This window comes from Plasmodium brasilianum, chromosome 1 (assembly GCF_023973825.1).
Source record: "Plasmodium brasilianum strain Bolivian I chromosome 1, whole genome shotgun sequence".
Taxonomy (NCBI): domain Eukaryota; phylum Apicomplexa; class Aconoidasida; order Haemosporida; family Plasmodiidae; genus Plasmodium; species Plasmodium brasilianum.
In genome coordinates, this window is record NC_090114.1 from 990,630 (window position 1) to 1,105,868 (window position 115,239).

At 29.6% G+C, this 115,239-nt stretch overlaps 20 protein-coding genes and 1 pseudogene across 21 annotated transcripts; 6 read left to right on the forward strand and 15 right to left on the reverse strand.

The window, feature by feature from the left end:
- Window positions 1-2,624: 2,624 nt before the first annotated feature.
- MKS88_000532 (methionine aminopeptidase 1c) lies at window positions 2,625-4,790 on the reverse strand (the record flags this gene model as incomplete). Its single annotated transcript, XM_067216439.1, has 1 exon — window positions 2,625-4,790. One exon carries the CDS (start codon window positions 4,788-4,790, stop codon window positions 2,625-2,627), a length of 2,166 nt encoding a protein of 721 aa, XP_067075768.1.
- Window positions 4,791-6,501: 1,711 nt separating this feature from the next.
- Window positions 6,502-9,123, reverse strand: MKS88_000533 (uncharacterized protein; the record flags this gene model as incomplete). Its single annotated transcript, XM_067216450.1, has 1 exon — window positions 6,502-9,123. One exon carries the CDS (start codon window positions 9,121-9,123, stop codon window positions 6,502-6,504), a length of 2,622 nt encoding a protein of 873 aa, XP_067075769.1.
- A 1,820-nt stretch (window positions 9,124-10,943) lies between these two features.
- MKS88_000534 (cactin-like protein) lies at window positions 10,944-14,617 on the reverse strand (the record flags this gene model as incomplete). The annotated part of the gene is made up of 4 exons (XM_067216461.1): window positions 10,944-11,733; window positions 11,874-11,951; window positions 12,397-12,823; window positions 13,345-14,617. The coding sequence occupies 4 exons, from the start codon at window positions 14,615-14,617 to the stop codon at window positions 10,944-10,946; spliced, it is 2,568 nt and encodes an 855-aa protein (XP_067075770.1).
- A 4,591-nt stretch (window positions 14,618-19,208) lies between these two features.
- MKS88_000535 (proteasome subunit beta type-4) lies at window positions 19,209-21,899 on the forward strand (the record flags this gene model as incomplete). Its single annotated transcript, XM_067216471.1, has 5 exons — window positions 19,209-19,293; window positions 19,973-20,647; window positions 20,963-21,036; window positions 21,431-21,484; window positions 21,819-21,899. The coding sequence occupies 5 exons, from the start codon at window positions 19,209-19,211 to the stop codon at window positions 21,897-21,899; spliced, it is 969 nt and encodes a 322-aa protein (XP_067075771.1).
- Window positions 21,900-22,180: 281 nt separating this feature from the next.
- MKS88_000536 (tubulin gamma chain) lies at window positions 22,181-23,539 on the reverse strand (the record flags this gene model as incomplete). Its single annotated transcript, XM_067216482.1, has 1 exon — window positions 22,181-23,539. One exon carries the CDS (start codon window positions 23,537-23,539, stop codon window positions 22,181-22,183), a length of 1,359 nt encoding a protein of 452 aa, XP_067075772.1.
- A 987-nt stretch (window positions 23,540-24,526) lies between these two features.
- Window positions 24,527-25,355, reverse strand: MKS88_000537 (annotated as a pseudogene). Its single transcript has 2 exons — window positions 25,228-25,355; window positions 24,530-24,728 (listed from the first exon to the last, which is right to left on the reverse strand). Coding segments are annotated over exons 1-2 (327 nt in total).
- Window positions 25,356-26,778: 1,423 nt separating this feature from the next.
- On the reverse strand, window positions 26,779-37,447 carry MKS88_000538 (uncharacterized protein; the record flags this gene model as incomplete). The annotated part of the gene is made up of 12 exons (XM_067216504.1): window positions 26,779-29,987; window positions 31,950-32,086; window positions 32,530-32,579; window positions 33,393-33,468; window positions 33,903-34,039; window positions 34,248-34,280; window positions 34,483-34,584; window positions 34,813-34,902; window positions 35,095-35,134; window positions 35,485-36,105; window positions 36,278-36,334; window positions 36,741-37,447. The coding sequence occupies 12 exons, from the start codon at window positions 37,445-37,447 to the stop codon at window positions 26,779-26,781; spliced, it is 5,259 nt and encodes a 1,752-aa protein (XP_067075773.1).
- A 2,106-nt stretch (window positions 37,448-39,553) lies between these two features.
- On the reverse strand, window positions 39,554-43,399 carry MKS88_000539 (AAA family ATPase; the record flags this gene model as incomplete). The annotated part of the gene is made up of 1 exon (XM_067216514.1): window positions 39,554-43,399. One exon carries the CDS (start codon window positions 43,397-43,399, stop codon window positions 39,554-39,556), a length of 3,846 nt encoding a protein of 1,281 aa, XP_067075774.1.
- Window positions 43,400-45,837: 2,438 nt separating this feature from the next.
- On the reverse strand, window positions 45,838-49,122 carry MKS88_000540 (DNA repair and recombination protein RAD54; the record flags this gene model as incomplete). The annotated part of the gene is made up of 1 exon (XM_067216525.1): window positions 45,838-49,122. The coding sequence occupies one exon, from the start codon at window positions 49,120-49,122 to the stop codon at window positions 45,838-45,840; it is 3,285 nt and encodes a 1,094-aa protein (XP_067075775.1).
- A 2,165-nt stretch (window positions 49,123-51,287) lies between these two features.
- Window positions 51,288-53,579, reverse strand: MKS88_000541 (mitogen-activated protein kinase organizer 1; the record flags this gene model as incomplete). Its single annotated transcript, XM_067216536.1, has 7 exons — window positions 51,288-51,730; window positions 51,893-52,086; window positions 52,245-52,398; window positions 52,556-52,624; window positions 52,813-52,878; window positions 53,010-53,126; window positions 53,528-53,579. The coding sequence occupies 7 exons, from the start codon at window positions 53,577-53,579 to the stop codon at window positions 51,288-51,290; spliced, it is 1,095 nt and encodes a 364-aa protein (XP_067075776.1).
- Window positions 53,580-57,900: 4,321 nt separating this feature from the next.
- MKS88_000542 (filament assembling protein) lies at window positions 57,901-60,298 on the forward strand (the record flags this gene model as incomplete). The annotated part of the gene is made up of 2 exons (XM_067216546.1): window positions 57,901-59,427; window positions 60,062-60,298. The coding sequence occupies 2 exons, from the start codon at window positions 57,901-57,903 to the stop codon at window positions 60,296-60,298; spliced, it is 1,764 nt and encodes a 587-aa protein (XP_067075777.1).
- Window positions 60,299-62,577: 2,279 nt separating this feature from the next.
- Window positions 62,578-65,760, forward strand: MKS88_000543 (U3 small nucleolar RNA-associated protein 14; the record flags this gene model as incomplete). The annotated part of the gene is made up of 1 exon (XM_067216557.1): window positions 62,578-65,760. The coding sequence occupies one exon, from the start codon at window positions 62,578-62,580 to the stop codon at window positions 65,758-65,760; it is 3,183 nt and encodes a 1,060-aa protein (XP_067075778.1).
- Window positions 65,761-66,352: 592 nt separating this feature from the next.
- MKS88_000544 (peptidyl-prolyl cis-trans isomerase) lies at window positions 66,353-68,527 on the reverse strand (the record flags this gene model as incomplete). Its single annotated transcript, XM_067216568.1, has 1 exon — window positions 66,353-68,527. The coding sequence occupies one exon, from the start codon at window positions 68,525-68,527 to the stop codon at window positions 66,353-66,355; it is 2,175 nt and encodes a 724-aa protein (XP_067075779.1).
- Window positions 68,528-70,083: 1,556 nt separating this feature from the next.
- On the forward strand, window positions 70,084-70,680 carry MKS88_000545 (uncharacterized protein; the record flags this gene model as incomplete). The annotated part of the gene is made up of 2 exons (XM_067216579.1): window positions 70,084-70,435; window positions 70,595-70,680. 2 exons carry the CDS (start codon window positions 70,084-70,086, stop codon window positions 70,678-70,680), a joined length of 438 nt encoding a protein of 145 aa, XP_067075780.1.
- A 1,443-nt stretch (window positions 70,681-72,123) lies between these two features.
- Window positions 72,124-76,373, reverse strand: MKS88_000546 (serine/threonine protein phosphatase 2B catalytic subunit A; the record flags this gene model as incomplete). Its single annotated transcript, XM_067216590.1, has 3 exons — window positions 72,124-73,710; window positions 75,632-75,727; window positions 76,308-76,373. 3 exons carry the CDS (start codon window positions 76,371-76,373, stop codon window positions 72,124-72,126), a joined length of 1,749 nt encoding a protein of 582 aa, XP_067075781.1.
- A 2,400-nt stretch (window positions 76,374-78,773) lies between these two features.
- Window positions 78,774-80,859, reverse strand: MKS88_000547 (uncharacterized protein; the record flags this gene model as incomplete). The annotated part of the gene is made up of 5 exons (XM_067216601.1): window positions 78,774-78,899; window positions 79,161-79,541; window positions 79,909-80,082; window positions 80,167-80,606; window positions 80,700-80,859. The coding sequence occupies 5 exons, from the start codon at window positions 80,857-80,859 to the stop codon at window positions 78,774-78,776; spliced, it is 1,281 nt and encodes a 426-aa protein (XP_067075782.1).
- Window positions 80,860-81,370: 511 nt separating this feature from the next.
- Window positions 81,371-88,515, reverse strand: MKS88_000548 (adenylyl cyclase beta; the record flags this gene model as incomplete). Its single annotated transcript, XM_067216613.1, has 5 exons — window positions 81,371-81,445; window positions 81,721-82,164; window positions 82,394-87,727; window positions 87,949-88,194; window positions 88,423-88,515. 5 exons carry the CDS (start codon window positions 88,513-88,515, stop codon window positions 81,371-81,373), a joined length of 6,192 nt encoding a protein of 2,063 aa, XP_067075783.1.
- A 2,890-nt stretch (window positions 88,516-91,405) lies between these two features.
- MKS88_000549 (inositol 5-phosphatase) lies at window positions 91,406-95,688 on the forward strand (the record flags this gene model as incomplete). The annotated part of the gene is made up of 3 exons (XM_067216624.1): window positions 91,406-93,360; window positions 93,414-93,810; window positions 94,030-95,688. 3 exons carry the CDS (start codon window positions 91,406-91,408, stop codon window positions 95,686-95,688), a joined length of 4,011 nt encoding a protein of 1,336 aa, XP_067075784.1.
- A 944-nt stretch (window positions 95,689-96,632) lies between these two features.
- MKS88_000550 (cyclin-like protein) lies at window positions 96,633-100,051 on the reverse strand (the record flags this gene model as incomplete). The annotated part of the gene is made up of 3 exons (XM_067216634.1): window positions 96,633-96,684; window positions 96,862-96,919; window positions 97,273-100,051. The coding sequence occupies 3 exons, from the start codon at window positions 100,049-100,051 to the stop codon at window positions 96,633-96,635; spliced, it is 2,889 nt and encodes a 962-aa protein (XP_067075785.1).
- A 2,729-nt stretch (window positions 100,052-102,780) lies between these two features.
- MKS88_000551 (periodic tryptophan protein 2) lies at window positions 102,781-106,224 on the forward strand (the record flags this gene model as incomplete). The annotated part of the gene is made up of 1 exon (XM_067216645.1): window positions 102,781-106,224. One exon carries the CDS (start codon window positions 102,781-102,783, stop codon window positions 106,222-106,224), a length of 3,444 nt encoding a protein of 1,147 aa, XP_067075786.1.
- A 1,865-nt stretch (window positions 106,225-108,089) lies between these two features.
- On the reverse strand, window positions 108,090-108,752 carry MKS88_000552 (1-cys peroxiredoxin; the record flags this gene model as incomplete). Its single annotated transcript, XM_067216656.1, has 1 exon — window positions 108,090-108,752. The coding sequence occupies one exon, from the start codon at window positions 108,750-108,752 to the stop codon at window positions 108,090-108,092; it is 663 nt and encodes a 220-aa protein (XP_067075787.1).
- Between the last annotated feature and the right edge of the window lie 6,487 nt (window positions 108,753-115,239).

A 115,239-nucleotide genomic window follows, 5' to 3' on the forward strand; every position in this document is an offset into this window, starting at 1 on the left:
TTTTATGCAATAAGACCTGAAGTGCTATTATTTTGCGTAGTTACTAACTTGTGCATTTCATTTTGCATTCCCTTTTTTTGCATTCCCTTTTTTTGCATTCCCTTTTTTTGCATTCCCTTTTTTTGCATTCCCTTTTTTTGCTTCCTTTTTTTGCATTCCCTTTTTTTGCTTCCTTTTTTTGCGTTCCTTTTTTTGCTTCCTCTTTTTTGGATTTCTTTTTTTGCTTCCTCTTTTTTGGATTTCTTTTCGAAGTTTAAGTATACTGCTATTACAGGTGAGGGGGGGGGAAAGATGGGGAAAAAAAATATTTTGTTAAAAAATAGTAATGAAGATATTTCCAAAAAAAAAAAAAAAAAAAAAAGAATAGAAGGAAGAAGAGAAAAAAAGGGTGTGCCGTAACTAAAATGTATGTGCCTATGTGTAGATATATTTTTTTTTTTCTTATTTTAATACTTGAATTAATGCGAATACTAAGAAAAGCATTCAGCTGGATATATGCACATACTTTTGTATTACAATGCGCAGTTTCCTTTTATTCAAAAAATTTAAAATATTGCGTAAAAATTAAAAAAATATTATTTTGTTTTCTTAAGTTTCATAATAATCAAGGATCTGCTCCTAGTTTATGCGCATCCACGTGTATAGCGTACCTGGAAGGATGTCCATTCACATACGTAAACGGACATACATGAACGTACATACATGAACGTACATACATAGACATGCATACGCAAACATACATACGCAAACATACATATGTACACATAAGCATGTACGCGTACGCACAGGTCCACTGACACGTCCAAGGTATACGTTTTTATGATTAGCAAAAAAATTAAAAAGGTTCGAAAAATGGACATTCATAAACGGTCATTTGTACGTATGTATGCATATATATATATATGCATGTACATAAATATATATATACTCATTTACTTATATGCGCATGTACTTTTGAATTAAAAAAATTATGAACTTGTTAAGGAAATAAACTCACTTCCGTATTTATGAACAACAATGCGATTAACGAAATGTCTTGAAGTAATTAATATATATAAAAATGCACTAGTGCTATGCATTTCTACCGTTACAAACATAATTATAAACTAACATGAACACTTATAAAAATATATGTACACGTACATATATATGCGTGTCTGCAAATGTATGTGACTTATAAAAGAGTTAATTTCTAAATATAAGTCCTTAAAATAATATGTACATGTGCATAAAAGTATACATATGTATGTATAAATATATAAAAATATATATATATATATATGTACATACGTGTATATATAAGTATATATGTATAAATATATAAATGTATAGTAGTATATATATTTATATATATGTACATACGTATATGTATTAGTACATATTAAATATATACACATAAGTTCTATCTTTGGAAAAGGCTCTTTTTTACCCCCTTTTTTTTTTTTTTTTTTAAATTCAGTTTACAGTTTTAGGTTTCACACCTAAATTAATTTTTAATTATACAGGTTTTAATATTATGTTGATCTCATTATTATATATGTGAATATAATGCGAAAATATTCGTAAGTACATAATAAAAACGCGGAAATATGCTTAAGCATTTATGTATATGCTAATGCGGAAATAATCATATGCATTTATGTACGAACTAACGTGAAATTATTGCTTATGCATTTATGTACATATCAATTTATGTAATGTAAAGAGTCAAAATCTATGGACTTCCACAATTTTTTTTTTTTTTTTTTTTTTTATATTTTTCCCCCTTACTCTTAAAATTTCCTGGCTATATATATAGCTACTGAACGAATTAAGAACAAAAAATTACTTCAAAAAATTATATATACGAAATAAAAGATTAAACGGCTTCAAAAGATTTAACACGTTATAAGTACATGCATAAGCACTGGCATATATATACAAGTATATATATATATATATATATATATATATATTATATACATAAGCACATATGTAATATGACAGGAAAAAGTGAATGAAGAAGGGGAGGAAAAAAAGTGCATATATATAATTTTACGTATGAGAAAACACTTCAATTTAATTATAAATACTTCAAAAAAAGGGAGTTGAATAAAAAAAAAAAAAAAAAAAAAAATTTTAAATGGTTAAAATATTGAAAACGTTGATAGTGCTACAAATGTTCGTACATTTATTCAAAAAAGAACAGTAGTGAAAAGCTTATGACAACTATATGTAAAGAAGAAACATATCGTGTTTGTCGTATGGAATAACAAGTTCACGCGAAACGCACATGTACATATGTATATATATACTTATATATATGTATGCATACATATTTTTTCTTTTCATTTCTTTTGGGCTCCCATATTGAATTGCCTTCAACAATATTTCTATAAATGAGAAAAAAAAGAAAAAGAAAAAATCTCAAACATTTACAACTGACAAATAAAGAGGCTAAAGGAAAAATATATGCCGCTTACTAAAAGAGCCGCGGTTGGGGTAAATGGGTAAAAGGATGTATATATATATATATACACATACGTACTTGTGTACATATACACGTATGCGCGTGTGCATACCATTGTACAGGTGTATTATACACGGTACACGACAATAATTTTTTCCTTTAGATAGTTGCATGCCTAAAGAGTGTTCTTCTCCCAGATGAACTGGGGTGATTTATCATTTTTCTTTGTAAGTATGTCTACTCCATTTTTTTTTATATGAATGGTATGTTCAAACTGTGCAGAAAAATAATATCTTGCGTTTGATATGGTCCAGTTATCTGGCCATGTAATAAAACCACAGGGTCTTTCAGATATAATTGGTTCAATAGTAAAAACTAAGTTTTCACACATTTTCCTATCATCATTATTTAAAGTATGCATAATAAAAGGCTCTTCATGAAAATTCTTTCCTATATTATGACCACATAAATTAGGTACAATAGTATAATGTGTATGCTTTTTTTTATTTACTTTTTGAAGATAGCTATCCATAGCTTCAGCTATAGTTTTAAAAGGTACTCCAGGTTTACATACATTTATTGCTTCCATTGTACATTCATATGCTGTTTTAATTAATTCTATATTTTTTTCATACATGAACTTTTTAAAATCATTTATGCCCAATTTACTTCTATCAAAAAAGGGGAGATGCTTCCTTTCTATCCCTTTGTTGTCTTTGTCCCTTCCTACATTATTATATATATATTTCTGTATGTCATTGTATAGGTGGTTTTTCGGTGGGTTGAATATTACGTGTTGATCGTACTGTTTGTGAAAATTTTCGAGTTCATCATTAACATCATTGTAGTGATCGTACATACTACCAACATTGGAATCAGTGGTACCATAATCATTATTAGTACCATTCCTGAATCTAATAATGCTATCACTGTCACTGTCGTTATCATTATCATCACTTATACCGATAACATTTGTATTATCATCGTAATCCTCGTGATACATACCTTGTTGATCTTTCGAATTTGGAGCGACATATCTTATTTTTCTAACTGAGCAATATTTTCCCTTTTTAACGACTTTATTTTTTATTAAATCGAAATTATATTTTAAAATATATTTTGTATATTTTGTCCTGAACTTGTCATTTAAGTATATAAAATCATAATGCCTTTTTCTTTTTTTTTTTTGGCTTTTCGTAATTTTTTCAACTAAAAAACTTTCACACATATCAGCATGGTAATTATCTTTATACACACTTATATCTACTTTTACTATATCATTTTCAAATAACACATTGTTATCTGGTATCCCATGACATAATATTTCATTTATGGATACACAGCTACTCTTTGGAAAAAGATGATAATTTAATGGAGAGGGGTAAAACCCATTATTAACACACTTGTTTAATATATATATGTCAATATCATTTGTTGTTATTCCTTCACACACAATGTATGAAATATCATCCATTAGTTCTCTTGCAAATTTACAATTTCTAGATATTATTTCAATCCCTTCATCGTCCTTTACATTTTTGTATTCATACTTTTTTGCATTTGTTTCATCTTCAACAGTTTCATTATATGAAGAGGAACAGAATGCTGCTGCTGCTGCTGCTTCTTCTGCTGCTGCATTGTTATTACTACTATTCTCATAGTTTACATAAATTGGCATTCCTGTTTTGTGATAATTTGGTCTCTCAATATATTTTGGCAAATAATACTTGGGAGATTGTATCCCTTTTTTCTGTCTACCTACATAGGAGAAATTTTCAAATATTTCACTGTCTTTTAAGTGTGAATATAATTTGTTATAACTGTCCTTACATTTCATAAATTTTTTATCTAATTCTGATATTCTTATGCTCGGATGGATTATTTTCCTTGTCTTAAAGTTTTCTATATATCTGTGATATGATGGTAATATATCTTCTGAATAATCTTTTGTATTTTTTTTTACATCATGATGACATGTATTTGAAAAGCCTTCACCTGAACTGTTCAGGTATTTTTTTTTTTTTTTTTTTTTTTTTTTATTTTCTTCTTCCTTTTGTTTTGCAATAATAAAGTTACAACAGAGGGATGTATTTCCTTTGGCACTTGCACAACCCTTCCGTTTTATCCTAACATTATGAGAGCTACTACACAAGGTATTATGCACATATTTTTCGCTTCCTTTTCTTTCTCTTCTCGACAAAATATCACCCCTGTTACCACAGCTGCTATATGCGCTATTTACGTTGTTTGCGATACTCCTTTTACATGCACATATGCCCAAAACAATTGACAGCAAAAGAATATGAACGTTCATAATTTTTTTCCCCCCTCCTTTGCTCATTTACGCGTTTGGTCATCTTTTATTCATTCGTTTGTTTATTCATTCGTTTGTTTATTCATTCGTTTGTTCGTTTGCTCGTTTGTTTATTCATTCGTTTGTTCGTTTGTTTATTCATTCGTTTGCTCGTTTGTTTATTCATTCGTTTGCTCGTTTGTTTATTCATTCGTTTGTTCGTTTATTCATTCCTTCTTTTATTCATTTATTTATTTAAATTTTTTTCTCGTTAAATTGGAAAAGATGGGGGAGGGGATGTAACTTTAAAAGTAGTATTAATCATCGTTCAAATACTCATGTATGGGATTCATCAAGAAATGCGGAAGTTAATATTAAAAGAAAAAGCTGTAACACAATTGGATGTGTTACAAAAAGGGAGTGGAGAGCTAATGGTAAAGTGGAAAAAAAAAAAAATAAAGAAAAGAAAAAAAAAAAAGAATGGAACAGGAAAAAATGATATAACTGAACTTTCATATTACACGCTAGAATGGCATACGCATCAAAGGGTACATAATGCGTACAGTTGTGCATAGTCACATGCTTTATATGATTACGTCAATAAACAAACTTCTAGGCAGAAAATTCTTTTTGCGTTCAGCTGCTTAGAAGAATGCATACTACAATTGAGGAGGATGAAAATTACTAGCTTGCTCACCTATTTAGTAAGTTTTTTTTTTTTTTTTTAAATCCACATATGTACACATATGCATATGCCCATATACATATAAATAAATATAAATAATATATATATATATATATATATATATATATAATATATGTATACCGAGTGTACGTTCCTATCGAGCAGCTACATTTTTGCTGCAATTTTATTTTACGAAAAAGGTCAAGTGTAACGTTTAATAGTTGTAGTATGTATATGTGTAACGGGAACGCGTTTAAGAACTTTGGGGCACTCCCATATATACAAAATGTATGCGAGGAATAAATTTTGCAAAAAAAAAAAAAAAAAAAATGTAGTAATGCCATATAGCCAATAAAGCTACCTCTATTTGGCAATAGAATGCTGATATGACAAATTAAGTTTTTGCGCATATTTTGGTTTTACAAAAATTATATTTAATTGAAAACATGGAGCAGCTAAAAGCATACTAGCATGGAATACAATAAAAAAAAAAGGGGGCAAAATAAAGCAAAAGAAATGATATAAGAATATAATAGAATTGAAAATAACACATATTACTATGGAACTATGTTAAACCTAGTTTAACATAACAGAAATATTGCATCAAAACGTCATAACACGTTTAATAATTAAAGTTAAAACTAAACAAAGCAAAAATGGGACAATGAAGAAGAAGAAAAAAAAAAAAGCATTTGCAGACATACCTCTTAAACTTGTGTTTCTTGAACAGTGCATAATATATTCAAAATGGTGCAAATGAAAGTGCTTCTCTTCTCTTTTCTCTTTTCTCTTTTCTCTTTTTTTTTTTTTTCTAGCTAAAACAAAAAAGGGGACCTCACCCATATTTCACGATTAAGAGCTGCTTTTTTTAGCAGTGATTCCTTCGTGCAAACTCTTTAATACACATTTTCATCGGCTTTGCACATAATTTACCATTTGTTTTTATTTCATTTCACCAAATTATTTCTTTGTTTATTACCATGTTTTGTTTTTTCAGTATTTGCGTATAACTTCTCTAGTGAAAACTCTGCTCCTTTGTGTGTACTTTGGAAACACACACGTACGTACGCTGTGCTAATCCGTCCGTCTGATTATTACCTCCTTCTGGGGTATGATATCATAGGAAAGATTTAGAACCGGTACGTTGTCTTCATGAACAACTTCAAAAAGGAAATGTGGGTACTCATAGAAAGACTGACCGAACAAGGCATTGTTGATAGTATGGTGGATTGAAAAGAAGGTGCTTTTTTTTTCATTCTCTCCCTCTTCCTCTCCTCTCTCTTCCATTCCTCCCTCTTCCTCTCCTCTCTCTTCCATTCCTCCCTCTTCCTCTCCTCTCTCTTCCATTCCTCCCTCTTCCTCTCCTCTCTCTTCCATTCCTCCTTCTTCCGCTCTTCCCTCTTGTTTTGCTCCTCCTTTTCCCATCGTACGTACGTTGTTATGCAAAGAAACTCGTATTGCGTCCATATTTTTAATATAAGTAATACCTATCTTAGCTTCTAACGTGTCCATTTTCTTGCATGCCATGTTAAGTACTTGCATAAAAGTAGTATGCTCCGAAATATCATCAAGAAATATAAATACATTTGCATTTATAAAGGTTATTTTGATCATCCAGAATATTTCATTATTCGAAATATAAGTCTTGTTATCTTTGTGTAATTTTGTATATATAGGTGCTTTTAATAAATAAATTTTTTTTTTTTTTAAAATATTTTTTAATTTTTTATAAACAACTAGCCATAATTTGGTCGTTTCATATTCTTTTATTTTAATGAATTTATAATTACCTTCTATAATCCTTTCCACATTTTGTAAGTATAAAAAGTCTCTATGTAACAAGTTCTCATCAAAATTTAATCTTCCAACATTCTTTAATTTAAAATTTTTTTTTAATTTATTTTTGCATTTAAATATACTTTTATGAGTTTTTGAACAAATTAAAGAGCAATACTTTATTTCACAAAAGGGGCATCTATACTTGTACGTTTTTTCTTTACACACATTACAGATGTTTTTACTATAATGACTGTCTTCATTATTAGTAGTTAAATCTTCATCTTTAGTAGTTATGCCTTCATCTTTAGTAGTTATGCCTTCATCTTTAGTAGTTATGCCTTCATCTTTAGTAGTTATGCCTTCATCTTTAGTAGTTATGCCTTCATCTTTAGTAGTTATGCCTTCATCTTTAGTAGTTATGCCTTCATCTTTAGTAGTTATGCCTTCATCTTTAGTAGTTATGCCTTCATCTTTAGTAGTTATGCCTTCATCTTTAGTAGTTATGCCTTCATCTTTAGTAGTTATGCCTTCATCTTTAGTAGTTATGCCTTCATCTTTAGTAGTTATGCCTTCATCTTTAGTAGTTATGTCTTCATCTTTAGTGGTTATGTCTTTATCTTTTGCAACATTGTCTTCTGGTGTTGTATCTTCCTCCTCATCTGAGCTGTTCACTTCCCTCTCATTTTGCACGTTTCGACTTGCAAAGTATTCATACGCTTCTCTTAATATGTTGTACTTTCTCTGAACGTCATTATTACCTTTTTTCTTTTTTCTTTTTTCTGAGGATACATTTACATTATTGTCGTTATTATTATGTGTACTACTCGTATTGTGTGTACTATGCCTATTATTTGTACTACTCGTATTGTGTGTACTATACCTATTATTTGTACTACTCGTATTGTGTGTACTATGCCTATTATGTGTACTACTCGTATTGTGCGTACTATGCGCACTGTATGATGATAAATGCGCGAGTTTCCCTCCTTCACTTTCGCCCTTAGTAATCTCATCTTCTTTTGTAAAACCATTATCAGCTTGTAACTCTGTTGAGTATTCTTTTACCTTGGTATGCATCCGTACCCCCGTGTTGTTACTACTGCGCTTCCATTTTGCATGAATAGAGGCTCCATTACTACATTGGTTGTACTTTTTTTCAGCGTTCGAACTGTATTCATTTACAACTGCAGTATTGTTATTTGTACCATTGGTACAGCACAATTCATTGGGGAATGTGCAAACAACACTGCTTTCATTAATTTTATGATAAACTTGACTTTCGCCTTGTGTTGGCAGTTTCCTCTTCTTTCTGAACGAGGCGTAGGGGTACTGACCGCCCCCCCCACCATTCCGGCTGTAGTTATACGCAACTACGTTCTTACCATACTGTGCCGTACCACCTCTACAATTAGTGCTATTGTTCGTGGTAGCAATTTCCCTTTGGACATTTGCCAGTACTAACGTTTCATTTCTATGCACAGGATATCCACCTAACGATTGACAATTTGAGCGAAAGGGGTCAAGGTAACAGTTTCCTGGTTTTTTCAAATCCTTGAATATGCAGTCCTTTAACTGATAGTTGTCTCTACTATTCCCTATGTTTTGATTATAACATACATTTTGGTAATTACAAAATTTTCTTTTTCTACTATCATTTGTATTGCTATATGAGGGAGTAGTACCTATTGCTGTCAAGCTGTTATTTCTAATATCGTGTTCATTGTTGTAATTTGTAAGGCTATAAAATTGTTTTTGTCCTTTCCCATTATCATTGTATGTATAATAGTTATCTATGTTCGATTTTTCATGATGCGTAATAGGGTAGCTAGGAGAAGGATTACTTCCATCATTGTTTGATTTAGAAAAAGATAAGTTTCTCATCTGTGGGTTATCCACTCGTTCGAGTCGAACCACCATGCTGCGCAAATGTACACGCGTATATATGTATATAAATATGCACCTTTAACTGGAGTTATAATTTAAAAAATTTCATTATATTCGTTAATTTTTTTTTTTTTTTTTTTTTTTTTGCAAAAATATGAACGTAGCTAAATGGGGAATCTTAAACATGTTCATAAAAATGTAAACTTGTTATTCTTCTGGAGTGGTAATTATTATTTTTCCTGTTTTTCTCGTCATCATAGTATGGTGAGGAGAAAGCCCAGTTCAATGAAAAAAAAAAAATAAAAAAAAAAAATGAAATAAAAAAAAAATAAAAAAATAAAATAAAATAAAATAAAACGTACTTTTTGCAAACAAACGTGTACGCATGTACGATATATGTATATATATATATATATATATATATGTATATATATATATAGATTGATATATGCAAATATTTGATATATATAAGTTTATATATATGCGTAAAGAAATGAGGGATATCCATTTCAGTGGGGACAATTTTTATTATCCATTTGAAGTTGGATAGAACAGTACATTTTTTTTTTTTTGCTTCTCTACAATTTTTACGCGATACTGTTGTGCTTTTTAGAATATAATTGCATAATTGATTGAAAAAAAAAATGAAAAAAAAATGAAAAAAAAAGGAGTTCTTATATCCTTAGCTTCAACTATATTTTGTAATTTTTTTTTTTTTTTTTTTACGCTCATAATAAGTGAACTATGCTAATATGATACAGAGAAATGCGGAAAAAAAGAGAAAAAAAAGGAAAATCGAAGAAAATGGAAGAAAATAGAACAAAAGCAATGAAAAAAACAGAAAAATAAAAAGTAAAATAAAAAGTATAAAATGAAAAGAAAAATGAAAAGAAAAATGAAAAGAAAAATGAAAAGAAAAATGAAAAGAAAAAGAACAATAAAAAGAAAGAACTACTTTTTTATATCCCCTTACAATTGAAAAAAAAAAAAAAAATATCAAATAACGAAATAACAACTTAATAACGTAACGATACTACATTTTAATTCTACAGAGGAGAACACATGACGATGGCGCTGTACCTCATGTAGAAAAAGCATACTATTTTGATATCTACACCTTCCATAAAATACGAATACAAATTAACGTAAAATTGGTGGAAAAATAGCTGCTCTCAGTATTTGCAGTTTGGGGGGGGAGGAGGAGGTGATATAGGCTGATCGTAATATTTTTGTTCATATATTTTTTTTTCATTTTGTTTTATTATATATATATTTTTTTTTATTATAACGTGTATATACAGTCTTTAAATTTTGTAAAAGATCAAAGATGTAGAAATGTAAAAAATAAAAACAAAACAAAAGCCCGAAAAAAGGTACTTGTTTGCATAGTACTTGACACGTATGCTCTTTGTGATATGAATAGTATGCCACTTGTTGTGCTTTAGAAAAAGCTTAGTTCAATTCAATTCAATTCAGTTCAATTTTATTTTATTTTATTTTTTTCACTTTACCTTTCCTTACGGGAAAGAAAAGGGAAACATTCAAGTTCACTTAAAAAAAAAAAATTAAAAATTTTCAAAAAATTAAAAATAAACTAAAAAAAAAGGCGGAAGTATAATGAAGAAAAAAAGATGATAAAACATGGCCTGAAGAAGATGAAAAAAAAAAAGGAATTAGGTCGAAGATGCAAAAAAGTGTAATATGCATACTGCGGTACACATATACATAAAAGTAATGGGATCCATAGCACTGTTTAAATTCCTTATTACATGTGTAAAACAAAAAAACAAAAAAAAAAATGAATAAACATAACCAAGCACTTACTGCCATTATCTTCCCTCCACCAATTCGTATCATCGCCTGTACCTTTTTTTCTTAAAATTAAAATAGAGCTGTAAAATACCCTTATCAAAAACGTTCCTAAAACCCCTGTGCTTATCATAGGACCATTCAGCATTTACAATTTTAAAAGCAATGTCTAAGTAGGGTACTCCTGCGTGAAATATTATTAACACTTTGCTTTCATCCTCTGTTGGATGTAATCTCCACGATGGTTTCTCTTTCTTGTTTAACAGATTTGTGTAAAAGATGTTAAACTTATAACCACAAATGTATTTAGGAGGAGTATTTTCATAATCATAATGTGTCTTATTATATTTGTTCCAGTCAAAGGATGTTTTAATTCGATTAAAATAAAGTGGTTTTCTTGTTACTAGTAAAGAACTTCTTAACGTACTTGTTATATCAGCATAATTTGCCATATCCTTCATAATTATTTCGTCTTTTATTCCTTTCTTCTTTTCTCTCTGAACAAAGCTATCATATATTTCTTTGTCTCTTCTAAACATCTTATTTAATTCGTATTCTCGCTTGTCCCTAGATTTGTCTTTCTCTGTTTCATCATAAATTGTTACATTACTACTACTGTTCTCATTATTCAAAACATTTATTTTTTTTAAAATTTTTTCATTAATTTTTTTTCTGTCTTCTAACTCTTCATCCGAGTTAAAAACATGCAATTCGTCATTGCCCAACTGTTCAAGCGATATCAAAGATGGGCTTTTGCACTCATAGCAGATATTCATATTTTCTTTTTCCTCCTCCCGTACAGGGTGATCGGCTTTGTCCATATGTTCCTGCAACCTGAAGGGGTATGATAAGTGCATGAGTATGTGTGGTGAATGGGTACATACCATAAACAAAAATTTGCACAAATATACATACATACATATATATATATGTATGCACATGGGGTGGGCACGTGTATATACACGTTACCATACGACATGCACATGTGCAGACATTTATATCCCTCTCTCTCATTCCTCAATTTGATTTGAACCGTAAAATAGCTGGAAAGCCTGCGGTTAAATCAAAGGAATATCTCTCCCAATACATAACCTTGTAATTATTTTACATATCACTCAAATACGTTATAGTTTAACATAGAAACACAAATATTGTAAAACAGTTACATTACATTAAATTTAATAAATGAATAATTTAAAATTTTATGCAACTGTGTCAACGTTAATATGGCAGTATTTTAGTTTACTACTTGCTTTGTCATGCTAAATAGTAAGTGAATTGACTGCTTCATGAGAAGTTATCATAGAGGGGGGGGGGAGGGAAGGGAGAATGAGTTATAATGCATACATACAAAACACGCACAGGTAACCATGCGCATGTATATATATATATATATATATATATATATATATATGTGCACACCCACATAAAAGCATATCACACAGGGTGCACACAAAATGAAGGGGAATCCTCTTCAACCACACTCGGTGGACGTACCTGTAATGTTCTTCGTCCTGGTTATTCAAGGAGAGCATCAAACTTAATGTTTTGTGAAAATCGTCTAAGATATATTTTGCCTTATAAAAGGGAATTTTCAACAGTACATTATTCCAATAAGTCATATCAAAGTTATCACTATCGTTTGTAATAATTTTTTTTTTTATTTTCTCTTCATATGTGACTAGCTCATCATAATCTTTGTTTTCAAAAAAAACTTGTATTTTTCTATTCGTTTTATCATCATCAATCGTTCTTGTATTACCTGAATCATGTTCATGCGAATTTATTTTTTCTAAATAATGTTCACAAAAAAAAAGAAGTGAAGTCCAATATTTATTATATTTCTCTTCATTAAATAGTTTGTCATGTTGTAGAAATAGTTTTACTTGTTTCGTGCAATTTTGCAGCTCTCTCTTTTTTAAACCTGCAAAAAAAAAAAAAAAAAAAAAAGTTAACGCATTGCAAAATTGGTAACGGGACAGGTATCACATGCTATTAGAAGTATGTTATGTACATGTATATAAACACATATGTATATGGGCATGTATACATTTCGCTTAAAATATGTAGTGATAGCAGACAAGCGCGTGAATAGGATAGTCTCTCTGAGCATAACAAAGTACGAAAAAATGAGCGCATGGTGCTTCTGCATATGCACACATTATTTCGGCTCTAACAAATGATAATTGCTTTTTCTTTTTATTTTGCAGTACCACGAATGGTAGGAAACGTCGGAAAAACGTTATTGTATTACAATACATTCCATTACGTTTCCTTGTTTAATATTATTACAATTTATTACACGCTGTCGCACTTTATTGTACGTTAATTTATTTTGTTTTATATTTTATATTTTATATGTTATATTTTATATTTTATATGTTATATTTTATATTTTATATTTTATATTTTTTGTTTAATTTTTCCTCTTTGTTTCCCTATTACCTTCCAAGATAACATAAAAGGGGGTCCTAAAATGCGGCACGTACACATTCTGAACATCACGTTGGTCAACTATATGAACAGCTTGTCTAAAGATGTCCGAGTGCAGCAGCATGTTATGCGTAATCCTATGCGTGGATGACTGTAGATGTTGATTAATAAAAAAAATTTGCTCCTTCTCTAGATACTCCTTAACATTTATTTGATTTCTTTGCTTTTCTAATTGTAGTTTGTAGTCTTCTAGTAATGCTTTTTCTTTTTCCCTTTCCTCCCTTCTCTTTTTAACCTCCTCAATTTCACTAATTTTAGAGACACAATTTTGTAGTAAGCTATTTGTTGTAATTTTCATTATGTTATCATTTTTTATTTTTTCATATTTATTTTTTAATTTCCATACAAAGGGAGTGGATAAGGAATCATCCCCAAAGGGATTACACTCATCCGTGTAGTTGAAATGTCGTTTCATTAAATTTTCTCTTTCTCTCTTTAGCTCCTTAACAGTCATTGTATCTTTTTCCTTTTCCCTCATTCTTTCCTTCTCTTTTTTTTTTTTTTTTTTTTTTTTTTTTTTTTTTTTTTTTTTTTTCTTTTTTTCTTTACATTTATCTTTTTTATTCCTTCTTTTTTCTTTTCCTCTCTTCACTAACTCGTCTCCTCTCTTTCTATTCCGTGCATGCTTCCTTCGTTTCTCTTTCTCTCTTTCCTGGTCATGTACCTTGTTCTTTCTTTTCCTTTTCTGTCTGTCTTCACTGCTGCTGTCACTGCGCCTGCCACTGGCCTTACCACGAATACTACTACCACTACCACTGGCCTTACCACGAATACTACTATTACTACCACTTACATTACCACGAATACTACTACCACTACCACTACCACTCTCACTACCACTACTACTATCACTGCTGTTACTACTATCACTGCTGTTACTACTATCACTGCTGTTACTACTATCACTGCTGTTACTACTATAACTGCTGTTACTACTATAACTGCTGTTACTACTACAACTGCTACTCTCATATCTGTCATGTGATGACCCTCGACGAACCCTGCTTGTACGTTTATTTGTCTTATTTTCTTCGTCCGAATAGTCACTAGAAGTATAATATTTTCTCCTTCCCTTTTCTCTTACGACTGAAGCAGCGGATTCATCCGAGTACAATGCAGATGAATGACTTATCCCTTCTTCCTCCCTTTCTCTGTTTCTATCTATGCCTCTTTTTTTTCTTTTCCGCTCATAGTTATCATGCCCTCTGTATCTCTTTCCTCTCATGCCTGTCTCACTCGATGATTCGCTTCTCACAATGTTGTACCGATTCCTCTCTTTCGTTATCTGCTTATATATTCGCTTATATATTCGCTTATATATTCGCTTATATATTTGCTTATATATTCGCTTATATATTCGCTTATATATTCGCTTATATATTCGCTTATATATTCGCTTATATATTCGCTTATATATTCGCTTATATATTCGCTTATATATTCGCTTATATATTAATTTTTTTATAATATCATCGGCGTTACTGGGTGCAGGTCCGGCATACTACGTGTACACATGGGCAATACATATGTCTTAAATAAGTACATAAACACACACACATGTAGGTATATATATAGTTGAGCTCTATGTTAAATATATACTCCTTCAACATACATTCAAAATTATATACATCAAGGGGAATGCAATCATATAACAAATTTGCAATAACAAACTTCAGGGATGTGGGGGAAAAACAAAAAACAAAAAAACAAAAAACAAACAAACAAACAAACAAAAAAGGAGAGTCCTTTAAATATTAATTATTTATCCCCTTTAATGTTCCGTTCGTAATGTGCAAAAATGCATCTTCATACGTGAACAAATATTTTAATTTTCTTTTAAACATATTCGTCATGGTTACTTAAATATTGTGCATATATATATATATATAAATATATATATATATATTTTTTTTTTTTTTTTTTTTTCAACAATTCATAACTTCTAAAAATTCGCGGTATATAATTGTACATTTAAAAAATATACTCATTTCGTTAAAAATTTCTATTCTTTTTTTTTTTTTTTCCTGCTTTGGTTCATATTTTATTTAAAAATTTGATTTTTCGTTCCTCTTTACGGCACGACAGTGATGTGGTTAGTCAAAAGGGGCAGAGAACCGAACGCTTCACATGTGTTATATGTAATATATGTTTATATGTATGTATATATATATATATATATATATATATTTCGTGCAACTAACGAAAAAAAATAAACGTAGTGCTTATCATTTATGACATGTTACTAAGAGAAGTTGCAGCACTTGTTAGCTTATATTCAATATAACAAAGGAGCGATTTTTTTTTTTTTTTTTTTTTTTAAATATGCATACCTTTTTTGTAAGCTCTGTTTAAGATAAGCACGTCATTTTATTTCTTAAAAAATGGGTAAAGTGGAGCAGTATATAATGGGTGTTCCTAATGCGTGCATACATGTACCGTATGTATGTATTATGTACCGTATGTATGTATTATGTACCGTATGTATGTATTATGTACCGTATGTATGTATTATGTACCGTATGTATGTATTATGTACCGTATGTATGTATTATGTACCGTATGTATGTATTATGTACCGTATGTATGTATTATGTACCGTATGTATGTATTATGTACATATGCTTATATATTATGTACATATGCTTGTATATTATGTACATATCATATATATTATGTACATATATATATTTGTAGGTTTAAACATACTTTTTTCAACGTTTTTGGCCAATTTTTCGACGCAGCTACGAAATTGTTAAAAGCATTTTTATATCATCACTTTAAACCCTATCCACAAAAAAAAAAAATTTTACCAATTCGTATATGCATATATATATCTATTTACATAACCCTATTGAGATTTTATTACGAGCTATCTTGTCATTTCGGCAAATTTTTACAAATATATGTATATATATATAATTATCTATTTATTCGCACATGCATATATTGCATAAACATGTATAAAAATTTTTTTTTTAGATGTGCACTATGAATCGAAGAAAAATATAACATTTAATTGGCTAACGGGGTGAGCATTTTTTTTTTTTATTCATTTATATTTAATAACATCAATTAAATAATATTATTTTTTTTTTTTTTTTTTTCTTTTTTATTTTTTTTTATTTTATTTTTTTTTTTTTTGTGATCCTTCCATTTTTATGGTTGAACCTCCTATGATGAAAAACAAAAGAAAAACTAAATAAAAAGTTTGTAGAAAACAAAAGGTCAAAATTCTATTTACCTTGTTGTCATTTTGTTGACCCTGAGGAGGCAAATTACAGTATTGCAATATTACAAGAGTAGAGTATATTATAAAATTAAAAGAAAAGAAGAAAGAAAAAAGAAAAAAGAAAAAAGAAGAAAGAAGAAAGAAAAAAGAAGAAAGAAAAAAGAAAAAAGAAAAAAGAAAAAAGAAGAAAGAAGAAAGAAAAAAGAAAAAAGAAGAAAGAAAAAAGAAAAAAGAAGCAAGAAGAAAAAAATAATTTTTCCTTCTCTTCTTATTTTTTTGGGAAAATGAGGGAATATTTTTAGAGCTTAGAAATAAAGGCTAACTCAATAATGTGTATCCTCTTATACGATCATTTCCTGTATATATGTGTATGTTCGTACGTACGTATGTTCCTATTGTTTACGTATATATATATATATATATGCATATTTACTTGAATTGTTTTTTGCGCATTGCAAAGGAAGGATAATTTTTAAAATTATTTTTTATTTTTAAAAGGAAAAAAGTATACGTAAAAAAAAAAAAAAAAAAAAAAAGTTTTATTTTTTTTTTTAGTTGTCAATTTGATACAAAAGAATATGTATGTGCGGGGAAATATGATGTAGAAAAAGAATAAAATAAAGTTAGCATATGAACTAACTTTATTTACGTACAAAGCGATAGATGGATAAGCTGTGCGCGAAATAAATGTAAACATTTATATGTATATTTATATATATATATATATATGTATAAGAATAATATATACATTTATGCACTGTTGCTAAGTAACGAATGCAGAGCGCTTTTTGCCTTATGATTTGGCGTTTCACTTTTTCGTTGACTTATCACGTGAATAGAAGAAAATAAATGTGAAACAGGAGCCGGTTATATACATATATATATATTTATATATTTTTGTACATGTATGTATGTGTAATGTCTGAGTTACGAATTTGCCTATTTTTCATCATCTGCCTAATGGAGAATATACCAATGTAAAAAGGTTGAAAAACGAAAGCAACGAATAATGATGGGTATTATAAATATATATATATATATATATATATTTATATGTGGGTGTATTAGGTATTTATTTGTGGAATGCTTGAACAATTTTCGAACATTTTCTTATTAATTCTCCTCCCACTGTAACATTTTGCACACACAATTATCGAAGGGGGTAAATGTTTTTCAGTACTCCTGATGAATGTATAAGTGAAAGAGCGTAGAGGAGAAGGAATGATAGCACATTAAATCATCGTACTACTATTTTAGCCCTTTTTTCACAATATATATATATATATATATATATATATTAGTCCATTTTTTTTTTTTTTTTTTTAAATAAAAAAGAGAAAAACCCTTCACTATATGTAGCATGTGTATATATATGTATATTTTAAAATATTTTATTTAACGAAGTTTCGTTTTCTTCTTTTTTTTTTTTTTCCTTTTTTCGGTTTTTAACTTTCTTCCCCCAATAATTATTCTCGGCTAAAGAAATATAAAAAATAATTTTAAATATGATCAAAAACATACATGTTAATTATTTGTTTTACATTTAATATAAAAGAATTAAAAGGGTCAAAATAATTAAAATAATTGTACATTCAACACACTATTTAAAGATTGAACATAGCTCGGAATAGTGTTTCTGCGTGCACCTTCATTTAAACGGAATGAAGGTATATTCGTAATATATACGTATACATACCTATTATGTATATATATATATATACACATGCATGTACAAAAATTTCTGTACAACTGCCTACATTTTTTTCTCACCTATTGTGTAGTCACTTCATTTAATATGTTTCACTAAATGTGAGACCTGCACAATGTACATGTACAATGCACTCGAAAATAAGGTATGAAACATACATTAGAGTTTCTGTTAAACTTGTAAAAGCAAGGTATACTTAGCACTTAGCAGTGAAGTATGACTTGCTAACTACGCGTAATTGCAAATTTACGCAGTGGTACTATCGCTTATATTGATATCAACGTGAAGTTCAATTTTATTTTATTTTTTTTTCATATCCAAATGTGAAAAGAGTTACTTGGAAAAAAAAAAAAGAAAAGAAAGTATTCATATATGTATATATATATATATATATATATATACGTACATACATACATATACACATATATGTACATACAAGTACATATATTTACATACACGAATATACCTTGAACCCTAAGGTACTTTTTCAAAATATTCAATAACCGCTCTATAGCGTAGCATACAAAGGTGCAAACCATATAACCTGCTTGAATAACAAAAATTGAGTGTACAATTTTGCGAATTATGAAGTAAAAAATCGAATAAAACTTACGAGAGTGATCGTTAAGCAAAACTGTTTACTGTGATGATGTTCAACATCTCCAACTGAGATAGTAAAAGAACTTTTCATTCAATAAACGAGTGTATGTACCAGCATACTAATAATTTAACGAATACACGAGTGTTTGTACCAGCATACTAATAATTTAACGAATACACGAGTGTTTGTATCAACAAACTAATAATTTAACGAATACACGAGTGTTTGACCTAATAAACGTATCTTATTTATGTAGTGAAAAAATTATTTGAACAAAAATGACGCTAGGGCCAGTAGTGACAGGAACTTCAGTAATAGCTTTGAAGTACAAAAATGGAATAATGATTGCAGCAGATAAGAAAGGTGTGTATATATATATATATATATATACATATATATATATGTATATATACATATATATATATATGTATACGTATATACATATGTATACGTATATACATATGTATACGTATATACATATGTATACGTATATACATATGTATGTGCATATTGTTACTTGTTTACGAGAAGCTCTTATTGTTGATTATAAAATGACGAGAGTTTCATTGTACTTTTTCGTGTGGATGTTTCTTCCATTCATTTAGTTACACAAATGTTTCGTACATCGCTCGAGTGGGCACAAATACATGGGTGTGTAGTGTATATAATGTTATTGTCTGCACGTGCTCTTGGCTTTCCCCAATGGAGTAGCTATTTTGTTTTTTGTTCGTATATTTATTTTATGCTACACAGAGCACGTTGAACTGTGTATATGAAGGACTTTTCACGTTACCATGTAGCAATTTACGTCATTTGATTTTTTTTTTTTATAACTTCTTATATTTTATTTATATTATATTTTATTTATATTATTTTTTATTTATATTATATTTTATTTATATTATTTTTTATTTATATTATTTTTTATTTATATTATATTTTATTTATATTATTTTTTATTTATATTATTTTTTATTTATATTATATTTTATTTATATTATTTTTTTTTTTTCCCCTTCCCCCCGCCTTGTCCGACTTACAGCTAGCTATGGGAGTTACGCAAAATTTCAAAATGTCCAAAGAATATTCAAAATAAACAATAAAACAGTAATGAGTTTTAGCGGCGAGTTAGGAGATGCCCAGTATTTACATGAATTACTTTCACGTGTTAATGTAAACAATGTAACAGAAAAAAAGAGTAAGTATGATGTACATGATACGAAATATTACCATTCATATGTGAGTAGATTGTTTTACAACAGAAAGAATAAAATAGATCCTTTATTTAATACAATAATAATAGCTGGAGTAAATTCACAAGAATATGATGACAATGATAAAAATATATTACTCTTTTCAGATAACATAAAAAAGGAAGAAGCATATAAAGATATTGATAAAAATGATTTGTATATTGGTTTTGTTGATATGCATGGAACGAATTTTGCTGCTGATTATATAACTACAGGATATGCTCGTTACTTTGCTTTAACATTGTTAAGAAATCAGTACAAGGATAATATGACTGAAGATGAAGCTCGAACTTTGATTAATGAGTGCTTAAGGATATTGTATTTTCGTGATACAACGGCTTCTAACAAAATACAGATAGTTAAGGTTACTAGCAAAGGAGTGGAGTATGAACAGCCATATATCCTCGCCTGTGAATTAAACTCGGACAAGTACGTCTACCCCTCCACAATGCTGCCCTCTACAGGTTGCATGTGGTAACGGGGTTTCTTTGAGCCCGTTCGAAGCATTAGTTTGATGCGTATCTGTTCGAAGCGTTAGTTTGATTAGTCTGTTCGAAGTGTTAGTTTGATTCGTCTGTTCGAAGCATTAGTTTGATGCGTATCTGTTCGAAGTGTTAGTTTGATGCGTATCTGTTCGAAGTGTTAGTTTGATGCGCATCTGTTCGAAGTGTTAGTTTGATGCGCATCTGTTCGTAGGTTCAGTTTTTCTATTCAATTTTTTCCATAATTTTTTGCTTCAGTGCTTGGCATTAATTCGAGGCATTAACTTTTAGTTTCAGTTTATAGCGCCATTTTGTTATTACATTTAACTTTATCTTGTAACGACAATTTTTGGAATGAACTTTTAACTGCAGTTAGTGTAGCTTCTCTTTTTTCCAAATTTTTTCCCCATTTTTTCAATATTTTTTCAATATTTTTTCATAATTCTTTCCATTATTTTTACTTAATTTTTTCATATTTTTTCCACATTTATTTATTATTTTTTCTCTATTTTTTCTCCATTTTTTCATATTTTTTCCACATTTATTTATTATTTTTTCTCTATTTTTTCTCCATTTTTTCATATTTTTTCCACATTTATTTATTATTTTTTCTCTATTTTTTCTCCATTTTTTCATATTTTTTCCATATTTATTTATTATTTTTTCTCTATTTTTTCTCCATTTTTTCATATTTTTTCCATATTTATTTATTATTTTTTCTCTATTTTTTCATAATTTTACTCCATCATCTCCCCGTTGTATGAGCATACTACTACTTCTTTTGAATTGCGACAGGAAAAACATGAAAAATTCCAGTCAGTAGAGATAATGAAGTTTAAAAAAAATTAAAAAAAAAAAAAATGTGAGATTGTCTCGTGTTTACGTGTTCTGGGTGTATCATTGAATGTGTAAGCATGTATGTGTGTGGAAAAAAAAAAGGGGGGGGGAAGATAACGCTGTATAAATTTAGGCATGTGTGAAGGTACATATATACACAATACATGTATAATGCCGATGTACCTGTGTAGAGGAAAAGGTGTGGTGCCTACTTGAGAAAGGCTACTGTGCGTAATTTGATTAAAAAGGGAAACATTAAAAAGTTATTTATTAAGAAGTAACAAAAGAGTAGGCACTTACACAATTTTTGTTTCAGCAAAATGGAGTATGCAATGCGCCAAAAATTGGTAGAAATAAAAGTAGTAGCGACTGTAGCAGCATCAACGATAACAAATAGTGGAAATTAAAAAATACCCTATGCTGTGGTATGGCATATATAATTGGCATGTGCCGTGTTGCTCATTTGCACGAGGAAAAAAAGATAGAAAAAAAGATGTAGGCAGGATGCAAACACGAAAACGATCTAGGGATGGCGGTTTGAACACGAATAATCAACCACACTGCGTAATCCTGAGGGCATCAGTATGCAATTACACAGATTAGAAAGTGCATCATACACTTAGATATATTTCCTAATAGAGAAGGGGATAAACAGATCCACTACTCCCACACGCGTACTCATAAGTAGGTGTGATTGAAGTAATCATCTCGTTCAGCACTCTTGTACTCATCAATAAGATTTTGCGTAATTTCTTTGGAGGATTCCATTTCTTCAAAATTTCCTTGCCCATCAGCACTTGAAAACATTGGTTCTTTTTTATAATTTTCTAAAAAGGCTCTTCTTTTAAAAAGTCTATCGAACTGAGTAACACATCGTTCAAATAAAGTTGATATGGATGTGTGGTTAGCCATCATAAGACCACAAACTTTATGTGTTGAAACAACATGAGGTGACTGTTTTGCTAAAGTTACTTGTATAGATGCAGGATTCCATTTAATAAAATTGACTAATTTTCTATCTCGAATTCTTTGTAATCCTTTATGTACTTGTGTTGGATCTGTTTCTCCTCTAATGATATTTAAAATGGAAATATACATACCCCTTCTAACTGGTACAGATACCATAATATTTTTAGTATGTAATAATCTTTTCATAACATCTAATACTGTAGTTTTCTGTACATTAGACACATGTTTTTCAATAGTGATTGGAGTGTAAGACGTTACTAGGAAATGGCATTTCGGATTTATTATTAATGATGATATTAAACTAATCATATCATTGTTCATACTACCTGGGTATCTCAAAGTAGTTGTAGATGCTGACATAACATTAGATATAATAGTATTTGTTTGTTGAAATGTAGGATTATTTAATTTTAATTTATCTACAAAGATTCTATTCAATGAAGTGTTATCAATAACTACTACACTATCTGTACTTAAAATTAATCTTTTTAAAGTTAATATACTATTATATGGTTGAACTACCACATCACTACTCTCATTAGTCAGTAATGGAAAAACAGAAAATGTTTGAATCATCTTTTTTGAATAATTATCATTAAGTAATTCTAATAAATAACTACCCATACCACTACCAGTACCTCCTGCAATTGAATGAGATAAAATAAATCCTTCTAAATTATCACTGTTATCAACTTCTCTATCAATCATATCTATAATTTCTTCTTCTACTTTATGTCCTTGACTATAACCACAACCCCAATTATTCCCAGCACCACCTCCTTCTTTTGATATAAACATATTTTCTGGATTATATAAATTACGGAATTCACTTGTCTGAATGCTATTAATAACACGAGGTTCCAAATCGAATAGTAATGCTCTCGGAATAAAATGTTCATCATCTGCTTGATAAAAAAATATATCTTTTCTATCTTCATTTAAAAAATTATTATTTTTTAAAATTCCTTCCTGGTCAATATTGTGCTCATTACATAGTTGCTTCCAAAACTCGACCCCTATTTGGTTTCCGCACTGACCACACTGTAATGTTATTATTTCCCTTGGCATTTCAGCTATGCTCGGTTAGTGTGGTAGTAGAAGCAGTAGAACAGTATAAGCAGTAGAACAGTATAAGCAGTAGAATAGCATAAGCAGTAGAACAGTATAAGCAGTAGAACAGTATAAGCAGTAGAATAGCATAAGCAGTAGAACAGTATAAGCAGTAGAACAGTATAAGCAGTAGAATAGTATAATCAGTAGAACAGTATAAGCAGTAGAAGCAGCACAGACCGAAGAAACGTGCACACATATATATGTATGTATATATGTATGTATGTATGTTTGAGGTGCAAAAAAGCTAGAAAAGGCCTCCCCTTACGAGTTTTCTGTGATTGATTGTTTTTTGGATATATCCTACGGAGTGTTCAGTGGGTGGTATTGTGAAAGAACATGCAGAACATGTAGTGCTTATGTGTGGGAGTAAATTATTTGTTTGGATACTAATTTAAGTCGTTCTTTAAAATAGTTCATAATTATTGCTTGTTGGCCTCTCTTGTTACAAAAAAAAAAAAAAAAAAAATTAACTACCGGTATACAGAAGGCACATGTGAAGCATAAACGTACACAAGTATATATAGTCCAGCAGCGTAAACACACACGTGCATATACTAGATTAAACATATAAACACACACAACGCGCTTGTGCAAATTTTCCCCTTTCTTGCAGAGAAAATAAATTGATTATTCCCCTCTCCTTTAGGAAATAGTAAGAGAATAAGTTGAACGAAAAAAAAAAAAAAGGTAATTTGCCGCTAATTTTTTTTGCTTCGTATATTTTTGCTCCCCTTCTTCCCTTATTCCTGCTTAATTAATTTCGCAGTTATTGTTAGTAAATTTGCTAATTATTTTGTCGATTAACTTCTTAATTTGTTAACTTCTTAATTTGTTAACTTCTTAATTTGTTAACTTCTTAATTTGTTAACTTCTTAATTTGTTAACTTCTTAATTTGTTAACTTCCTAATTTGCTAACCTCTTTCTCCTTCCCTGTTTTTTAATCAAATGGTATAAATTTTTTGAAGCAGTCCCTTTTCTTTCTTTTCTTTCTTTTCCTTTTTTTCTTTTTTTTCTTTCTTTTCCTTTTTTTCTTTCTTTTCTTTCTTTTCGTTTTTTTCTTTCTTTTCTCTCTTTTCTTTCTTTTCGTTTTTTTCTTTCTTTTCTTTCTTTTCGTTTTTTTTCTTTCTTTCTTTTTTTAAATGTCTAAGTTAAATTCAACAAAATACAGGAATGCTCCAAAAATTTTCCAATTCGTAAAAAATTAGCTGAACGTTAAGGAACATCTTTTTCCCTTTTCCTGAACATATAATATTTTTAAAACAATATAAACTAAAAATTTTTTTTTTTTTTTTTTTTTTTTTTTTTTTTCTTTTCTTTTCCTGATATTATTTTAATGACACAGTGTTCTTCAGTGGTCAAGCTAAAAATATGGGAAACGTGGTTAAATTTGGAAAAATACAGAGAAATGTTCTTAAAAACATAGAACTATAGTTCAATGCAGTTAAGGTGTACACACATGTGAATGTTTGTATTTTGTATATGAACTTTTCGCATACGTATTTGCAAGGGGTAAGATGACTGCATGATGCGATTGTATTCCTATGTATGTTTATTGGTATGCTTATCCGCTCGCTCATCCATTTGCGTATTCGTGTGTACTGCCCTTTTGTTTGCGTTCATATTCGATTTCAAATGCGAATACCACGTATCGCATATATTTACAAATGTATTTTCTCCTTTTCCTTTTTCTGCTTTCTCTAAATTTGTGTTTCTTTCAAGCGAATGCATTCCACTGAGTAAGCAGTAATTTCTTCCCCTTTTGATTACCATCAGTAAAAAGGAGCATGAGGGGTAACACATATAAGATACATACATATGCATATATATATATATATAATACATATATATATATGTGCACATGTATTGTACATGTGTGTAATTATGTACGTACACACACAAATAGCAACAATTAATTGTCCATGTTGTGACTATTTTTTTTTTTTTTTTAAATTAATGAACATGCATAATATTTTTTTATAATCATATTACAAGTCTTATTTATTAATTTTTTTAAAATAATTTATTCTCCCCCTTTCCCCATTTATCAAAGATCAATGCAGTGGTTAAATATGAACAAAAAGACATAGATATATATACGTGGCACATAAAATTACGCATGTACAAATTTTGCCACAGTATTTTTATGTGTTTTTTAAAAAAAAAAAAAGGCGCAAAAAAAAATAAATGAAAAATTTTAATAAGTCGGAAGAAAAGATGACACAGCATAAAGTGAGGCAAATTGAAACGAAATGCGATATAATAAAATAAAAAAAAAAAAAATGCTACTTTTTTATGAACATGCAAGAAAATAATTGTAACCGTAATATGTAAATGAGTAGGGGGGAGGGCAGTATATATCATAATAAAAGTAAAACTAAGAAAAAAAGGAGGATGTAAGAAATGTGTGTGTATTTAACCATTTTTCTACATAAATTTCGCGAAAAAAAACATCATAAAAAGCATAAAACTTAAAAATGTAAAAACAAAAGTTACACTTAAAAAAAAAAAAAGAAAAAAAAGACATGCAGTAAAAGATTGAAGGAACAATAAAAAAGGGTTGACTGCGCGGGGCACAAAAAAATAAAAAAGAGTAGGAATAAGACAAAAAAGAATATAACATAACTGTATTGAACAAATTTGAATGGAATAAATAAACATAGGAGGAATTAAAATGACAACATTGTATAGCTAGCCAAAATAAAAATGAAACCCTATCCGCATACAAATAAGCGCGGGAAGAGCCTTTCTGATGGAATGGGAAAAATACAAATTACTTCCTTACCTTGGTCAGGTAAAAATGGACTCAAAAAAAATAATTACGTCAAAAATATTTTGTCTTCAAATATGAAAATTTACCTGTTCTCACCATTGTGTCAAAAAAGGCGTAAAACAGTACCACAAAAAAAGAAATTACAACTGTGCGGAACACTGCGCGGTGGGGGAAAAAAAAAATTAAATTAAACAAAATTAAACAAAATTAAGCGAAATTAAACAAAATTAAACAAAATTAAACGAAATTAAACAAAATTAAACGAAATTAAACAAAATTAAACGAAATTACGCAAAATTACGCAAAATTACGTAAAATTACGCAGAATTACGCAGAATTACGCAGAATTACGCAGAATTACGCGGAATTACACAAAATTTACGCGAATGAACTGCATTATGCAGACTCGGAAAAAATGCACATTCACCCGTGCGTGGTATTTCTTTTTTTTCTTTTTTTTCTTTTTTTTCCATTACCTATATTATTCGTCAAATTCTGGGGGGAGAAGTCCACATGTTTGTTAAAGTAACTTATCACACTATCCCTTGCAGTGCTACATTTCGAAAATAGAGTACTAACAGTGCTCATCTCATTTATAAAGTCCTTTGGATAGATCGAAATTTCGTCAATTTCGAATCTAGGATTTTCAACCATAGATATGATGTTTTCTTCGTCCCTTATGGGTCTTCTGCTGTCTTCATTTGTCTGCATAGCATTATAACGTTCAGTTTTGTGTACAACGTCATTATCATAATAATAATTATACCCATCCTCCTTTTTATGGATATTACATTTTTTATATCTCTTTTTAATAGCTTCAGTAGTGTATCTCTTTAAGTTTATTAGAGATTTTTCTAACTCTGGCATTGCATTACTTTTTATTTGACCCTTAAAAAAGGTATGTTTAACAAAAGAAATATCATAAAAAAAATCAATATGTGTATTATTATGGTGCTCATTGTTATGCCTAACCTGGTTCCCTTTATCACCTACAACGTTATGCATATGTACAGTAACAACTGTGTGGAAGCATCCAGCAAGTGGAACATTACATAACAGAACTAAAACTTTTTGAATAATTATGTTATTTTCAAAAAAGAAAAAACTTAATTTTTCTTTCACATTCGATCTGGATGGCATTCCAAATACTTTTTTTTTTTTATCATCATCAAATAAAGAAACATTATATAAAAATTCACAAGTGAAAAATTTATTTTGTTCATATATTTTATCTAAATTTCGTAAATTATCATAATTTAAATTTTTTGGATTTTTTTCCAATACGTTTCTAACTAAAGGATTATCATTATCAAATTTAGAAAAAATGTCTAAAAATAATTGCTTAAAATAATATTCATGTATATAAAGACTATCTATATGATTATTACATTGTATATATTTCTTTTCCTTTAAAATATCTTCTTCTTTAGAACTAATTTTCATTGGTAGAGCATTCTTTCTAGATTCTATCTTAACACCCCTATCCAATTTGTCAGTTATTACATTTGTCACATCATCACCTGGTTGTTCATCTGCTTCTTTTAAGTTGCCCCCAAAAATGTAGTTAGTCCTTCGTAGACCTTCCTCTATATTTGGAGTGCCTTCCCTTGCTTTTACGCTTTTTTCCTGTTCATGGTCATGCTTTTCCTCTACTTCTTCCTGTACTTCTTCCTTTATCTCTTCATCATCATCATCAACTAATTCTTCATTGCTATCAATCACTATACCCTTTTTAGGAATTTCACCTACATTATTGTAGTTCCGAATCATATCATTTATCACGTTATAAGCATGGTCTCTATGCACAAATGAAGTGAATAAGAATGATTTATTTTTTGTTACAACTTTAAGAGCATTTGGAATAAAATGAAAAGAAGATATTTTCTCTACTAATTGTATAGCATCGTAATTTATTCTTACTACCGAATTTTTTGAAAAAAAAGCATTAAATAGAGAAATGAAATATACACTATCATGAGTTATACATATCTTTCCTTGAATTAGTATCTTCTTTGATAAGGCACAACTGTATGTACTTATGGAGCTCCTTACTATTGCATCGAAATCTTCTTTTGCAGATAATCGGTACGTAAAACTGTCGTCTGGTATAAGCGGTCCCTCCGCAGAAACTCTACTGGTTTCTTTACTTACTTCCGGAGGTGCTAATGCACCTTCGATTTTATCGTCCAGTATGTCTACCTTATCCGGCTCCTCCTGCTTCTCTGACTTCTCTAACTTCTCCGGTTCCCCCTCTTTTTTAACATAACTGAGTGGATAAATTCTTCCACAACTAAAAAATTTATCTGTTTTTATTGTTGACTGCAATCTCTTTCTTTCTTCATATTTTTTTTTAATTAACATTAGCACATCGTCACTCAGATCCTCTAGCAATAACGCACTATAATCATACGATTCCTTTTGTTCCTGTCGTGCTTTTACCCCTATATCCGTTTGCGCCTCTGTTACTGCCATCTCTTGTGCTTTCGATTCCTCTTGTGATTTCGCTTCTCCCTGTGCTTCTTTCGATTCCTCTTGTACTTCTTTTGCTTCTGCAGTTTCTTTTGCTTTTTCTTGTGCTTCTTTCAGTTCCTCCTGTACTTCCTTCACTTCTTCTTTCTCTTTCACATCTTGTGCATCTTTTACCTCTTCTTGTGCATCTTTTACCTCTTCTTGTGTTTCTTTTACTTCTTGTAATTCTTTAACTTCTTGCTTTTTCATTTCTTGTTCTTTCACTTGTAATTCTTCTACCTCTTCTTGCTCTTTCACTTCTTCTAATTCTTTAACTTCTTGCTTTTTCATTTCTTGTTCTTTCACTTGTAATTCTTCTACCTCTTCTTGCCCTTTCACTTCTTCTAATTCTTCCACCTCTTCTTGCCCTTTCACTTCTTCTAATTCTTCCACCTCTTCTTGCCCTTTCACTTCTTCTAATTCTTCCACCTCTTCTTGCCCTTTCACTTCTTCTAATTCTTCCACCTCTTCTTTCCCTTTCACTTCTTCTAGTTCTTTCACTTCTTGTAATTCTCTTATTTCCTCTTTCTCTTTCATTTGTGCTTCCTTAACCTCCTCCTGTTTATCTGTAGCGTCTTCCTGAGCTTCCATTTCCACTTGTACTTCTAATACCCCATGTGCCTCTTTCACTTCTATATCACCCTCCTCAACTTGTGCATCCAGTTCCACCCCCTGAGCAACACCTTGGACATTTCCTATTATTTTTTCTTTTGTTTTGCATTCATCTTCATCAAATATACAAACGTCTTTATACCTTGCAACTAAATCTTTCCGTATTTTTGAAGAAATTTCTGTTCTAATATTTTCAGTCAGCACCTCCGAGGTCAATCTCGATGGAGGTACATATTCATCAAAATAAATTCCTTGGTTTACATTATTATAACAATTCATGCTATTTAAATTTTCATTCTGAACAGCATTTTTTATTTCATTTAACATATCCTTTTTTTTTTTTCTATTTTTTAAAAGTAAACTTGAACTAGTGTTATTACTATTACTATTCGTATGTACAAAGTCAGCTCCGTTTTCAACAAATCCTTGGCAAATATTTTTCAATTTATTTGTTCCTTTTAAAAAATGAATAATTTTATTCTTCACTATGTTATCTGTAATGATGCATTTTCCTGGCAGAAGGATCGAGGTCGGCGTGTATTGTTAGTATACAGTGCAGCACGTACATATACATGTATACAAATATGCATATATATATATATATATATATAAGGTAAAATATAATTGTAAATATGTATATTTCTACATAAATGTATACTTCTCCATATATGTATATTTCTACATATATGTACACTTCTACATATATGTACACTTCTACATATATGTACAGTTCTACATATATGTATACTTCTACATATAGGTATACTTCTACATATAGGTATACTTCTACATATAGGTATACTTCTACATATAGGTATACTTCTACATATAGGTATACTTCTACATATAGGTATACTTCTACATATAGGTATGCATATGTATGTATATATTTTTACATATATATATGTACATGAATATATTTTTGTACATATTGTATGTATGTTTTATAAAGACTATTTTTTTTTTTTTAAGATCAAAAAGGCAATTTTAACAAATTCTTGCTTATTTAAAAAAAAAAAAAAAAAAAAAAAAAATTTTTTATAAATACATTGTAAGATTTTTTTTTTTTTTTTTTTTTTTTTTTTTTTCTATAATAAATTGTTCAAATTGTGAATTCTGCTATTCTTCATGAATATAATTTATTCAATAATATATTTTTCTTTTGGGAAAATTTTTTATTTTTGAACTATGCATTTTTTATAATTAACGTTTTACATTTAATTATCCCTCTAATTTACAACTAAAGTATATATATAATAATAAATACAATGCAATGATATAAAATTTTTCTACATGATTCTTTTATTTTCTTTTATTTTTTTTTTCTTTTTATGTTCCTTTATAGCCCCCCTATATAGTACCATTTAGTACTATTTATATGCATATGTTAAACTTGCTTCAGGAACATACATACATCATTATGTAATTATATATATATATGTATGTATATATGTATATATTTATCTAAATATTTATAACGGTATATATTTTCGTATATATTTTCAGTGAAATTAAGAAATATATATATATATAAGCACTACTGCATGCGCCTACATTTGTTCCTCTATAAGTCCCTCCCAAGCATTTCTTTTGTACATATATAATATGTATAATGTATACATGTATATTATTTATGTATTTATGGAACCATATGAATAAATATATATATATATATATATATATATATATATAATATAGATATATATGCTTTTTTTTTTCTTTTTTTTTTTAATTAATCCCATGTGATTATATATCCATCATGTATGCAAAAATAGTTCTTTTTTTGTACATCCCAATTTTTTTCCCGACTTGTATTTGTTTTTAATATATATTTATGTACAAACCTACAGTGTTAAGCCGATTTGTGCATGCATTAAAGTTTTTGCCTCACTCTGTTTTCCATTGTGCAAAAATATGTACATACAAATATATATGTTCATAAATACGTATAAATAAAATGTAAATGCACATATAAATGTTACATGTATATATATATATATATATATATATGTGTTATGCATGCCTCATATGATGTTCTCCATTAAATTGCATATGAATGTATACATACAAAAATATTTTACTCAAACAAACATTGTTCATACAATTATTTATTTTAAGTACATATAAGCATGCATACGTAGAAGTTTATATATTATATAATTGCTTCTTTTATATATATATATATATATATATATAGTAGCGAATAGATGACTATGACTTCCCATTAACTGCTATAATTTTTTTTTTTTATAGTTATAGACTTATATTTTGTACGATATATGCATTATGATGATGGAAAAGGGTTTTCATTGTCCCTATATGTACGTATATATATATATATATATATATATATATACGTATGTATGGATATATACGTATGTATGGATATATGTGCACGTATGCATTCATAAACATAGACATGCCGTATATTTTTTATGAATAAACTTTTTTTTTTTTTCTTTATCTTTTCTTACTTCTCAGATGAACAGAAAAAATATTTCCTTTTTCATTCTGTGTAGTGGGGTATCTATATTTTGTAAAAATTTTTGACAATTCTAAAAGTAATTGTCGAATTATGTTGGACTCGTTATATTGCTCTTCAATTAAATCGCTAAAAGGGAAAAGTGGGTTTCCATACATATAAATATTATATGTATATATGTTATATGTATTTATGTTATATGTATATATGTATTTATGTTATATGTATATATGTATTTATGTTATATGTATATATGTTATATGTATATATGTATTTATGTTATATGTATATATGTATTTATGTTATATGTATATATGTTATATGTATATATGTTATATGTATTTATGTTATATGTATATATGTTATATGTATATATGTATATATATATATGTACGTATATATATATACTTTTTTAAAAAGAGAAAAATGGAAGGATATGTATATACTCTTTCTAGCTCCCTTCTTTTCACTCTCCATCTCTTTTTTTTTTTTTATCATTTTTTATTTTTATGCGTCAAACGAAGTTATTGTTGTCTGTTTTCAATTCGAGCTTTATCATTTAAAAGAGTTACTTGAAAAAAAGGTCATATGGAAACAGTAGAATATCTTTCATGTTGAATTGCTGAATTTGCAAAAGGGGGTAGAGAATTGTGGAAAAAGGTGAGCATTAAAAGTGTGTGGTATATACGTATGTGCATACATATATATATATACACACATATATATATATATATATATATATGTATGTATACTTGTACATGTGCAGCGCGCATACCACTGTTTCCCTCTCCCACGCGCTACTTGTCATTATTACCTCTGCTTTTTTAAGTAGTTGGTGTGCACATTTTAAGAATGAATGAGTTTTTATTTTCGTGTGTTCGCTCCATTTGAACAGTGTTATTGCTTGAAAAAAAAAAAAAAAAAAAAAAAAAAAAAAAAGGATATAACATGTTTATTGAGTGCATATTTGTATGATCCAGAAATGATTTCATATATTGGTAGTTCACATATATACACATATACATATATATATTTGAAGTGTATTACTCAGAACACTGTACTTATATATAATTTTCGTCTTTTCATATACGAAATGTTTACCCGTCGTGCTAGTTGCATTTCTGTATATATATATATATATATATATATATATATATATGTAGATTAATATGTGGGAAAAAAAAAAAAAAATAATATATGAGATAAGATGTACCACTTTGACGCGCATATATGTATGTATATGTATTATGCGTGTTTGCGTACGTGCGCATATACCCTTTTAGTGCATTATGAAAACGGAGGTAATGTTTCGTGCATATAACGGATTAACTCAATATAAGGATGTTGTATAGCTTATTTTTTTTCTATTTTTTTTCTGTTTTTTTTCTATTTTTTTTCTATTTTTTTTCTTTTTTTACTTGTTAATTTGTTTTACTTCCATATTATTAAGATGGTCGGTAATACTGACACAGCTATCCTTGTCTAACCCAAGGAAGAGGGACAACTGAGACCTGAAAGGGACAATAAAGGGGGAATTAACGTGGAATAAAAAAAGAGTAAGGAAAGAAAAAAAAGGGAGTAAAGAAAGAAAAAAAAGGGAGTAAAAAAAGAAGAAAATAGGAGTAAAAAAAGAAGAAAATAGGAGTAAAAAGAGAAGAAAATAGGAGTAAAAAAAGAAGAAAATAGGAGTAAAAAGAGAAGAAAATAGGAGTAAAAAAAGAAGAAAATAGGAGTAACAGAAAAAAAAAAAAGAAAAAGAAAGGCATGCTTCACACATATATATATTTACAGGTGTGCGTATTGACACGCGCACGATATTGACGTTGCCGTCTATGGGTATATAAACATAAAGGGTACGGATAAAAAAATAAAATCATGATAACTTATATGTGCGTATTCATTAATTCCAAAATGAACAAGCTATCATAATTTTATGGTGTATTACATGAATGTGGGGAAAAAATTATGTTCACAAAATGTTTTGTTCAAATGTTTAATTTCATATTTGTACTTCCGAATGGTTGTACGCATATTCTTCGTCTGCAAATTGCTTAACATGTATATCTCCATCAAAAGATGTTTCTGCAAAATAAAATAAAAGTAAAATAAAAGTAAAATAAAAGTAAAATAAAAATATAATAAAAATATAATAAAAATAAAATAAATAATTATGATGAACTCTCACTGCAAATGTATACCCATTTTTGAGCATCATTCATCGTTCATCATTAAATATCCATTTACGTTCCATTTAACTGCTAATTTTTTTTTTTTTAAAGCATATTCTAACCTTCCTTTCTTTTTCTCTTGAGAACTGATAATCCTGTAAAAATGGTTTAACAGAAAAGGGAGGGAGGAAGGAACATATAATGTTCATCCAAGTAAAGGCCGCTCTTGATGTGTATTTTGTATGTATACACGTTTGTGCATATGCATGTTGGTATATATGCAAAAATATATACGTAAACATATGCACGTGTGCAGGTATTTATAGTTTCCTTTTGAGCAATTTTTTTAAAACTTACGTAAATAAACGATTTTAAGGACTTGTAAAAGAAGGCATTTAACTTGATGATGCTGTCGTAATAATTAAGCACATGTGTAATAAGGAGCATCGCTTTTTTATCCTTGAAACGGGAAAAAAACAAGCACAAAAAAAAAAAAAAAAAAATATATATATATATATATATATATACGTACATAATGCATACGTACACATCTACATGTGTGCGTGTTTATACATGCACATGTATAGATAAATATGCACACAAGGATAGCAAATGTAGTCACATTAACGTGTGCATAATTTAACAATTCTTATACATTCAGAATTTTGTTCAAATGTTTGCGCATACCTGTTTTACAAAAACACTTTGAAGGGACAAGTAAATAAATTTCTTACTATGCTTGAAACGTCGATCGAGCTCTTTATACAATTTCGCTGTCTGAAAAGGAGTTAACATGATTACACACATGCACATATGTACATATATGTGCATAAGTGTATGCATGATCTTATGCATAAAACTAAATGTAGAGTATATGTCCAAGGATGGGATGCGACGGGAAATGAAAAAAATTATGAACTAAAATGTAGTAGGGTTGTAAAGACGAATTACTCTTTTTTTTTGCCTTACATAAATCATGCAAGCTCTTCTCTTTTCATTTACATTAAATCTGAACAGGAAAAAAAAAGACATTCACGTGTATATGTGTGTGTGTATATGTATATGTATGTGTGTATATGTATGTGTGTATATGTAGGTATATGTATGTGTGTATATGTATGTGTGTATATGTAGGTATATGTATGTGTGTATATGTATGTAGGTATATGTATGTGTGTATATGTATGTAGGTATATGTATATGTATATATATATAAGCATGCTGTAAATGCACTATATGTAAGAAACGCAGCCATATATGCACACGCGCAGGCGATTAAACTTCGGTTAGAACGCACAAAAAAAAAGAAAAATAATAAGACTCGTGCAAATTTCATTTAGAATTATTCAAACAATTTACTTTTTCATGTTCTTCACACTGTTATCTACTGATGATGACTTCCTTTTAACTTCGCTTTTGTGTATTTCGGTAGAGTCCGTCGGTTTATTATATGTATAGATTGCTCTTTTTTTAAAGGTGGTAACCTTCTCTATATTAGGAATCATATATTCATTTTTTCCATTCTTCGCGTTTGCTTTTTCAAAATGATGGGTGTTCTTTTTTCTTTGCGCATCTTCAGCATTCTCATTATTATCATCATTATTATCATCATTATTATCATCATTATTATCATCATTATTATCATCATTATTATCATCATTATTATCATCATTATAATCATCATTATCACCATCATTATCACCATCATTATCAATATATGAAACATCCTTATTACATCGTATTAAGCTGCCCACGCCGCTACTTGATGAACTGTTCCTACTGCCATGCATGCCAGTACTACGAATATGGAAGTAACTATTACTATAACTTACATATCTTCTCCTTTCGTTTTTTTGATGAAACCATACGTTCTCTTCCGTATGATACCTACATGCTTCGTAATTCTTATGAACATAGTTTGCATCACTTGGTATATCCTTCATAGACTGCCAAGTTGAGTTAATGAAACGAGGTGCGGATCTAAGGTAAAGGGCATGGTACAACAGGAGGAAAATTTCACCAAGCCAGTGCATATATGCATATACATCAGCACAGACAGATATACATGAGTACAGAAACATATATATGTACTTGAGTGTGCATTTATATACATGTACCCACTTTCATAATTTTTAGCACGTCTTTTAATTACTTATTCTGGTAAGCAAACAGTGCCCTCAAATTTTTTTTTATATATTTCCTCCTTCTCCTAAACAAGACAAAAGAGAAAAAATGGGATGAGTAAATGGGGTTCATGATGTGTGTGTGTTTGGGGGGGAGTAAGGAAGATCATACACTTTGTAATTTTGTCATTTTTATCATTATATCGCTTTGCCGTTTTTATCGTTATTTCGCTTTTCCGTTTCTATCGTTATTTCGTTTTGCCGTTTCTATCGTTATTTCGTTTTGCCGTTTCTATCGTTATTTCGTTTTGCCGTTTCTATCGTTATTTCGCTTTGCCGTTTCTATCGTTATTTCGCTTTTCCGTTTCTATCGTTATTTCGTTTTGCCGTTTCTATCGTTATTTCGCTGTGCTTTTTTTTTTTTTTTTTTTTTCTTTCGGTGGTATTTGTTTTATCATAAATTTTTCTTTTGCGCGGCCTCGCAACTCATACCTGAAATATGCGGAGGAGAAAACATACTGACTGCACAAGGCAGAACAGATTTCTGTAATTTCGGCATTTATTGCATCATTAACGTGTTTACAAAAATTGTACACATAATTTAGAGCTGCTTCTATTTTTAGGTTGAAAATATATAATAACGTAGTGTATACTTCTCTCACAGGTTTGTATGATTTATATCCTTTATCGTTATTCTGATGGGAAAGATCTGTTCTGTAGATAAGTTTACTAATTTGTATGCTATTAATTTTAATGTATATCTGTCTTAAGTCATATAAGAAATTTTCATATTCTTTATTAACATTTCTCAAAATTTGTTCAATAAATATTTTTTTTAGTTTTACTTTATATCTAATTTCTTTTAGCCTATTCAAGCATTTAGAATAACGTTTTCTCAATTTATTGTATTTTTCTATTCCTTTTATTTGCTTAAGAGCTTCTTTTAGTATTACATGGGTGAACTTAGTTTTGTTTCCTAATATTTCGTCTAAATTAATTATGTTAGATAACCTTTCCTCCTTATTCTTTTTTTCGCTACATATGTTCGTACATGTATATGCTTCTTTACAAACTGTTTTCTCTTTTTCCACATGAATGAGCGTTTTTACAAATTTTGTTAAATTATTTAGTTGGTTAATGTATATATCAATTATAAATATGGAGCTCTTAATGTGGCTGTCCGCACTTACGACTATCATTTTACTCTTGCGTTCTTTCCTTTTTCGCCCTCGTTTTCATAAGCACACGCATATACATGCATGTACATATAAAAGCGTATACATATGTATAAAAATGTATACATACAAATACATACGCACAAATACATACGCACAAATACATACGCACAAATACATACGCACAAATACATACGCACAAATACATACACACAAATACATACACAAAAATACATAAGCACAAATACATACATATGCACAAATACATACATATGCACAAATACATACATATGCACAAATACATACATATGCACAAATACATACATATGCACAAATACATACATATGCACAAATACATACATATGCACAAATACATACATATGCACAAATACATACATATGCACAAATACATACATATATACTTATAAACATGTGCATTTTTTTTTTTTTTTGTATTTCCCCATTCTTTTTCCCCTATGGTGTGAGGTTTATGCCTATTTTTTGTGAAGGTACTAAATGGCGCCCTCTTACTTGTACATCCTTTTTTTTAATTTGGTACTTTATCATTACTATTATTACGGAGAATTTAAGCTATTTACTATGTTATTCGTCATTCATTATTCTTTATTTTGTTCATTGGACTAATACCTCCATGAACTCTTTTTAGTTTGTTTACTCTCATAAATAGAAGTAAATATATACCCACATATGTATGTTTGTATGCACATATGTATATTTGTATGCACATATGTGTGTATTCCTTTTAATGGTGGAACGCTTTTTCTTTCTTCCAACTTTCTTAGGAATACCCATACTATTTGTATATTTTTGTGAGTACTACGTGCATAAACTTTTCATTTAGAAATATTATAAAGAAAAAATAGGCAGATTACTTAAGATAAAAATACAAAAAGGTTAGAACATACGAACATAAATAAGATCTTTTACAGGCTCTTGCATTAGAGAGTTCTCGTTTGAACTATGGTGCACTTGAAAATTAAAATGTAAAAAAAAAAAAAAAAAAAAAAAAGACTAGCAAATGGTGAAATATTAATGCGGGAAGTCATAGTAAAACATAGCAAATCAAGCAAGGTCAAAGCGATGGAAGCAAAACGAAACAAAACTGAAAGGAACAAAAATTCATTTTTCCCGTAAAAATAGAAAAAATAAATTTTTTTTTTTTTTTTTTTTTTTTTTTTTTTTTTTTTCAGTAGAAACATAAAAAAAAAGGGAGTATATAGTAAAGATCATTCATCGAATTAGCAGCGCACATTTCGTTATGTGTAAGTACATGTTGGTGTACGAAATGTAAGCTGAAAATTATGTAATAATGGAATGGAATGGAAGAGGCAACACTGAAAAACTCTGATACAAACGTGTACACATACATATAAGTGTATGCAGCGTACTCGCCTATGTTACAAAAACAAGTGTTGGTTAAAAATGGGTGAGGGGGAGGGACAAGGATGAGGTGAACTTTCCCCCCATGAGAAATGTGTGTTAAATGCAAAAAAAAAAAAAAAAAAAAAAAAATATATGTAATGAAGCAAAACAATAAAAACGATGTAGCAAAATGTAATAAGGACAAAGCATAATACAATAAGGACAAAGCATAATGCAATAAGGACAAAGCATAATGTAATAGTAACAAAGCATAATGCAATAAGGACAAAGCATAATGTAATAGTAACAAAGCATAATGCAATAAGGACAAAGCATAATGCAATAAGGACAAAGCATAATGTAATAGTAACAAAGCATAATGCAATAAGGACAAAGCATAATGCAATAAGGACAAAGCATAATGTAATAGTAACAAAGCATAATGCAATAGTGACAAAGCATAATGCAGTATAATAATAAAGAAAAATTAAAACTTAAAACGAATGAGAGATAACTATACAATAGAAGTGCTAATCTTGAGGAATATGCGCTTGATGTGCTTCTTGAATCCATTCGCACAAAAGACGGACTGGAAAATGGTTCATAGGTAGTTCATAGGTAGTTCATAGGTAGTTCATAGGTAGTTCATAGGTAGTTCATAGGTAGTTCATAGGTAGTTCATAGGTGGTTCATACGTGGTTTATAAGCGGTCAAAACGCACCTTCGGCCGATGCCTAGTTCAGTAGTTCATATTATCTTCTTATAGTTTACATGCAGAGTGGTGAAGAAACACTCAATAGCTTTCCACAAGAGGAAAAGGTGGTAGCTTTTGCTTTGCTTAGAAAATTTTGTATTCCCGAAAAAATTGTTTTGCAATGAACCTATATCTTCGTCGTCTCCTCCAACTCCCCATACTTTTCTTTTCATTTCTTTTAAATCGTAAAAGAACAACAAGTCGTTAAAAGAAATTTTGTTTGTCTTTTTTTTACTAGGTATAGCAGTATTTTCTCCTATTTTTTTTTCCAATTCTTTATTACAGAAATTTATAAATCGATTTAAATATTCTTCAAAATTTATATCTGAAAGCGTACTATTGAGTAATTTGAAATTAATTGATGGAGTCAATTCTTCGTAATCACCTTGGCAAAAAATTTTCTCTGCGTAATTATCGTAAGTAAACTTTTTGTGGAGCACTGACAACAGATTTTCAAATATAATAGTGTTCATGTTATTCTGTAAATAAAAAATATTTTTCGAATAACTACTTTTTAATGGTGTTCCTGTTGTTACATTGCTTTTCATTAAACTACTAACCTTAATGGAGTAAACCAATTGATCTATATCTGCACAATTAAAGAGATAGCTAAGGATTGACAGAGTGAACGTGTCGATGGTGCTACCACCTGAGCGATCGTCTTCTCTACGGCTAAGTGAGCTGAGCAATCTGTTGTACTTGTCTTTCCCCCCAAAGGGAAGGGAACCAAGTGGAAGAGTACTAATTGGAGGAGTACCAAGATATGGTCCAAATTTATCTTCAAATGTATTGTATTCCACTAGATTATCTTTCTTTTGGCGTGAAATTTTTTCCAGATTATTTAAGTGTGTACTTATTTCGCTAGCTAATAGGCCACTATCCATGGGAGCAACACTCATGCATATATTTCCCATCTTACTGTTGTTGCTTCCATCCCAACAAGTGCTGTTTACGTTTACATTAGTATCGGTAGATGCATTAGTAGTAGTTTCATACGTTCGTGTTAAATTACTGTTTTTTCCTGTGGCATATTTCTGTATGTAGAGATCGAATAACCTCCTTCGAGTAAACAAATTGGGAAGTTGAAAGTGGATAATTTTGTCAAATCGTTTTGATCGAATTAAAGCAGAATCTAGGTTTTTGTATCTATTCGTGGCACCAATAAATAAAATAAATTTTTTCCTTTTATATCTCTTTAGGTTAAATATATCTTCAATATCTAATAAACTTAAATTATTGTTCAAGTAATATTGTAATATATCGTATCCATCCTCTTTTTCCTTAAAATCAAGTTCATTTTCGCTATTCGAATCGTCTAAAATTTTATTTTTTAAATGAATTAGTACGTTTCCACTTCTCCTACTTCTTCCACTTCGACCATATATGCTACTACTTTTTCCATATTTAGATGCTACGGGTACTACGGATGCTACCTGCATCTGTTCCCTATTGTATTCATGCAACGCATCAATCTCAACTAGTAGCTGATTTAAAGTTTGTGTGTATTCATGATTTTGATTACTGGAAACATCATTCATACTTCTACTTAGTCCTATACTATCAATTTCGTCTATAAATATAACTACAGATTTTTTATTTTTTTTTGCTTTTTTAAATAAATTTCTAATTTTAGATGCACCATTACCTATATATAACTCTATAAAAGCAGATCCGGATAAGTGAACAAGATCATAGTTTAGTTCCTTTGCTATAATTTTGGCAAGTAAACTTTTTCCAGTACCTGTATCACCAGTAAATAATATAGTGTTACAACTTATTCCGTCATTCTCTTCAAATATTTTTGGATATAATAAAAAGAACAAAACAGCTTTAATATCTTTTTTCGTTTCTTCATTTAATACTATTTCGTTTAATGACTCCATTTGGTTTGTTCTATCAAAAGAGTAACAATCATTATTTATGGGGGACGTACTTTTTTCATATATGTAATAAAAAGTTAGTAGAGAACAACTATACGTTACTATATCAATTATATTTTTCTTAATGATATCGAAAAGGGAGTTCTTCAACACTTTTTCGTCCACTCTCATCTCTACATTTTCGTACAATCGATTTTTAAGAAGGTATTTCATAATATAATCATTGTAGTAAATTGTGTATGTGTTGTTTCCACTGTTAGCAGCAGATGAGGACGAAGTAGAAGCAGATGAAGAAACTGGGGAAATAGTAGACGTAACAGCTGTAGGGGTAGAGGCACTGGCACTCCCCCCTATGGCCAATCTACCATGGTTCAGCATCATCATGCCTGTACTTTTTGGCTGATTCCTATTTAGTAAATAACTACATGTATTATTTGTAGGATTAAATAATATTTCCTTTATATTATTTTTACTTATATTATAAAAAAAATGATTGTAATCTTTATATATTAACTTATCACCACTAATGCTATTTCCCAGAAACATACTTGAAAAATATTTCGATATGTTCATATAATGGTTGTACATGAAGCTTGAAACCCTTTCCCTCATCTTATAATACAAGTATATGCACGAAAGAACGCTAATTGGTATTAACCAATAGGACTTATTATTTTTCAGTTTCTCAAAAATGAATGTAAGGTAATTCTTTTCTAGTGTGTTGCTCTTTTTCTTCTCCCTCTTCACAATCCCCTCTCCGCTCCGCTTGTTAATGGCACTGTTAGCGGAACTACCAGTGGCAGTGTTTTGTTCATCCTTTGCTGTATCTCTCTTTCCATCATTTGTCTGAGATGCTGCTCCATATAAATTGGAACCTAACTTACTACCATTCTGCAGATCGTCATGCGGTTCGTCAAACCCTTTAGACTCTTTTCCTCTGGAGTAGTCATCAGCATTATCTGCGTTATCAACAATTTCAAAATGGACTACATTCGTGTTATCACCTATTTTTTTCTTTGCTTCAGCTATGTCTGCTTTATACTGCTCGAGGGGTATCCTCTCCTCCTTTTTGCAGTCCTTATCATAGTCCTTACTGCAATCCTTATGACCCCCTTTATAACAACCATTACTACCACTGTTATTGTTAGAAGCCTTTCCATTCTTTGAAGTTTCATCTGTACTGTTGCTTCTTGCAATGTACAATATTTCCCCATGGTTCAACTCCATACTGACGTTTTCCTTTAGCAAACTTTTTTTCTTTTGATCTTTAGAAATGATGTAAACTCCATTATTATAGTATGACGACATGTTATTCTTCTGCTTTTGTTGCACATGTTCATGATTTAATTTTTCAAGGATATGATTCTGCTTTTTCTGTAAGATAATTTCATAAAATATTTTTTTTATTGCCAATATAAATACATAACAATATAAATATTCATTTGTTTCAATGTCCAAATAATTTTTTTCATTCTTCATTAGTCTCTTTATGTTCCTATATATTTCTCTTTCTTTTATTGTAAAAATGCTATTCATAATATCTTCATAATATTGCGATTTACTTTTTTCGGCGCTCGAATCATCATCTTTGGTACTACCACCACTGCTGTTGGTAGCGGCACTATTACTTCTACTTCTACTGCTGCTACTATTGCAATTGCTATTGCTATTGTTATTATTACTACTGTTATTGTTCCTACTAATATTACTTCCACTCATTTTATTGCTATTGTTACTACTGCTACTGATTTGGTTAGTGCTACTCCCCCCCCCTCTTGCCATACTATTTTCCTTCCTCACTAATTCTAGCTTCGAATAGTTTGTTTTTCCCCACACTTTCTTTTCATTATTTTCAGTATCACTTAACACATAAGAGTTTTTGTAAATATTACTCAGGTTAATCAGGTAGTCGCTCATCGCTTGCTCGACGTTCGTCCTTTTGTCATTTCTGGTCTTCATTTTATTTTAACACAAAGGCGGTAACACTGCAAAGGGCACATACATGCACAAATATATACATGCGCAAATATATACATGCGCAAATATATACATGCGCAAATATATACATGCGCAAATATATACATGCGCAAATATATACATGCGCAAATATATACGTGCACAAATATATACGCGCACAAATATATATATGGACTTATACAAATATATATATGGACTTATACAAATATATATATGGACTTATACAAATATACATATGCGTTTGTGTGTAAGCTTATGCATATGGGGGTGAGTACACATATATTTATATACACATACATGTACACGTAAGTATGTAAATATATGCGTCCGGGAAGTTCCACTTGCTCTCTTTTTTCTTTCTACTTGAGCATAGATGAGGTGTGGGAGTGCAGTGCCCTTACTTTGTACATCTATCTACTCTGATGTAAGTTACTATACATAGGGGTAGGGTTCACAAATAAAAAAAATGTAGGAGCACTGTATACTTAACACAAATTTTTACAAATTTGCCCTTCCTGAGATGTAATATTTAGATATATAAATATATCGAAGTAACACACACACACAAAAAAAAAAAAAAAAAAAAAAAAAAAAAATTAAAATATTGTACAGTACTATTAAATAATGAAAGAGTGAAGTACAAAATGAAAAATGAAAAACAAAGCATAAAGCATAAAATATAAAGCATAAAATATAAAGCATAAAATATAAAGCATAAAATATAAAGCATAAAATATAAAGTACAAAACATAAAGAACAAAACGCAAAAAGTAAAACACAATAACCAAAAATTTTAAAATAAAAAGCAAAAATATAGAAGTGGTAGAGTAAAAGCGTAACAGCGTACCAAGGCAAAAATAAAACTAAAAATAATAAAAGCTCAATGAAATAACAAAAGAAGGAATTAAGAATTAGGAATTAATTTGTCGTTTTGCTACTCCTTCAATTTGCGATGTTTTTTGCACCACTTTTTTTTTATTTTATGCTTATACTACTCCTATTTTACGCCTATATTATGCCTATTTTACTCCTATTTTACGCCTATATTATGCCTATTTTACTCCTATTTTACGCCTATATTATGCCTATTTTACTCCTATTTTACGCCTATTTTAAGCCAATTTTACGATTATTTTACGCCTATTTACGCCTATTTTACGCCTATTTTACGCCTATTTTACGCCTATTTTACGCCTATTTTACGCCTATTTTACGCCTATTTTAAGCCTATTTTAAGCCTATTTTACGCCTATATTTTATGCCTATTTAATTGATGTTTTATTCATAATTTATTCTTTTTTTTTTTCATTTTGTTTTTATTTCTTTTCCCAAGTTTTTACATTTTGTCATGGAAAGAAATTACAATCATATAATTTTTTTTTTTTTTTTTTTTTTTTAAAACAAGAAAAATACAAAAGTTGTTACGGTTTGCAATTATTAAAAAAAAAAAAAAAAAATATATATACATATAAAAATATAACTGTACATATATATATACACCTATGTTGTGAAAAAATTAACAAAAGGTTGTACATTTTCGTAAAATGAAGAAAAAAAAAAAAAAAAATTAAGCAAACAATTTTTGAGAAGTATAGTGTATAATATGGTAACTGTAAAAGAAACAACAACAACAACAAAAAAAAAAAAAAAAAAAGGGGGGGATTAAAATAAAATATTTGTTTGCAACTACAGCTGGTAGGGTTGTACTTCTCCCGCAACTTGTGTGTTGTATTTACGTACATGTAAGTCACGGGTATATGTACTTACACACATATATATATATAGAAATATATATGTACATGTGGTGTTCTTTGCCCAAGTATTTTTTCCTTAATAGCTACACAACACACACAGAGCCGCTGATTACGCCCATTTTATTTTATTTAATTTAATTTTTTTTTTTTTTTTTTTTTTTTATACTCCTCTATAATGACTAGTTACATAGTTATAGTTAAATCCGATGATACATTTTTTCAAACAATTTGATTTGAAAATTTGATTAATTCTCGTTTAACGTTTCGCGTAGTACTCCGCCTACCTACTTCTTTACTACTTCTGCAGTTCTCGTACTTTTTTTTTTTCTTTTTTTTTCCCAATAAATTTGCGGATTCAGTTCGTTTCAAAAAAGTTCTATTTCATTTTGGATGTTTCACGTTTTATGAACAAACCAGATGCGCCGTTTTATCATTTTTCCGTTTTATCATTTTCCCGTTTTATCATTTTTCCGCTTCTCCCACATTATGTTATATGTATTATATAGCCCTTTACACGCCACTTGTAACATCCTTTTATTGTTCATATGTGGAAAATTTTGGGGACGTTGATCTTTTTTTTTTTTTTTTTTTTTTTTTTTTCCATCTTTCGACTTTTCCATTTACCGACTCTATTCACCGCTTACATTGTACCATCTCCACATGAGCTCATATAAAGTATGAACTATCCGTGCTTACATTCTCGACGGAAGCATCTGCGTCATCGGATATGGATGGGATAACTTTTGAATCTTCGTCTTGTGATAGCAATTCGACTAAATTTCTGTGGCTCATGTTTCTGGTTACTCTCATGCTAACTTCATCGTTTGTGTTTATATTTTCATCGCTCTTGGACCTGATCTTACTCGTTTTGCCCTCCTTCCCCCGGTCCCTATGTTTGTTTCCTTTTTTTTCCCCCTTCTTGTCATTGCTGCTCCCATCGCTGTCCTCTTCACTCTCTTTACCACTATCCTGGATACTATCCTCACCACTGCACTCCCTGCTTCTCTTGCCATTTTTCCCTTCCTTTTTTTTGTTAAGTTGTTCTTTTTTCTTTTCCTTTTGATACTCCACTATTTCGAGGAGCTTGTGTGCATATTCCTTTCCGCTTGTTTTTCTTCTCGCACTCGGACCGTCATCATCATCGTCCTCCTCCTCATCATCCTCCTCCTCATCATCCTCCTCCTCCTCTTCGTCATCGTTCTCATCTTCTTCAACATTTTCGTCTTCCTCTTCCTCTTCCTCTTCCTCCTCGTCATCCGCTTCTTCGTCGTCGTCGTCGTCCTCGTCCTCCCCTTCATAAAAGTCTTCTTCCTCTTCCTCTTCCTCATCCTCTTCATCGTCATCCAAACCACCTCTGCACTTCTTTCCCCCCTTGACCGTCTTCCCCTCCGAACCCTTCAGTTGTACCCCCTCTTCCCCTTGGCAAATCTTAGTCTGTTTGACTTTCTGCTTAATGAGATCATCTCTAAATTCAATTTTACAACTCATAGCAAATGTAACAAATTTGGTGGTAAGTTTTTTAAGAATTGGTGAGTTGTTAAAATCATTTATTTTAAAATCACTAGCATCTTTAACTGCTTTAATTAAGATTTCATCTGGTACTGTATCCATATTTTGATGATGAGCCCATGTATTTACATCATCTTCTTCAAAATCTTCTAACTGCTCCGAATAATTTTCTGAAGCATCTTTAGAATTACATCTATTACATTCAATATTATCATGGGTTTCACATATAGTATTCATTTTGTAGTTGAAAAGCTTTTTTACGTTTTCATCTGATAGTTGATCTTTTGATAAATTTGTATTTGTTACAATCATAGAAGATAAACCATCTTTACTTATTTGTCTTTGATATACTTTTTCATCAATAGTACCTGTACAAAATAGCCTATATATGAAACATATTTTTTTTTGACCTTCACGCCATACTCTAGCTAATGCTTGTTTATCATTTGCTGGATTCCAATCTGGATCTAACAACACTAATCTGTTTGAACTTATTAAGTTAATACCACATCCTCCAGATTTTGAAGATAAGAGAAAAATGAAAATATCTTCTGAATGGGTAAACTCACTTATTACTTTATGCCTTTTCTTTATACTTATTCCACCATCTAATCGAACAAATTTGTAAAAATTTTCTTTACATAATATTTCCATATAATCTAACGTCTGTGTATAATTACTCACAATGACTACTTTATCGGTTGTGTTGTGTTTAATATTTTTAAGCAAAAAATGTAATAACTGAAATTTGCAAGATAAATTGTAGTAACACCTGTACGTATCTCTCCTACATTCTTCTAACAGCCTTTTTACCGATTTATCGTAGTCTATCTCTACTGCTTTTCTTCGTTCCCTTATATTATCGCATTCTAAGGCAGAACTGGAGTAAGCGGTGGATGAAGCAATGCCAGACGTACCACCAGACACAGCGCTAGACCCACCTCCTACCGCTGCAGTCGCTGCGGACGAGGAGGAGATGCTCCCCCCGCTCTTGTTCAAAGACTTGCTTCCCTTTGACGACTTTTCAAACTGTGTAATTACGTCCTCTAACAACCTGGAGAGAGGTATATGTCCAATGTCCTTTATATCATTTGCATTCAACAAGAGTGGATGGTTGCATATTTTCTCTAACTTTTTAATATTGATGAGAACGTTAACTTTACTATTCGAATGATCATTTTTTAAAATTTTCTTGTCCTTCAAAAATAATACATATAAAGCTTCTTGAATTGGGTTCAGTTTAATAAAAATGTTAATAAGATATTTAACAGGTAATACTTTAGATAATAAATTATTTGTTCTTCTTAGGATAAATTTATTTGTAATATTAGACAACTCAGCTAATCTTTCTGAAGCTATTTCTTGCTCTTTCACTGTTGCATCTTTGTCTCTACCAATCAGTATAGGATTAGCAAATTTTTTCCTAAACATAATTGTATCATCAAACAAATCAGGATTACATAATGATATTAATGCAAAAAATTCCCCTAAATCATTTTGAATAGGAGTACCTGACAATAATAATCTTTTCTTAGCAGATAATTTATATATACTAATATACGTTTTCGTTTTATCATTTTTTAAACGATGTGCTTCATCGCATATTATCATATCTATGGAAGATTTATCAAGAACTTCATTATTAATTCTAAAACATTCATATGAACATATAAGAATAGTAGACTTAAAATCATATTTAAAACCTTCTAATTTACTTACAATTTTTTCCTTAGCGTTATCATTAACACAAGTAACTGAACATCTAAATGGGAGCCATTTATTTATCTCATCATTCCAGTTATTAATTAAGCTAGCTGGACATAAAATTAGGCATCTTCTAACTGCTGGTTTTTTATTAAATCCTTGTTTTAATAAAGTATACAAGACAGTTATACTTTGTAAAGTTTTACCAAGTCCCATATCATCTGCTAATATGCATCCACTAATCTTTTTATCTTTTAAATTCATTAAACATTCAAAAACAAATTGTACTCCTTCTCTTTGGTGCTCTCTTAAAAATTGAGCTAAAATTGGATCTACTTGAATTTTATTATCTTCATTTTCAAACAAAACTAACGGTTCAAACTTTCTTATTATTTCGTTTACTTTATTATTATTCTGCTCATCTGTTTCATCCGATTTTCTAGGTATATTATTATGTGTGAAGTTCAACCATCCTGTTCTTCTAACTTTAGCTCCTAATGTCTTTTTGAAATATAAATTTTTATCACTTACAAAACCCGGTAATGGATTCTTAAATGGATGAAACAACGTTGTTTTCTCATTCTTCCCTATACTTAAAATAGGTAGTAATGTTGCTCTTACCAATGTTATACAGGCTTTTTCTGAGTTATAATTATCGTTATATTGATCTATGTTATTATCATCATTATTATTACTATTATTGTTGTTCCTTTTTGTGCTACCAAGGTATTTCCTCATTATGAAATAGGTTTACAGAAGGAAGTGCAGTACGTTGCGTATGTGTATGGGTTTATTTTATATGTACATTTGTTTATGTTCACATGTGCAAGTATCTGTTTATGTTCACATGTGCAAGTATCTGTTTATGTTCACATGTGCAAGTATCTGTTTATGTTCACATGTGCAAGTATCTGTTTATGTTCACATGTGCATGTATCTGTTTATGTATATTATCGCGTTCGTATAATAGTTACTGCTTAAAACAATTATATATCAACACTAAAGAATGGAGAGGGGAGGATGGAAAAATAAAGTGGCATAGGAAAAACTACCTAGCAAAGGTTTAATCTAACTAAGGGGAGTTGTTTACTGCACCCAATTATACAATATGAAGAGGAAAATTTAAAAAGAATATATCAGTTCTATCTAGACAAAAAAAAAAAAAAAAAAAAAAAAAAACTTCAAATAGATCATTCACAATGGTGCGTAACACGTGTGTTCAAATAAAAAGTTACTGCCTTGTTGCTAGGAGCAGTGTGTACACATATACATATGCCCTTATTATGTGAGCGCTCCAGGGGCACAGGCATGTAGATGGCAAAATGCAAAAAGATAATTATTTTACCCTTGGGAAGTACTTCATCAGCATTAAAACGACGTGTTACTGTAATAAAGTTTTGCTTTACTCACAACAAAATTAAAAATTATAGCGCCAAATTGTACACAGTATGAAAAAAAAAAAATAATAATAATAAAATAATAAAAATAAAATTATGAATATGGATAAGAGTACAAATAAGAGTACGCATAAGAATACAAATAAGAATACCTATTTAATAATACATTTCGTTAGCATATTTCTGCGTTAAATCGGGGGTACACACATTAAAATTTAGCTAAATGTTCGAAGCACAATCGGTATTTTTTTGCCTAATAGTTTAAAATACCATATCACAAATATTATACGTGAAAATTGATTATTTTGATTTACTCTTAACGTATATGTATATGTACATATGCATAAGTATACATTACATTTGTATATATTTTACATATGTACGTATCTCACATATGAATGAAAAAAAAAAAAAAAAGTGCATTTTTTTAAATGAAAATTGCTACTTTTTATGTAGTTCCAATGTACTTGAACGGTATAATTATTACTGAATGAATGTGTTTTTGTCGGTATTTCTTTTTTATTATATATTGCTATGAACAAAATACAGACAAGTAAACAAGTAAAAAAGTAAACAAGTAAAGAAGTAAACAAGTAAAGAAGTAAACAAGTAAAAAAGTAAAAAAGTAAACAAGTAAAAAAGTAAACAGATAAACAAGTAAACAAATGAGCAAGTAAACAAATGAACAAATAAAAATAGTAAATATACAGATGCTTTTTTTTCTTTTTTTTTTACTTATTATTTTATTCTTCACAATATGTATCTTAATTTTATTAATACACCTAGTGAATATTTTTTTTAATTAGCAATTTAGAGGTCATAAAAAATATACCATATTTATTAACAGGACATGTAAATAAAAGTAATTGTTTTTATTAATATATGAAAAATGTATGAATTTTTTTTTTTTTTTTTCGAATTCGTTCTTTGGCTTGTTGTTCTTACCAAAAAACAAAAAAAGAAAAAGAATACAACAAATGATAAAAACGACACAAATGATAAAAACGACACAAATGATAAAAATGATACAAATGATAAAAATGATACAAATGATACAAATGATACACAAATGATACCAATACTACAAATGCTGCAAATATTACAAATACTACAAATGCTGCAAATATTACAAATATCACAAATAGAGTGCTACTTATAATAATAATGATGTAAAATTATGAACAGTTCAGTTGGTGTGTTTCCGAAGCAGAGAATTTTTTCCTGTAACAGTCCGTGCATTTCCAAAAGAAACTTTTTTTTTTTATGAACAAGCAATAAATATAAAACATAAAAAAAAAAAAAAAAAAAAAAAAAAAAGAGGCCATTTTTTGGCCCCTCTTTTGTAAGCATACACTGTTTTTTTTAAAGCATATAATTACACTATTCAAAAGAAATGACAAAAACAAAAGAATAATATTGAAAGGTGTGAGAACGGACAAAAAAAAAAAAAAAAAAGAGAATACAGCAGGGTTACAAAAATGCCACAAAAAGAGCAGTCATAACACTTTACATATAATATAACTGTAACACATGTATATCACCATCTATGTCGCCGCATACTATCTTATTGTTTACATTTTGAAAGTCCGCATCAGATGAATGTGTACTTACCTTTTTACCGTAGTGTTTATATTTATTTAAAATCGAATTATATTTGTCCCTGTCTATGTACGCATTTTCTGTTAGTATGTGTTTATTAATATTTAAATAGTAAGTTGGTTTACCTATAGGTAATATATAGTACGTGTTTTTGTATATATCCAAATCCTCTTCAAATTCGAGGTCGTTGTAAAATGTTGTACTGTTAATTATGTTACTGTTAACAATATCGTAAATGAGCAATTCGTTTTTGTAAGAACATGAAAGGATGAACTTATTTTTGTTGTCAAATTTTATGTTCCTTCTGTGATTGTTGTTCATGTCGCCTTTATATAGCCCCAGCACAGTTCCTGTGTGTTCGAAAAAAGTAAAGTAAAAACAATTTTTTTTTTTTTTTCATTAAGTTGAATATCTGTTAAGTTGTTCTATTTTGTTTAACTTTGTGCAACTTCGATTTCTTTTCAGTCCTTTTCACTCTTTTCCAATATGCTGAAAATTTCTTTATTCCTTACCGCTATTCTTTTCAATCAGTTTAATGCTATTATCAATTAAATTAACGCCCACGTAATTTCTGTCGTTCGTCAGATCCATACTCAAAATGGACGATTTCATGTCGTAACTCATCATCTTTCCCATTCGCAGATCGTAAAGTCTCAAAGAGTTGTCAATACTGCAGCTGTATATTTCAAACTCATCAAGGAAAATACTACGGGGGAAGTAGAGAAGAAAAAAAAAAAAAAAGAAAAAAAAAAGAAAGTGTTACAGTACGTGCCAAAGCAACATCAAAGGAACAGTAACAGCAATAGCATGTGCTGGAACGGGGATTGCAAAAGTGTATACACACGTACAAAGGAAAATACTTACTCGGAAATTAAATCCTTTGCATCACTGAAGACTTGTAGGGGCCTGTTTTTCTTTTTGAAATCTCTTTCCCTGAAGTCATATATATTTACTGAATTGTTTTTGCTACAAAATAGTAATTTTTCATTTTTGCTCAGTTTAGCTACATTTACCTTATCTGACGTGGCAAAAAAACATTGTAATACTGTTAAACAAATATACGAAATAAAATACATTAATTAAACAAATATATCGATGCAACTGCGTCATATTATATTAATATGACTAGTGAGATAATGTATATATATATTTTTTGTGGGGATGTTTTCTGTAACCATTCACGTTAACTCTATTTAAAATTCTATTGGAAAGGGTGTCCCATAAGTACACGTACGCATCATTTCCTGAAAATTAGGAATGGGATGATATATAAGTGTGGGCATATAAACAAATAAACAAATTAACACACGCTTGCTAAATCAACGCAGACGTACCCCCGTTCGCACACAAACATATATATGCTCATATATACATACGTACCAATTAACGTGGACATATATATATATATATATATGTATATATAACGGAATACCTGCTGAAAAAAATTTGCTGTTGTCTTTGAAAAGAGCAATATCATTTATTCCTTTTTTATGAACATCTATAAATGTACGCACAAAAATAAAGAAAAGTTGTTCAATATAACAAATTAAAAATGGATATTAAAAAAAAAAAATAATAAATAAATATAACATATATAAAAATGCAAATATGGAAAATGTAAAACTTAACCCTTGTACGTATTTATATGTAGATGCGTGTTCACATTCCACAGACATATTTTATTATCTAAACTTGAACTGAGGATATAATTCTCATCATTGCTGAACAGAATTTTTGTTATACATGCTAAATAAGGGGCAAAAAAAAAAAGGGACCAATTCTGTATTTTTTTTTGCAAGCACTGTTACAATACATGCATATATATAAACATATATACATATATATATGTCCATATATATGTTTACTTTTCTCTTATCACAGCTGCATATAAGAAATAAAACATGTGAAACTGTAGCAGTATGTAGATGGCATTAACGCTTTTCTTTTGTTTATTTTCTCCTCTTGAAAAGGAGCCATAAATGTGCGCATAGATCATTTTTTATTGACGTCAAGCTCATACACATACATACGCACAAACGTAGACACATATACATATATACACAAATATATATATGTACAAGTGGATAGCCATATGCCAATGTTAACATCTTCCGCTAAAACAGTACTAAATGAAAAATATGGCGAACCTTTATGTCCTGATAGTATTCCGGCTCTTTTTACGCTTATGTCAATATTCATGGTGAGTGTTATTTTATTTAATTTTTTTTTTTTTTATTTAATTTTTTTTTTTTTTTTTCCATTTGTAAATAGCATTATGAAAATAAGCATAAGGTACAAATTAATTTTTTTAATCATTGGAGGATAGGATAAAAATAGGTTTGCTTATATCATGAAGCGCTGAAATGTTTAACGCCCACTAGTATGTATATTATATATACATATATGTACATATACATGTACATGTGAAATTACGAAGATATACATGTATACATTAATGAGTACACATGAATATAGATAAAACTTTAGCTTTAGCCAAGTAATAAACCTCTCATTACTTTAATTAAAGAATGTGCACAAAAAAAATTAGTAAAAATAATATTTACAAAGAACATTACTTTGGGTGAGTTCAAAAGACTATTTAAATTAAAAAAAAAAAAAAAAATAGGGGCGCTTAAAAATTAGGACGGGATTGAAGAAAGATCATATATATATATGGATATGTATGAGTATGTAAGTATGATTATACATTAATGTATATATGTAGATGTTCCTAAACCCCACAGTGGACGTTCTACTTATTCGCCTCTCCTCTGAGTAATTTTTTTTATTTTTATTTTTTTCTTTAAAAAAGCCTCATACTTGTAAAAAAAAAAAAATTAGCACAAAATTTCTTTTTTCATGTTTTTTAAGAAAAGATATTTTCATTTGAAAGGGCATTTTTATTTTGTTACTTGTGATATACGCTCATATATCTAAGCACATTAAATGCAAATTTTTAAAATGTTAAAGGAAAGGTTATATGCATTCCTGGAGAGCATTTTGAAAAAGAGACTCTCAAGGTGTTGTATGTGTGCACCACAGTTGCATACAATATGATGCAAAAAAAAAAAAAAAAAAAAGTGAAATAAAAACAAAAATTAAATAAAAAATAAGGGCATAATGGGGATACGATACATTATAGTAGTTTTGCAAAAGAACAAAGGTTATAAGGAATATAAAAGAATAAATTACATCGAACAGGAGTATCTCTTAGAATAAAAAAAAAAAAAAAAATTTACTTCATTTTTTTTGTAAGTATATGAAATATTTAATTAGTTCCAAATTTTTTCTTTTCCGCTTATACGTTACTAGCTTTGTTGGAAGATTTATTTGTTTTATTTTTTTGGTCTTGAAATTTATATAAAAACGCATATGTATATTTACAAATAGTACATTAAACGAGCCGATTGGTTATGTGTATTTTTGCATATTTCTGTGTATTTTTGCATATGTCTGTGTATTTTTGCATATTTCTGTGTATTTTTGCATATTTCTGTGTATTTTTGCATATGTCTGTGTATTTTTGCATATTACTGTGTATTTTTGCATATTATTATGTATTTTTTCGTATTTTTTTTTTTTTTTTTTTTTTATCACAACAGATATTGTAGCTTCCGAATGAGTTTATTTATTTTTAAAGGTTGTTAAGTGTAAAATAGTCATATGATTTTTTTTCTATTTTTTTTTTCATCTTCATTTTGTTTTTCCGTCTTTTTAGCCTACCTCCTTCATTTTTTTGTTCTATTTTAATGAAAATACGAAAAAGCTCCGAAAAATTTTGTTCAAAAAATTTGCATACTTCGCGAAGAGTAACTATGTTTCCACTAGTATTTATTTGACCAACAGTAACTGGGCGTGAAATAAAATTTCTTAAATGTAGCGTACCATTTTATGAAAAAAAAAAATAAATAAATTGTGTTAGCTCGTTCGTTCAACGCATATGAGCGGGTACATGTAAATATGTATGTGTATATATATATATATATATATGCACAATTACTTGAAATGTATTAGTTTTCTCGCAATTTTTCTATGTATTTTTTTTCCCCCCAATGTTCTAACATATCGCTTATGCTGCACAAAAAGATTTTTTCTATACACCTTTGCTTAATTTGGTTCAGTTTTGTTTTGTTTTGCTTTATTTTGTCTTTTTTTTTTTTTTTTTTTTTTTTTTTTTTTTTTTTTTTTTTTTTTTTTTTTTGATTGTTTAAGTGTTATAAATAACAATGCATGTTTTTATTTTTTTCATATTTAAAAAGAGTAAGTAAAGAATAGTTTGTGCATAGCTGCAACTGTGAAGTAGTAAGTTTTCCGCATGCAACGCGTTATACAAGTATGCATGTGCACATATATGTATATATATATATATATATAAATGTGTATATGGTATGTATATGTATGTGTATATGGTATGTATATGTATGTGTATATGTATGTGCATACGTATGTGTATATGTATGTGCATACGTATGTGTATATGTATGTGCATACGTATGTGTATATGTATGTGCATACGTATGTGTATATGTATGTATATTATATATACACACTGCGTTTTCGTACTAGCCTCATTAATTTTTTTTTTTTTTTTTGCGCTTTTTGGTGTGCTATATACAGAAATATGCTACAATTCCGCATATAGCAAAACTTGATATTTTTATATTTTTTTTTTTCTGTCTCATTTTATTGTGTCGTGTTTTATTATGTTACACTTTGTTATGTTATAGTTTATTATAGTAGAGTTTATTATGGTACACTTTATTATTGTACACTTTCTTATGATATACTTGTTTACACTATTTTTGTTTGTTTGATTTATTTAAAAATTATATAAAAAAAAAAAAAAAGAAAAAATATTGCATTTGTATGTCAAAAATTAGGAAGACGAAGAAAATAATATAAAATTAAAAAAGCAATATTTTCTTTTTTTCATACATAAGAATTTTTATTTTGTTTAATTTAATTTTGTTTTTCTGTATTTTGTTTTGTTTTTCTGTATTTTGTTTTGTTTTTCTGTATTTTGTTTTGTTTTTCTGTATTTTGTTTTGTTTTATTTTATTTTGTTTTTCTGTATTTTGTTTTGTTTTTCTGTATTTTGTTTTGTTTTTCTGTATTTTGTTTTGTTTTTCTGTATTTTGTTTTGTTTTTCTGTATTTTGTTTTATTTTGTTTTATTTTTTTTTTTCCCTTCCTCCTCCCCCCACATAATAAGACAGAATATCTTTTCATCCAGTTAATTGAGTTATTCTATTTTTCATTGACCCCTTTTTTTTTTTTTTTTTTTTTTTTTTCATTATTAAATGAAGTTTGTTTATTAAACTTGCACAGATTTGTTTTAAAAAAAAATCAAGGCAAAAAAAAAAAAAAAAAAAAAATAGTAAAAAATATGCTAACAGTGTAGGCATTCTCCCTTATTTAACTTTAGTTATATAAGTGTTTACACACATAGTTTTGAAAACGAAAAAAAAAAAGGAGAAGACTGATTTTACACACTTTGTTCCAAATACTCACTTGTTATATCAGTGTTTATAAGTCTCTCCTTCTTTTCCATTTTTGTTACTAATAATGTTTTTTAGTATTCACCAATTAAGTGTATCACCATATATTTTTTTTTTATCTTCTTCACTTCTACATATTTTTCAAGATGTAAAATGCGATATATTTCTTATTTGGTTTTATACGTGAATATGCGTATGTAAGAATTTAAGTATATATGTATGTATATATGTATGTATATATGTATTATATATGTATTATATATGTATTATATATGTATGTATATATGTATTATATATGTATTATATATGTATTATATATGTATTATATATGTATTATATATGTACCTATATTTTTTTTTTTTTCGGGAAATATTCCCCCATCTATTTAAACTTAAAAAGATGGTCAAATTTTCCCCTGTACGTTAAGATTTTTTCTGAACTTTATGAAAAAGAGTACTGTAACAGTTATGAGATATCGCTCTTCTGTTGTTAATGTATGTTATTATTCATATATCTTAGTGTGCATTCAGTTATAATTGTACAAAAGCACACGTAGCTTTTATGTATATATGTATATATATATATATGTATGTACATTTCATCTTTTTGCATAAAATACTACAATCCATATGTGTGTACGTATATACATCAATACATACTTACCCACACATATATACATACTACATAAGTACGTATAACCATATATCCATAATAGTATGATAGAAAAAGACTATTTGTTTTTTAGTTTATTATTCTATTATTTTATTATTATTATTATTTTTTTTTTTTTTTGAGTGTTCGAAGAAAACAGGCGTCTTTACGTGTACATGTAAATCTGCAATGCATGTACATGTTAATGCATAAATATATTGGAAGAAATAGGTACATATGTATGCATGTGTGCGAGCTTATGTATGTATATGAGCATAGAAGAAGCAAAACGAACAAAAAAAGCATCACAGGCATTGCCTTCACTATAGATGCCATTCCGATTGCTCTAAAATCATCGAACAGTTAAAAAGAATGTTTGAAATAAAAAAAGAGATAATACAAAACAGCAAGAAAAAAGACACTGATTCATTCAAGAAATCAGATGATAACACATCAACATATAACAGCAAGGAAAGTGTAAATAATTTTGATAAATGTGAAAACAACAGTAGTTCATGTTCAGATGAAAAAATAAGTAAAGAATATCCTCGTGTACAGAACACACTCGATGACAGCAACGAAAATCATAGCGGTAATAATCGCAGAAATAATCGAAGCAATAACAACAATAACAACAACAATAACAATAACAACAACAATAACAATAACAATAACAATAACAACAACAATAACAAGAACAAGAACAAGAACAACAAGAACAACAACGGCAGTAATAACCATAATAACTTTTTTTACGAAAGCTCGTTTCATAAAAAGAAAATAAAGAAAAAAATATACTCTCCTTTTATCCGAAATAATAGCGAATATTTTCAAAGTAGTGATGATATAAGTAGCAATATTAGCAGCTGTACTATTCGAAAAGGGAATAAAGAAATTCTGAACAGTAAATATAATTTGAATAAAAGCACAGACGAAGATAAAAAAGATATAAACAATTGTAAATTACAAGATTTTACCCATCTACAGAATAATTTGTATGAAAGAAGTTTAAACAATTCGTTTAGTTTAACACGGAACGAAATAAAGTACTACTGTGAAAATAATAGAGTCAATAAGCATTTCGGTGAAGAGGGAGGTAAGGGAAACTTGAAATTAAATATGAACGGGGTTAGCTTAGTTGGTGGAGTGAACAGGGTGAACGATGTTACCCATAACAGTGCTAATCATAACAATGCTAGCAGCTCATACAACGAGGAGAACTTGTTTTACAAACCTAATAAAATAAGCTGTGAGAGAAATAAAGCACATAAGAAGTCTCCCCTAGGATGTAATTTAAAAAAAACAAATAATATGAATTATGAAAATGATAATACTATGTTTAGTGAAATGGTGAAAAAATCATTTGATATAAATGAAAAATGTATTAACAATAATACAAAAATAAAAATAAAAAGATTATGTGAAAAAATTGAAGGGTTTGAAAAAGAAATAAAAAATGAAATATTACAAAAAAAAAATGTAGAAAAAGAAAAAATTTATGTTATTAGAGAAGCAATTAATAAACTGGAAAAAAATTTAAATAATGAAATTAAAAAAAGAATTGAACATAATAGGAATATTCAAAATATATTTTCATCCGAGATTTTAAAGGTACAAGAAAAAATAGAAAACGTTGTAAATGACAAAGTAAATGAAATTGAAAATGCGATAAAAGTTCTAAACGATAAAATTAATACTATAAGTGTTAATATTGAAAATGAAAAAATTAAGTGCATTCAAAATTTAGAGAAGAAGAATAATAATATAGCAAAAGAGTTTTCTAATCTGCAGTCTTCTTTTCAACAAGACAAAATAAATAACAAGGAAAAGGAAAACAACATTTGTAAGAAGCTCGAAGAAATTGAGAAAAAGTCCGAGAGCAAAATAGAGACAGAAAAGGTATTCCATGCATGTATTAGCAAATGTTTTGTGTGTGTAGTTTGTACTTATGTGGTGTATATCCCCTGCACGCGTAATGTGTGAAGTTGCAAGCATGTTAAGAATGCAAATGTAACATGACTGAACAAATTTATATTTTTGCGCTTTAAAACGTGCACAATTAAATGTGCATAGTAACATATGCATAGGGGTGGGAACGCGGACAGGAACTTGTGCAAAAGGAATAAAAAATGATGCAAAAATAAGAAAAATGGGTAATTTTTATTATGTACGCATTTTTCCTTTTGACCAGTTCTGTTCAGGCAATTTGTGCACATTCAATATATGCATTGTATCTGCATTGTCCATTTATATTACTATCCTGTTGCGCTAACACATGCCACTAATTTTTTTTTTTTTTTTTTTTCCTGACTTGTTCATATTTTTTCATATTTAAAAATTAGTGAATTATTTATTTTGCGCCATCGAGCATGCCAACACCTATATTTTTGAAAAAAATGCTAACCTTTTGTTATCTCAATAAATAAGAAGCATAAGTGCAGTGATATATCCTCCTTTTTTTTACCTTTTCATTTATTCCTTTTTGCATTTTGCATTAACACCGCTAATTTATACCCGTCGTTTTTCTTTTTAGAACATTCGAGACAGCAAGTACCAGGAAATAATATCATATATTGAAGAAATAAAAAAGGAGAAGAAAGGGAAAAATGAGAATTTTCAAAATTTTGTACTGGAAGAAATTGCAACAATAAAAAATGGATTAATATTAGAGTCTCAAGCAAGAGAAGCGGCAGATGATGATATTGTACAGGCAGTTAATCACTACACAAAGGCATTACAGGACTCACTAAGACTTATCAATTCGAATTAAAAATAAATAAAGCCAAAATGGGTACAAGGAAACAGTGAGAATAATACAACATGCGCCCGTTTATACATAAATATATATGTATATGTGTAAGTATATGTGTAAGTATATGTGTAAGTACATGTGTAAGTATATGTGTAAGTACATGTGTATGTATATGTGTAAGTACATGTTTAAGTATATATGTAAGTACATGTGTAAGTATATATGTACATATATATACATATATTTATATATATATTATGAAGCAAAAATCGATGTGCCTTCAAATATTTTATATTGGTAATTATTCTTAATTTTTTTTTAACGTTTCAAAAAAAATTTCTACTCTTGATGATCCCAGTTTGTTTTTTATACGTTCTCTCATGCTTTCTCTTATACGTACTATCACATGTTCTATCGTATGATTTATCACACGTTCTTTCATATGATCTGTTGTATGCTCTCATATGTTCCCTCATATGTTCCCTCATATGTTCCCCCAAATATCCCCTCATACTTTTTCATGTTTTCTTATACTCTCTAGCACTACCTTACATGCTCTCACATTTTCTTATATATTTTTATGTATTTGTTTTTTCCGTTTTTCCGTTTTTCGGTTTTTCCTTTTTTCCTTTTTATTATTATTATTTGTCCCTTACATTTTTAGTTTTTAAGGAGGAAAAAAAAATAGGAAATATACACATATTTGTATTACCCTACTTTTGAATATTGAAAAATAATAAACTTATCAAAACAATGCAAAAAAAAAAAAAAAAAAAAAAATTTTTTAATAAAAAGTTATTTATTATTCTATTTAATTTATTTTTATTTCCCATCGCAAACAGATTATGTCATATGTATAAGAAGTAAGTTGTCTGGATGAGCTTCTTAGAGTAGTCAAGCTTAATGTTGTTCGTCCTTTAGTAAAATAACAGCACATAAGTACATACTAATAAACGTACATACAAACATGCATACAAACGTTCAAACAAACGTGCAAACAAACGTGCATATGTATATTTATATATATGCACATACATAAAATTTCCGTGTAACATGTTGATCTAACTTTATCGTTTCCCTTTCTTTTCTTTTGTTTTGTTTTCCATATTATTAAACATATACATATAACAGTACTTTGGTTGTGCTTATATATATGTATGCCTACGGGAACCTATACAATATAATTAATATATTTAATGCTGCGTACATGTGATAATATTTGAAAAATGAAAGTACGAATGAAGTTTGAGCCTACTATTCTGCTAAATTTTTGCTTTTCTCATCTTTTTTTTTTTTTTTTTTTTTTTTTGTTATATAACGCAGAAACCGTCGGCACATATTGTTCATATTATGTGCTGTTATATTATGGCATAGTGAAGTGCTTAAGACTATATATGAACAAATTATTTAAAAAAAAAAAAAAAAAAAATGTATTTATGTTAAAAATAAAAAACGTAAATCGCTGATTTAAATAAAAGCAAAATTTTTATTATATTTTAAATAGAATAAGAAGAAAAAATATACATAAAGTCAATTTAGTGGCAATTATTATTATTGTCGTAATTTAATGAATTCCCTCTGGGAGGAAAATTTGCCCGCCATATATTTTTCTTGTTCCTGTTCATGCTATTATTGCGTCGAAAAGGGGAAGCTACAAAAAAGGCTCCTGTATACATTTTCCACTTACGTACAATCATCCGTATGAATTAATAAATATTTATACGTACATATGCATATATATATATATACATTATACATATATAAGAATATATATTTTATACGTATACAATTGTATGACCTTGAAAATGAGCTTGTCCTTTTATGGTTTTTAAGTTGCTTTAATTTGGGACTAAAAGAATTAAAACATTGCATATTTAAAAAAAGAAAAAAAAAATGCGTATGATGTTTTGTAAAAGAAGCGTAATAACCTTCCTTCGTTTTTCCTTTTTTCTCCTTTTTTCTCCTTTTTTCTCTTTTTTTCTTTTCTTCCCTTTCCCTTTTTCATTTTTGTGCATATTTATTTCATGTGATAATTCGTTACGCATCTGAAACACTTAGCCGAATTAAATTTTGAAATTTCACTAGTCCAAAAAAAAAAAAAAAAAAAAAAAATAGGGAAACAATTACAGCATAGTAAAGGCTTTAGTACTCTTAAATGCGCATAACCAAGTGAAGAGTGATACATACATAAATGCGTACATATCTATACACGTACCTATGTATGCACATGTATAAAGCAAATATACCAAAAGAAACATCCCAGCATAACCTGAAGAATAAACAATCGAGGGACTGCCATGGACAACGAAGATGTAATAGCAAAAAACATTTTTGGAAAAAATGAAAAAATGAAAAAAAAAAAAAGAAAAAAAAAGTTTAAGAAAGATTTACTCTCTACTTCATCATCAAGTAAAACATTAGAAAAGCGTTCTAAAATTATCAAGAGAATACAAAAGAAGAAAAAATTTTCAGATGGTGCAATGGTAATGCTAGGTGGGGAGCAGAAATGGAAAAAGAGGAACGTAAAGGAAAATGCCTTAAATAGTGGAATACTCAATGACGGGAAAAATAAACGTACTGGTAAAACTGGAGGAAAAGGAAAAAAAATTAACATTCATAGTTCTAGTGAAGATAATAGGGAAGATAAGGAATGCTTACATAACAATTGTTATACGAGTGATAATGTTTCCCAGGGGACTTATGAAAAGGGGAGTAGTCTTAGGAATCGAGTAAAAAGAAAGGAGAGTCAAAAGAAAAGATTTGACAAAGGGAGGGGAAAAAATAAAGGGGAAAAAATAAAGGGAAAAAAAAAAATTAGTAATAGTAATGGAAACATGTCAAATGAAGATAACACTGCCGATGATGCATACTCCTTTTCGTCATTTGAAGGTAAATTTGGATATATAAAAGATAAGAAAACGTTAAAAGAAAAAATGCTTCTTATGGATAAGTATTCGGACGATATGAATAATGGTAATGATGAAAAGAAAGGAAAACATTCCTCTGCAACCAGCTTTATAAATTTTTTGAAAACTTTTAATGAAAAGGAGAAAGAAAATATATTGTTGAGGACAGTGAAGAGTAAGGACAATGAAGAGGAGGGCGAGGAAGAGAATGACGATACGTTATACAGATATTTGCCACAAAAGGATGATATATATAAAGTTAATAAACCTGATGAGTACATAGATATTGCTGACCTTATTCATCCTGTGGAAAATGTATTAGAAAATAAAGTTATGAGTGATATTAACGTGTTAATAAATGAAGATGATAAGAAGCGTAAATATAATAATAATAGTAAACATAGACATATTTCAGTCTTAGAAGAAGAGAAAATTAATGGACAAATCGAGTATATCAGGAATGTAGAAGCTTTAAATAAAATGAATAAGTCATATCATGTTATACAGAATTCCCAACGAGTTTTATTTGGTCATAAGGGTAAAGAGGAGGAGAGTCTCACCTCCGATGAATACCTTAACAAAGGCCTGTTAAAAAGATATAACAAAACGAAGGTATACTGGAGTGGTAGTTATGATGTCAATAAGGGAGAAAGCAACGGTTACTCTATTAGAGGTAAGGAGGAGAACTTGGGGGCGAGTGATAATTCTAAAGCGGTAGGTTCGGGGGTAGGTGTAGCTGTGGGTGATCCGACTGGGGCAGATTTTTCGGCGCAAGATTTTGAAGAAGAGATGAGAAAGAATTTAGAAAAATCAAAAATGCTAATAGTGTCTGATGATATTTTAAAAAATGAAAAAGAAAGAAAAAGAGAAGAATTAAGGAAAATTGCACAGCTAAAAATGCTACTATTAAAAGAACGGAAAAAAAATATGTATAGAAAACATATTAAATCTAAATCGTATAGAAAATATCTAAGAATAAAAGAAAAAAGAGAAGAAGAAAAAATATTGGATCAATTATATTTGGAGCATCCTGACCTAGCTAGAGATATCAGTAATTATGAAAAAGAATATGCACAAAAAAGAAATATTATAAATAATGTAAAAAAGAAAAGGAAAATTGTTAGTTTACTTAACCGTTATAAGAATGAAGAACTGAGAAAACAAATTATTAAAAGCTTTCAAAGTGACAAAGAGGAAAAAACCTTGTTAAAAAAAATTATCGAAAAGACTACCATTGGAATGGAAAAGGATGATGAGGATGCCTACGCGAGTGCCAACAGGAGCGGTAGAGCGGATGAAGAAACCCCGCTTCTTCAGAGCGAAAGCGATATCGGTAGTGATGATGGTGGCAGTACTAATGATAGCGGTGGTAGCAGTGATAGCGGCGGCGATGAAGCGGAGGAGGAAAACATCAAAAAGGAAAGAAAAAAAAAAGTCAAGAGGGAGCTAAAAAAGAGAAATCTATTAAGATTTGCTTTTGTAAAAAATGCGGATGAAATTAAGAAGAATGATGAAATTTATAAAAACAGAAAAAGTATGTTACACAAAATTGAAAAGGCTAGCGATGAAAGAAATGCCTTACTAAGTGACTCTTCAGATGTTGAGAAGAAAGAAGAGTTAGTATCAGATGCTACCCATTCGAACAATAATAATGTAGGAAGATCGAGTCGTAAGGAAATTGCTAAGGCGAAGAAGGAATTAACGAATGATGCAAATTTTGTTAACATGCTGAGGAAGAGCAGCGTTTTGAACGAGGATGATGTTATTCGTAGTGAAGGGGAATCGCTTGATGGGGGCTTGGTTAAGGAGGCAGAAGAAAAGGATGCAGCCAAAGATGCGGACAAAGATGCGGACAAAGATGCGGACAAAGATGCGGACAAAGATGTGGACAAAGATGCGGACAAAGATGCGGAAAAAGATGTGGACAAAGATGCGGACAAAGATGCGGAAAAAGATGTGGACAAAGACGCGGTCAACGATACCACTAAAGGCATAATTGACCCCAGGGGCGATCTCGGCTTCATCAACCAGATCAACGGTGAAGAGGTGTTGAAAAGCTACGGGGAAAAATTAACTATGTACAATTTCGAGAACAACGTATTTGAAGATCTAATAAACATAAATGAAGCTATTGTGAGTAGGGAGGATGAAGAGTTGTTCGAGCTGAGTGACAGTGAAAGAGTAAGTATTGATGATATAAATATAAGTCAGTGGTGCAACTATAACACTTTGGTAAATATAGAAAAGAGTAAAATTCAGAAGGAAAAAGAAATTATCGAAAAAAAAAAAAATATACCTTTACATACTATAAATATATATAACAGAAAAGATAAAAAGTTTGACAAGTATTATGTTGATAAAATACCTTTTCCATTTAACAAAGAGGAATATGAAAAAACGCTAAATATAAATATAAATAAAGAAGTAAATGATATGTCAGTGTATACACACTTAATAACCCCTCGTATATCAAACAAAGTAGGTAATATCGTTCCACCTTTGATTAGAAATCCGCATGAAATTGCAAGTATACTGACTGTGAAGAGGAAGAACAAAAACAAGTCAAAGTTATGATTACCATGGATAACTTTTCTTTTTTCTAACCAAAAAAGGGTGTCAACACGACAGTTCAAAAATTTTATGTTATGTAGTTCTACTTTCCCCTTTAAAATTTATTAGAGATATGTGCACTTAGCTTATACTCACCGCAATTTGGAACTTGTCGTTTTGATTTTGCACACAAAGGGACAATATACTTTGCTCTTCCCGCATTCGTAAAGGGGGAAAAAAAAAAAAATAAATAAAAATAAAAATAAAAAACAAGTATATCTCCACTGGTAAATATCCCCCAGTGTTCTTATGGTCTAATCAACCATCTGCCATGCATATAGATGGGCGCAAACAAATTTGCATATATTTTTTGAAAAAAAATTTAAAGTACGAATGTGGTGAGTATAATTATAATGAGCATAATTACAGCAAGGTTATTATCATTCATGCAAAATAAATGGCGCTCATTTGACATGCTAATAAGTTGAACAAAAAAAATAAAATAAATAAATGAATAAATACATGAATATATGAATATATGAATAACTAACAGTGCTCACAGTTTGAGACGCACGGACCGCTGTACATGTTTATTTTTTTTTTTTTTTTTTTTTTTTCAAAAAGTTCTCTCCAAATTTTGACGAATTTCCACTGTATGTTTGTTAAAATATCGATCAAGTTTTTTATTGTAAATTTTATTTCTCCTATTGATATAATTTTTAAAAACTCCTTCGTCATTTTTTCTCTTCCTACTAATTTTACTTCTTAATTCTTCCTGCTTTTTACAAAACTCAACAACTTTATTTTTATCCTTATCTGTGCATGTTGAATTATCATTAATTAATAAATTATATCCATAAAAATTGTTTTTGAATTCTTTTTTTTTATCCTCATATAGTTTCCTATTTATTGAAAAATTGAATTTAATTTTTTTGTACAAATTTATATCGTTGTCCAATTCATACGTATCTTCTCTTTTCTTCTTCTTTCTGTTCAATGCGCTCTGCACCCTTACCGCGCTAGTGTTATATAACTGCGACTTTTTTCCGTCTTCATCATCCTTGCGGAGGTCAATTCCATGGTTATCGGCGTTATCACTGCCATTGGCATGATCATTTTCACTAACTTTATCACCGCCGATATCACAGCCACGGTTACTACCACTATGATGGGCACCTGTTGGTTCCTTCTGTTTCTCTTTCTCTTTCTCTTCACGTCCACCGCTTCCCTCAGTACTAATCCTCCTCTGGATAACACTTTTTACATTTGCATTTTGGGCAAAATTATAATGTGTGTACTCACCAAATTTGCCCATTCCTCTATTAGGGCCTTGACTCATCATCATCATTCTTTCTCTCCTAATCTCCATTTCGTTTAAACATTTAGACTGATTAATTTTTAGTTGAATTTCGAACATCCTTCTCTCCCGTTCTGTCATTTGTTTGTTAATATTATTATCATATGGTAATGCATTGGAGCAGGGGAGGGGTTGATCTTGTTGTGAGTCTCCTTCGTTGCTCTTTTTTTTTTTTTTTTTTTTTTTTTTTTTTTTTTTTTTTTTTTTTTTTTTTTCCTCTTCTTCTTTTTCTTCTTCTTCTTCCTCTTCTTCTTCTTCTTCCTCTTCTTCCTCTTCTTCTTTTTCTTCTTCTTCTTCTTCTTCTTCCTCTTCTTCCTCTTCTTCCTCTTCTTCTTCCATTGTTTCGAAGTTTTTTGAAGTATCATCCGTTCCTTTGGAGGGATAATCTCCCCGAACAGTACGTTCTTGTAAGGATGATGATGATTGTGGTTCTGGTTGTAATTGTGGATACGGATGGTGCTTCGACTGTGGATGCTCGGATGCACTTTTTTTTGTACTCATTTTCGAAAAGTTTTCCTCTTTTGAAGCAGAATCAAGTTCCGAAAGAATTTTATTTAACAACTCGATACCTTTTTGCTTTTCAGTAATTTTTATTTTTTTGTTTCTTTCCTTTTTTATGTCAAAGTTACTCAAGAATGGACTATGCTTTTTGAAGGGATGATTAGCATACAACGCAGAGTTGTCATCCCCGTCATATGGTTCTCCCCCCTCATCCGATTCTTCCCTTTCACCTGTTTCTACCCCATCACTCTCCTCGTTCCCTTGTTCATTATGATTCAAATTTTCGAATAACCCATCGATGTAAGACTGCCTGGATGAAGCTTTTCTCTCTTTGAAAAAAGACTCACTCACTTCATTGCAGTCGGATATATAGACATTTATTTTAGGTTCCCAGTTGGAAGTAACTGGAATGATTTCTATTGCTCTCAGAATATGCATATTTTTAATAACTCGACCTATGATTATATTTTTGTTATTGTATGTAGGTACTTTATTTAAAGTAATTTTAAAAATAGATGAATATTTTTTATTCTCTACTTGTACAACTGTCAACAAACCAGCATTTAAATGTCTTCTTTTCGTATACTCTTTATTGTAGTATTTACCATAAATACATTCAACATTTTCATATTTTTTATTTTGATAAATGGGATATTTATTTTTCCATTCATTATTATGAAGGTACACTTTATTTTTTAAATAACCACTCTTTATACATTTATTTTTTTTTATCTTTTCAATTTTACAGTTTTTGAATGATAGCATTTCATCATCTGTGTATATGCTGTAATTTAAATTCCCTTTACAAAGACTTACAAAATTTTCCACAGACTTTTTTATCTCTTCATCGCTGAATAATTCAAAATATACTTTTCCTAATGTGATAGAGTTTATCGAAAACTCTAAGTAAACATATTTCTTCTTCCTCTTCATTTGATATGCGGATATCAAGTGGATCACAATGCGTTGTCAGTATTTGGGTGCGCACATAGATTGAGCATGTACAGCAGGGGCAAGACTGGCCTTTCGCGTTGAGTAAGCAGCTTGCCCTACAGGTACATAAGTATGCATGCATATACGTATATACACATATATGTACGTATATAAGTATATATGTATGCGTGTATATATGTATATACCTTTATATTTATGTATGATGCATCATGCCGTAGACATTCATGAGACACAGCATATACGTAACAACCATGTGGAGTGAACGAAAATTGCACGACCGAACGTATGCTCTAAAAAGAAAAGGTAGCAAAATGTGAATTAATGCAAATTAACATAGCGAAATAATAAAGATGAAAAATATGTAAAAAAATGAAAGCAGCTCCTAAGTTTATACGGTTTACATTAAAATATTCGTTTTTAAAAAAAAAAAAAAAAAAAAAAAAAAAAAAAAATTTGTTATTTTGCTATTTTGCTATTATTGCTTCATTTGTGGTATTGAGGCATAAATACATACAATAATGTTACAGCGTTTAGAAGTATACGAACAAAGTTAAGTACGAAAAGCAATGGTATAATATTATCATAACGCATACATTTATACTTTGTCCTTTTACATTTGTGCTTTATAGAATAAATCGCTTAAAATTTTTTTTTTTTTTTTTTTTTTTTATTCCCTCAAGGGGCACATAGCAAAAAATAGCTGACTTTTTGAACTTCGGAAAAATGAGAAAAAAATAAAAGCATAAATAGATGAAAAACGGTAAATACTGAACTAAAAAAAAAAAAAAGAAATTAAAAAATTAAAAAAAAAAAAAAAAAAAAAAAATAAAAAAAATAAAAAAAAAAAAAAATAAAAATAATAAAAATAATAAAATAAAAAAAAATAATAAAAATAATAAAATAAAAAAAAATAATAAAAATAATAAAATAAAATAAAATAAATAATAAAAATAAAATAAAAGGACGAATGAGCGAATGAACAAAATAAATGATCATTCCATTCTGACGTTGGACTTTCGAAAATTCTTTGTGCAGTTTTATAAAAAAAAAAAAATTATATACATTGATAAAGAAAGGAAGGCAACACACTAGTAGCTCATTCTTTCCAATATCATTTTGACTTGTTTCATTTTGCTCCTTCCTTTGGATGATATGATTTTATGGCTGTTCCTTTTTGTTATTATAAAATTGTAATAAAAAAAAAAAAAAAAAAAAAAAAAAAGGTAATATATATATATATATATATATATATATGTCTATGCATGTGTGAATTTCATCATTTACTAGCGTAGCTCATGAAACGCTAACTACCCCCGCTTTTGTAATCACAAACATATACAAATAAGAAAAATATGTAAATGAATAAATTTGTTTGCCCATTCGAGTGTACATAATTACGAATACATATATTCGCATGAACACGTTTGCAGTATCTATGTGTACAGTACATGTGTGTATATATATATGCACGTATTTTCTGTGTGAGTTTAACAAACATTGTTACAACAAAACGTACTCATCTTTACTACCCCAACATGGTATTAACAAAGAGGTATGAATATTCCCCCCTAGAGGAAATATTTTTTGCAAAACCTATTGAAAATTCTCAGTATTATGAAGATATTGAGGAGGAAAAGAATAAAAAAGATAAGAATAATAAGAATAATAAGAATAATAAGAAGTACATTATGGATATAAACAGAATAAAGGATAACATATTACAGTATGACTCGTCCTTAGACCGATGTCAAAAGAAGAAAGATTATTACCTAAGTACAAAAAATACAAACAATATTCAAAACTATTATTTCTTCTATGACTATCGCAAGTGTATTTACAACATCGATGGGAAAATGTACATGGACAGGAACCCAGTCAGAATATTAAGTACTTTTTTTTTACTTCATGTTCATGTTTTATTTTATATTTTACACGTATATTATATTTACTTTTTATATACTTTATTTCTTGTTTCGTTTTCTTCTTCTGGTAAACGTAGTAGCACTCATATTATTCTCTTTTTTCCTTTCTCCATATCATACGTAGATGACAATAACAAGCGCGACGATAGACTAAACGAAGCTGTTCGTGTGCAGAACTACAACTCCTTTGTGTATGCATATAATATATAACAGCACATGGAAAGGAATGGGATGTATACCTTTTGAGCTCCCTAAAAATCAACAGAGAATTGTTACGACAAAAATGCACATTGTTTGCCACTTTTTGAAAAAAAAAAAAAAGAAAAAAAAAGAGTATGAATCGAGTATAAAGCGGGCATGCAAAAGTGAGGGGAGTATAACACACACAAGCGAACGTGCGGAAAGAATAAGAAAGAAATGGGACAAATGTGCTCTGTGCGAAGTATTTTTTGAAGTCCCATTTTTTTGAAGCATTTTTACCAACGAAAAAGAAGCCCTATTCAGGGAGTATATACGTTTCCCCTTTGCTTGCTTTATCTTGTTTTTCCTTATTTTGTTCCGTTTTGCTCTATTTTGCTTTATTATAATATATTTTATTTTTTTTCTTCTTTTCCCCAATATCGTAACCTCCATTTTTTTGTACAATTAAAAAATTAAAAAAAAAAAAAAGACAGTAAATAAGAACAATAAAAAACGAAAAAAAAATAAAAAAAAAAAAAATAAAATAAAATAATTGCATTTATTTCAGAATGAAAGTTTTTTTCTTTTTTATAATATTTAAATTTGGTCAAAATTTTAGACATTAAAAGAGGAAGTGATGGAGAAAGTGAAATGGTGAAAAGAAAAAAAAAAAAAAAAAAAAAAAATGGAGGAATTGAGATGAATTCATAAACAGCACAGTGATAGATGGGGGAGGAGAAAGAAAACGAAAGGAAAGGAAAAGATTAAAAAATTAATAAATTAAAAGATTAACAGAATAACTGAATAATAGAATAACTGAATAACAGAATAACTGAATAACAGAATAACAGAATAACAGATTAACACATCAGCAGTATAACGCATAAGAGGTTTAACCTGTTAGCAGATTTATACACATAAATATAATTCAGGCAAGCATTTCATTCACGTAAAATTGACTACGGCATGTTCACATGATGTAAGATACATCAACAATAAGCGTGCCCATATGTACATATATATACCCACATACATACATGCGTGTGTGGGTGCTGGGAGTAATAACCGCGTGAAAAGGACGGAGCAACTTGTTTTTTCCCCCACGAAATGGGCGCTCCTTTTTAAGCGCGTATTATTTAAAAACTATGGGCAGATGTAACTCATTCCAATGTGAATTAGAAAGTTTGCACATGCACAAATGAACGAGCATACACACGAACGAACGCGAGTGTGTTATTGCTCATGGTAGATCATTTGCGCACATGAACTGCTGTAAAAGGGTCGACTTGGATTAAAAAGATTGGCTCGTATTTTCTTGCTTCTTCCTTTTCAGGCTGCATCTCCAACCCCAACAACTACATGCACACACACAAACAAATATACACACAAGCACATATACAGACTTGAGCAACTTTGTCCCTCTTTGGCAAATGAACCGGGAGGTGGTCTCTGGCGTACCCGAGGAACAACGGCTTACTCGTTAGGTGGTCTCTTCTCATTGATGCTGTCAATTTGTTTAACTTTGGTAAATTTTTCCAACTCGTTTTCTAATCCTTCCTTTCCACTTAACAATAAACCGACGGGTATTCTATAACCTGGGCTACATCCTTTAAGTTGTACAATGAGCTCATTTTCTTTTCTGAGGGTTCTAAATACTCTCATGAGTCTTCCCACTGATTGAACTTTTTTTCTTAAAGCATCCGATCTATCCTTAGCAGTTTGTCCTTCATCATTTGTCTTATTTATGTTATCATTATCATTAATATTATCGTTACCATTACTTTGACCATTATCATTATTACCAGAGATATTGTTATCTACATATTTTCTAAGATTATCCTGGAGTGATGATTGTGCATCATTTAAAAATTGTTCATCTGTGTTTTTATCAGCATTAGCATAATTTAAAGCTTCTAACTTTTTATTATTTTCCTCAATATAATTAAGAATCTGTAGGACTTCCGCTGGCAATATAATATCATTAACAGCTCCATCCTCATCTGAGTTACTAATACTCGAGTTCAAAATGGAATACAGCATTTCTGTTACTTTCTCACTAACAAAAGGTAATGACCATGTAAAAAGGTTCATAAAATTTGGTAGATGATAAGGATGAGGAGAGAAACTAAACTGTTGAATGTTTAGAGTATTACTCTCAAATTTTAAAACTGCCCCTTTGTTATTATATACATCACAATAGTTAGGTGCAGAAAATATTGTTATGACTATTGGAAAACCAGTTTTCAAATTTGTCTGATGCATTTTATATCCTTCTAATTGTGCTTCATGTGCTCTTATAATAGATAATAATCCATTTTTTTCTAAAAATGTAGTTGCTGCATTATATCCAAAAAAATAACTACATCCTCTTACATCATTTGGGAAATAAGACTCAGTTTTAATAGTATGCTCTTCCTTATCTTCATCAATTGGATCTGACCATAATATATCACAAAATATACCTGACCTTGGTGGTTCCTGAAATCTTGTAAATGAACATATTTGATTTAATAATATTAACTCAGGTGATAAACCACCATGTACACCTAAAAATTTTCCATTTATTACTGCTGATAATGGAATTGTATCAAAGGATTCCATAAAAGCATAATATACTACTATATCATATTTATATTCACACTCATCACGGAAATTGAAAAAAGTTGTCATCTGTCTACATTCATGATTACCCCTAATCAACCATATTCTATCAGGAAAATTTATTTTTAATGCATATAGTAATAATAGAACTTCTATACTAAAAGATCCTCTATCTACATAATCTCCTAAAAATAAGAATTGTGTATTATCAGGATTTCCCCCTACTTCTAACAATTTTAACAAGTCATAATACTGACCATGTATATCACCAACTATTGTTATTGGATCTTGTAACCTTAACAAATTCGGCTCGTTACTCACTATATCAATTACTTTCTTTATTATATCTAAACAATCTTCTTTTCGTATCCTCCCCTCCTTCTTTAAGTGTTCTCTCAGCGCCTTGTAGTCTGGGGGCTCTTCTGGCCCATTCGGGTACAGCAACTCCATACTCAGTGGCTTCAAGAAGAAAACGGGAAAACATGAACGCGCATGAGAATTAAAACAAGAATATGTGTAAATGAGTATAAATAGGAACAGTTGTGTGAATACGTGCGTAAATATGCAAAAATATGAACAAATGTGCGTAAATATGCAAAAATATGAACAAATGTGCGTAAATATGCAAAAATATGAACAAATGTGCGTAAATATGCAAAAATATGAACAAATGTGCGTAAATATGAAAAAATATGAACAAATGTGCGTAAATATGAAAAAATATGAACAAATGTGCATAAATATGAAAAAATATGAACAAATGTGCACATATGCAAAAATATGAACAAATGTGCGTATATATGCAAAAATATGAACAAATGTGCGTAAATATGCAAAAATATGAACATATATATGCACAAATGTGTAAAAAAATTCTAAACTCTTCATAATATCTGTAGCTAGCCAAAATACGAAATTGGTCAGTTTGGAATGTACATAAACAAATTAACACGGAAAAACTCAATGTACATACATATGCATGTATATTATCTATAAATGTATATATCCTCGTGTGTACGAAACGGGTAAGGAATGACGTAAAAATGCAAAATGTAAAAAATGTAAAGCAAATGAGAAAAAAAAAAAAAAAAAAAAAAAAGATCTATTTTTTCATTTCACTACGGTCGACACTTCTGAGATTTAGCTATGATCAGTAGCCCCAAACAGTTGGTATTAAATTCCAAAATGTGCTACATAACTGTGTACATATATGTACATGCGTTTATCTACATACATACAAATATATACATATACATTTGTACTTGTAATTGTATTTAAATTTTGCATTTATATTTGCATTTATATTTGTATTTGTATTTGCATTTGCATTTGTATTTGCATTTGTATTTGCATTTGTATTTATATTTGTATTTATATTTGTATTTGCATTTGTATTTATATTTGTATTTATATTTGTATTTGCATTTGTATGCATTAATAGACGCAATAATGTGGGGAAGCACCCTCTGAATTAAACCGGAGATATATGCACTGTTCAGGAAAAAAATATAGTGCTCCAAATTAAAACTTCCATTGAACTTGTAATTTTTCTTTTCTTTTTTTTCTAGAAAATATTTTAATTGAATAGTATAGAACGTGTGTATTCCCATGTATATCATGTGGGCGTAGAAATTTTTTGGATGGAAAACACTTCGATATACTTCGATATACTTCGAAATATTTCGAAATATTTCGAAACATATCGAAATAGTTCTACTGGTTTTGTGTCTATATTATATTACAGCCATATCTTTACATGCTCATGTACATTTAAATTACAAATACTTAAATTCCTAACCACTAATAAAATTAACGAGGGATTTTCTTCTTTAATGTTTGTACAGTGCTACTTGAAATGGTTGATGCATTTATAGCGTTATTCACTGTACATACGTGTTCATATACCTATACATATATGCATATATTAAATCCCATCTGCGTGCTTGTACATATGTTCATTTCAGTTAAAATAATGGCATGTACAAATAAAAGCTAAATAAATCAAAAGAGCGAACAAGTTGTCCATCATATATTTAACTTTGATATATCCCTATATGTGTGTTTTATAGGAAGTTCATATATAAGCTCCGTATAAATTATGCATTTGATAATTTTTCCCCTGAACGATAAAAAATAACATAAACTCAATTGAAAAGAGGTATAAAATAATTCCTTTTTTCCTGAAACGTTCATAAATCTTTCTTGCAAAATCAACATCGTTTTTAAACTGCTCCTAGCAGAGTGCTCGTATATCACACAAGGAGGGACAAGTGGGGTTAGCATCATACTAAATACAAACGTGCACATATGTGTGCCCGCACATAAATAAATAAATAAATATATATATATATATATATATATATATATGTACATATATTACGCCCCTCTCCAGTATTACGGCTTTTCCCTTATAACCATGAGCTACCTCTTCCCTTTTTGAATATTCGACATATATAACCATCGCAGTTTTATGAGACTAGGATATACACACATACTGATATATTTCATGCTGTAATGTTTGGTCCGTTATATAATATTTTGCCATAACGATGATAATATCATTTGTTCGATTGTACATTCACTATGTCCATGTTAATGTTTTTATTTTTTACGAATATGTTTACAAATAAGTTTATAACATTACAGCTTTCTCGTGTCGACTTTTTTTTATTTCTTCTACATTTGCATGAATAACATACTGCTCCATTGAGCTCACACTTACATGAGTACCCATGGACATAACATAATGTAATGAAACATGACAAAATATAACGTAGTGTGTGGAAAATGCAAATTATTTTGCAGTTGTGTGATACATAAACTAGTGCAGTAATTATGCATTAACTGCATGCACGCTTTCATGAACATAACCCAAAGAGGGAAATGGGCGAAATGGGCGAAATGGGCGAAATGCGTGAAATGTATGTATACATCTGCCAATATATACCTGCACATATATATACAGGCACAAGCGCACACATACATATATATACCCATAAGCACATGCAAACTATTTTGGAGTATTCTGTAAAAACATTTTAGAACATCCTTTTTACCTTTGCTGGAGGGGGTTCAACTTCTTTCACTTGTCTATCATTCTTCGGGTCAGGCAGGGGTTCCATTTTTTCAATCTTATAGTTTTACAATTTTACAATTTTACAATTTTATAATTTTACAATTTTATAATTTTACAATTTTATAATTTTACAATTTTAAAACTTTATAATTTTATAGTTTTACAATTCTGTAATATTATAATATTCTAATTTTAAAATTTTCTTTCTTTTTTTTTATTTTAAAAACAATAAATTCAAATTTGTTACTTTTCAATTGTTAAGAGAAATTATTTTTCTTTTTTTTTTTTTTTTCCTTTTCCCTAAGTTTTTTGTTACTACTCCATTTCACTTTTTACAAAATTAAAAATAAGAAAATTCTTTCGTTTAAAAATAAAAAATATAAAATATATATCAGACGCAGCAAAATTATCAGACGCAGCAAAATTATCAGACGCAGCAAAATTATCAGACGTAGCAAAATTATCAGACGTAGCAAAATTATCAAACGTATCAAAATTTTCAGATGTATCAAAATTATCAAACGTAGCAAAATTATCAGACGTAGCAAAAGTACCAGACGTATAATATCTATCAGACGATCAAGTGTACTTAAGACTACAGACAAAATTTATTATAGCAGTAATATAGAATTGAAGAGCATAGAATTATAATGTTTTTCATAAGTATAAATGGAAACACCTAAAAATGTATATATTTATTTACTATGTGTAATTTATAAAAGGGCATTATTTTCTTTTTTTTCTTTTTTTTTTTTTTTTTTTTTTTTTTTTTTTTTTGTATTTCCAGTATAAAAATAAAATATATACATGTATATATATATATTTTTATATACATATATAAATATTTATATGTGTATATATACGTGAATGTATACATATTCAAGTGGGCATAACACGTGCGATGAGTAAACTCAGTAAATATACAAATAAAGGAGCGCACAAGTATACGTATGAGTGTACATATATAATTTCAGAATAAAAGAAAAGTATTTGCCTATACACGAGGCACACAATTTATTTTTTCCCTATACAAATGTGCGTAATATAGTACGAGCGATTACATGCACATGCGTACATTTGTGCAGCACGTGTATATATCACATGGAATGCTATATGTACCCATACGCATAAACATACACTTATATGTGTGAATATACATACACATATATGTATGAATATATATATACATATACGTATGAATATACATACACGTATATTCATACATGTAATGGGTATACTATATTATGCATATTTAAGTATATACTACGTGTATACTATGTGCGTTTTACAGAAAGCTATAAAACAATGAAAAAAAAAAATGCACAAAAATTAAAAATTATAAATTACGTGTGTGCACATGTTTATTGCTAAATGAACACGAATAGAAAATTCGCCAAGAATAACATTTAAACAGTCTTTACTAAAATAAAGAAGGAATAAAATTTTTATTGCTTGCTAGTATTTTCTACGTTCAAAATGATTTTTTTAAAAATATGTTTAGCTGGAACTTTTTCCATCATGATGAGATATATCTATTGAGAAAGGTTTGATACAAAAAAAAAAAAAAAAAATAAAGAATAAAAATATATGTACATATGTTTATATGTATATATATAAGTATATATGTATTATGTATATAAATGTTTATGTATATATTTATATCATAAAAAAGGAAAAATTTTAAAAGATCGTAAAAACAAGATAAACGGAAAATTATAATGTCGACAGTACAAACCACCCACTGTATTAAACTATGTGTGTTGAATAATAAACCCGAAAGTTGTTTACGCAGAAGAGCAGTTAATTCTCATATACATTTGTTCATATTGTGGTATAATTAAAAAAAAAGAATTAATCGCTAATTAATCCAAATTAATCGAAAATTAAGAGCGAATTAAGCGCACATTTTAATTGTTTCCACAAAACTACATTTTTTTAAAATGAGAATGTAAGTTTTTTACTTGCATATTAAAAAAATTAGTTTTATATAACAGCATGTCTTAATGTGCCAAATAAGTTTTAGAGGAGGTACATGAGGGAATGTTTAACTGTTATAGTTTTTATTCCTCCATTTTCATTCTGCACAGTTCGATTTAAGAGTCTACAGAAAATAAAAAGTTGTTACATAACCAAACCAGCAGGAATAGCTACTAAAAAATCGTTGTCTATTACATTTGTAGTTTAAAAAAAGGAGGGAAAAAAAAAAAAAAAAAAAAAAAGCATGTAGATGCCTATCCTATACGTAGAGGAAGAAAAATGTATAAAAACAAAAACCTCATTATTGAATTAGCTGTAAAATTCTCAAAGTACAAAATATTTCAGAGGTTGAAATGTGAATTTTAAAACACCAATCCCTCTCGTAATGTAAAATAAAGTAGCGACTTCATAAATATATACATCTATACACATACATACGATATTGGTAAGGATAAGAAAAATGGCAAATTCATGTTGGTGAAGCTGCTAATCTAGTAGGCGGGGTATCAGTACAAATACTTTTTATTTGCGTTAAATTTTTTTCAAGTGTTCGAACTAATCTCATTGCTCGGGGGTCTTGCAGAAATGAAAAAATCTGTATCTCATTGAGGAAGAAGGAAGCAAAGCGTGTGTACATAATAAACGTCTAACTATCTATTTATCTATTTATTTATTTATTGCTTCTTTTTTTTTTTTTTTTTTTATTACTACATAAAATGAAGACAACGAAGTAAACGAAAAATACATGCGAATTTTCCACACATTGAAATTTTTTTGTTTTTTCTTTTTAAAAAAAAAAAAAAATAAAGTATATACTTTACATAAAGTATATGAAGTATTATTTTTCCCTTTTTACCTTCTGTTCTTGTGAATTTAACGAAATTTCAGAATCATGATAAGTTTCATTTGACGCATTTCTACAAAAATGAGTAAATGCATACATACTTTTTTCTAATTTGTCCAGGTGGAACAAGAACAGTTGTACGTTCTTATTATATATTTTAAGTTTTTCACTGTCTTCACTCAAATATTTATCATTTGTGTGCACTACATTTGTGAGATTATTTTCATGTATTTCATTTATTTGTTCCATGATATGGGAGTTAAAAAAGCCACTTGAATTTTTTCCGTAAAGACCATTTCCCTTTTTTTTTTCCAGATTATTCTTTACGTAATATTTAGCAAAGTCTTTGTTCGACAGGGAGTTGAAGGCCTTATCTGCAATTTGCTTTTTTAGCTGTATATAGGAGAGGGGTTAGGAATTATGTGAACTGACGCAATATTCAGCGTGCCCGTATATGCATGTACATAAACATGTATATAATATATGTACATAAACATGTATATAATATATGTACATAAACATGTATATAATATATGTACATAAACATGTATAAAAATATATGTGCATAAACATATATAAAAATATATGTGCATAAACATGTATATAATATATGTACATAAACATGTATAAAAATATATGTGCATAAACACATATATAAATATATATACATAAATACATATAGGCATTGTATTCACACGTATATATATGTCCTCGCACTCATGCAGACGTTCATTTTTGCATTCGAAGCTTCATTCAGTACTTCATAAACATTCTGAAATAATATTTGCCTGTCCGATCTGTGGGAAACATTGGATCTGTTTATTTCAATTTGCTCCTTTAAAATGAAGTTAATTTTCTTTAATATTTCTTCTAAACATAGATAATTTGTCTTTTTGTGTTCCACTGTGTTTTTTTGTATATCTAGAATTACCTCCTTCAAAAACAAAAAAAATAAAATATATTAAATGGTAAAAAAAAAAAAAAAAAAAAAAAATTGTTATATAAATATAGCTATTACTTTAATGAAACTATCTTGAGTAACATTTTTCAACTCATTGCTGCTTCCATTTGGTGTCGCCTTAATTTTTAATGTTGTATATTTACAATGATTTTCGTCAATTGACTTTTCTTTTTTTACTTCATTTTTTACACCATCATAGGTACCGTAATCGTCACCACCATTATCATTGCCATCTCTATGGCCATATATTTCAAATTCATTGGATTTTTCTATTTGTGCTCTACTATATTTATCTTCCCTTTTTAAATGGTAGCACTTTTCATAATCCTCATAAAACTTCCCATGGTTCACTTCACTCCCCTCATCTTCATTTTCTTTCCCTTCCACTTCTTCATCTTCAGCCTCTTCAATGGCCGAAATTTTCCCGTAATGTTCTTCCTGTTCACCTTCGAATTCCACAATATTTAATTTCTCCTTTGAATAGCTTAAGCTTTTTTCTACACATGGAAAAAAAAAAAAAAAAAAAAAAATAGCTAGCTGGAAAGCTGCATATATGTCATTTTACTTCTCCTTTCCTTTTCTTTTAGTACGATTGTATAATTTAAGAATATTTTCGTAAACTTCCGAATTTATTTTTGGTGATTCTGAAAATGTGGGCAGATCAGCGTGTCTTTTTTCTTGCTTTTCATTCAATTTTAATGTGGTTATGTCATTTTCTTTTGATGAGACATATTCGCCTGACTTGCTCATGCAAGAATTGCTATTTTTAAATAATTTTTTTTTTTTTTTTTTCCATAAAATGAATAATTTAATTAACTTAAAAAAAGAAAATACTATTGAAAGTTCACTTGAAAATATATTTTAGAATACGCTTTTTATATGAACTGTACATGTAAAAATAGAGGTTATCAAAATTATGCTTAAAATGCTTTTACATTTAAATTCTTCTCCCTTTTTTAATACATAATCAGACAATACTGATATTATTTTTTAAAATTTCAAAAGGTTACAAAAACATATTTTTATATATACATCAAATTAGAGTTGTGCAAATACTGAATGTTGCACAAATTAGGTAAACAAAAAAAAAAAAAAAAAAAAAAAAAAAAAAAAAAAACAAAAGAAAATTCCATCAAAATTGAAGCAAAATTGAAGCAAAATTGAAGCAAAATTGAAACATAAATGGAATTATTAAAAATGGCACAACTGTTCATAATTTTCCCAAAATGGTTATGTTATATCTTTTTTTTTTTTTTTTTTTTTAATCTTCTATGTACTTTTTGTAGATTTTCCTTATGTACTGCTTTTCTTCGTTCTCCAGTAAATCATTTAAAACCTGCAAAAGTAGACGAGAAAGGGGAAAAAAATATATATATATGTACGTGCATATATGTGAGTGCGTATATATTTGCGTGTATAAGGGCTGCTAAAAAAGAATTATAAAAGGGGAGTCGTAAATGTTCTCTCTCGAATTACAACACAAATTTGCAGCAGCTTTTTGCTTAATTAAATTTTCCTCTTCTTCCTTCTTCCTTCTTTTTTGTTTTTTGTTTTTTGTTTTTTCTTTTTTTTTTTTTTTTTTTTTTTTTTTTTTGTTCTTTTCGTTGTAACCTTCTTCAGAGAAAAGTTTGCTATACAAAAAAACACCTCCTCATCTGGTACATTCGAATGTTTACTAAACAAAGAACGACGTTTGTGCCCCTTCTCACGCAGACTATTCATTTTGTTATATAAATCTCTGTACACAAAGTTGATATTGTGTATTGAATTAATGTTGTGTATATAGCTTGTATTGTGTGTAGAACCGTCGATGAGTGTCGAACTGACGCCATTTTTCAATGGGTCAACTTCTTTGTTATTATCTACCCATACAAGAAACACATTTTTCTTGATTAAACTTACGATAACTCTTTTCAATTCAGATTTCGATATATATTTTGGGTAAATACATTCCATTTTTTTAATGTTAAATTTTTCATTAAAGAAGGAGCAAAGTTTCGCTAGCAGTTGCTCCTCCTGGTTTAAGCTGTCAATTAGAGTCATGCAGTAGGCCGTCTGCAAAGAGAGAAGGCAAAAAAAAAAAAAAAAAATTAAGAGGCAGTCACACATACAAACATGCAAATATTCAAATATGAAGATATTCAAATATGAAGATATTCAAACATGCAGATATTCAAACATCCAATAATACAACGGAGCAGATAACGAAACAGGCAAATGTGCATATACACGCGCGTGCCTCGAAAAGCGCCGACTAATTGCGCACCGTTAAGAGTTGTCTTACCAGTCTGGGAATTAACGGAGCCTCATTTAGATCTCTAACTATTTCCATTTCATATTTACACTTTTTTTCATAATTTTTTGATAGCTCATCTTTCCCATCACTATTTGTACGTGTTAAGAAATTACCATTTTCTTCATCCTCCTCTTCCCCTTCTTCTTCCTTTTTACACTGGAAATTCATTATTTCATTTTGCTCTGTAATTATGCGTTTGATATTATCATTCATATAGGTATACGAGGAACAGTTATCTGGAGCGTTAGTACGTTCGTGAATACTACTACAGTTAGAACTATCGTTAAGGGTGTTCCGTTCCCAGAAGTCAGTACGCACATTTGCACTTTTAATTTTCATTTCATCAGATGTATATGTTGTTGGTGCAAATTTTTCCTTTTTGAAAAAATGTATTTCTTCTTTAAGTCCATCGAATTTAAAGGAGGAATCATTTTCTTTCTCTTTCTTAGTGTTTTGTTCTAGTTCTTCTAAGTCATTCACGTATTTGAATAGTTTCATGTAATTATTTTTAAGTAAATAATACAAGGTATATTGTACAAATTTAGGAATACCAAAGCAGGTATTGTGTAAATAATCGATTAATTGGCTATCTATTTCATTTTTATTAACACGCAAGCATAAGCTGACAAAGTCATATAAATGTTCTTTGTTAAATTTTTCTAATTCTATATGTCCATTACACTCTTCTGCATATCTTTTTATTTTGTTACGTTCTTTTACATGACTATTGTTCTTCATTCCATTTACAAACATAAATATTAAAGGCTTATGGTTAGAGTTAAGAAATGGATTACATAGAGAGGATTTCTTAGGTTTAAGGGAGAGTAGTTGTTCATCATTTGATGTGCTTTGTTTGACATTATTGCGTATACAATTTGTGTTATTCTCTTCTTCTTTCATTTTTTGCTGAGCAACGTATAATAAAATATTATCATTTATATTTGGATACAACGTTTTAAAAAACATTTTGGGGACGTTACGTTTATTAGTAGTAGCTTTTTCTTCTCTGAACATTTGAATAATATTTTGACTATTTTCTTTTTCTGACTTGTTCATAATATTTTTTTTTTGGAAAAAACACCCATCATTGGAGTGTTCCAAGTGTGTATTAATCTCATTGATAGGTGAGGACTCGTTATTTATATTCACTTTGTGATAACTTAGTTCCTCCGTTTGGGTAAAATGCGGCATGTGGTTAATTTCAATTCTGCTTTTTTCGCATCTTTCCGTTCTGTCATTAGTTGAGATTACAGTATTTTTAGTTCTCTCACTTGTGCATGTTTTTGACTTGAAGGTCTGATCATAATAATTATCCACTTGTCTTTTTAAGGAATTATCATTTAGTTGGACATACCCTGTATTTATTTTGATGTTTCCCTTGGGATGGTCTGTACCTTGATCAATGTGATAGTCCTTTTTATCATGAGCACTGTCTTGACGGCTTTCACATAAGGAATCCCCCTCTTTGTTAGCAATAACTCCAGTGTTAGTATTACTCCCCTTGTTAGCTGCTATCTCCTCGTTAGCTTTTACCTCCAAGCTGGACGCACCCCCCTTGCAGAAGGAACATCTTCTGCAATGACTCCTCCTCCATTCCTTTACATTTTTTTGTAAATTTTTTAAAATTTCTCTTCTCTTATACATGGCTAACTTTGAAATGCTCTTGCAAATTTTCCATGTGCTTTCCTCAACATTTACATTTAAAGAAGTTCCTGCTCGATAGTTAAAAATAATGAATGTTTGTTCATATAATGTGAAATAATAAATCATAGAGCTTATAATGCGCACTCTATTATCCTTCATATTTGTTTTAAAATTTGTATGCACATAGTCATATATTACATTATTGTAATTATCTTGTTCCGAAGTGTCAGTTGCACTACTTGCGCTTTCTTTAGTTGGTTTGTTACTGTAAGGATTTCCCCTCCTTTCAGTGCAGTGAAAGGCATTGTTTAAGTGATTTTGTTTTTCTTCCATCTTCAAATTTTGTCCTAAATGTTCTTTACTCGGTTGTTCCCCCCACCTAGGTTTGTCCTTACTGTGGTACTTTGTTCTGTTGGTCAGTTTGTCGTCCTCTCGGTTGTCCATTTTGTTATTCACTTTGTTATCCTCTTTGTCATTCACTTTGTTATTCTCTTTGTCATTCACTTTGTTATTCTCTTTGTCATTCACTTTGTTATTCATTTTGTCATTAAATTTGGCACTCACTCTGTTATCCATCTTGTCATCCACTTCATCCTCTACTCTAATTCCTGTGTTTTCCCCCATTTTATCTTTCCTACTACTCACTTTTTTCCGCTTTTCTTTTCCCCTCTCTGTTTTCCCCTTCGAGTTACTAAAGAGGTATTCTATGATGGTCAGAATTTTTTTGCACAGGCGACTATTTTTTTTATTTCTGCTCTTGGATTCATCGTTACATGAGGAGTTAGCATTTTTCCGTTTCTGCTTTCTGCTTTTTTGCACTCGGGGAAGAGCAGATAACCCCTCGGTCACTTCGCCCGTCAAATCGTCTGTATCTTCTCCTGTGATTACACCTTCCTCTTCTGATTCTCCCTCTTCATCAGTTGGATCTCCTGTACCCACATCAGTTTCCTTATCCGCGTGTGGGAGCAAATTCGCTTTGGAATGTTTTCTAGTAGTAGTAATGCCCATATGTAGTCCCCTCTTGCTAACCTTTGTTTGAGGAATAACCAAATCGTCTACAATATTTAACATACATTTGAAAAACCAATGATGAGACGGATGTGTTATCTCTCTAAGAATATTATAATTATCACCAGAGTTTATTAAAATATTTGTTTTTCTCATACTGCACAATTTCCAAGTGCTCAAGATATCATTACATAAAATTTTCCATGGCAATAACGGATTAGTTATATTTATATATAGCGCACTTGGCATATTACTAATACTAAATAATTTATAGTTGTTTAAATTCTTTGTTATTAATTTTATTAATTCAAATATTCCTAGATTTTCATTTCCCTCTAGATATAAAACCCCACCGATGTGATAAATTTCGTTCAGATTAAAATAATGAGGGTCATAATACTCATGTAGGTATAAAGGACCACTATGATCCTTATAATCTGTACATAAATGATTTTTTATCTTGCTGTAAGGAGATAATCCATATATAATATTATGTTTGATATCACCACTGAACCATGTATCTTGGGCACCTTCTTTTATAAAAAGCCCAAGTTTTTCATTTTCCCTTACGTGCAGTGGGCTTCCCTCCCTTTGACTTTCCGTCAAGTAGTAGTGGCAGTCTTTCAAGCTCAGCAGATGCCTTATCCTATCTTTAAATTTCATTTTGTAATAAACTAGCAAATAATTCTTGTTGAGAAAGGAAAAGTCTGTCACTTCATGGTAGTCCCTCCCGCTGCAATGCCGTCTTCCATCGGTCCATACGTTGTTAGTGTGCGCACGTCCATTACTACCACTCCCATTATCACTACGTCCATTACTACCACCCGAATTTTCACCATGCTCACTGGTACCACGCTCATTACCACTATTCCCATTTGCACCACTCAGAATTGCGGTGCCAGTGTGGAAATGGCTTGACCTGGAGGAGTCCAAGCCCGTGGGTTCCGGATTACCACCATGATTGTAGTTCTCACTCTCCGCTAGTAGCTCCTTATCTGTAAAATAATTTTCCTGCTCCGAGTTATTGTAAACAGAGTTGATAGCGTCTTTGTTAATAGTCCCTATTGGTGAGTAAATTTTAATTAGTTTATTTTTCCCTTTAACTTTTATAGAAATAAGTTTTTGAAAAGATATAAAATGTTTACAACTATTGAATGTATTTTCATCTACATATATTTCTTTATTCCCAGCTTTACAGCATAGTCTAGCAGCAATATTGACAGCGTCTCCTAGAGCTGTATACTCTTTTCTTATTTTATTTCCTACTATACCGCACCAAATTCTTCCCGTCGATATGCCTATGCTTCCATTTAATTTCAACGACTTTAAAGCGTCTATTAATCGAAAACAAGTTAATAATGCTCTAACAGAATCATCACAATGATATAAAGGAGGTAAACCAAACATTATCAATATTAAGATCCCTTTGTCATCAAAAATAAATTTGTTAATAGTACCCTCCATTGTGAACACAGCCTTCTGAGTTAATTTCATTATACTATGAGCAGAATATACGCCTATCATAGTAGATGTGTCAATATCTTTTACAGATACAAATATTATCGTTACTTTTCTTATTTCGTTGAAAAAGATATTACATCCAACAGATAATTTTCTATACACTATGTCAGGTATAAAACTTTTTAGCAAAAAATAAAAGTTTTCGTACATGATACTGTTGTCCCCACCTTTTCTTTTCTTTTCTCCACTTTTCGCATTTGTTCCACTTTTCGCATTTGTTCCATTTTTCGCATTTGTTCCATTTTTCGCATTTGTTCCATTTTTATTACTTTGTGCATTTTTTTCTTCTACATCTACTCCGGCTGCTTTCCCACCTTCTTCTTCCTCTTCCTCCCTTTGTTCTTCCTCTTCTTTCTCCTCCTCCTCCTGTTCATATTCCCTTTTCAATATTTTCATATTTATTTCCTCGTTCATTTTTATAAACAGATAAAACTTCTTTTTACACGTCTCTTTAACTACTACTTTATCCTTTACATTTTTATAAAAGGAATGGGCTAAAACGCTTTCCCCATTTTTTGCTAAGGCCTCCCCAACTCCTATCTCTTCCAGTGGTTTCCCTGACAATAAATAGTCTCTTTTATTTAAAATATTTCCTATTTGTAGGAAGCTAACTTTTCCATATGTTATAGCTATGTGTACTTTTAAATATTTGTTTTCTATTGGAGTAGGGAATTTATTCAACAACTTATGGATGTCTATGCAACATCCTAGAGCTAACAGGCATATCTTTCTCACCTCCTCTATATTCTTTCCTTTTCTTCCCCCCTTCTTTTTGTCATTCTCGTTGTCCGATGGGTAGTAATCCGAGCTATCGTTGCGTGTGCGGCCCACGTCGGAGTCTGCACTAGCTTCTGCACTAGCTTCTGCACTGGCTTCTTCATTGGTTTCTGCATCCACGTTTACTTTTACTCCTGATTTTACTTCTTCCTTTTTACTCTTTTTATTCATCCTTTTCTGGGTTTTGTTGAGTGGCCATATAACCATCACAGCATCTCCACTGAACTTTATGATATCCCCACCCCAACAGTCGATAATTTTAATCAAAATATTAAAAAATTTGTTTAAGCAATTTCCTAGTAACTCTGTTCCATTCATTCGTTTGTCCAGTTCCTCGGCTAAATTGGAAAAACCGCTTGCATCGCAGAAAAACTAAAAAAATTGAAAGCCACGAGGGGCATTTATGGTCGCGCTCGTTGGGCAAGTGCATGTAAATATATGCTTGTGCATATGTGGGTATAGACACATACATGTAAATACATGCTTATGCACGTGCGTGTATATATGCATATATGTAAATATATGTTTGTGTACATGTATGTATATGCATGCGTGCTTATAACCGCACGCGTAACCGGTGTGTGGAGCATTACCACAACTGCATTCAACTTCTGAATGATGAGGTTGGTGAAAAACTTATTCGGATCATCACATTCGCTATACACTTTTAACAAAATCTTTGGAAAGAATGACTTGAACATTAATATATTTTCATTTTCTTTTAAAACATTCTTATATTCCCTTTTATCCTTTTCTTTTATCCTTTTCTTGTTTAACTCATTTTCTATAATCCGCTCGCACTTTATGCTGAACCATCGCCAATCGGATATATATTCATTCTGAATGGGATATGAAAGGGGGGAGAGAAAAAAAAAAAAAAAAAAAAAAAATGAGAGACACATTGAAACAAAAATTTATAGCGTCCTGATTTTTTCTTAATTAGTCCGCTTTGCAAATATGCACACAGTATACGTACGAGTGAGAAATGTGCTGTGTAATCATATATTTTTTTTTTATATATATTCCTCTCTATCCTCCATTCTCTGAAAAATGCTCTTTTTTCCTACCGAGTAGTCTTTGCTTAGCTTATTTGATTTCTCGAATCCCAAATTCTTGTCATCATGGTTCTTCAAGTAGTTGCTAAAGATGTTCTTAATCATTTTTTATTAATTTACAATTGTTTTTAGGAGTTTCACATTTTGAAAAGGACAACAGAAAAATATGGTCCTTTTTAAGGTGAAATAGTCGCTCTTGGGGAGGAACAAAAAAAGGAGTATTGTAATAGCACATACACACATGCATACAGGTATCTACCTATTTACGTATATGTGTATGGGGGTACATATATATATATATATATGTACACATGTATGTACGCATTTACGTATATACGTGTATACGTTCGTGTACTGAGCTGTGCGCGTGTACGCAAAAATTTTTACACTAAATGGATGCTTTATGTCGTGTAGAACTATTTAGGTAAAAAAAAAAAAAAAAAAAAAAAAGAAAAAAAAGAACACGCTTAGTAAGAGATAAACACAAAGGAAAGGAGGTATCAACGTAAGATAAACAGAGGAGAGCGTAATCCATGGTGCGAATTACGCACTCGCTTTGAATGGAAAACTGGAAACCGCTAATCTGTGCTTATCACTGCTTAAAATTTGATGCGGCAAAAAAATGTATAAACACTTGTACACATGTGCAAGGTGCATAAATAATGAAAAAGGTCATCTTCTACAAAAGGAACACAAGTCCTCTACTGCTTACACATGAATGAATTTTCAAAATGTAAAAATGAAAACTTGGAGTAATTTGAAAGGTAGTTGCTTTTTTTTTTTTTTTTTTTCCTCTTTCTCTTATTACTTTTGTGTTATTTGAAAATAATTTTAAAGAACTATCTATAGAGTTTGAAATTTTCTATCATCCTTGAGAGGAAAACATAGTGTAAAGATGATGAAGCGAAAAGGAAGAGATAAAGATGATGGAACAAAAAAAAAAAAAAAAAAAAAAAAAAAAAAAAAGACTACTCTTTTTTTCTGCAGTAGTTTCAGTGCGCATAGTTTAAAAGCACCTTCATTAAAAATGTTCAATTTGGTTATGTGCAGAAATGCCGATATACCTGCGCACACACATATTTAAATACACACATCTGTGCACTTTTTGCAGCATATATACACCTACACATACGTGTAATCATATTTCCACAACATAATACGAACGCTCGTCAGAAAAAAAAGCAAAGATTGAATATGCAAATGATACTTGGAAACAAACATTTCCGTAGAATTATTCTATGTACATGCGTAAATAAATATATATATATATATATATATACGAACATATATGCATACATTTTTTTTTTTTTTTTATAAGTACACATTAAGTTGCCTGTACAATTACAGGAATATTCACGTGCCCATATGACTTTTGAACATGTATAATTTTAAAAAAATAAAAAAATAAATTCGAAAAAATGAAAAAATAAATTCGAAAAAATGAAAAAATTAAATACGAGAAAATGAAAAAATAAATACGAACAAATGAAAAAATTAAATAAGAGAAAATAAAAAAATTAAATACGAAAAAAATATAAAAATTATATACGAGAAAATGAAAAAATAAAAAAAAAAGAAGAAAAAATAAGAAGAAAAAATAAGAAGCTAAAAAAGAAGCAGCATATGGCAACACATAGCATTAAGTTGTAATGGAATGCAAAAGGTTGCAGTTGGTTGCAATAGGTTGTCTTATGTTCCTATAGGAAGCTATGTATTGTTATAGGAAGCTATGTATTGTTATAGGAAGCTATGTATTGTTATAGGAAGCTATGTATTGTTATAGGCTGCCATGTGTTAACATATGCCACCATATGTTAGCATATACCTCCATATGTTAGCATATACCTCCATATGTTAGCATATACCTCCATATGTTAGCATATACCTCCATATGTTAGCATATACCGCCATGTGTTTACATAGATCGCCTTTTATTGCTATACATTTGCCAATGATTGCCATAATTTCAACGCTTACATAGGAATATAACTGCAGGTAAAACTGAGGCACTGCCAAAAGGTTTTAGCTCATCCAAGTTAAAAAAATATAACATGTTAGTAGGAGTTACAAAAAATAATAAAAAAATAAATAAATAAATAAAAATAATAATATAACAGACTGATGAAAAGAAGAGGCGGAAATGAAAAAAAAAAAAAAAAGAAAAATTGCAGAAGGGGTGAGAAAACACTAATATAATGCGGCAAAATGGAAAAGCAGCTTGAAACAAAAAATAAATGAAAAGGGAAAAAGTAAATGTTCAAAATTTTTGAAGTGTAACATTGAGCGTGCATAACGAATAGTGCAAAATTATACGGGGCAAACTTAAAAATGTAAAGAAAATAAAGCGAAATGTAACTTGGTACATCAAAGCACACCGTATGTACCAGCATAAACGAAACATACCACGAAGCGACAAGGCAACGAAACAGCGAAGCGCCATAATGCAAAACAAATAAAATAAAAAAAAAAAAAAAAAAAAAAAAAAAAAAAATAAATATATATATAAATAAATAAATAAATAAATAAATAAATATATAAATAAATAAATATATAAATAAATATATAAATAAATATATAAATAAATATATAAATAAATAAATATATAAATAAATATATAAATAAATATATAAATAAATAAATATATAAATAAATATATAAATAAATATATAAATAAATAAATACCGTGACATACATTCAGCGCGAGAAAAGGAAAAAAAAAGGAAGAGAAACTTTGGGTAGTTTTACAAAAAAGAGGAAAAAACTATTAAAGCGTGGAGGTGTTTGAAGGCATAAAAATGATAAAGCATAAAAGTGCAAAAGCTTGAAAACATAACAGTGCAACATATCAGTAGCTTTGCTCAAAAGCGTGGAATGTAAAATTTGAATGAACGAATTATATGGGTAGGAAGTGGTGCTTCTGAGGAGGTATTGAAGGCGTGCCAGCGGAAAATATACTAATGATAGGCTTCTAACGGTAGGCTCCTTTGCTCAAACGATGTACGCGTCCGGGCTATGTGCGTTTAGAAAATTTAAGGTGTACGCAAACATGGACAGTGTGTTCATTGTGGGAATTAAGAAGAAGGAAGAAACGTATGAGATAACGGAAATTGAAAAAGCAAAGGAGGTGTTAATAAAACTGAGTGTTACATTATATTCAAAAGGAGCATGCCGTACTTTTATAAAAAATCGTAGATTGGAATATTTATGCAAATGTGAAGGTATCCTAGGATGTATACGATTTTTGAATTACCCCTACTTGTATGTATTAACAAAAAAGGAAAAAATAGGATGCCTATTTAATGAGCATACCATATATTCAGTAAAGAATGTGTTGTTGGTACCATTTAGGGAAGATATATTTGAAAACTTCAATGAAGAGAATGATTTGATACAATTATTTTATAATAACATAAATCATAAATATATGTACTTTTCCTATACGTACAATTTGGCACATAGTGTACAGGATAATTATTTTATACAAAAAGAATTTCTGAAAGGAAATACAATATATAATAGATTTTATAAGAATAATTATATATGGAATTATTATCATTGTAAAAAATTTATTAAGAGTAATGTATTTATATGTTTGTTTGTAGTGAATGGTTATTTCGTGCAATCAAAATTTTCATGTTCAGGTAAAATTGTTAATGTAACATTTGTAGCTAGAAGAAGTAATAAATATGCAGGTACTAGATATAGAAAGAGGGGTGTGAATTCGAAGGGATATTCAGCAAATGAAGTAGAATCTGAAATTATTCTGTTTGAAAAGAATAATCTGAATGCTATTTTATCTTATGTACAATTAAGAGGGTCAGTACCTATTATTTGGAATCAATCTATAAATTATACATTATTAAAAAAACCCAAAATAAAATGCACAAAGAATGATATAAACTTTACTTGTAGTAAGAACCATTTCCAATTATTATTTCGTAAATATGGTTATCCAGTTACTGTCGTAAATTTGTTAAGTAAGAAAAAACATAGTGATGAAGATAATTTGTCCAAAGAATATAAAGATTGTATTGACACATTAAATAGAGCACTACCTAAAGAAATTCAAATTGTCTATAAACATTTAGATTTAAGAAAAGCATATAAAATAGGTACTAAATATACACAGTATAATTTAAAACTATTATTTAATTTTTCCATAAAAAATATAGGCTTTTTTTATATACATAATTCCAAGCTTGTTTTAATGCAACGAGGAATACTTCGATTCAATTGTGTTGATTGTTTAGATAGAACAAATGCTGCTCAACTTTTTTTAAATATTTACACATTTATAAAATTTATGAAAATAATTAAATTACTAAAAAAAAACAATATCAATATAAATGATATATCTCATCTATCCCAATTGTATGAACAATTGGGGGATGCTATTGCCAAACAATATGCTGGATCCACTGCTCATAAGAAATATACACCAGGACAGCATATCAATTTTTTTATTCAGTCAAAGGAATTGTTTACATCTATTAAGAGATATTATATAAGCTCATTTAACGATTTGGAAAAACAAAAATGTATTAATTTGTACCTAGGTGTAATTGATTCCAAATTGGAGCATATTAAAAATTCAAACGAACTGGACACCTTTGTGCATAATGTGTATTTCAAGGATAGAGGGTGCAACCCCTTCTGGTGGGTTATACCCCTGGAGCATTTCTACTATAAGGTAGAATCGCTGTTCGAATTGAAGAGGAAAAGTGGATGGGCAGACGCTAACGATAGAAAATGTGTTAGCAATAAAGAGAGGAAAACCACTCTTCATCGCCAGAAAAATATGCACAACTTACCCAAAGGGACGATTACAAGAAAATGGGGTTCTTCTTTTAATTTTTTTAGGAAGAAGAAAAAAAGAAACAACAAAATGAACGAAATAAAAAATGGAATGGGTGCAGATTGCGAGGGTAGGACACGTCAGCAGTGTGGGGGGTATACCCTCATATCCAACCGTTTAGATGAATTTTCGGCAAACGAAAAAACAGGGGTTCAAAAAAGAAAAAAAAAAAAAGTAGTGGTAGAAGTGGAAGTAGCAGTGATCATAATAGGGGCAGAAATGACAAATGTACTTATAATGGCAGCGGTAATAAGAAGAATGGTCTCCTTTCGCCAAAGGGGTGGTCTAGGCTATGTGCACCGAAAAAAGAGAAAAAAGATATGATTAAGGACATGTACAAGAATTTTAAATTCTACCGTTGCTTTAGTAACACAAATATATTTAGACATCTTTACAATGTGAACAATATGCATGACGATTTTATTTTAACCAATTTCAACATATCGGAAAGAAAAGAATTTAATAATATGAACTCTAATGGTGAACATGCATTTTTTTTTTGTGAAACAATAGAAAGAGAAGTGGAGGAGAGGAAAAAAAAACAAGTTAGTTGTGGGACTTTCTCCTTTTTGCACATGTTTACACATTTTGCTCATATATACAAATATTACAATGTATACAAAAGAAATTTTCATTTTTTTTTTAAAAATAAAAATATATTTCGATATAAAATATGGCGTTTGATTGCTTGTTATAATTATTTGAATTATTTAAAAATCTATTTTAATTTTTTTTTCCTTTTCTACTATTGTTTCTGTGTCAAGTACAACGTAAAATTGGTGTATATGCACCATTTGAACACATTAGCGGAGCAGAAGGGGAATAATGTGCGTAATGTGAATAATATGAATAGTAAGCATAATGCTTATAGTAGGAATAGTGTAAGTAATACGAAGGAACAGGAAGATGCACTGCGATGTTCCACTACGCATGCAGTACTTAACGTGAACACGTTTGAGAAAGAGGTGCAGCACGTCATTGAAAATTTTAAGAAATACAAAAACGTTTCATTTGTACTAGATTCCTATTTAAACTATTACAATGTTAATAAGGTAGCTTATAATTACATGTTGGTAAGTGCGTCGTCTATTGTAGGCGCCGAGGGAGAAGGAGAAAGAAAAAGAAAAAGAAAAAGAGAAGAAAAAAGAGGAATAAGAAGAGATATAGAAAGCAGAAGAAAAGAAAAAGGAGTAGAAAAAAAAGGAACAAAAACCACGCTCAGGAGGGCAACACGAATTATAAAAGAATGGTCGACTAAAAAACTCAGAAGTAGAGGGCATGTATTGCTTTTAAGTAATAACTTTACTGAAGGGAATCACTCTGTACGTGTTCTTAATTTGAAAAATTCCTTCTCATTCGAGAAAGGTACACCAAATAGAGAAAGGATGAACAGTTTTGTTAACAACATCGATATAGATACACGTGATGATGAACAGTTAGATGTGTATCACATTAGAAGGAAAATCAAACTTAATAGAATAAAAAAGAGCGTACAAGGAACCTTTGTGTCAGAATATTATGTACCAAGTTTATATAAAACAGTGAACACAATACATGAAGAAGAATGTAAAAAAAAAGAAGAACGTAAAAAGGTCAACATGTCTTATTTGTTCTGCCCAATATACTTTAATGTTAACTTGATAAAATTTTTTTTTTTTGTTTATTACCATTATTGGGTAAGGGAGAGAGGTGCTACGGTGGGGCCAAATATTCTGTCACTGCTGCAGGAAGAGGTACAAGTTAAACATAATTGTAGTTGTAATGTTAGTAGTGGTAAAAATATCAGTGGGGATAGTGGGGTTCTACCCGAGCTGCCTTACAATGCGCAGTTTTTGCTTAAAAAGTTGTTACGTTCCCCTTCAGTGGACGTATTTTTTTCCGAGTTATACTTGTCATGTATTTACAAAACACATCATTACAAAGAATTAAATTTGTGTTTCTATGAAAATTTAAAAACAGCTTTTTATAATAACACAAAAAGTAGTATAAAGTCTGAGGAGAAATTATTTATAGAAGAATATAATACATTTGAAAATATATGTAAAAAAAAAAAAGAGGTTTCATTAATAGATAAAAAAATAGCAAATGAGATAAACCAGAATTATAAGTCACTGGAAAGTAGATATTTATCAGTAAAGAATTTTAATAAAAAATATTTCACTGAAATGAAACATATAAAGCAACGAGATGAGAAAATAAAAAATTCTTTTAACAAGAAAAATTCCATATATAATAAACAAATGAGCGATTATATTATTATGTTGACTTATTTTAAGGATTACATCAAGAAGAGCGAGAAGAAAAAGCTCAAATGGAAACATACATACATAAATGATTTTAACGTCTTAAGAGATAGAATTGAAAGTCATATGAATTATCAGCGGTACTGTGACCCGATGAGCAGGGAAATTTTCCTGGCATAAAGCGGGGGGCACATAAGCATAATTATGTATATGTGTAAACATATGTGTGTATATATGTGCAGGCCTAGGGAATAAGGGATACATGTAAGGGGAGCTTTAAAACGACGCAGTTGAGCAGAGAGGACCTGCACGTATGTATGGATATATACACGGACATACGTATATATATATATATATATATATAATACGCTCGCATTTATGTGTATGTGCATACTTTACCGTTTGTGGTGCGAATACGTGCACATTCCAAATGAATACACGTAATAATGCGTATTGTTTTGTTTTACTACGTTTTGCTACGTTTACTTTTATTTTTTTGTTTGTCCGTTTTACCGTTTAACTTAAAAAATAAACTTAATATTTAAAGTGAATACGTAAAAGTTTATCATATTCTCCTCTCTCCTTGAAAAAAATGGAAAGAATTTTTTTTTTTTTTTTTTGGGGTGCGGGAAGTCGTTTTACGGAAGCATTGAATACGGTTCAGTCTGTGCGGAAAATGCATACCACAGTATAAGTAGGGTGAGCTACTTACAAAGAAAACATATACAAAAGTGTTTCATGGACAAGTAAGCTTCATATCACAACAACCATTTTGATGATTTGAAGGAAAAGGAAAAATCAACTACACGTGTGGTAAGTGTGTAATAAACATGTAATAAGCGCGTAATAAACATGTAATAAGCGCGTAATAAACATGTAATAAGCGCGTAATAAACATGTAATAAGCGCGTAATAAACATGTAATAAGCGCGTAATAAACATGTAATAAGCGCGTAATAAACATGTAATAAGCATGTAATAAGCATGTAGTAAGCATGTAGTAAGCATGTAGTAAGCATATATAACATACATGTAATATACATGTAATTGTTAAAAAAATTGAAAAAAAAAAAATAAGAGGCACAGTTTTGCGTTCCCATTTTTAACAGATTTCGATGGAGAATTTAGTGATGAACTTGTCTCATTTCTCGTAAAGCCATTTTTATCCTGTTTATACTTTTGAAGATGAAGAAAAAAAAAAAAAAAAAAAAAAAAAAAAGTGTACGCATGAATGTTCAGGTTTTTTTTTTTTTAAAAACAATAAAATTTATGTGTGCGGGTAAATATTCATGTATTTTTTTTTTTTTTTATAAACAAAAATAAAAAAATGTACATTCTAAAATTTATGCCTACCGGATGGGGTCATCGTAGCTAACTGTTCTGATAAATTTTGTTACTTTGCTTTCAAAATCTGCAAGGGGAAAGTAGAAGATAAAGGAGAAGACGTTGATAAGATGACAAATGAATGGAGGACAAAGGAATGGAGGACAAAGGAATGGAAGACAAAGAAATAAAAAATACAGCAATTAGACAGCTAAGAAATTTTGAACAAGTCATGCGAAATGACATTTATACGGATTAAAAAAAAAAAAAAAAATAGCCAAAATATGGTTAAAAAATTATGAACACGTCATGCGAAATGGGATTTGCACGGATCAAAAAAAAAAAATAAAAAAAATAACAATAATTCGGCTAAGATATTATAAACATATCATGCGAGAGGACATTCATACAGACTAAGTAAATGAACACAAACTGCTTAACCTTCAAAGGACAGAGTTTTAAAATTTAATTGACCGTAAACTATCTTTAAGGAAATATATGCCTTTAAGATACAAGTAACTATGATTTCTTTAGACGTAAATATAAGACAGAGTGGGGTTTTGTAAAAATCTAAAATAGTTAAAAAGGATAATTTCTCAAGATGATTTACTTGATTTTCCTGTATATAATCTTCCATTATAAGAACAAATTGACCAAGAAATGTTGGAAATAAATCGAAGGATAATATTTTTGGTTTTATAAAGTAATTAAAACTTTTTAGTACTTCTCTCTCATAATATGTTATAATTTTTTGCATCAGCTGTAACTTTTGCCCGGAATTATTCAACACCCACTTTGAGGATGAAATGTAAATATTTCTCTTCTGCTGTTTACACAGCTTTTTGAACTTTTTTATCAAGTGCTTTTTTTTTCCTTCATCGTTGGTCTGCCCGTTTATCTTCCCCTCTGATGTGTTCCCCCCTTCTGCATTTCCCTCCGATGCGTTCCCCATTGCACATTTCTCTACAATTTTCTCTTGCTGTCGTTCCCCTTCGCTGCTCCGTTCAGGGGCGCTTGCAAATTCGTACTCGGAAACATCCTTGCTGTTGCACTCGGACAGGTACGAGCTGAAGCAATCGCTAACATCACTTATATTGTTTATGTCTGATATGTGTCCTTCACTTATTATACTGTTTATTACCAACAAATCATAGTACAAGCTCTTTATATTTTTCTCCTTCTCCTTCTCTTTCTTCTCTTTCGATTTTTTTTCATCAATCGATTGCACATCAGTTTTTTTCAAACTGCTTTCATTCCGTTTTTTCCTATCATCATGAGTAGAAATTTTTCGTTTTTTTTTTTTTTTTTTTTTTTTTTCCATATCGCTTATTTGTGAGTCATCTGTAGGATTGAACTTATTATTCTCTTTATACTTCTCTATCTCTCTTGCTCGTACATTTTGCATAAACGTTTTGAATGTATCTTCGTTCGAAATTTCCAAGTTCGTTTGGTAGTGATTTATCATCAAGTCCAGTTCGATTTTCTTAATTTTTTTTTTCAGTCTCTTTTTTTTATAAAAATAGTTGAGTAGTTTAAAAATAACTTTCGGTATGTCATGTAGCTTTTTCGATTTTTTGTGATCCTCAAAATCTTCTCTCAATTTCCATGCTAAGAATATACAAGCACCACCTATAAGGTAAGCTATCGAGCTTTTTTTCCTTTTTAAATATTTTTGGTTGTATTTATGCATATAATGCAGAGCTAATGATATGGTATATATAGATAGATATAATTGTTTACCTAATATTATAATAAACTTTGAAATATTTAAAACATAATTTCGATACTTTTTTTTTCTTAAAAATTTCATGTAATATTCTTCATCCGTATTAAAACACATATTAACATCTAACGCGATGCTTAGTTTGTTGTATAGCTCTTTCTTTATTTCATATTTTAGCTTATCAATATCGCTTGTAGTGCTATGAGGGTAGTCCCCATTAGGGTTACTCTTTTCATTTGGACTAATCTCATTACTCTGACAGCTTTGACTACTGTGACTGTTGTTATTAATGATACTTCTTTCATTAGTATAATATCCGTTATTGATGTGACTACAATCGTTATTCTGCTTAGTATGACCATTTTCATTAATTTCTCCAGTGTTGTTCCCTTTCGAAATAACCCCCACTTTACCCCATTTGGCACATGTGGCATTGTCCTCCAAGGTACCAGTGCTTTGACTAATAAAATTTTCTTGTTTATCATCCAAAATAACTGAATCATCTTTTGAACTGTTCAAAGAGAGCAAGTTATCCTCTTTATGATTACATAAAATTTTACTAACTATGTTTGTATTTTCAAAGGAACTATTTTCAGCTATATTTTCACTATTCGATGTGCCATGTAGATTGGCTGCAGATCCATTTGAACATTTTTCTAGTAAATTGTTTAAACCTCTTTGTGCATTCTTCAAACTTTTTGACTCGTGTGTAACTTTCTCATCAGCACTCATACAACTGTTACTTAATTTTTCTTTCGTTTTTTTCTCACTATCTTTTTTGATCTCTTCACTTGCTGTGTATGAATTAGGGCTACTACTTAAAATGGGTGAACAAATTTCCACCTGACCTTGTTCAGAAATGTTTTCTTTGTTAAAGGATAATAACTTTTTATTAATACTAGAAATTTTTTGAGCTTCATTTTTGGACGATTCCTTTTTCCTTTTCATAATATTACATGAGTAGTTCATTTCATCGCTGGGTTGACCCTTGTCATTTGGTTTTACATTCACGTTCTTGTTCTTGCTAGTCCAATTGGCGATGTGTTGACTATATTTACTGTTATGCACACCATTTAAGTTAAGATCTTCTTGGTTATAATACTCCTCTTGTTGTGCTTTTACTTTAGTACTACTTCTGGTACAATATATAAACTTTTGCTTCTTAGCAGTTGCACTCTCTTTTGAATTATTAAAATGAAAGAAATTCTCATCATTGCCATCTGTGCATTCTTTCACTTCTTCACATATGGCATGTTGATTTGTTTTTATATCATTATTATGGGTATCATTAGTCATGCTTCCTTTTTTCTCTTCTTCTGAATAGCTTATAGAATGGCTTTTTTTTGCACTCTCCGAATGATTTTGTGTACTTCCCCATAAATTGTTCTTAACGATTGGCACGTCTTCCTCTCTCCCTTCATTTCTTCTGACTTGTTCATGTTCAGTTCTTCTAATTACATTTACATTATTGCAATTACTTAATTCAACGATTTTCATGTTTTTATGAATGCGCAAATCTGTCTGGTGAAACTTTCTTTACTTCCCTTATGCGGTGGCTTCTCTACTCTGCATGTACCTTTTATCATCCATAAATTATGTATACTGCGCAACAGGCAAGATCCGGGTAGTTCGCTGTTACTTATCGGTTAGTTATCGGTTAGTTAGCGGTTAGTTAGCGGTTAGTTATCGGTTAGTTATCGGTTAGTTCGCGGTTAGTTATCGGTTAGTTCGCGGTTAGTTATCGGTTAGTTAGCGGTTACTACTCCAGTCACTACTTTTTTTTTTTTTTTTTTTTTTTTGGCCGGTATCCTATGTATATTTACGGATTACCTGCTTGCGGTCTAATAACTTTTCATTACGCTTGATGTCTAACAGAGGGGTGGGAAACGCGCGAACGAGGGAGTGTCAATGTGTATATATAATAACTAGAAATACATAAAATTGTTTTTTCCCCCCCCCCTTGGTGTATTTTAAATCTTCACCTTGGCCTTTTTGTCCTATGGTTAGCATTTAACAGCGTATTTTTCATTCACAAATGGTAGCAGAAATATACATGAACAAGCGTGCAATGAATAAAGGTAGGTGTGATGGTCTCACTTAAATGTCAATATTTCATCTTTTACTTGTTTTCTTATTTTCTCTCTATCCTTTTACTTCTTACCCTTTTATGCATTTATTTCTTTCATAACTATATATTATATATATTTAATAAAAAAAATTTAAAGGTCACTTCGAGCTGTACATATATAATATATATTATATAATACAGTGTTAAAACTTTGAGGTTTGCATAAGATTTATAATGAAATATACTTCATACATACAGGTGATGTTGACGGAAACGCGAAAACAAAAAAAAAAAAAAAAAAAAAAAAAAAAAAAAAAAAAAAAAAAAAAAAAATATTCTGTATTTAAATGAAGAAAAAAAAGGATATTCCTGTTAAAACATTTTTACAAAATGTGCTTTTTATCATATATATTATTATAGATTTTCATGTTCTTTGATAACTGCTAACTGTTCTCCGAATAGTTACTCGTATGTACGTGATGCACAAAATTGACTTCGACGTTGTTATAAAAAAAAAAAAAAAAAAATAGTAAGAATAAACGACTGCCATAAGAACAAATGTACATATATTCATATAAATATTTATTCGTGTATGCCTTTTTTTATAAATAAATAATTATGAGTACATTGGGCGTGCTCTTTAAAAAATTTTCTTTTCCTTTTATTTTTATTTTTGCTTCTTTATTCTTCTTTTATTTTTGCTTCTCTATTCTTCTTTTATTTTTGCTTCTTTATTCTTCTTTTATTTTTGCTTCTTTATTCTTCTTTTATTTTTGCTTCTTTATTCTTCTTTTATTTTTGCTTCTTTATTCTTCTTTTATTTTTGCTTCTTTATTCTTCTTTTATTTTTGCTTCTTTATTCTTTCTTTATTTTTACTTCTTCAATTTTGTTCACCTGAATTTAAAGGAGGCTTTTTTATCTTGCAAGTGTTTTACAATTATTTTTTTGCAAAACATATAGCGACATAATTTGTTCATATATAGCTACCGCGTAGAATAGTTGTAAACACAGAAGAATTTCAAGCAGCATGGAGATTAAATATACTAGTTTTCTTAAGAGAACATTTTATTAAATTTCTTTACCTAAGTTCGGATTAGCCCTTAAGGGGGGGGAGCGAGTAGTAGTTGACGTTGACGGTATATTGCATATGGGTATGCATATTTATATATAAGTATATATGTATGTATTTACGTATATATGTATGTATTTACGTATATATGTATGTATTTACGTATATATGTATGTATTTACGTATATATGTATGTATGTACGTATATATGTATGTATGTACGTATATATGTATGTATGTACGTGAGAAATGAAGTGTTAAGGTGGAAGAGCCCCGTTGTAAACCAGTTGAGCTTAACGTTCAGCATTTTATATATTAACTAAGATTTAAATTAAAAAATTGCACTACAGATTTTATCAGAAGTTGCATCACTTATCATATTTTTGGGGGGTGGGATCGAAAGAAGAAGGAGAATCTAAGGGGAAAAAGTGCTCTTAAGAATTTTCATTGGCATATTTATATAATTCTGTACATGTGCTTATACTTACCAATACACATATAGTTGTGAATGCAAAAGGGGAGTATCAAACCTTTTTGCTATTTAATTGTAGAGAAATATTCTCTTGGTTAATGTGTATTACACGTTCAGTACTTATAAAGTTGGGCAACGATGTAGCTATCATTTACCCTTTTTAATGTATTTTGCCCATAAATAGTGCAAAAAAAAGGGGTGTTCGCTTCTTTTTTTTTTTTTTTCTCGTCTTTTAAAGTAAAAGTATGAGTATGTCCAATTGACACGTTAAATTGTTAAGTGTTTACATAGCCTTTTTTTTTTTTTTTCATCCCTATTACAACATTAATAATGGTAAAAGAAAGGCGATATTAAATCCTTTCATTTTAGGTTTACCGTTAATGCATACACAAAAAAAAAAAAAAAAAAAAATTTCTCTATTTTTTCTTCATTTTATTTTCATTTTATTTTCATTTTATTTTCATTTTGTTTTCATTTTATTTTCATTTTGTTTTCATTTTTTCGCTATTTTTTTTACCGTGGCAAAAACGTACCGCGAAACATCGCGCATATAAAACAGAAACACATACAACTCGACCCATTCGAACGGACGTGTATCCATGTGTGTTATACACAAATGCTGAACTACAGTCTGAGCAACATATGCGGCTGCTTCTACACAGGGGGCAAAATTACCTTTAGCGAGGACGGCAATTCGTTATTTGTACCAGTAAGTAATAGAGTAAATGTATACGACTTAAATAGTAATAGTTGTAATACTATAGGATCAGAAGGGAAAAATGACTTGAGGCATGTGATAATACACCCTCATATGGAGATAGCAATAACTATTGATAAATTTGAAAATGGATGTATTATTAATTTATTAAAAGATAAAGTGATGTCAAGAATATTATTTAAATCTAAAACTGGTGTAGTAACTGCATTTAATTATAACAGTATTTTTACTCCTCAAGAAGAACAAGATTCTGTTAATTGTGCTTTGTTTACACATGATGGTAATTATTTTCTTGTTGGAATAGGTAGAAGAGTTGTTATTTGGAAAAGCCCTACTAAAGATAATAATTATAAACTAATTAAACACAATGATATATGTTACCATTCTTTAAATATTACTTCTATTGATATTTCTGAAGATGACCAATTTTTTTTATCAACTTCGTATGACTTAACCATAAGGATACACACTGTACAAAGGAGAAAGAATGTAAGACCCACTGTTTTGAGTGGAAACAAAACGACAATTATCGCTGCATTTTTTTCGAAAAATCGGGATTATATTTTTAGCATTAACAAGTCAGGAGTTATTATCGTGTGGTCTTATGGGTTGGTTAGCGCTGAAGGGGGGGCGTCCCAGGAGGAGGATGACGAGGGAGTAGTGAAGGAAGATGAGAAAGTAGGGATGGAAGAAGATACAACGGATGAGAAGGAGGCAGATAAGAAGGTGGAAATGAGGGTAGATAAGACAGGCGAAATGGGTGTAGATAAGACAGGCGAAATGGGTGTAGATAGGACGGACGAGTTGGAGGAAGTCAGGACGGACGAGTTGGAGGAAGTTAGGACGGACGAGTTGGAGGAAGTTAGGACGGACGAGTTGGAGGAAGTTAGGACGGACGAGTTGAAAGTGAGTCGTGGGGGATACCTGAGGAAAAGACGTGTGACTCAAGGGAAAGCGTTCGAAAAAAGGTGGAGCTACAAAAAAATATACTTTTGCAATCAAGAGAAGAACGAAGAAGTAGTGAGGGCATGTTTCAACAAAGAACACGATTTGTTTGTGATAGCTTATTCGAACGGTAGGTTTGGCATTTATAACGCCCCTGAGATGGTATCTCTTTACAATATTAGTATTAGCACAAATACGATTGATGATATTGCAATTAGTAAGGATGGACAATGGATTGCATTAGCTGAATCAAATAATGGAAGTGTAATAATATGGGAATGGAAAAGTGAAAGTTATGTATTAAAACAAAGTACAACAAGTAAATGCGTAAAATGTGTGAAATTTTCACCAATAATTAGTCATTTAAAAATAGGAAGTAACATTGTTGATAATACAAATGCATATCATGAGTCAGATAATTTTACTAGTAAATTTGTTATAGTAACAGGGAATGAAGATGGTACTATAAAATTATATGACTATTTATCTTTTCTTAATTTTGCTACATTTACTGCTCATACGAATACTGTAACTGATATTTGTTTTTTGCCACAAGGAAATGCCTTCATTTCGTGTTCATTAGATGGTACAGTGCGGGCATTCGACCTGTTGAGATATCGAAATTTTAAAGTGTACACAGTGGATTTTTTATCAGACGAGAATGAAGATAATAATTATATACAAACTAATGGTACCGAGTCAGAAATGGAAGAAGGAAAAAAAAAAAAAAAAAAAAAAAATATATATATGAACAGGTCAGGTAAAAAAAATGTGGAAAAAAAATATAATGTTCAATTTTTGTGTGTAAATGTTAATATAAGTGGAAACATTGTAGCAGCAGGTGGAAGAGGTAATGAATATATTGTGTACATATGGAATGTTCAGACGGCAAAATGTATAGATAAATTATTTGGACACAATTCACCTATAATTAAAATTTGTTTTAGTACCAGTTTAAAAAATGAGGGTGTTATAGCTAGCTGTTCATGGAGTAAAAATGTGTTAATATGGGATTTATATGCAAGAAGAAATAAAGGAAGTAAATTTGAAGAAATTATAAATTCCCATGATATTTCATATATATGTTTTGATCCAAGAGGAAATGATATATTGGCAGTATGTACATTAAGTTGTAAAATTATTTTTTGGGATATATTAGTTCAAGAAATTGTTGGAACAATAGAAGGTGCTCGAGATATAAAAAGGGGTAGACTTCTTGGTGAGGAATTTTCATCAATTCCGAGATTGAATAAAAGGAGGAAAAAACATCATCAGTGTAGTGGTAATAATGATGATCAAGAGGATGGTGATAATTACATATATATGGATGACATGATAGATCAAGGAAATAACACTATAGCAAGCCAAAATTGTTATTTTACATGTATAGATTATATACACAATGGAAATTACATAATAGGGTGTGCAAACTGTAGTGTTTCCTTATACATTTATGATACAAATTTATTCTTGCTTATTAAAATAATTGATCTAACAAAAAATTACTGTGTTGACGGTATTAAAAGAGAAATATCAACAAGATATATAACAACAGAAGGAAAACATATTTATGAGTATGATTTGAGTGATGAAGAGGGGGATATTTATTTGGATAAATACAAAATTGTGAATAGGAAAAAAAAACAAAATTTATTGCCTGGTCAGGTAAATGAAAATTATATAAATAATAAATTTAAAAAATATAAATTTAGTTTAAACTATTTGGATATATCAGGAGATGATAGACATATTGCTGTTGCATGTAGCATGGGTTTATATGTTTTTACAAAAGATTTTCAATATCAGTATATACCAAATTTTAAAAACATGTACAAAGGTTTGATAATTCCTCTTACTTATGAGCCAAAATATTTAACACAGAATGTAAATTTGCAAAATTTAAAAAATTCGTTAAAAAAAAATGAATATATTAAGGCATTTATTCTATGTTTAGCATTAAATAATTATGAAAACATTTTAGAAGTATACGAAAAGATACCATATAATATAATACCTCTGTGTGTAAAAATTTTAACAAAGCCCTTTTTATTTATTTTAATGAATTTTATCAAAACCTTGTTACTTAATGACACTATTAAACATATCCATTTGCATTTGTATTATCTTAATTCTCTTTTTACAATTCATTTTAATGCTTTTCTAAATAGCGATTTTTATAACAAAACAAAAAATAATAAAAATATCAATAAGAATGATGAAAACACGGCCTCAAGGATGACAACCAGTTTGCACACTTCGGACGAGTTCAGGACTGCTCTCTTGTTAATCCTCAAGCAGATATTCGTGGTTTACAATGGGCTCCAGTACCTCTACAGCAACAATATCAACGTATTGAAGTTTTTGTGCCTGGGGGGCGAGCCGGCGAGCCAGTTGTAGAGAACCGCAATTCCCATGTGGGCGTACACACGTGAGTACATTCATACGTACATACGCTTGTGTGCGTATTTATGTTTTTCCCCCCCTCCCTTAAAAGGAACAATTTGTTTCAGTGTTTGTTCCCCATAGCAGCTTGAATTTAAACGGTAAAGAAGTTTTCGAATAGGAGTAGAGTGCCCGCATAAACAACAGATTCATAAATAAATTGCGAAAATAAACTGCGCAAGTATATGGTGCAAATATCTGCGCGTAATTTTCTCATCTCCATTTTTATTCAATTGTTTTTTATTTTGCGTTGTCGGTTTTTGCCAATATATTCCAATATATTCCAACTTATTCCAGTTTAGCTCAGTTTATTCCAATATATTCCAATTCATTCCAGTTTATTCCATTTTATTCCAGATTATTCCATTTTATTCCAGTTTATTCCAGTTTAGCTCAGTTTATTTCAATATTTTCCCATTTTTTTATATTTTGTGTTGTCCTATTGCCCCCATTTTTTTTCTGTCAAACTATACCCTTTTTTAGGGGTTTCCTTTGTTCATACATTTACGTACATTTTTAAATCTCTTTTCTGAAAAGTTCTTTATACGTATAAATGTTCATTTTAAAACGGACATGAGTTATGCAGCAAGTGGGAATAAGGACTATTATGTTTTATTTATTTTGTTGTATCTTTTACCTCTGTTGCTTCTTTTGCCAGATTCATAACCTTTGGTAATTTGTAAGTCCCCCCTTGGTGCGGGAAGGTAACAGAAGGGAAAGGATTGAGCATGAAGTAGTTTTACAAAAATGTATATTGTTAAGCGGTATACACAATTGTACATGAAGCGGTTTTACAAAAATGTACATTGTTAAGCGGTATACACAATTGTACATGAAGCGGTTTTACAAAAATGTACATTGTTAAGCGGTATACACAATTGTACATGAAGCGGTTTTACAAAAATGTACATTGTTAAGCGGTATACACAATTGTACATGAAGCGGTTTTACAAAAATGTACATTGTTAAGCGGTATACACAATTGTACATGAAGCGGTTTTACAAAAATGTACATTGTTAAGCGGTATACACAATTGTACATGAAGCGGTTTTACAAAAATGTACATTGTTAAGCGGTATACACAATTGTACATGAAGCGGTTTTACAAAAATGTACATTGTTAAGCGGTATACACAATTGTGCATTTTTAAACGGAAAAACACAATTGCACACTTGTACGCTTTTTTTTTTTTTTTTTTTTTTTTTTTCTTTTTGAGTACATTGCTCAAGTTAGAATCTTATTTTAAAACATTACGCGAAAGAAGGAAAAAGAAAAAGTTAAAGTTCCGCGTGTTCGAACAGCATATGCTTGATCATTTAGTCATGCATTTGTGTTTGTGTTTGTTTATATATATATACATGGTTGCATGTGTGTGCACAAAAAGATGAGGTATGAGTGGTAAATGCTCTTACTGAAGGTGAAAAGAGGGGGAAAAAAACGGGGTTAATCCTTTCAAAAAAAATATTATATTGTATGTATACACAATACATCATACGTATATGTGCACACAAGATTATACAGATAGGCCTGGATGTGAATTCTATATGTACACCTTCTTCTTCATTTGTGAAGAATATCGATACAGTGTTGGTGGAAATTTGTATAGGCACTTAAAAATTAATTTTCCTTTTACAGCTTTTACACCTGTACTTGTTTCATGAGGTCCTATATTTCTCGTATTTCGTCAATGTGAACTTCGAAACATCTGTCAATCTGAACTTCTCCAATTATATCCTTTTTTTTTTTTTTTTTTTTGCTGGCCCCACCTTCCCCCAGAAATATTTTCCTAATTTGCATAGTTATAAATGCATGCATAATCTACATATCAACGAAACGGAGGTAAGGCTTCTTAGACGGTACGCTGACCTTTTGCACTTCCTTTGAAAAAATTTTCGGGATGTCTATATCGGGGAGAGTTGGTAAAACGCAACATTTATCCCCTTCGTTCCAGTTAACAGGAGTAGCAACTTGATGCTTGTCCGTAAGCTGTAAAGATTTTAAAACCCTCAAAAGTTCAAGGGCATTTCTTCCAGTTGTAGCTGGATATAATAAAGTTGCTTTAACAATTTTATGCGGAGAAATAAAAAAAACGCACCTACAAGTTAATGGTAGTCCATCTATATTTTTTTCCTTTTCATCCATAATTTTTAACTTTGTAGCTAATTCTCTTGATTCATCACAGACTATTGGAATTTTCCATTCATCCAATTTTCCATAATGTTTAATATCATCAATCCATTTTTCATGGGACTCTTTAGAATTACAACTGAACCCTACTAACTTACAATCATTTTTTAAAAATTCTTTATTCATTTTTCCTAATTCAGCAAGTTCAGTGGTACATACCGGGGTAAAGTCGTTTGGATGACTAAACAGAATTACCCAGCTGCTTCCAATATATTTGTACAGATCAAACTCACCATCTACTCCTGACGCAGTAGCAGTGAAGTTAGGAAAGGTGGATCCTAGGTGGTACGCCATGTTGGTGTGGGTTCGTTATGCGGTTCGTTATTTTGGTGTACTTTGCTTTATCTTGAAGTATTTTTTTGCTCTACGTTTTCTTAATCAGTGCCGTAAGGAGTTCGATATGCCGCGCGTTTGTAGACTCTTCCTGTTCCTCTTCTTTTCCTTCTTCTTGTCCCTCTACGTCTTCTTCTTTCTCTTCTTTTTTTTGTAACTTTGCACGCAATGCTCTCACAGCACTTTGTCGGAGGTGGTAAAGAGTATGTATGTACGTACGTATATATGTATGTGTGTGTGTATACATATATATATACATATATATATACATGTATATATATATATATATATATATATTTATGCGCATGTTAATACATGCCCAAAGGCAGTTATCTTCACCCAGAATTTGGTGAAATTCTACTCAGAAAAAAACGTATAACTGCAGCAGGGGGGGGGGAAAAAAAAATAAAATAAAATAAAAAATAAAATAATAATAAATAAAAAATTAAAAACGAAATAATGTTATTAGAGATACATAAAAATGAATAGAAAGAATTAAACTAACTGAAGATAATAAAATAAATTAAACAAAATAAGAGAAAAAAAAAAAAAAAAAAAAAATGAAGCCCTACTACTCTTGGCTGTTAACATTTGGAACGGCATTAAAAGAAAAAGGAAAAAAAATATACCACTAAAAGTTGTACATAATATTATTATAACATATATCTATATATACCTATATATATATATATATATAAATATATATATATGGCATTTATACAACTAAGTAAGTGCATGTTAAAGGCAATTTGAAGAATGATAGTGTAATATATGTTCATGCGAAGAGGAATAAAACCCAGGAGGGGGAGATGTTGAAATAGTTTTTGCAAAATGGAATGAAGAGAATGTAGAATTGCGAATCTTCTTGCAGATACGTGCAGAGAAAAAATATATTGCCCTTTTATATTTGCATAAATGTGGAAGGTAATATTCTGCTTATATTTTTTTGTAAAAAAAAGGAACAACAATTTGGAAGCTTTGCACAATGCTATCATGAATGTATGGGTATTACCAATATGTAAACAATTTTTTAGTACCCATAAATGCACCGTTGTAGTGGACTTGCAAAAGCCCCCACCCACCCCCAAACCAAAATGGATTGAGGAATTGTTCCAAATTTTTTTTTGCAAAGGAATACCATCTGGTAATAGTTAAAATTTGGGGACTCACGTGATGATTCTCTACATTTTTAAAAAATTTATTTTTTTTTAACTAATGAATGGAAGGTGATAAATAAGATGAGGTAAGTAAATTAAAACTTAAATACGTACATACGTACATACATACGTACATACATACGTACATGCATACATACATGCATACATACATGCATACATACATGCATACATACATGCATACATACATGCATGTGTGCATATATATTTATATATACTCCCTTCTGGGTGCAGAAGATACTAAAGGGGCATCATATCTTTCGTGGATATTACTAAAAAGGGTTCTACATTTTTTTTAGAATATACATGGGTAATCATTGGAAGGAAAACGATGGAAACCAAGTTACCCACTCGTGAGGGAATAACGCATACATGTGTACAAGTACATGAACATATATAAATGTATATGTGTGTATGTATATTTAGGTGAGGCATATTTTTGCGCTTTTACAAAAGAACAGGCTGACTGCGTGAAGGAGTTATGTTGAAATGTTTGAGCGGAAATTTATAAAATTATCAAAAGAAATAAAAGGAAAAATAAAGTAAACAAAGGGAGAAAAAAAATAAAGAAAAAATAAGATGATAACCTATTTATGCAAAGATTAACTAAGAAATACATATCTGCATACATAATAACGGTTTAAATGTCCAATGAACAAATTTCTCCATATTCTTATTAATATGTACAAGTACAAAAGCATGTACGTTTTAAGAAGGATAGATATTTTGCTTTCTTATGAGCAATAATGCATTGTATTTTAGGCGAATCATGTTATATAATTTTTTTTTTTTTTTTTTTTTTTTTTTCTACCTCTCCCTCTATTTTTATGTATATATCTCTTTTTATTTCCATTTATAGTTCCATTTATATTTAGAATTTTATTTCCTTTTAAAGTTCGTTTTATAGTTTCATTTCCTAATTCCAGTTAATACCCCTGTTATTCTGTTTTTTTGCACTTTGGCTTTTTTCATATGTAACATATACATAAGTACACACATAAACAATCCATATAATTGGGGGGGGGGGCGTCCGCACTCACACACGCACTTGAACATGTGCATACACACAAAATTATTATTGTCACTATAACTTATGTAGGTGAGAAAAAGAAGAAAAGAAAAAAGAAAAAATGAAATCAAATTTGATGAGACTTGATAAGATATGACGGGATGAAATGAAATAACCTGAAACAACAGGAAATATGTATGAAATAACGAAGGAGTCCCTCATTTTTTTTTTTTTTTTTTTTTTTTTTATAGAAGAAATAAAAATAATTTTGGAGTTAAAAAAAGATTATCAATATATAAAAAATTTCATTTCCTCATACAAATAATATCAAATTGTTTGTTGAACTTTTTAAATTTGATTTTAAATGATATAGAACACAAAAAACAGAAACAAATGTATATTGGCGACTTTGAATGAATGCTATTGTACGCATACGAAAACGAAGAGAAAAAGAAAAAAAAAAAAAAACAGCCATGAAAGAGAAACATGAAGAAGATACAAATGGACATAAATATATGTATATATGTATATATGTATATATGTATATATGTATATATGTATATATGTATATATATATAGATATATAGATATATAGATATATAGATAGATATGGATACATGATTATGTGAACACATGTGTACATATGCAGTATTACGTTGACGCATATCTATATATCTATATATCTATATATATATATATATATATATATATATATATATATATATATCAATTTTTACCTTTGTGCTTCACTCCAGCGAAGGATGACCGCTGGGGAAAGGAGTACACATAATTTATGTATCTTCTGTGCACATTTTATATTATGCTACTTCATTTTTAAGTACACTTAATTTTTTTTTTTTTTTTTTTTTTTTAAGAATGAATTATTTCTTATACTTACATTTTTTTGTTGGTAAGAACAAGTCGCGTAATATTCACTTGTGAGCTCTTGTCTTGATAGCTTTTCCATTTACATACATGTACTTGTATGCATATATATACATATATATTTATGCATATGTATATATATGTACACATATACATATGTATTTTTTTTTTTTGTTTTTTTGTGCGTTTTGGTAAATATATATATACATACATACACTTGTTTTATGAGCAAATCCTTAAAAGATTATTCGTTTTTTGTATAATGTTAAGGATGTATTATGTACACGAATAATCGCATGGTATATCATGGATGGCCTTGCTCGAATACTATCAGGCATAGTACGTACAAAATAAAAAATTCATAGGTTTGAGATCCCTTTTTTTTTTTTTTTTTTTTTTACTCATATTTTTAAGAATATTAATAGAGTTACATTTCGAACGATATACAGACGTAAAAATATTTCTATTTTTTTCTTTTTATTTTTTCTTATGTTTTCCTTTCATTTTTTCTTTTTATTTTTTCTTTTTATTTTTTCTTTTTATTTTTTCTTTTTATTTTTTCTTTTTATTTTTTCTTTTTATTTTTTCTTTTTATTTTTTCTTTTTATTTTTTCTTTTCCATTTTTTCTTTTCCATTTTTTCTTTTCCATTTTTTCTTTTCCCTTTTTTTATTTTTAATGCCCCCCTTTTTTATATTTTAACAAAAACAAGTTAATTGTTAATAGTTTTACTTATACCATGCAGTTTACTGTTTCCTCGTTGCGTAAAATTGAGGTGCAATTTTTGGGTAATGTTAACTAATTCGTCCGATGGCATTGCGTATATATGTGCATATATACCTGAGTAAATGCATACACAACTGTGTATATGCATACACAACTGTGTACATGCATACACAACTGTGTAAATACATACATAACTGCGTAAATGCATACATAACTGCGTAAATGCATACATAACTGCGCAAATGCATACAGGTGTAAATGCTTATATACCTGTGCAAATGCATATACACTTGTATGCATCCATTGTACATGAGAAATTTATTACCCCATAATTCAATTAGAATTGTTTTTATGTGTCTACATATACGTAATAACAGGAGGTAAAGATGCTATGATGAATATATATGTAACACATTTCCATGAACATGTATGAAGACATAAGTTTCCTTAAGTGAGCATGATATAATGTGTGCATTTGGAGTATTATGCCCCATTGTATAAAACCAGTTGAAGTATTATATTACATGTTTGTGTTTAATTTCATTTTTTGTTAATATATTTTTGATTAAAAGGATGAAAAATGTTTGTGTAATTTGAAAGTGCAGTGTATCTCTTTTTTTTTTCTTTTTTTTTTTTTCCCTTTATAATAACGTTTATGATGTCTTATGAAAATTTTTTTTTTTTTTTTTTTTATTTTCCCATATAATAAGCTATAACAGTTCTGAAAACAATATTTAAAGCTAAATGTATATGACCTGAAAAGAGTGCATAAAAAAATGCGTTAATAAATATTACACCGAGGAACATGTTTAACAGGCAGTGAAACGTTGCAAAAATGTACATGCATAAGCACGCGCGTATATATATACATTTATATACGTATATGTATGTACACATTTTAATTAGGACAATGTCATAATTAATATTATACGAATAATTCTCACCATATTGCTATTTTTTTTTTTTTTTTTTTTTTTTTTGTTGAAGATGGTTACTTTAAGTAGCTCCGCACCTTACTGATGTTTTCGTTCGTGCATATTTCCAACTAACAATCATTTTGAGACATAGGAAAATATAGTTTTTATTGCTTTTTTTTTCATTTTTTTTGCTTTTTCTTTTTCATATATTTATCCTTCTTATTGCCATTTTATTCCCTATCACGTATCGCACGTACACGTATTATTGAATATATATACATAAGATGAACACAATATACACGAGGATACAATAGTCCTTTGTTATTCATTTAGTATTTGAAAAAATGGAGAGAGGAAATTTTTTTTTTTTTTTTCATTCTTTCGCCGTCCTCCAACTTTTTTTTTTTTTTTCTCTCTCCATTTTTTACACGTAAAGTGATTACACGTGCTTGTAAATGTGTACTAATTTTTTTTTCATTAATTCAATGTTTTTTAATAGTTTACACTTTTTTGTTTGTTTTCCTCATATATATTTAAAAAAAAAAAAAAAAAAAAGAATAAAGAATAAAGTATACGAATAAAGAAAAAAGAATAAAGTATACGAATAAAAATAAGAAGAACGAGTATAATTAGTTAAGAAGAGGGGACTTACCCTTAAATTTATAAAAAGTTTATATTTACCTTTATTGGGCTCCTACGCAATATGGCACGTTTGTTTAGGTTACAGGTACATGTATATAAATAAATACATAAAGTACATATACGTACACTACATGTACGTACAATACATTTACATACAATACATTTACATGCAATACATATACAAACAATACATATGCATGTGCAATTTATTCGGTGTAAGAGCTGCTGATTAATGATAACGAAATGTACACACGGAAATGACATTTAAGGGAGATGAAGAAGTTTCTCCTTTTTTTCTCTTTCCTTACGATGGTAATTGTTATTATTACATGTACAAGTGTAAAGTAAAAGAAGTTTAAATAAACTTTAGAAATACGCCATATATGCACATATATGCAAATGTACGAATTGGACTGTATTTGTATACATTTACACGTGTATGTATTAATGTGTATTTGTGTGTTATAGCATGTATTTATATGTATGCATTTGTATTGATATATATTTATGTGTTAGTATTTATGTGTTTGTGTTTATTCATATGAGTATTTATATGTACATGTGAATGCATATATTCGCATGAACATATTTGCAAATACACGTACGAAAGTACACATTTGGATGTACAAATTTGAATATACACATTTGAATATACACATTTGAATATACACATTTGAACATACACATTTGAACGTACACATTTGAATATATACATTTGAATATACACATTTGAACATACACATTTGAACGTACACATTTGAACGTACACATGTTAGTATACCAATACGAATACTTACATTTTGGTATAAACTTTTGAACACGCACGTATGAACATGTCAGAATTTTTTTTTCAAAAATAAATTTATTCCTATCTTTTTACTAAGTACTGAAGTGTATTCCAATTTTTTTTTTTTTTTTCCTTTTATTTATTTGTATATTTATTTGTATATTTATTTGTATATTTATTTGTATATTTATTTGTATATTTATTTGTATATTTATTTGTATATTTATTTATATATTTATTTGTATATTTATTTGTATATTTATTTGTATATTTATTTATATATTTATTTGTATATTTATTTGTATATT